Source organism: Pagrus major, chromosome 9, assembly GCF_040436345.1.
Source record: "Pagrus major chromosome 9, Pma_NU_1.0".
Lineage (NCBI taxonomy): Eukaryota > Metazoa > Chordata > Actinopteri > Spariformes > Sparidae > Pagrus > Pagrus major.
Window position 1 is genome coordinate 14,672,036 of NC_133223.1, and position 141,077 is coordinate 14,813,112.

Here is a 141,077-nt window from a genome sequence, read left to right on the forward strand (position 1 = left end):
CGAGATGGGGGAGGCGGAAGAGCAGAGAGGCCAAATGGAGGTAGAGAAGAGGATCATGAGGTTAGGGTAGGCAGTAAAGTGGGGTCGAAAGATGGACATTATGGGGCCTCTAAATGCTTGGAAAAGAGCTACCATCGTTTGCGGCTTCATGTGCGTTACGAGCATCACCCTAAACCTTTGGCTATCATAAACCCGTTGAAGGCCCGCAGCTGAGGGAACGACCCTTCCAACCTGCGCCTTGTCTCTGCAGCATCGATCAGAGCAGCGAGCCAGTTCCCCAGGCTGTTTATAAGTCAACATAAACCTGCAAACCCTCCAACCAGTGCTCAGATAATCAATAGAGGTGGGAATCGTGTTTACTCCTGTGTTTCATGGCCTTTAAAATATCTCGTCTGCCTCCTCCCTCTTGCTGTTCTTTCTTTGTCGAGCAAACAAGCAGATAGACACAAGGACAAACAGTACTGTATGTCAGTCCGTCTCTTGTGAGTTCGTGAAGGTGGTTTGTCGACCACAACAAGCACATGTGATCAATACCTCGCCTCTTTCTTCTCATTGTGCAAGCCACATACAGTAGTTGACTCTTTCCCAGCACCCCCACCAACCCTGTTGAGCAACCGTCCTTCCAAGGAACAATAACAAGCCGGCCTGATCCGGCATGAGATGATGAAAACATTTTATGCAAACACTGACGGGACACATCAGTTTGTTGTTCGTCAGAATGGCAGGACGTCAAGATACTGTGATCGGGAACTTAGTGTTTGCGTAGGCATAGCCAAAAAACACCCTGCCTCTTGTGTTAGACTGGTAATAGACTTTATTTTGCTTGCTTTAACTTATCATGCTGAACTAAATCCTGATGTCATAGTGTAATGACTGTAGAAAAATGACACCATCTGCATAGAGATTCCTCATTAACCTTGGCTTTACCCTGTTATTCTGTGTGCCACGGGGCTCGAAAATGGTTTAAATTACGACTCAAGGGAAGCGTGTCTGCTTTGGCGAAACTAAAACAGGAAGAGACATTGTTTTCCCAGGTCACTATCTCCAGGTAACAGTGGAACAACTGGAATAACTGGGGAAACTCTGCAGCGTAAAACAAAACGACTTCCCCCTGATGGAGGAGGCAAAGAAGTAAAGAGGAAGAGTGATAGAAACTGAGCCAAAACAAGAGTGAACTGACGGGCATTCACTCAATGGAGAGCTTCGGCGTTGTGTCGAAGTCTGTTCCCCCACTGGAATGAGTTTCCCTCCACCTCCGGGACTTGAGACTTTGTGTAATCCTGCTGACAAACCAACAAACGGACAGTGTGAAAACATCCCTGGTGAAGGTGACAATACCAGGAACCTGAAAGTGAAGCATCTAAATGGAATTCATTCAGCCATGATTAATTGTATTATTTAGCCCTGTGGTTTTCCTGTTGTGACCTGTCAAAATGTATTTCATGAAAGGCTCATTGTGCAATGATAAGACTGTTATCCCAACATCTAGCTAGCCTAGATAAAAAGATATTGTACAAGCACAGCTAGGTTAAATGTATGTGTTATTGTTCGTGTCGTAAAAAGTATGTTTCACTTTTTGTTCATTCTGATGTTTGACCATATTGCATATTGTTGTTGTCTTTGCTAATGCAATATGAAGAAAGCTAGCATGCTGTGCTGTACGGATAATCATAACATCAGACAATCTGATTCACTTTGAGAGCATAAAAGTTGGCAGAGGTAATGTTCAGATGTTTTGCTAATGTTTGCTAGAGGTCTGGAGCTGCAGCTGCATCATGCCTCAGAGATATTCATTCTAAAATTGCAATTTAAAAAAAAAATCCTTCATTCATGCTGTGTGCCAACTTCATTTACTTGGACCCAGTGACATATATATGAAATAGACTTTGTAGTTGCAGAGATTCACTCTGTTAATTATTGAGCGGAGACACAAAATAGAGGCCAATTCTTAACAGATTAAAGGTGAGGCTGTTAAATGACTAACTAAAGTTATCGTTAGCTTGACACTCAGATGAAGCAGCAACGACACGGCACACGAACGGAACGTTACTTCTACATCGTAATGTTTTTGACGAAGTGACAGCTATAACTTCCATCATTGATTTCATTTCTGAACAGGTCCTAACATAACTTGTAACCCCCCAAAGAGCTATGTTAACACTTGGCCTCAATAGTTAGCGGGGCATGGCAACGATTGCTGTTCAGGGGAGGGGTTTAGTAAGTGGTCAATTCAAAAAATGGTGCTTTATGTTCTCTCCTGCTAGCATACTGCAAAGGGTCAGGCCGTCAACCTGGCCATCATCTGCACCATGGTCTTCAGCCTCTTATAGCCATCTTCGTGACCATCCAAGCTTAAAACATGAAATGCTATAAAGACACACCTGGGTACAAACTGCTCCCTAAAGTATCCCTGAGGGAGTGACGGGGACCAGAGAGAATCAGGAGGAACTGAGGATATATGGCAAAGGTGACCACAGCCGGTTCCCTAAATGGAAGACTGAGAGGAAAGGTCTGTGTGTTTGATTCAGGGCTTATTGTTGTAGCATCAGGGGGCAGCTTGGTCCAAATTACCTCTTGGCCATTTCCCCCCTCCCTCTGTGTAATGGTGGACCTTTTCGACCCAGAATAAATGACAGAATGGCCCCATTGCCACTCCTGGCAGTGGGGATAAATTAGGAAACAGCCCTCATGCGGTGGTGGTTTGGATTTAGATTGATGGTCAACACATGTACGGGAAAACCATCACTATTAACACTACTACTACTGCTACTATAGCACAGAGCAGTTAAAAAGGTTAATAAAATACTGAAATACTTTGACCTAGGCTTTACAGTCTTCTGAATTTGGTATTTAATTCCAGAAAATGCTAAAACAATTTAAATCATCAAAATATATATACTAAAATCTGAGAATATTAAAGGATATTAACATATTAACAGTGTAGTCAAAAGGGGATGATGGTTTACTTTCCTTTCCTTTATCTTTTTTTTGTTTTGTTTTGGTGTCCCAGTGCCAATGAATGAGTCCCTGGGAGGTGTAGTTTTTTGTAGGCCTGAATAGAGTCAGGTGTAGCCCATATGGATAGATAACATGTTGGATCGAAGGATCTAGGAAAATAAGACTAATACATAACAGGGAGTGAAGACAACCTCCCTGATGGTGGTGATTATATAGGATCAGGTGTTTTTTCCCCAAAGTACTTCAAGGCTCCCCACTCATCCATACCAAATATCCACGTACATATGCCAGGTGTCTACCTCACTAGTTAAATCAATTTTTCTCATGTGGGATTCCCATTTGTGTGCAATGTACACAAAAAATTAATTATTTTGTTTTTACATTCTGACCTTGTATAAGGCAAATCATACCCAGTGGACCACCTCCCTACACACACATACACACAGACAAAGACACACACACACACACACACACACACACACACACACACACACACACACACACACACACACACACACACACACACAGAATAGACATGATAAATCATTAAACTTTACTTTTTTTGCTCACAACAATGGTACAGACATAGTCACCTCATCCACCAAACCACGATTTTCTCCCCAATCTGCAAGCAACACGCTGAGTAGCCATTGGTATGACATGAACATTAGATGTGTGTTAGCCTCTGGAGCCGCTGTATGCTTGTTTATTATCAGCAAATGTAATAAATTAATGCACTGGCAGATATTAGATTCGATCTTTTTGACAGACTGGTCATAGCAATTGTATTTGGTATGAAGAAGCTGATAAAGCTACATCTAGAACTCCTTGAATAAACCCTAAACGTGACGATCTGTGATAAAATGACCATAAGGTTAAATTGTCAAAGTTTCTTTGACATGAAAACAGGTCATTTGTAACTTAAAGGTGCAATATGTAAGAACTGGCGTAGCCGCTAACTGCTGCTAACTGTGGCTGCCATTAACTAGTTAGCTCAGTTAACCTTGCAGCAAGCGTTCTGTCACTGTCACCTCTTGAGGTACAAAGTGGTGCTAACTTAAAGAGATCTCTGCAACACAATACATGAAGGTCAATGCTCTAAACCAACACTCTTACATATCGCACCTTGTTTACTTCATACTGTGTTAAATTGGTAACTCAAAAATGAAAAAACCCTGGCACTTGCATGTTTCTTGTTGATTATGGTATCCCACGCTACAACCTTACATCTGATTTTATAGAGTAAGCAGCTTCATGAGGAAAGCATTAAAATCTGAAGTGCAAACAGCGATCCTTTCATCTCTGCTTCACTTCTTTCTACACCATAAACATGACTGTCAATCTTCTTCACTTTACAACAGACTGAAGTGATCTTTACAGCTTCATATAGCCCCAGTTTGTTTTCTGAATACAGCTGCCAGCTGTGAGCGTACGCGTCAGCACGCTTTGGCAGAAGCTGTTTACGGTGACACACACTGACACATAAACTTCAAACACAGGCTCCCACACTCTGAAGTGAAGCCTTACAGTGAGTACTGCTCCGGGGAAACATTCCTCTGAGTTACTATAGCGGATTATTAATGTGGGAAGATTGTATTCAATTGTTCCAGCTGACATTACTGGTGCTTGTCCTGACCTGATTCTGAACAGAAACCGCCACAGGTTAGTAAATACCTGCAAGGGCATTCTCTCTTCCTGGGAAATGTCACTTCACATTGGCATTATGTTGGGCCCTGCAAAACAATTAAACCTCTTAAAGGGTCGGTTCAACCAAATTACATCAAAACATATTTTCTCCCTGGTAGAGTGTGAGCTCCACAAATTGAATCTACCTCCCTTGTTTTGCAGTAAAAGACAAGTATCCAAAAACCTGAACAAATGAAACCAGAACAATCGATTGTGGTGAGTTAGCGCTCGACATGTGGGAGACTTTTAAACGTAGCAGCTGCGTGTTGTTTACCTTCCTCTCACTCTGAAAGTCATGACATAACTATGTGTTTTGCATTTTGCACACGTCAGTCTTCATTTGCAGGATGTTGTGCTTTATGCAAATACAGAGGCACACACAGCCACACACACTAAGCCAGTGGTGGTATGTAACCAAGTATATTCACACAGGTTTTGTAGTCAAGCATAATTTTGAGGTATTTGTACTTTAAACTTCTACCCCACTGCTCATCACTGGAAATTTTGTACTTTTAACTCTATATTTACAATACATACAATGTTCACTCAATAATATTCACATTTATAGAGAACTTCCCTGATATAGCATCGTACTAGTATAAGATTGTTGGAGTGACGACAGTTTTTTAAAAGAAAGGATAAAAATCAATGAAGCAGAAGCTGAGATATTATCTTTTTTATTCTACCCATCCAAAACCTACAAATGCACCTACATTACCCACAATGCAAATGCGACAATTTGGTCTGAGATTCAAGCATGAGTGCATTATTTAGACCTGGATATGTCATGCTGATCAGCCTTGCTTGTAATTTAGCCCAGTGGTCACTCACGGTATTGTAACAAAAAACCCCTGCAGCAAAAAAACATTTTCCTGGTAGAACCAGTTATGAAAGAGACGTCTGTAAAACTGTTGACAGGACACCTGGAACTGCAAACAAGGTCAATTATGACTCTTTCTGTTATGAATGTTTTATCCATGGGGGTTTTATATTTGTAAAACTTTCCCCAAGCAGAGAGAAGTGATTTAAAAAAGTCAACACAGTGAAAAGTCAATAGGCAGAGTGAGAACTCACATGAACCAGGAAATAAACCCAGAAGTTAGAAACTTATCAGGCATTTCAGGCAAGTGATCCTAATTGGACTGAACAGACACAATCTCTGGTGAGCTCACTTCTCTCTAACTTCAAACCTCTAGCTCCAGTTTTTATTTTATTTTTCAAACTTGTAGTCTTCAGAGCGAACCTACACTCACTTCAGAGACGTCACTTGAGGCAATCTATCAGATGTTGTGGAGCTCCTTCTGAAGCCACACAAGACTTTACACAACTTTTCCATGTATTCATTAGTACTCTGAACACTTCCCCTTTAAGGGTAAAAATTATGATAATTTTTGAAAATAATGATTTTATAAATATTGATTAAATTAACCGTTAATGTCACCTCGATCAGCTACATCATTAAAGAGCTCCGATGATAATAGGATGTGTAATATATCACTTATGGCGCCATTCTGCATAAAACTTCTTCCGCCACTGCACAAAACATACGGACCCACTTTTTCATTTGTACACCTGATTAGCGGAGGTCGCATGCAACATTCACACGCAGCCGCTGGCATTGACACAATTGTGCTTTATTGCTGTACAGGTACAGTACTTATAAAACATTGGGAAGATAATAATTATGAAATATCACATACAATCTTTTTTTTCTTTCCACAAACACATATGTATGCAGGTTAAAATATACTGTATGTCATGTACAAAAGCAAGACTACAATAAAAAAAAAGAAAACTATGAAAGGCAGTGAGATACACCTGTTCAGGTGCTAAAATATCGTGTCTCACCGGACAATTATACGTGGACTGGGGACAACGAAAATGGCCATTCTGCACTGGCTGTAGCACCAGAGAGCTGATCTCGGAGCAGAGGATGACTGACAGGAATCTGAGCTTGGTAACCCTTACGACAGACTGAGCTAGGTTATCAGGGAGCGTGTATGACGGAGATGATATGTGTGGTCCACTTAAAGATGGATGACAAGTGCTTAGATGACAGACGGGGAACAATGCAGTGATTCACAGTGCAGCTGGAAGCAGTTCTTCACATTACACAGCCATTTTTTATCTTTTCAGCATGAGCACGTATTCAGGAGGCAGGCCCAACATGTGGTCATGCAAGGAAAAAGCATTAATATGCTTGAAAAGATGATAAAACAACCAAAATAATCTCAGAAAACCATAATGCACACGACCAACCACAACCCTGATCATAATGAAGGACCAATACAGAGGCTGTAAACTCTTCATTGGCATTGGCAAGGTTGACTCGCTTGATCTCGGTTTGAATCCTTGTGTGAATGAGCTGAATCACAGCATGATGAAAATGTCCGACATAGTTCTGCAGTGCATTATTACTCATGCAACCTCTATCACAGCAGATGTGAATCGTGGAGCAAATTAATACCTCATCAGACATTCTGCATCGTTATTAACTCGCTTAAAAAGAAATGAACTGCATACATAACTTCTGAAGACAATAATCACATCAAGCAGTCAGGTACACTGTTAAGATACAGGCGCGTGTTCCAGTAATAAGATACACAGGGTTTCATTGATGTGCACAGGCAGTGAAAGAAAATTTTATACATTCAGCCAGTCAGTCAAAAAAAATGCAGCTCAGCTGATTTGCCATCAGTGGCCTCCGCTAATTCCTCTTGGATATTTGTGCGCCTCCACGCTCCGACAGCAGCTGAGATCGATCCTGTGATGGCGCTGCTAATTCGTAAGGCTGAATCAATCGGACACATTGTGGGTGATCAGTGGGAATGAGAAATCAATTAGAGCTATTGATACTTTGTGGCTCTAACAATTCAGGCCGATCTTCAAAGATCAAACAGCTTGTCGGGACACACCCAGCCCATTACAGAAGTCAACACGACACCACATAAATATTGTGCAATAAAACATCCATATACAATGAAAACATCTGCCTTGCATCATAGGAACAGAACGACAGGCTCAAGAGGGAGGAAAACAAATATTATTAAATAGAGTATAAAGGATTTCGTAGCCATAGACAATCATTCTGAAAAAAAGATATTCACATTTTAAAATAAACCTCTTCTCTTTACCTCATTGCATCTAACCCAAGACATTCTTAAATCTCAGTTTCACCATCATAGACAGCATTATCTCATCTCTTCCTTGTCTTTCTATTCAATCTGTGTGCTTCTCTGCTCGAGTCAAAGCTAGAACGTACAACACTGGTCACTATTTACAGAGCGGTTACAATGGAGACACCCGTAGAGCCGGTTTGATCCATCAGGAAGGTGGGGGCAGGGTCAGAGACCAAGGGGAAAGGAGTCGAGTGGGGAAAGGAGATGAAGGGAGGACACGGGGAAGGTCAGGTGTGCGGACACACCTACAGTGGAGGAATCTGTACAAGAAGTGAGTTCATCTGTGCGTGAGTTCCTGAGCTCTGCACAGTCTCCTGAACGACAATGAACATGTGAAATAAGTCACTACTTTTCAAGTGTAGACTTCTTTTTCCTCTTTTGACATGTTCTTTTCATCTATTTAGAAAGTGAATCACTACTAAACTGCAGTAACAGCTTTGATTTGGTCATTTATGCCAGTCTGTACATATGGGAACTACAGTTTACAACAGTATTTTATAGTTTAGACATATCTTTCACAAGTTGTGTCACTTTGGCACAGAGTTTCATGTTCACAACATGAACTATATACCTGTCAGCTATCTTTATACCTTAAACCAAAGCAGGATTTTTGTTGGTTCCCCCTTCTCCTCCTCCTAAAGGTTAGTGCAGTAGTTTGCATTTTGGCCAGAGGTTTTTTATTCCCTCAAAGGCTGGTGGTAACAATGGAGAAGAGAAGCGCACCTTGGGATATTACACTGAGGTTACCCTGACCCCTGGTCGCTCGTTGCCAGGGCTTGCAGTAGCACTTAAGCCAGTACACTGATGCTAAAAACTGGAGGTGTCCGAAGGCGTCGGCCAACTTGTAAACTTCAGAGAGGTCTGAGACTTGGGGCTGAAGGGTGGGGGGGTACACACAAGCACTCATGGGAACATCACAGGACAGCACGTCAGGTATAATCAGCACCATGGTTTGGTGTGGAGCTCCTTTGTGTGCAGCAGAACAACGATGATAGGCGAAGATACAGATGGACTAGAGGGGCCACTTATTATTGGGCTACCATCAAAACTGAAAATAAATATAAAGTGATCTTAATATTTTTTTCTGTCTGTTAATAAAATCTTCCATCACAAAAAAAAAAAATCCTCCACAGTCGCGGTCAAAGGCGCGAGGCAGGACCTTCATCCCAGGGACGAGGCTCATGCTTTGGGGCTCGGAGCTTTAACCTCGCCCCTGGGTATTGAGGTTACTTGGTCCACATTAAAAAAAAAGAAAAAAAAAAGAGCAAGTGTGTCCGAAGAGCGGGAGAAAGACGAACTTCATATCCAATACATGTGTCTGCATCACACACCCTCCATCACGGAGAGGCCTTCCTGTTGGTCCAGAGCAGCGTGGGGGGCAGGGGTGGAGACTGAGGCTGGGGGTGCTTCCAGTCGCCCCGCCCCTCACACTGCGCTCGCCTCCATCGCAGGAGCTCCCCGAGGGCTGCGCTCTCATGCGCGTTGGACAGACGTAAGCGCTGGAACACCTGAAGCAGAGGCGGAAGAGGAGGAAAAGAGAATAGAGCATATTAACATTCAAATCACATGCTGAATAATGACTTTCTCCTGAATGGATCGACAAGCAGAGGACAGGAAGCTGAGATGGCCAGGCTGTGATTGGAGGTGGTAGGAGGAGGGGAGTGTGAATGACAAGCAGGGGTTTCATGAAAAGAACAAAAAAATAAAAATAAAGCTGATATCACTGAATAGCAAAAGAATCCAAAAAAGGCACAAAAGAGATTCAAAATGCCATCTAATAACGTCTATGTTAAAGAGCAGGAAAAATAGGACAGTTGTGTCTGATCCATCATGTTGAAAGAGGAAGTGATCACTGGGCTGGGTTTCCTCTCTTAAAGTAGGACACTTTTCTCATGAATCATTCCAAAACAACACAGAGATGAATCTGGGGCTGGCACTCAGCCATCTCATGAGACAGTTGATAGAGACAGAAGCAGTGTGGGGGATCCCTTCTGTGACTGACAGCTTCAGCAGCTCAACACATTTCCATATTCTGTCTCTGGGCCCTCCATATATCACCTCAGAGCAGATCCTGTGAATAACAGTTGGAGGAAGCATCTCTTGTTCTTTCTCACAGACACACAGAGGTGCACACATGCGCACATCACTCTGCATGGAGCAGATCATCAGTCATCTGCCAGTCAATAACCGGGTAAATCAATCAGACAGGAATTCCAATCTCCCTCAGCAGCAGGACTGAGCCCTGATGATCCAGACCAGATTAGGAACTGGAGGTTATAATGGTGCCAGTTGATGGTCAGTTAAAGGGCAAAAAATTGTTTCCTCGTGCTCAGAGATGAGATTTAAAGGATAAGGCTGTGAGTGTACTGGATATTTCTCAAACGGTCAACATATCCCACGAAAACACAGAAAGCAGAAATGTGTTTTTCAAGGTCACAGTGCTTTCTGACTACACTACGCTGTCATAGCAGTCAGCCTCACAAATACTCAGTACTTTCCTGAAATGCACTGGTATTTTGGTTTTATCGTGCATTTAGTGGGGACTAGTTTCAACTGTGGATTTACATAGATTTCGCGCTCCAGTGACTAAGTTTGTTCTGATACCGATACGCCTCCAATACTGCTAAAAAGATAGAATTGGTATCGGCAGGTACACTAGTCTACGTACCTATCTGTTACCAAATCATACAAAAAATGTATTTCAGAAAGGGACCCTACCTCCAAGCACACCTGTATGCAATTTAACAGATCAGGCTAAGTAGATTAGACAACAAGAAAAACCTTAAAAATAGATTGCCAGCCGCCCCTCGTGATTTACAACACAAGCAATTCATCTGTGAGTTTTTATGCCGTTAGTGCCGTAAAAGGCCAGAAAAGCGGCGCCGGTTGAAACAGAAACTAATAATTCTCAGTAATTTAAGAGTTAAAGGTCTGGGTCCAGATATGATGGTGTCTGGACAGCTGTCTGCTTATTACTGCTCATAATTACAGAGTTTCTTCATAATTTAGTTCCCTGCAACAGTTATTACCTCTGCCTCTCTGATTCTGATCTCTGCTTCAATTGGATCTGAGAGTTAAATCAAGTCAGCAGGACTCATAATGCAACATTTTCTCTGCATACAGCACAGTTAGTGATGCCTTACACAAAGACACACAGTCACAGGCATACATACACGTCAATGAATACACATTTCACACATTACATACATACATAACCAGGATCACGCGCACATATCTGGAGAAGCACACACCTGTGAGTGTCCATACATACATACACACATACAGATTGATTGCCTCCACAAGCACAATGACCTAATCCATAATTTACACCTTCTTGCCAGGCTATTCTCTGCACTGGCGCCAGCCGGGAACACCAGCTACTGGAACAGTAGACTAGTAGGAACACCGTGTCCTCCTGCAATGCATGACTGTACATGGACACATGCACGTATGTACACACACATACACACACATGTACACACACACACACACACACACACACACACACACACACACACAACCACACACATAAATCTTAATACAATGAGCATGAGATGTACCTGCCAATCATTTTGACTTCTGAGATATTCATAGTTTTTGGCCCTGATGCCTGAAATTACAAATCATTTTAATAGTCATGTCAAAGTGTCGGCACAACATCAAGGTGAGCTGGTGTTGCTGCATTTACCTCACATTTGAAACTCTTTTTTTGTACGTCAAGTATGTGAGCACTTGAACATCTCACTTATGTGTGACTCTTGAACATCTCATTCCAAACCCACAGGCAGTAATATGCTGCTAAAACAATGTCAACTCTTCCTGCAGGATGTTGGAACCCAGCTGCAGTGATTTATTCTCATTTAGCCACCAGAGCTTTCACCGGGCCAGTCAAGTCGAGTCCAGTCTGTTGCATTAAAGCTGGGAACACACTATTATGTGGTCATTGTGTGCAACAAAATATAACTTCCTGGAGATAGATAGTTGACCTCAGCTCATCAAATACTGAAGCTTTGAGTTGGTGTCCGCCTCAAGCTGCCAACCCAAAGTGCCAGTATTTGACAATCAGGGGATGAGACTAAATAATCAACTCTCTTTCTCCCAAACGTTACATCTTGTTGCATTAATTGAAGCTAATGAGCCCAAACCAATAAAACAGCCCTTAACCATAAGTATATAACAATGTGTCCACATGTAACCACACAGCGTACTTTACATTTGACAAACAGTCTGTGTTTCAATGTTTCTGTAGCCACTGTAGAAATCGGCAGAGTTGACATAATGCATTAAAAACAAGAAGCCAACTTGTTCATTTGAAAGACACCACTGTGTTGACAGTGTAGTCATGGGAATGCAGAGGGCTCCAGGAGAAATATGCAAGGTCGTCTGGCAAAAAAGTTGATACTCGCTCAGCTTTTTATGGAATGCGTTGTCGTTCTGCAAGGTGCTGCATTGGCCAATCGAATATGTGCAAAGACCCATTCCTGGTAGATTAGTTGCTGTGTTTTGTTGTCTGATAAGTATAAACTTTATTTGTCTCACTGGTACCTGGAACAACAGGCATCCAACAATTGAAGCCCCTTGTATTCTTTTAACGCAGGGCTTTCTTTTTTGTTTTTTAGTTTACATTTTTAGTTTTTCTTCAGGTTTCTTGTTTTTGGTCAATAACATTTAATTCATTGAAAACACAAAGCTTCCTGATTTTGCTGCTTCATAATAAAAGCTTTTAAATGACTAACAACACAGGACTTTTATTGTGAAGAATCTTTAGGAAATGATACGTGTATCACTAAATTAGAAGAGCTTTGGTGGCAGCTAATCTTTGATAATACTGCGGGCAGGAAAGAGTATTTACAGCTGCTCTTTTGACCTCTACACAAGATGAGCACATAATTTGTAAAAGACAGTAGCTCTATTGATATGGAAATGCAATTACTTGCCACGCTGCGCTGACATGCCGAGTAACACTGAGTCAAGCTGAGCCAGCACATGTGATTGGAAAGGCCTCATAAGGAGTTGACTTGTCCTGACACATTCTCTGACTTGACTTGACTAGCCCAAGAAAGAATGACTTGGGATTTGCTTGAGACTTGGACCAAATGACTTGTGTCACATGTCTTGTTATCATCCAAACTACTTCATACTCAGCACTGCACTTCATCGGGTCCTTGGCAACACACCCGCCAAATGTGAAGTCGACGGGATGAATGGTTGTTGAGAAAACCGAAGGACAGACGTACAGACAGTATTCCTCACCTTAGATTCCCTCACAAGGGCATAGGACTGGATTCCCTGAGGCCAGGTGGTAACAGCCTCTGAGCTTCTCCTCATAAAACACACATTATACTGCCAATAAACTATATGTTCTACTGTGTCCACACCCACACATCTACACAGGCTGATACGGGTGGGCAAACCTTTATGTGATATCTGATAGATCCAGTTTTATGCAGTGTGTACATCACATACACATCCTTAGGACAGGATTTAAATAGATTACAATATATCAGTGCCTCGAATAAACACTGTGCTGCAGCTTCCATCATTTGCACAACACTGACACAAAAAAATCAATACCTGTTGTAGATCTTTTTCGAAAGACGCCTAAACAGAGAGGTCACTAAATAGGATCTATTTCTAGAAGCATTTTACCAACACTGTCTGATGAGAGGAGTGGAGCAGAGAAAACAAACAAGATAGGGGGTGATTTGAGGAGGAGATGTTAGTGGTCATTGATGACCTACGCGTGAGCTCTTTCCTGGAAATTTCACAGAATACGTCAGATGACGTGGGGATTTCAGAGAAACTAGCATGATACCTTCACTCACAGATACGCTCTAACACTGACGAACCAGATTCATGCAGAGACACTGAGACTCTCTGTCTCCATTCATCCCTCTCATCCTTAGTGCTCTTATTCTGAACAGTAAACATGTGGCACAGTCACTCTTTGTCCAAAGGGTAAAAACAAAGAATATCAATCTCTGTGTACCATTCAATGATGTAGTTGGTAAAACATTTTGTATTTTATTGTATCATAATTATATTATAAATTATGAATGAATTTGTATTATAATGATTAATATTCAGTGAAATAAATGTAATTGATCAAAAAACTTGAGGAAAACCTAAAAATGTAAACTAAAAAAACAAAACAAAGAAGCCCTGCATTAAAAGAATACAAGGGGCTTCAATTGTTGGAAGCCCGTCTATTCTTTATATAATTAGTCTAGACTGCTGTTGACTACTAACTACAGGAACCAAAACAAGCCAGTCCATTCATTCCTGACTGAGTTATCCGTCCCCCTCTTCCTCCCTCATCCTTTCCCTTTCATTTATCCCATTAGATCTGCTAATCCTACATAAACACAGTCTGGAATGCAGCTAATTGAAAGGCATTCTGGGTCGCGGAGTTGTTCCCATCTCTTAAATGAACTCATGGTAATGAACTTGTTCCAGACAACACACCAGATTAGTCAAGTGAGGAACCAAGATAAAAGTGTCTCTTTCTCCATGTTTCAGTTGTAACAATTAATAGCTACACTTTCACTGACCGGTTCTTGACTGGTGCAAAGATAACATAAGACACACAAGGATGAAGATCTGGAGTGAGCTCTAAGGTTATACAACTCTAAGTAAGATGTCACAACAGCGACAACAAAGAGTCTGAAATAAGATTTTAAGGAAGTGGATTCAACATGAAATCCGAGCAGATGAATAAACAGAAATAAAAACTGCAGCTCTTCTTTGTTGAACAGACTTCCTCAAAGTGCAAGTGTCAGTTAGCAGTAAAATTCATGTGTATCAATGTTGGTATGTATGCTTCATAAAAAATAAATCAAAAGGGAGAAATATGCTCTCTTTATCTAAAGTCACAGATAAGTATTAGTCTGATTTATTCAAATTAAAAAGTTTTCACTGTTACACTTGATTAGAGATAAAATGCATAGCATGCAGTTGAGCACTTGTAGAAGAAGACTCATCCATGCCTATATATATAGGTATAGATATATCTGGAATAATTTTGATATTAGGACCAATATAATAATGTATTATAAAGTTACATGAACATGCTGACTGATCTTGTAAATGCCTTTCTATCTAACGAGAACTCTCATCACTTCAAAGAGCTAAACTGACCGTACACATTTTCTGAATCTAGCATCTGTTGAATCATCTCACTGGACAAAAAACAATGTCAATAACTTTAAATGAGAAGGCGAGCCTGTAGTGTGATTAGAATAACTTAGTTTTGAGGATGATAATGTGCAGGTATACAGGTGCAGACAGTCTAGCTGAAATCAAGAGCTACAGTTTCCTTTCAGCAATGAGGGATAAAAGAAAAGAGGGAAAGAGGGAAGAAGCAGCAGCGTCACCAATTCTAGGATCAGACTTTTCCCGCCTGACAGGAGACAGGGCAGATAGCTAATCTGATTCTAGACCAGTGTTTAAAGGAAAAAGAGCAGAGTAAATGGGAGCAGGTAAAGCTTAATGATGTCCTGCATAAGCAGTGGTTTTCAAGAACTTTCCTCCACATTTGAATCTCCGAACTACCAGAAATATTGATTAAATACTTTCTTGTTATTTTTCTGCCCACAATACTGGTTAATAATGGAATCCATTGCAACAGCAATGAATTCAACAAAACCTCAGCCTTGAAGGTTGAAGAAGAAAAATAAAGATTCTTAAAAGCCACCTCCCGAGTCTACAAGAGTCATTCTTGCGTCCAGAAATAGACTTTGGGTAGAGTATTAATTTAAACTTCAACAAAACTTCTGAGGCTTATGCCAAAATGAGGATCATTACTGTCACAGTCCCACTGGCTCTATGAAAAACACTGCTATTAAGGGTTGGATGCAGCGAGGAATGACATACACTCACCACATCCCTACGTGTGAACAGGGCTTCCAGTGAGCCCCCCTGCCCCCCCCCTCGCTGTTTTAGAGGGCGGCCCCCGCACCGAACGGAGAAAAGTTGAGATGACCCCTCTGGAAGATAAAGGAGGGAGTGAGAGTAACGGCAGAGCTCGTTAGAATCAAAGAGAGAGAGAGAAAAGAGTCATTTGGGGACAAGAGAACATGCTTCAGACTTTTTTAAAGGTTCGAAGAAGACGGCCTGAAACACAGTGTGCTGGCACATCAGTATTTCATCTCACACACACAGAAAAACTTCAAAAAGATGCATAAGGTGAGTTCGGCCCCGACACTTAGTCAACCTGGGGATTTTTGAAGTGGGAACAAAGCGTGCCTTCACATCTGTAGTGCCTTATGAATGGCATGTCCCTAGCCTCTCTGAAAGTGGGACACAGTGTACTTCGCTCATTCTTGTGCTTCATGCACCACTGACAGTGACACTCCATCACTGACCGGTGCAGTCTGTGATGAATCTGAATCAGTTTCCAATGTGGTGAGACTGTCTTATGAGAGTGGAGCAGGATGAAACAGCTGCATCCTGGAATACATGATGCAGTGAAACAGAAGTTGGTGCAATGAATCTTTACTTTGTATATTTTGTCTGACGATTTTGTGATTGTAAAATCATGTCTTAATCAGCAGCTTAGCAGCTTGATAATGAACGCTGAAGGAAAAAGTATTTAGAACCAAGATTCCCAAAAAGTTGAGACAGTAGTATAGTCAATTGAAAACAGTACAAAGACAATATATTTAATGTTTTACCTCATCAACTTCATTGTTTTTTGTTAATATATGCTTATTGACAGCAGCAGGGATGATGTATTTATGTAGGCTAACCCGGAAGTCAGTATCGTCCTGGTTCCCACGACAAAAAGCCTATGGGATTTTTGACTTGGATTTGGGATTATTGCTGAAAATAAACTCTGTGGCAAACACAAGTTTATAATACTTACACATCTTGGTCAGCAAGATAAACCACTTTTGTGATTTTCAAAGTGTAATTGCGATTGCCAGAAATAAAAAGCTAATGGTAGGCCATGAACAGACTCATTTAGCCACTTGTTAGCAACCGCCTTTTTAAGAAAGGTAAGCACTGTTTAATTCATGTTTGGGATATTTACTGATGTATTTTATGTCATCGAACAAAATGTGAAAACGTCAACCACAGATTAATTTCTTATTACAAGCATCTAACTTAAAATCCATTAAAAAAACCCACTGGCTTCGAGACAAGGGAACTGGAAAAGTAAAATGGTAACTTATATCCACGTTTTAGGACTCATTCCTGCAGCACTCTATTCTGAATTTAATACCAGCAACCCGTTTCAAACAAGCTGTGACAGGGGCAACAAAAGAAGGGAAAGTTGTTGTATGAAAGGAGCATCCTCGAAAGGCTTCAGACATCTGTAACTACATAAAAACTGTAACTGTAAACTGTAAAACTGTTGTCAGTAACCACAGTTTGTTTGCAAATTCTGATTTCTTTTTTTTTTTTTAAAGTGTCCAAACTTTTTGGGAATTGGGGTTGTATGAGCTGCCATCAAATTTCACACTTGTTCCGTTGTCTGACACTCCTGAGTGGAAATCAACATTAACTAACACAGAAATCTAGTTTTGGTCCGTGTGTGAGTCAAAGTCAAAAACCGATGAAAGGCATCACTCAAATTTAATTTGAGGTAATTGCCAAGAAATGCAGACATTTAAGGACATTCACAAGTGAATTTCATGCTTCGTAGATGCAAGCATCCTCAGGATAATCATCTTGAGAGCTTTGCGTCACTATGTTGTGACCAGGTGTTGCTGTGGAGGTCATCCATGGTGCGTTTGTCATGTGACAGTGATCAAGCCCCAATATCTTAATGTCTTTAAATTATTAAGACTTTTTAAAATACATATGTTTATCAGTTTGTGTTCCAATTTCCACTTTGTCATCAGAGTTTTATCAATTGCCTATATCAGAGACTGTGTGTGTGTTTCTGCAGGAGATCATGTGTGCGCGAGCTTGCGTGCAAGCGTGTAGGACATTTAATTCAATCCTGTAACCAAACACCTGCCTGCAGAGCAAGAGAAAGCTCACATGTCATGAGTGATACCTGTTGTTCAAAGGAGGCCACTTTCCTGTCCACTCAAAATGTCAACAAACCCACAACAAAACACAGGTCTGATATAGCTGTGTAGTGCATGTGTTGGGGTGGGTGTATGTGTGTAAGCATGTGTGTGTGCGTGCCAGTCACAGGCTTTAAACTAGCTGGCAGATCAGTCAGAGGAGGTTACATAAGGTGTTAGAAAGTGAGGTTAGGACAAAAAGAAAAGGCACCTGTTTCCATCCGTATAAAACATCTGACAATAATGTGTTTTTATGTGTGCAGCTGTCTGTGTGTGTTTACCTGAGTATGATGGCTGTCCATGTGTCTGTGCAGAGAGGTGGAGCTTGTGGAGTTTGACTTGCTGTGACTCTCATCCTCCAGCGACCCTGAGCACACAATATCAAAAGCACATTACAAAGCATGAAACATCCGACAGGAAGTTTCCAAACACACACAGATTGAAGGACACCTGACACTTCAAACACAAGCAACTGGCAGAGGACTTGAAAAAGCTTGTGTCGTGCAGAAAGACACTTGAGCTGTTAGTCTCTGTGAGAATTAAGAAATGCTGTAATCACTCTCTAGATGAAGCTCCTCTTTTATGATATCTGCAGTCTCCTTTTCTTATTTCACTTTGATGTTATGTAATTTCCTTCCAAGATGAATTAAAGTCAGTATGTGACTTTGTTGTGACATGGGCAAAAGGGTAAAAGGAGAGCTGGTGGCTTAGTCTGGCCTCAAGATTACTTTCTTTACTCCACAGGTTGAGCAGGTGCTGTCAGCCATAATCAATGTCATTAATGACAGCAGTGGTCTCTTCTTTTAACTGCTTCAGGCAAACTGTAAAGTATCAGTAGCCATGAGTTTTGTACCTACACACCAACATGACACTTGCATACATTTGTACAGGCTTATATACTTGATATTCTCTTCACATCTGTACATGTGTGCCTTTTTGTATTTTTCTGTATTTCTGTATTTTCTGTATAAGTCCACTCCACAATGCAGTGAACCACATGAATCAAAAGTAATGAGATTTGAATCATTGATCTAAATGTTACCATTGGGGATCTGGTTGCCGTTCTCCATGGGGGCGGGGCTTGGGCAGTGAGGAGCGTGGTTGTTGGCGTTCTTGTCCTGAAGCTGTACAGATGGTGAGGTTGGGGCAGAGCCACAGTCATCTCTCCCTGGCAGATTGATATTAGAATTGAATCCTGGGAAGAAAATAGCCAAAGGAAAACACACTACACGTCAGAAAATGGTACATACAGTAGACATTAGATGCATTTCTACTATATTTTCTCCACTCTGTTCCACCCCCTCCTTCACATCTATCCTAGCTTTTAAAAAAGTATTCCTCCGCTCCGTCTGCTAGGAAGGTGACTCCACATGACCTGCCTCTACCCTTGCTGCTGCTCCTCGGGGCTCATATGCTCTCACACCCTGAATGAGTAAGCGACTGTGGCTGCATATGTGAATGGGAATTCGTCAGCTGCCGTCCCACACTGAGAATGTGTGCCTCGTTACCCCCCACATGGTTATGAGATGCCTAAATATAAACTTAGCAAACTCTACTATAGGTCCTATGGGGGAAGGTGCGTGTTTCTGAGGGACAAAGATCCAGGTAGAGGTAGGAAGTCCATGTGAGGGCTGCATGCTTGTGAAGAGAAGAGTCACTGTGGATAGTTGGATTTATAGAATGAAGACTATAATGAGAGAGAATTGGACTTATCCAATTTCAGAGATATTTGTGTGTTGCTGTGAAAGCACGAGGTGTCTTATGACAGTGATTTCCTGAAGCCTGCCAAGACCACCTGCCCTCTTCCCCTGGCATTCCTGTAGCTTTCTCATTCCCTGAGGATGAGAAAGGGGAGGAGGTGGAGGAACGAGAGGCAGCTGCTCTTCACAGAGATGTCTGGGATAGCAGCTGTAACCCCTGGCCACTCCCGCAGCGTCAGGTATCACACGCGGTCATTTAACAGCCGAGAGGGAACGGAAGTAGGCCATCCTGTTAAGCCCGTCGGCATCCCGTCTGCGCTCTGATCTAAGCGGACCGCCTAGCTTTGCCCCCTCAAAATAACAGCAAGGTTGCGAACCCCAGTGCTAGGTTCCCCTTGTCACACACACGCTGTTTCCATGATGCCAGCGCTTTTCCTGCACTGCTGACAAAGAGTGGAGCGCGAGACGTCACATGAGGCTTGTGCGTCAGCATGTGCGCTCTGCTCTCATACCGTCTCTTATAAGGAGATCAGCTTCCCAACCCTTGCACTTGTTACGGTTATAGATGTATGACACAATTGTGTCTCATACAATCAAGCGGCTCCACAATAATATGCGCCCCTGGCAAAACAGCTTATACTTTCACTTAACTGTAATTCTTCTAACTGTTGGGGATGTCCTGTTTGCTGCTGCAGGGCAGTCACACTGCCCTCAGTAGAACATGAGTGAGCTGTTTAATAATTGATACCCATCCTCATCATTCTACTGCTCATGTATTATTAAACCGCCACAACTAATACACTCGGAGGACAGAGAGACTCAGATAAAAACAAAGTGGGGCAAGGCAGCTTCCATCTTCTCTCTGTGTTTTCTAAAGCTGCAGTGCAGACGGTAAATTCACTTTCATAAAAGCACCACACAGTAATCTCTTTGTTGGTTTCAAACCTCTGACCTGAGGAAAAGGAAGGAATGAAAAGGGAGGGTCCCTTTTCACTCACTAGGTGTGACTAATACGTTTGGCCTCGTTTTTGCAAAGGTCAACCTTTGCATCAGTGCCACAGAGCCTGCATGTGCACTACATGCAGCGCACTGGGCAACAACATAGCTAGATCATACTTACAGTGCAGTGTGATGCTAAGTGGGCTGCTCATTAGGTAACATGTTAGAAGGCAGCTGTAGCAGCCAAAGGGCACTGCGCTTGAGACTGTAACAAATGGGCTGCCTCAAGTGGGCCAAAGAGGGTTGCTGGCTACAACACCTGAATCAATGTGAGGAGTTTCTAAATGTAGAGAAGGGGGATTTATGAGAAGGAGGCTGTTGGGTGCTGGTGCATCTCACCAACCTATCACAGACTCACACAGACCCACACACAGGAAGAGGGGGTTATTACTTACCTACCCCACACTTCTCCTGCTGTACAGGAGGTAATCACCCACTACCCCATAAATCATGTGGCACTGAGTAGACTGAGACTTTGATCATGAACTCATCACAGTAGATAGAACACTAATGCACTCACACACACACACACACACACACACACACACACACACACACACACACACACACACACACACACACACACACACACACACACACATAAATACCCACATGCAGGTGGGTTGAATGGACACAGAGTGAAAAATTACAACAAAGCAAAGGTTAATTCCCCACCCCCTACACATATACCCACACTTCAGGTTCACATATTGGTGGTTTGGTCTTGTCTGTCCCAAGTTATCACAACAGCAAAAGGACAACTAACCCAATAATGTACGACGTAGATGCATTTAAAAACTGTGTAGTTGTGATCTGTTGTCCCTTCTTAAGATATTCTTTAAAAGTCACAAAACACTTTTTATATGCATTCTAGTGCAGATTTTAAGTAAGTTTTCTTGAACAATTATAATACGGTTACATTCAGTGTTTCCTACCAGATCAGATTATATTCATCTTTTAGGCCTAACAAGTGTGATGAAAGCCTTAAAGCCCCTATTAAAAAATTGAAAAGCCATTTTTATTTCAATATTTATAGATGTGTGTAACTGTGTGTGAGTGTGTGTGTGTGTGTGACCATTACTGACAGACCTCCGTCTCTCATCTTGCGGCCAGATGTGGACTTCCTCAGCAGGCTGCGTCCAGAGCTGAACAGAGTGTTGAGCTCATCCAGTGGGCTGGTCAGTGGTCTGCCATTGGCTGGGTTGAACAGCAAAGGAGAGGAGGAGCACGAGTGTGCTCTCCGGGGCTCAGGACGAGACATTTTCACTGGGGAGTATGGAGGTGGCTTCCCCAGTGGTTCCCCACTTGCCCTTTGAGAGGACAAGGTTTTGGGGGAGTCCGAGCCTCCTGTGACGGATGCTGCTCGCGTCAGAGACAGAAAGTTGGCCTCAGGCGGGAAGGGGAAGTGTGAAGGGGGCCTGTAGGGGGGAGGTGGGGCATTGGGCGGAGGAGGTGGAGGTGGAGGGGTGAGTGGAGGTGTGGACTTCTTCTCCGGCATGAGGACAGTGAGGCTAGGGGAGGAGTCGGCCCTCTGGCGGGCATACTGTGGGGACAGGGGGCTGTCTGGGCCAGTAGCATAGTTCAGGTTTGTCTCAAACACAGGCAGCTTCTTTACTTCTAATGGGGTGAGCGGTGACTCATCTGAAGCAGGAGAGCAGGTGACGGGGGAGGGGGGGAACACCAGGAGAGGTGGACGGTGGGGAAGCAAGTTGGGGAAGGGAGCAGGGATGTCACAGCTGCCATCTTTGCCATGTGGAGTTCTGGCAGTTCCGCTGTTGAATGTGGTCTGTGAGTGAGTGATGTCCATGGCAGCGGTCACCCCCGCTGCAACCCGTTTGTTCTCCCCGCTCTGAGGAGGTGATGACCCTAATCCCACCAGGCCCAAGCCTAGAGCCTCCAGTTTGGCTGTCTTGGTCACCACAGCTGCAGGAGTTCCACCATCTTCTGAAGGGAAATATTTCATTTCCTCGTAGACAGCCTCTGAATCAGCCAGGTCTGGGCTGTCAGGGGGCTCCTGGAGGCTCCGAGCCCGTAGCTGGGAGCCCAACATCTCTATGTACACGTCCTCCTCGTCTTGGCCCTGGAACAAACTCAGTCCTACCCCGTGTGGTGCATCTAAGGAGGCCGCTTTCTGCATCAAACCACCGAAACCTCCGAACCCTCCTGCACGGGACAGCAAGGCAAGCTTTACATCAGCAGGGCGCAGCTGGTGGATGTGGGGTGTTACTGCGTTGATCTCCTCATATGAGCCTGTCAGCTTGGTGTTGGGACTGCGCTTAGGTTTTGGGGGTGGCACCTTCCTCATGGTTGTGTAGTCATCACTGTGGGGGCGGGGCTTGGCTAAGGAAATTACAAAAGAATCAATTAAAAGTCAAGGTATTAGGCAACAACACTTAGGCAGGAAAAAGCCACCATCTGGTGTATCTACTCTGGACCAGTAGAGGTGATATACCTGCAGGGTCTGTGGGGGACAGCTGGGATTTAGGAGGGCTTCCAGCTGGCGAACCATATCCTTCTGGAGTGGGGCTCTCTTTGGCAGCCATCGTCAACCCAGCACTAACCGCTTCATAAGATGCACTCAGTCGAGTGTTGGGGTCCCTCTTTGGTTTGGGAGGAGGTTGCTTTCGAGGAGAGGAAAGACCTCCCCCGCCTGCCCCGTCCTCGTTGGTATGAGCTACCTGCTGCAGGGCTGGTTTGATGGATGGACTGGCGGAGGAATGGACCATGTTTTCCATTGCCAGGGGGATGGGTACCGAGCTCGACCGAAAGTGGCGAATAACTCGACTTCCCCCATTGACAGAGCCCTCGTAGACTTTCCCACTCTTCTCCAGAACCCTACACATGGGAAGATTAACATCATTCATATTTAAATAGAAGAAAAAAAACACATTTGTATTTCCTCCATCACTTGTGCTTGTTTTAATGCATTTCACAAAAGAAGAACACAAGCTTTAGCTGCAGGCGCAACATTTTCCCATCTAATAATTCTCTAATCCAGATTGAGTTAATTATATCATTTAGATCAGCAATGAATTCAAACCTCAATGTATCCCTGCTTCAACTGTCATGCCACAAATATGAGCTAAAGAGGCCAATTGGAGGATAAAGACCAAAGAGATTATGCTTTAAATCTAATCTCCTTGCAGTAATTTGATAACATCCAGTTTGATATTTCCTTCGCTAATCTGCGTGAGCCATCTGTTGGTTCCACGATTGCAGGCGGGGGGCTGGCCAGACATGTGAGTAGGTGATGGGGGAAGGCATTTTAAAAACCCTCAGCGAAATTAGGTGAGTTTGGGTGAATGTGTGCATGTGAGTGCATTTGTGTGTCAGTGTGCGTTTGTGTGTATGTGCCTATTAATCCCCTCTACAGTCCTCTCCCAGTCTGCCTACTGACCCCCTCTCCTCCTGTTCGATGCCTCCCTGTGATCCTGTCTCCTCTCCCAGCAGCAAGATGTTACATTCACAAGGACACATAGAGGATACAGACATCATGTGAGTATATGTTTCTTTTTATACTTCAGGATGTATTGCTTTGTCCTTATGATTAAAACTCAATTTAATCAGTGACTTTTTCCATTTTTGTGTTTAAACTGTGGCCATTGCATATTCAAATAATATGCTATAATAGGTCAGTGTCCAATGTTTTGACTTTTATTTTTATAAAGCAAAACAACTGTACGTGTCTGTGAGTTTGACAACAAAAAAAATTGAATTAAGCACACATATATTAGAGACATTAGCATATTAGTAGCCTATCATTGTCGAGCTCAAATGAAAGTAACAATTATTTAACAATCAACGCAAATGAGAAGGCATGAAAAATATCACATGTACATATTTTTAGGTTTCTAAGTCACATTTTGATGTTTTTCAAAAAATAGGGAAGTGACTTTTACTTTTTTCCCCCATTACCCTTCTCTAACTCAGTTCTCCAGGGTTGTTTCATTCTCTCCAGCCAGATAGGATAACGCTCCACACTAATAAAATCTGATAACGCAGCTCATTATCTGACTATCCATCATGAAACATACAATTAAAAGCCCACAGCATGCAGGGATACAATGACTCCATTAATCACAAAACACATGACCCACACAGGCACACACACATGTGGAAACGAACACGTAAATATACACAAAACCAAACATACACATTTATAACAGCCAATGATTCCTTCATACAGTCATAAATCCTGTAAAATGACAGTAACTGCAGATTTATTTTCAAGGAAAAACAATACTATGAAGCCATCGCATTTAGTATTATGAGTGTGTTCAGTGTTGTAAAAGTATCCAAAAGCCATTCTTGTGTAAAAGTAAAGATACGGTGTAAAAATATTACTCTGGAAAAAGTGAAAGTTACCCTTCGAATAGTACTTGAGTAAAAGTCTCAAAGTACCTGATATTAAATGTACTTCAAATGTCCTATCAAAACAATTTTATGGGAAATAAATTCAGTTAAATGTACAAGTAAAAGTAAATCATACATAATGTTTATTTACACGTATACACTGTATACTGTGGGTCGACTGATTATCGTCCTGGACGATTAGCCGTTCCAATATTTAACATTTGTGTGATTATTGGAATCTCCGTGTTTTTAAAAAAAAAAAAAATCCAATTGCAGATAAAAGACTTTAATTGAATGTGCTACTTTGGCTCTAATGCAGCATGTAATTTGCAAAGTAACCAAAAACTTTATCAAATAAATGTAGTCAAGTAACAAGTACAAGGTTTGCCCCTAAAATGTAGTGGAGTGGAGGTATAAAGTAACAGAAAATGGAAATACTCAAGTACTGATGTGGAGTTATCAGTAGCATGTTGACATGTAGACTTTTTTAACCTGCTTTTTAACCTGTAAAGTGTCTTTGAGTACCTTGAAAAGTGCTATATAAAATAAATGTATTATTTTTATTTTTATCATTATCATTATTATTGTGGTACAAGTCCATCATCCAAATGACACTTTTTGATTAAATGAATATTTGGCGAGAGAGAGGACAACATGAATAACTCCATATCTCCATTAATTGAATACTTATGTATGTTTGTCTTCATGTGAAAACATGTGAAGGTATTTGCTAGTTTACCTCCTGACAGGCTGATCCTCCTCCTTGCCCACCGGCTCAGGCCTCTCGCCGAGCGGTGGGCTGTTGCCCAGGGTGTTGAGGAGGCTGTTGCCATGACATCGCAGGCGGTCGCTCTCTCGCGCAATGTCGGACGCATTTTGGATGACCAACTGGTCGTAGGTTCGCAGCCCCATATCTTCTGCCCCCTGCAGGAAACGCTGGACGCTGCACTCCTCTTTCTGCTGCGATGACAGCCTGCGATGAATGCGCTGTCTGACCAGCCAACCACGCACCACTGAGAGGGAGAGGAAGTAAAACAAAAAAAAACAGAGACGTCAGAGGTGTTAGTGAAATAACACAAACGAACCCTAAAGGGCAGTTGGTTCATTTTTTTGCATATTACCTTTCTGACAGGTGATGATCTTTTTATGAAGCTGGTAGCAGCGGTCGTTGAGCTGGTCAGCCTGCCAGTACCTCAGAAACACTTTACTGCTGCCAATCTACACACACAATTACAAGAGTATGACTTGCTAGTTGAGAGATGGGAGAGCAGTGATGTAGCAGTGATGTATGGTAATAGGTGGGTGTGGAGTTTGCAGGGGATGGGGTTTGCATGTTGACACTGCATTAATTTCCTGGGCTTAGGGGGCATTTGTGGGGGGTGACAGAGGTCAGTCTATACCAGGTGCACAGAACTGTGGGGCTGACATACTTCCACTGATAGACACTATTCATTCCAACACACACTACTTGTAGGGGTGGTGTGTGTTTGCGTGTGTGTCTAAAGCAGGGCTGTATGAAAAGGTGTCTGCTAGGCATTGTGGAGGAGTGTGTGTGCAAGGCGGGAGCTGGTGTGACCTGTAGGGTCACACACTCAGACACAACAGCAGTCTGGCAGACAGGACAACAGAGAGAGGGGGCGGAGTGGTCCATGCTGCTGCTGCTGCTGTGTGTGTGTGTGTGTGTGTGTGTGTGTGTGTGTGTGTGTGTGTGTGTGTGTGTGAGGAGAATGATGATGAGGTGGGACAGCTGGAACGAGTTGTCAAAGATGCCATGGGATCTTTGGAATAGAGGGTCAGGGATTAAGTCATTTGGCAAATCTTTTGTTATTGATGGGGACAGAAAAAGAGGCAGGACACACAGACACAGACACAGACACACACACACACACACACCTGCCATCCTTGGAGTTTGGACTGTTGCAGAACAGTGCGACATCTCTCCTCTGCTGATAATTTCTTCTTGTCTCCCAAAGTTGGGATGACGATGTCTTTATATCTGTGACACATTATACAAACAGAGAAGATCAGAGCAGCAGACACAAATGATCTCAAAGTGCTGAACTTTAACTTTAACATTTAGAAGAGACACACTGAAAACCCCTCTTTTCAGAAACAATGGGTTCAAATGTCAGCAAGGTCATACAGCAGGCCAGCCAAACAGCATCTGTTCCTATTGGTGTTGCCAAGGGCAACCGTTGCTATGAATGGTCAGCTGGATGGAGACAGTGGTTTGTTTGTGCCTGGGATAGTGGGGGTGAAAGGGAAAATGAGTGAAAGAAATGTTGACACAGAATTCAGTGACAGAAAATATATGTATCTCTTTATATGTAAATAACTGTAGATGTTTCATATGTGGTATGAATTCTGAATGTGCAGACGTGAATGAGTGAGTAATGTGAGGGTGAGAGAAGTGGACTTATGGAGGGAAACATGTCAATTTGAATGCCTGGACCAGATAAAGAATGTGACTGGAATAAAGAAAAAGAAAAACCAGAACATCCTCCCATTTATGAGCATTTTGAGCCCTTCTTCACCTGCTCCAGACAGACTCAGCAGACGCACAGTTTGTGCCAACATGATTCATAATAGACATAATACATGTAAACACAATTGTACTGAAGAACAATAAGTGATAATTAAAGTTCAAACTGGTTTAACTGGCCAGCAAAGGTACAGCAGTGTGTGCTCCTGCTGGTGGTGATGAAATCTTCCATTTGTACAGGTCCGCGTCAAAGTTATTATATCGGACATAAACTAAACTATAAACTAGAACTAGATGTAAATAAACATTTCAGTGAAGTGAAATAAAAATAAAAACATGACATAAGAAAAAAAACAACTAACTGAAGCAACATTTTGTACTAACAGGAAATGTCTTTAGTTTTAGTCTTTGTCAATTTGGTTGAATTTGTCAACACAACATGGATATCCTAACCCTAGGATATCTACATGACTGTGAGTCAGCTGCCTTCATTAAGTGTTGTGTTTGTATTGTGATACCTATTCCAGACATCTATACGAACACATAACGAGCACTGAAACTAATAAAAACTAAACATTTTTTAAACAATGAAAAATAACTAAAAAAGGCAAACCCACTCCAGAAACCAAACTGAATTGAAAACAACATTTGAAAATGTTATAAAAATAAAAGCTAATGGAAAATATTGAACTATAATATATGTAGACAACAGCGGATGTGGTGATTCTATTGAGGATGTATTATGAATATTCCATCTAAACTTTGAGCTTTGACTAGAGCGTTATTACTGGTGACAGATCTCTCCCCCATTTTTAACTGAAGAAAAGTCCCAAATATTATACTGATATGAGGAAAATATCATACACTCACTGTTGAATAGCTACAACAGAAGTAGGCTAGTATGTAAAATTTCTCCACAAGGTATACAGTAAATACTACAGGCTTCACAGTAGACATTTTAACTTGTCATAGTAGGAAAAGCAAGTGTAAGTCAGTATGAACAATACCAAGACACTAAAACTGAACCAGCTGAATTTTATTTTATAATGCTTAACCTGTGCTTCACCTACAGTGTCAAGTCAAAAATGTTTTTCATCAGCTTATACAATACTTCTTACACAGACATATAAAAGTTACTGTAAAAATATTTCAAATAATGAAATCTAAAATTAAGTATCAAGTACGCCAAATAGTGATATCATATTTTCCTTGAGTCCTACATCTCCTGCTGCTTTTGCCACATAGAAATGTCATAATGGGCATAGGAGCTGTAGGTAAACATGATTTGCTTATCTGAAAACTGTTGGACTGATAGAAATTTTTGTTAATCACAAAAAAAGCTATCCCAAACTATGATTGATGAAATCAATAGCTGACATGGCACAGGGATGCCCAACGAAGAACAGTAGTTTTCAACCTATCTTTGGTTTTACCACACCGCACTGTAACTAGCATATAATCATTTAGACATCAGTTATGAAGATTTGTTGGAGATATTTAAGAGTATACTATACTGTACTGTATGTGCAAAGATCATTCTGAAATTATGACTTTTTCAGAATGAAATAGGAATATGAGCCGAGCAAATACAAAAAAACACCCAAACTTCATATCAGTTGCTCCTTTGTTATCAATGAGAGGCAGAGCCAGCTGATGATGTCATACATCTGATGTGGAAAATATAACAAGCAGATGGCTGGAAGCATAAACCACTTGTGATGTCAATAGTAAGTAAGTGAGGGCATGTGAATGAAGGATGTGTTTGATTTGGAGGAGTGGGGTCTGTCTGAACTCTCCCTAACCCTCTCTCTGTATGGTAATACCAGTCCTACAGACAGCACACGCTGTCCCACTGGGCCCATAAAACACAAAGGAACTCTGTAAACCCATGACCTCTCCTATGAGGATATGAAAACCATCGATGGTCCCTGCTTTTACAAGACCCAAGGGGACTTCATGTGGAGTCAAAGACGTGAAATAACCCCTTTGATAAGAGTTTAAATGGAGGGCTACAGCTCGCTAATGTGGTTCTCTGTGACCAACGGGCCATCAGTGACTACTGTTCCTGAGCATTACAAAGGTGGTAAAGGCAATGCAGCTGGAATTTAAACCACTCACTTCCTCTCTGGAGCTGCTATCCATCAGACAGACCTTTCAGTTGCCACATCCTCAAAGCCTACTGGCTTTGTTTAGTCATGGATTTTCATCAGTCTGTCTGAATGATGAATACTTCTTTGTAGGCAACTTAATAACCTACAAATGTGTGTCTTTATCCATCAGTGGCAGGTAATGAGCACCCACTTGGACTTGGCCAAATAGAAAACACGACCTATATGTTTTGTGAGCAGCATTTGTGACATCTGCTATGAATACTGATGCTTCTTTCTCATCCACTTTGTAACAACGAAGAACTGAAGAGAGCAACACACACTGAGGGCTGGGAAACAAGGTTCAAGTCGAGGCATTTGACCTTACACATTGGCAGAATATAAACCCAGCCACAAAACACATAGTGTATCATAAAAGACAAATAAAAGCAACAGTAAAATAGATTTCCTCATAAATCACTCTGGTTACCAGGACACTAATGTAATTTGCTTCAGGCGGCCACTATGACTTAGTGAAGTGGCCTGCCTGGTTCCAGTGTGTAAGTGTGTGCTTGTGAGTATGCACTTATGTGTTTGTGTTCATGAGAATATAGCGACCTCAAGATTAACGGGTGATTCATTGGCCTGTCATTTTGATTAGTCAAGGGCAGGGGTCTGTTTTGAAAGAGTGACAAATAAGAAACTGGGCAAAATTGCGATAGTGTGTGTAGAAAGATAAAGACTGAACTGAAAGAAAGAAAGAAATAAAACATGTTGGGATAATGAAGAAAGCAGAGGTGGGTAAATGAAAGAAGAAAAAAGAAAATGGTGGTTCAGAGGAAGTACCATGTGAGAAAAGAATGAGAAATTATGTGAGAAAGCTCTCTGTGAAGACGGGAGTGTAGTCTACCCCCACTCTGCAGCAGCTCCCTCCTTGGCCAAGGCTGTGTTCATTCATCAGCTCTGTCTGAGCCCAGTGGAGGAGAGAGAGAGGGAGATATGAATGGCACTTGGGCTGAACTGACTGGTGTCTTTGTGAGTGGCAGCCACTTAAATTAACCACAGCCTTAATGTGTAAACAGCAGAACAGGGACACACGTCAGACAAAGGCACATTCAAACCATTTGTATATAGACAAAACACAAAAAACACTCACATGCACACAAACTAGCGCTAGGCAGTGACGCATTACTGAGTAAAGCACAACAATAATTTCATTTCTTTTTGAGTAAAGAGTAGGATTACAACTAGAAATTTGACATTGTGTTCAACATTTTGAGAATTCAGCTGGTTTGCTGTTTTAGCAATAGGTGGATGTGAGTGTTGATATCAGTTTCATCTCTGTGCGTTCATTGGTCTGGGTCAATTAAACATGCTTTCCATTAACTAAAAAGTGGTCTTACCTAAATGTTATGTCATACTGAAAACCTATATTTAAAAAACACCAAGGTGCTGTTTTAGAAATAGGGGTTTGCTTGATTTCTTGCGCACTTTGTACAGTCACTGGGGCTGAGCTTGATGTTGATGGTCCAAACTGGGATCTAGGATGTATCTTTTTATATTTCAACTGTGTTGTATTGCCTTGTGTTGTTACTGTCTTACACAGGAAACAGCCATTTTCTACTCTGTGATTTAACACATACATGTGGGACTTCCACAAAGCTTACACCATATTTTTTATTTTCTTTTGTTCATCCTGAATGGACTGGACAGCCAATAATAGTGTCACACAAAACAGACCTTTTCCTACTCATTCTATCGCAACCGCTGTCCAGAGTGCCGATCCTCATCCTGGTTTATTTGCAGTGGCGGTTCCTCATATGGGCAATATGGGCAGCCGCCCAGGGCAGCATTTGTGGAGGGGTGGCATGAGCGCCCGCAAAAAAACCAAAAGAGCGCGTGGACAGTCGCCCACAGTAACCGGCTCTGTAGCAGCCGCCTCTGGGCTTATCTCATCTCGGCAGATCGCCCCCGGTGCCGACCCGTACGGGCTGCCTTAAATTTGTTTGCATTCATTTCATCCGTTTTTTGTATTGCTCATTTACACGTCAAGTCAATGATGTCATGTTGCCATATGGGGAGTGGGCGGCTGGGCGCCCTCTGTTTTGTAAAGGTGCGTCTGCTGAGAAAGCGGTGAAGCAGGGGATTCACAATCAGAATCAGAATTCCTTTATTAGTCCCGCAAACGGGGAACTTTGTGTGTCACAGCAGCTAAAGGTCAGTTCAATATAACAATAAACAATAATAATAGTAAAAAATAAACAATATAATAAAAAGGTAGAAATAGAATCGTATATACATAATATGTACAAATATAACAGTGTAATTATAAACAGTGTGGGCAGTGTATTGTTATTAATAAATAATAAATATGAGTATGAAAATCGCCCAGTTAGTGCAAACCCAGGGGGTGCTGCTGAAGGTGAGGTTCGCCCAGGGCGTCATGCAAGCTAGGACCGCCACTGGTTATTATTTCATTGGTGGGTGACTCCTACTGGAGGGGGACCTGATGGCCAGTAGTTTGTCTTGAATCATTAAGCTGATATTATCATCTTTTCACATGACTACACTGGATACACTATTTACCAGATCTGTAACTGCCCTGCCAGGCAACCAACAGATCACCAATCCTGCATGTCCAAGTCAAAAGAGTGATTAGGGTTTTTCTTATTGAAGCAACCAAGCACTGATGTTGGTCAGCTTAAATTCATATCTGTTACCCATCTTGCTTTTACTTATAAATACTATCTATGTTTACACATAGAAATAGCATCACAACTTCACTATAACTCTAGCAGAGATGGACCATATTCAAGCAGCAACCCACCACCAGGGCGCTCAAAGCCACACTAGACAATTTGAAGGATAATTTAAATGCAGTTTGACAGATGTGCTGCAGCAGTTAGTGGCTGATTGACAACAGCTACCACACTGGGGCCTGGAAGTTCAGCCATCCAAACATATCAATGAAATGATTAGAATCTCTTTCATGAACTCATTACTCATCAGTCCATCCCTGGCCTGGGCTACCGTAATATGGGAGCAGAGATATTGCTGCAGATCTAAAGTAGATCAATCACCCTGTTATAGAACAAGAGATACCAAAGTATTTGTTGCTGAGTACACTGTTAAGGTCCAGCTATTAGGGACAGAAAGTGGAGAGAGTGCTGCTTTTTCCTTAAAGTGGTTGCTCACTTTCTGCCTAACACCTTGCAGAGCTAGACACAGTTTCATCAACACATATTGTTTTATGCTAAGTATGTGATTTAAAATGGATCGTTTGTTAAACAGTCACGATCGCAATGATAACTTCTGTTAGCATATTAATGGGAATTCCCATTATATATTAGCATTGAGCTAACAGACTAGAGCACTAGTTATGCAAAATCGGAGTCAAAGAACTGATTCAGGAATTGTAAAAACAAGAATTGCAATACTTCAGTGAATCGATATTATTTTCCCACCTCATTCTGTTGGGGACCTAATTTATCTGTTGAGCCACAAACTAAAGAGAATGACAGCTTGAGTTTATCCCAAATTAATAGTTAGTCAGAGATGTTGCTGTTGGGTAGATATCACCGACTCTAGCAAAGTAAAACAGTACAAAACAAGCACCGCGGAAGCATCAGACAGGTCGGACCATTGTGCGCTACTATATATCTTTAAATGTTAAAATTACAGCTGAAACTGTAATCAAAATCACATCAACAAATGTCTGATCAATTCACTGGAAATAAACACACTATTGCCCTCATACACTTTGGTTCATATCCAACAATAAAGTTTCTTTCTGTTTCTGGTGACCAGCTTTTGTGATGCTCACTTATGTCACTCATCGCGAGCACAGTGTTGTCATAGATAGATAGATAGATAGATAGATACTTTATTGATCCCGAGGGAAATTCAAGGTATATCTATATCTATATATATTCAAGGTATAAGGTATATACTGCCTAACACTATATGACACTCACTCACATACCCTCTCTCTCACTCACACTCACACTCACACACACACACACACACACACATATGGTTTAATCAACAGCTTTCACAAAACCCTCATCAGGAATCTTTCAATTATAACTTGAACAATGACAGTGCGGGCTATACAAGGTATATCCATCAAAAACACAAAGGAGCAGGAGGCAGCTTATGGACAGACAACACTATAATCTATATTGGATTCACTTCATCATTTAACACAGGACTAGTTCTCCAGATTCAATTCTCTGTTCAGGTTTTCCCTGGTGAAAACCTATTATGTGAGCTTCACTTATCTATTTCACTCACCAAGTGAAATAGATAAGTGAGCTCTCGGACGGTACGTACATACCATAAATGCAGCACACTTCATCCATTTGTGTAATAGTGCACAGGGCTTGGGTAGATGCTTTTTCTTTTCCTTATTATGCATCCCTTTGCTTGTTAGGTGCTATCAGTCCACTAGAAAATGAATTCATGATGAGAAATCTGACCAGAAACCCAACCAGAATGTGAGCCATTGCTTTCTATACAAGTCTTCTGGCTTACAATAGACAATATTATGATAAACAATATTTAAATTTAAGTTTGGGACAGACACCCACAGTTTGTGCGTGTGTGTGTGGTGACGTGATGATGTTTACAGCAGGGTAGTGGAAACTTTTGGGGGGGGTCATGTGACCAGCTTTGTCCTCTCTTATTATCTGGCAGGAATGTTCATGTTAATCCCTTTATCCTCAAAAAGAGAGAGAGAGAGAGAGAGAGAAAGAGAGAGGGAGAGAGAGGCCAGGAGACAGACTGAGGATGGGAGAGAGACAGAGAGAGGGAGGGAGAGAGAGAGAGAGAGCAAAAGACAGACTTAGAGCTAAATCCTCTCAGTATTCCACTGGTTCTTAGAATCAGAGGAACAGGAAGAGGAAGATTGAAACAAACAGCCAAACTGTGAGAGGAGGGAAGCCGGGGAATATAGTAGAAGAGTTAAGCAAAGAGCTAATGGGGAGAAATAATGACCAACATCAGTGTGGGACATGGAGACCTTACACGCAACTGACTGGTTAATGTGTGTGTGTCGGGCTGACATGGGAAATGTATTAGTGGCATTCATCAGCTGCAATAAAGCCATTCAAGGTCATTTTGTGCCTCTAACAGTGAGGGTTGCTGTGACTTGTCAGTGCTAATGTGTCGGTCTGCATGTGAGCACGTGATCCTGCACAGCAGATGTAGAGAAGGCATACGCGGTCAAACTTTCAGCTTACTTTGACCTGCTCGCCGTGTCACTCAGGACAGAGATCACTGTGACCTGCTGGGAGTGTAATGTAAGTGAGATCAGTGAGACAGACAAAGAGGAGAAGCAGGGAAATCGATCAAATTTAAGACAGAAAAAGCTGGAAGTGAAGAGGAGGCTGTGAAGTGAATGAATCAGCACACACAGATAGTTCAATAACTTCAGAGTACGAGTTATTACAGCTGCAGCGCTCTTAATTATGCAAATGCTCCGGCACTGACCTGCTGAGGAAGCCTGGGAAGGACAGGCGGACAGGGTATCCATAACGGATCATGCGCACCATCTCAAGCACCCCAATGTACTGCAGCTGGGCTGACACATGGAAGCTGTCAAAACTGTCCGGCTGGCCACTGGCGTTGGGGCGCACGCACTCCACAAAGTGAGGACTGCAGGCCTGCAGCTTACTAATCACCTCCGACAGCGAGTTCTGAAAGAGGGAAAAGGAGCGGAGATACAGTCGATGCACTTAGTGGTAGTTTTACGATCATAACAGAATGAGCTACGTGTTGTGCTTTGATTAACATTTATTAGTGTTTGGGCTGTACAGTAAGTGCTACAGAGGGGAAAGAAGGGCTCTCTGTCTTCCCCCTTTTGATGTTGTAACTTGATTTCTGAGCCATAGTGAAGAGAGTGAGATCACGTTGTGTTTGGTACACAGTGGTCTGATTTTTTTGGGGTGTGTTTTGCCTCTGGAGGAAACAAAAACACAAAGAGCTCTTTGCTCTTTCTCAGGGCGTGTGAGAGAGCTTTTCTTCAAGTCCTGCATTTACAGATGCTGCAACCAAGGTCACGCTTACCCACAGATCCAAATTCGCGTAAATACTTACATCTGTGTATCTGCCACTCCTCAAACTGACGTCAGTCTATGCTCTGCATACCTTTAGGTACAATGATCAGCACCTCTCCCCTCATCTTTGAACGTCACTACCAGCATTTATATGCACACACACACACACACACACACACACAAATGCATCCGCACGGCACACAGTGGTTGTTGTTCATTGTTCATTCATTCATGTGGAGGGCTTCATGCTTGGCTTGGTACAGCATCATTCTTCAGCCCACTCTCTCCTTCCCTGCCATTCCCTGAGGGACCCATCGACCACAAGCCCACAACTCTGATTGTGCAACACACTGGCTTCATTCAAACCAAAGGTACTGCTTCTCTGAGCCACATTTCAGCCTCCTTGCGTCAGCAGCAGATACTGAACTGCATTCCTCTAACTGCATATTATTGTTGCTTTATATAGTTATGAAATCACAGCACTCAACTCTGAATAAGTCTTAGGGCTGCATTTCTTGCAGAGGCCATGTTTTGTGAATAAATGAGAATGATGTTCAGTCTTTTGAGGACCAGGGTGAGGGAGTGGGTGTGTGAAGACGAGGATGCATAAACTATAGCAGTTTGTAGAGATGAGGATTAATTCACACAAAAACTTGAGTTTCATTGACAAATTCCTGCAATAATTTGAGATCTGATCCAGATGCAAAGGAATGGGTGCTTTGTCTGATTGGCATCAGATAGTTGGTTGTTGAGTTTCAATTGCAGGTCGTCCAACACATGTGTTTTGGGTTGAGGATGCATGGCAAGGGCAGAATGGTTTCGTGGCTCAATAAAGACAGAAAACATTTTTCCCATTTGTCTGGGACATTGAAATCTTCCAGGACGTGTGGACAGGCCCCACTTTTCTGCCATGTAGTGGGCAGAAAGCATGGTACACTGTGGGCTGGACATTTAAAGACCTGCACGCCTTTGAACTTTAGAAGGAAACTAGCGTACATGCAACATCTTGTGGCCAGCAGAATCTGACCTTCTTGTGGTGAGGCACATGTCTACAAGCAACATGGTTTATGACTCAGACACCTTCTTTAGAGTTAGACCTGACCTAGTCTTAGTATAAACTTCAACTGTGTGGCTTGTGGAGGAGAATGGTTCTTACCCTCAGCTGGACAGCCACTGTGATGGGCCCACAACGCTCTAGCCGTTGGAGGAAGGAGCTCGAGCCTTTCTTCTTCAGGATCTGATAAATGGAAAGAGATAATAAAGAGAAAAATCTTGCTTCAAGTGGCCACCGAGGAATATGGAATCATTACAGCATAATCATCACATATTAACATCACATCAGGCTGTGTGGCTTTAACTAGAGATCAGAACACGACATTTAAAAATCCTTTTGCCTTTGTTGCTGTGTAGGATGTTTCCAATGCGCAATAAACAGCTCCACTGGACCACTTCTCCATCACTCCCAATTATTCTGTTTCATATACTTTAAATTACAGCCCATGGCATTTATTGTCTTGTTTATTGTCTTACACTCAGTGTAGCACTGCAATATTACCTAATGTTACCGTATTAGGCTGCTGGGACAGATCAGGGAGGTGAGAGAGGTCTTATATAAGCCTGTTCTCTAGATGGCTAATGAGCCACAGAGACAGCAGGCAGGACTCCCTGCGAGGTTACACAACCAGCAAGACTTTTCAGTCACACATGTGCCCCAGTGTGAAATGCTTTCAAAAACATTAAAATGAAGATCAAATGGAGAGGGAGACACAGGTATATTGGGAATACATTTATCAGGTGTGTCATTGGGTTTTTGTGAATGTGTGTCAAGAAAAAAGTAAAATGACATGACTGTGTGGATGTGATTGCATGCTTGTCAAACAAATCCAATTCCCAGAGGTGTATATATAGCACTGTGGTGGGAAGGAGCTTAAAATAGACTGTTGTTTTTTTCCAAAAATACTATCCCTGTTTTCCCATTGATCGGCAGAGCAGTCAGTTGCCGATAGAGCCTCTGACTTATTCTGTCACTTTCTCAATGTGTTCCTTCAACTCATTCATTCCTGGATTTCATCCTCAAGTTTAATTTCTAAAGCTAGTATGAAGAATGCATCTACTGTTTCCCTCAAATCCAATTGTGGAATGATAAAAATATACAAAAATAACAAGGGCTGCAACATAACGCTCAAGTGAATTCAACAAGAGGCTTGCACCTTCCACTCTGCCCCAGTGTACTGTACCTTGGTAAGGTCATGGTACCTCCGGGGCTGTTGGGAGACAGAATTGGCAGTGACAAGGGAGGCTGACGGCATCCTGTGGAGCAACAGGGCAGCTTTAGGCCCCCTCAGCCCGACACGGCCCTGGGCTGCTGGCACCAGAGAACCAGTCTGAGTCAGCTTGGACTGGAAGAGCTGCTGCAGTAACACACTCTCGCTGGCTGCCGGGCACAAAACACATACACAAAGAGAGGGAGGGAAGAAAATAATGGTGAAAAGAAGCAACAGCATTGGTGGAAATAAGGGGGTGGATGTGAATGAGGAGAGGTGGGATGAACAGATATAGAAAGAAAGAAAGAAAGAAAGAAAGAAAGAAAGAAAGAAAGAAAGAAAGAAAGAAAGAAAGAAAGAAAGAAACAGTGAGGAGGATGTCAACAAGGAAGGAAAGAAGCATCAGAGGAGGAGTGAGGGTGGGGAGGAGGCATAAAGTTAGTCTCTGTGTAAACAATCAGTTGGGCAACAAGAGGGGGTGGACCATGCCACTCGACAACACGTGGAGCGGTCCACAACAACAATGAGCTCATTCAGAAAGTCAAACAACATGTGTGTGAACGTGGGTGTGTGGTTCTCATCTGACAGCCTGAGACAGAGAGAAAGGGGGCAGGATGATGGCAGGTAGGCGTACTGAGCAAAGAAAACAAACATGAGTCCTGGACTCACTTAAGGGCTTAATTACACACAACTACAAGGGTAATTGTCTTTTAATTTAAAGCAATCATTGCTTCACTTATTTTGATCCCTCTGCTGTCCTGTTAGCTTTAAGGCTTAAAGTTAAAGTTGGGAGTCGAAGACGTCCGTAAGTAGAAACCACACAGTACGTATGTCAGTGTGTGCAGATGAATGGCAGTGACGCATTGACTCGTTCAGACAGAGGGACAACAGCCAAGTGTGAGTGAAGGACTAGCCTTTAGAAGATTAGCCTCATCATGGGAATTATAGCAATTAGGCTGCTGGACGTAAGGCTAGCCTGGCAGTCACACAACGACTGCCTGTGTGCCGCTAACCACAACACCCCACATCTGGCACCTTCTATAGACAATATACACACAGACGGTGCTGTCTGCTGCATATGTGATGAAACACACACACAAACACAGCCACACTTAGACAGAGAGTGGTTCTGTGCGCCGTTGGTTTAGACAAGAGTGCATCTTTGTGATCAACTGTGCTCTGATGCCACAATTTGCTCGTATGCATGTTATTTATTGGGTACTTACACTTCATCGTAAACAGGATATTCTGAGGAAGGGAGTCCTTGTTTCTCGTGAGCGATCCCGTGAGGTCGTATGAAATCTGGTGGAAAAACATATCATACATGGACATTGACTTATACGGTACATTAACATCATATGTATGTACGTAAGAAGTTATGAATATATCAATTTACATGGACCTATATCTTTGTAAAAGCACCACTTTTTTTCTTTGTCATGGTGATTTTGTCATTCTAATGTTGACAATCACCAGTCAGTCGCAAAATATTATTTTGAAATACAACAATAATGTTCTTATGTGCAGTTTTCCTCTGCATAATGCTTGCTATGAACAGAGAAATTGAGCTATTGTCATGTTTTCTTTTATCAGTAGCAGCCTATTTATTTATTTCACCCAAAAGAGACCTCATTGTTGTCACTGGACAGGTTGTGTTAACCAACAAAATTGGCTTTTAGAAATCAAGAGGTTTCCAGTATGGAGAAAAGACAGCTTCCATACAAGCCTACAATCACATATCACAATAAAAATATAATAAATTCAACATTTGATGTCTTATCTGTAAAGAAATAAATGTGTTAAATACGCAAAATTAGACAAAAAAACCCCACACAGTTGTTAACACTTTCTGCTAGTTTTTGCTAGCTAGCTGTTACCATTTGGGATGTAGCTTGATTGGGCATGCTAATTGAGGAGTTTGAATTAATTTATTGTCATTCATTATTAATTATGAAACATTTCTTTCTTAAATTATTTGTTCACTTTAAACCCATGTTTGCACACAGCCCATAGGCCTATTGTCAGCTCAAATTTCCCAAGTACTACTTGGATACTTAACTTCCTAGCAAACTAACCATATGGAGCATTTTTCATTGTATGTATTTGACAAATAATGTTCAACAAGTTCAATACGATATTAAATGAGTCAACACTTTCTATTAAAAGTTCAACTCAACTCAATTTTTAATTTTTTCATTTCTATTAGAATGGTTTATAATAATGTCTGCTTACGATATGCCAAAAGCCTTGTTTCTATCTGTGTATGAAATGGTAAATACAGCCATACATTATTCCTACTATTCCTGTTAACTTCTGTTAACTCTCATAAATAATTAATAATTATAATAAATTCACATTATTCACTTCCTGGAATTTTGCATCCCTAATAGAGGGTCAACTATATAGATATATATACAATTAATAAAAGGGCAGATGATGACTTTCATGATCGGTATGAGTTATGTATTTCATATGTGCGTTATTACTGGTGTGCACATTGAGCCAGGAATTCTGCAAACTAAAGTCAGTACATACTGTATAAGGGCAGGGCAAATTAAATTTACCAAAGTCAACATTGTGAATGTCCAAGGGACATAATTTAAGTCATGTTGGTATGTTTGGTAAATGAGCTCCTTGCTGTTAACTGTAACCTCCCCATTTCATGCAGTGGAGTGTAAAACAATGAATCACATATCACCCTGAAGTACAAACAAGCAGCCGCTGTCAACGTGCATGCTCTTGAGTTTTTTGTGTTCTAATCAGAAACCAGCAGGTGGGCTTGGTTCCCACCAACAGTTTTAGTCGATGTTAGTATCCGATGCACAGTTGGATAAACGAGTCAAATGTTGGTGAAATTGCTGCTGGGTGCAGAAGAGCTGGTAGAGAAAAACAAGATGCTCTGTAAATCATGTGTGCAAACATTAGCTCCGCTAAACAGGAACAAAACATAACTCAAATGTAAATAGATCTGAAAACAGATGCAGCTACAGGGGAAAGCACAATTTGTTCCATCAGATATATAAGTGTATGGCCAAGAAAAAAAGTAAGACTAGAAAATCACAGTCCTGACAAGGGCACTCTTCAGACGCAGCAGCCTGATATTTGCTACAGGTGGAATGAGATAACACAAGCATCTTATTGTGGGACTCATTTTCTGTTTTGGGTATAAAAGCCTTGAAGGGAATATGTAAATTAGATGTTACCTATACTCATAATTTAGGATTTTTCTCATTCAGATCGAAGAGTTAAGGTCTTTACGACAATGACAACTTCCACCAAAGAGCTTATGTTTTCACCCCTGTTGGTTTGTTTGTTGGTTGGTTGCTTTGGGAGCAGGATAACACAAAAACATCTGAAAGGATTTCCAGAAATCTTAGATGTAGGATGGAACATTTGGTGCTGATTCGGATGAAGGGACGGATTCAGAATTGTTTTTGGGTGACACAGGGCTATCGAGTTTGATATTGAATTAGGCTTGATTGAATTAAATGGGACTGTTGGGCCTTGGCGGTGGTTTTCTGGAATACAAACAAACCTGTCCAGCATAGTGGCAGACAGTGAAGGCTGGGCCCTGGTCTTTTGGAGGGGGGTTTCCGTTGCCATCCTTGGTTGTGAGAGAGAGCCCATGAGTCGGATTGGAGTCCAGCTGCGTTGACAGCCTCTTGTATAGGGTCTGCTCTGTCGGCCTCAGGCTCTGGCTCTCCTCATCTAACACACACAGCAGGCCCTGAGGCTTCTGGAAGAGGAACAAACAGATGCTCACATGTTATTTATGTCACTCATGGTTACAAAGCAACCTTCATAATAATAGCAATAAATTATTTTCTTTATGACACGTTTATTGATCCCCCAGGGTACAGCTGTCCTCTGATATCAAAAAACTTCAGTCATTTTAATTTGTTTTTAGATATTTGGGGCATTTTGGCTGTTATAAATAGAGACAGTATGGACAGAGAGGGAACATGGGGTGATAGAGTAACATGCAACAAAAGATTGCAGGGATTGCCATGACATCGGCATGGCATCGTAAACACAGGGTGACCAGTCCTACCAGTGATAATCCAGTGTGAGGCACAAAAACTCTCATGTCACATTTTTGTTGGATGTCTAACTTTCAAATAAAATTCAATATTGAAAAAAAATGTATCCTGAACATTTACAATATTAAAGAGGTAATAATACAAACTGAATTAACAAGCTGCTCTCTGTTTGAGACTAGATAAGTGGCCAAATATAAACAAAGTACAACAGTATGAAATTGTGTTGTCCTTTAAGGTCAGTTTGTTTACTCAGTTTATCCAGTCATGAAACAAAGAGAGTTTGTTCATTTAGGCATAAAAAAAAAAAAAAAATCAGTCAATGAATATCTTTCTCTTCTGATTAATTATTTTCCCCCAAAACTACATAGTGCACCTTTAAAGCTTTTGTTGTAGTCTCTAGGTGAGGTTGCAATCTTGAATTAGATCATGAGACACCAAACTGGCCTGTACTGGTCTAAACCAGTCATGTACAATACCTGAAGAAAGAAGTCCAGGACGGCTGGCTGGTTGGCGGGGGAGCGCGGGGTCTCCATGGCGATGCCCTCCTGCAGACACTCAGCCTGCTCCTGCTGGAAAAGCACCTCGGAGACGTACTGCCTCAGCCGCTCATTGGTCATGTTTACGCACAGCTGGAATGCACACAACACACTCAACGAGATGTAAACATACACTTGGGTGCACACGGCATGCAGTTCCTCCTCAGAGACACGCCGCTGTATGTTTGTTTTAAAACACACAAATGCACAATTATGGCCTTAAAACAAGTTGCCGTGGCACCAACAGGGAAGTCAATGGTGCCTAAATGAAGTGACTACTCGCATAACACACCTGACCCTGAACTCAGGAGAACTGTTTACAGGCACACCTCATGCATGATATATCAGAAATGGATGTGCAGCCTTTTTCTCCGCCACTATAATATGAATAAAGAGTTCCTGCTGGGACACATGAACTCTTCCTAACCCAGCAGTCAACCAATCACAGCACAGAGAGGAGTCACTGAAATGTGATTGTCTGGCATAAGTGTGTACAACACTGGAGGGTAGATTCAAGTGTGACTTGTCACATTGATGTAATGAGAAGGAACGTGGAGTATGAAGTGGAACAACACAGGACAGCAGACTGCAGCAGCAGCAGCATGAGCATCAGGCCTGTTTAAACTTTTCCTGAACCCAAATGTGTCACAAAGCAGGACATGAAAAAAGTCTTACAGTGTTGTAGTCTTGGAAAGATTTGTCACGCTTGTACTTGAGTGAGGTGTCCTTCTTTTCAACCTAGGATGTAATGTATCTATCTGTTGTACTTGCACTTCATGTTTTGTACTAACATGAATATTGATGGCAGACTGAGCTAGATTTGACTGCTCAAATAAAGCCCTGCAGCACTTAGCATTGGGCTAATAAGAGATTTATCCAGTCACTGAAGAGTGAAGTGTTCATTTGCTGGAAGTGTGAAAATCATAAATTAACCGGGTTGAGTTTTTCTCTCTGGGCGCCGGCATGTGACTGTGTCAGAACAGCGCTGTGACCCACATTCTGTCTCGCCGACTGCTGATTGAGAAGTGCTGATCTCGAGGTGTGCTGTTCTGCGGTCCTGTTTTTCTTTCATCCTTGTTTGTCTACAACCTAGCCGAGTACATTAAAGGCTTAGTCCCAGCAGGTGGTTGATTGAGTTAGCTCATTAGCAAAGTGCTGAGCAGGTACAACACACCCTTGACAACACAGCTCTAATTAACGAGCACTAATGACTCTGATCATGCTGCGTGTGTGGAGCCTGGTGTGTAAGTGTCTGCATGTGTGTGCGTGTGTGTACAAACATGTCAGAGTGTAAGGGCTTGTTTGTCACTGATGTGCCACATCTACTGTAAGAGATCATCGTGCCTGTTTATCCTCACTCCTCCTCTTCTCTCTCCTGTGGCGGGTAATGTGTGCGATTTGAGAAAACTGAAATTAATATGCAGCTCAGTGGTAACAATGAGGAAGATGTCTGAGGGAGAGAGGCGGGGAATGCCACCGCCTACCAGAGATACAGTGGTGTTTTTTTTTTTCTTTCTTTTTTTTCGTTTTGTTAGCCTCCTCCTCTCTCTTCCCTTCTGGCCCTTCTGCTCTCTCTGTGACCTAAGGAGGAAAGGTCACGCAATCCCTAGCTTCCGCTTGGATTAGAGATCATGCAGAGGAATAGTAAGGCCACTGAAATCTTAGTGCCACACACGCACACATAAAAACCAGTCACACACATGCAGGAAAAGCAAATCCAAATACACTGTACTTAATAAAAGCTGGGAGGAGATTGGGAGTTCCACAGGGAGGGAACATAAGCTCTGAGTAACAGGAATAAGCACTTAGCCTCTTGAGCACTATGAATTACACCCTAAGACACCTCACACACACACACACACACTGTGATATACTGACTTGTCTGCCAGGTCCCTGCTGCTCATACTACGTGGTAGTCTATTAACAGTGCATGCTTGATGAGCACATGGCAGATTTACAGCCCATAACAGGTGAGCTGTATAATGCTGCACATGTTCTACTCTGTACACGGTGCATTGTATTCACACCTGCTGACATACTGAAAACAATCAAAACAACCAAGCATTGCAGAAATGCTGATCCATCCGTGTGCATAATGCATGCAAAAGTGCACACGGTTAAGCACACAAACAGTTGCATAAAAACCCTAGGGGTGGGGGGGACAACTTAAATAATAAGTTAAATAATAATTTTTTTTATTTATACAAAATAAAAAATCAAGATTCCTATTCCTATTCCTAGTTATTCAAATATTAATAAAGTAATAATATAAATTAAGAAACAGTTATTTGATATACTTCCATATGAATAAGCCGTCCTCGGGGAGAATAAGGTCCCCAGAACACTGTTTGACACTAGAATGATGGCTACTGAGATGGATCCTGCTAACATAAACAACGTAAAACAGTATGAAATTGTTTTGTCCTTTTTAGGACAGTTTGTTCTTCAGTTTATTCACCCATGAGAAATCAGAAAGTGAAGATTTTTCTCTTCTCTTAAAATTTCTTCCTAAAAACAACATAGTGCACCTTTAAATTCCCACATTTCACAAATCTATTCCTGTATATTAAAAAATGCCATTATTTCCTCTGGCTTAATAAAACTGCTACTTTAGTGCAATGTAGTCACATGTAGGAGCTACATCAACCACTGCGATCTTTGTTGGATGGAGGATTAAGCAACCTCTCTCAGAAGAAAGAGCTATTTTTGTGCTATGTTCAGGCTCCCACTGTTGTGTTAGTGTTTCACTCATGTTTTTAGCCAGACTGCTGAATACTGACTGTAAGTGGAAGTTGAGCCTACTATAGGACCATAACACTGACCAAGAGTTTCTTTCATTTGAAATAATTTAGGTAACTGTCATGGTTGCTGTTCTTTTTCTTCAACGATGTGAACAATGCAGCGTTAAAACAGACCTTAACATTTCTTCATCTAAAAAACACACACACACACAAACAAACAGACACACTGGTTTGGAGCTGCTTATTACTCTGACATCTCACACACAGGCAGTCATTGTTGTCAGTGGCCAGTTCATCTGAGGACAGCTGAAAATCACGCCACAGTCAGCCACAGACCTCACCTCATTCATTACAATTACAGACTAAAATGTCCAGGCTAAAATAGATGACAGACCCAAATATTTAAACAATTTGATTAAGATCAGATAAATCAGGAAATGTAATAAATGCATTTGACTAAATTAGGGGAAATTATCTGTCAGCTTGAGAGGAAAAGGAACACAACATTGATGTTTTTGGGGGTTCTTTTTGCCCGGGTGTGTGTGTGTGTGTGTGTGTGTGTGTGCATGTGTGTCCACAAATTGACTGAGATTTGTTGTCTGATAAAAGTAAGCATTGTCCCACCTGCTCATATCCATTCCTTTGAAATTCTTCAAAGCCAAAAATGTCCAAGATCCCAATTTCCAGGGAAGGATCACTGAAACAAATAAACAGATGGAGAACATATTCATTATTTGACACCACTTTTAGTCCAAGATCAATATTGCCTCACTCTGACAGGAGTTATCATGTCTGTGTGTGTGTGTGTCACACGCACATCTGAAGGGGGTGTGCCGTGACGTGTGCTGTTGACAGATTTATTAGAGTCTGTGGTTGGTGTGTAAACAAGGCTAAGCACACAAACATTCCAGAGGATGGGTTATCTGGTTATCACTGTGATAAGACTTCACAACATCAACATCACCAAGGATAGCGTGGCCTCCACCTAAGAGAGTGTTTTTGTGTGTGTTGTGAGACCTCCACATAAACCTTTGGTGTGTCCTCCAATGTTGTTCAGTATTTTCCATTTCAGTGTACATGCCTTTTCATGTATGTCACGCACTGTAAACTATTACAAACCTCAACTCTTAACTATGTCACAATATCAGTGTTGTCACTCTGAGGCCTTGTGTGAGTAACTGCTGCTGTGTGATGACAGATACATTACATGAGAAGTGTTTGTGATAACAGTTATCAACAGCTCAGGCTTCCAAAGAAATTTTTCTGGTGGTTTATAACGAAAAAGCCCTGAGGTGCACATACACACACACACATCAACACACACTCACCCTATGCTGTCATCCTGGCCCTGCAGGTAGTCATTGCTGCTGTTGACGAGATGGCTGAAAAGGCGTCCATAGATGGCCTTCGCGAGCTGGTCTCTGTACTGCTCTGACATCTCCACTGTGTGGCGTCGAGTGATCACATCACCTGACACAGGAAAGACGTGACAACATAAGTTCTGGCATTGTGATAGTACAGTATTTGTTGGCAGATTTTTAAAGGTTTTTAGTAATGACACTGAAAAATGTTCATATTTCTTTTAAAGGAACCATTTTCCCTGGGACATTATGTCCCAGTGAATGCAAAATGGGGCTGCACAATATATCGTTTTAGCATCGACATCGCAATGTGTGCATTTGCTATACTGACATCACAGGACGGGCGATGTCAAGTTAGGCAAATTCAACCTGAACGTTAAGATTGCAGTGCTTAAAATATAGACATTGTTACACCTAGATAGTCTTTGTGCCACGCAATGGTTGCAACATACTTTGAAATCACGTGCATAGACTCTATTAAGTTATTCAAGCTATTCTGTGGTGATTTCTGTTTTTTCATTTTGCAATATATATGTATATATATATATATATATATATATATATACATATATATATATATATATATAAATAAATATATATGTATATATATATAAAAATACATATATATATAAATATATATATATATGTGTATATAAATAACAACTAATACTTACTAACAAAAAGGATGATAATCCGCATGACCGATATTATCAGCTGATTTTAGCTTATCACAAATACCTCTGTACCTGCAAGTTTTTTTTTTTAACCATGCTGCCCTACAAAGGTAGAAAGGTATTTTCTCATTAAATACGTATTTTCATTTTCATGTCTTAAAAATCATGACCAATTATTTGACCTATGACCCCAAAATGCAAATAAAGCACTCTGTCTGTGTATTACCTGAAAAAGATATAAACAGGTTGTGCAATAGCAAAGTGCAGTAACTATAATCTTCTTGTCTTCTTCCTGAGAAAATCTAAATCTAATTTTAAAGTTTTATTTTAGTATTTCTAATTTCATATCTGTATTTGTTGTATTGTTTGCGTGTCAAAAGTCAAAATAGATGAGTAATTAAGAAAAAATTAAGCAATCCTCGTAATATTTTGTGAGGTTTAACCCATTAAGATGGCTTCATATATTTAGTGTCATAGTAAAATTCATGTTAAGCTATTTTGGGAATTATATGATCTCATACAATATATTCTAGTTCTTGACTTAATAGACAGCTAGTAATACAGGAAGCAAGTTTGACCTGGTTGTAAAATTTGTAGTTAATTGTAGCACTCTGGCTTTGTCAGGCTTAATAAAATGTGTCACTCTGCAGATATATTGGTCACAATAAGGGATACTTATGTGTTTATGTTAAAAAAAACAAATATAATTCTCTCTACATAACATGTGGTGCTATTTGACTTCACAGAAAATCCATTTTTCCCAATGTTTTTTTTTTTTTATGGTGACATTACGATCCCAAGATAGACGTAGGACTGATTTTACTCTCCAATTGCTTGTTTACATGTAAGTTGCTTCACTTTACTAAAAGCTAGTGAGTAGATACCTTTGAAGTACTGCACATCTGAGGTGAGGGCAGTGCTTAAGTCACTGGAGCACACCTGCAACATTCCAGAAACTTTGCAGAGGAAGACAGAGAGAAAGAGACAGACAGATAAATGATGGTGACAGGATAAAACATCAAATTAAACGCATTAAAAATTAGCTGATGAGCAACATCCCAGAACCTGCTGTGATGATGATATCACTCTGCCAGCACAACAAGCTGAGCTCCGCTACAGCTCATTTCCATTTAATAATCGATCACTGGAGCTGGCAGCAATTAGTCATCAGTGGATTTCTGAGCAGCACTCATAAACAAGCAGCAGAAACAGGTGACAGTGACCCAGAATCTCTTTGACATCGCTGGCCATGACATCACATCTCCCTGACAACGACTGGCTCTTTCCCGTTCAGGTGCTGATGTCATTTGTTTACCGTCTTGCTATGGTCAGGGGTCACAGGAGCACATGGAGCGGTTGCATAATGAGGGAGTCAGACAGAGAAGGAGAGAAAACACAGACCACAATAGCTAGGAAGTGTGAGTCTAAGAGCGACCTCTCCTCACCAAGTTTTGGTAGAAAATGCAGCTCACCAAACAGGTGACTGTCTGACCTTTAGCTCCCATTGGTAAGCTGCCAGGCAGAACTCCAAGGGAGAGAGAAAAGGAGGAGCTATAACGACGAGGTAAACAAGATGCACCCCTCCTCCCCTCACCTCCTCCACACATGTGACCAAGGTCATGTAACAGGGGCACTGACCTCTCTCCAGCAGCTGCAGGTCAGAAGGAAAGGCTGTATCGGCATCTGTCAATGCAGTAAAACGTAGGTCCCCAATATGGAGCACAGCGGATAGTAGCATAAACACTGAGTCGACCTCCTTAAAGAGAAAGTGGAAAAGAGAGAAAATCAAAAACACAGATTTACATTTATTTTTGCACTACATGAAATGCTGAGCAAACTTTTGATCACATCCAATCTCTTTTAAAGAACAGGACTTGTGATATTTTATATTTACCTTACTACCAACAAATCCCATGAAAAGACCAGAAACTATCATAAACAAAGAGTTTAATGGATAAAAAAGGATGAATCAATTCCTAAAAAAGCTTGCCACTGTGGTTTTTGTAAATAATATTAAAACAGGAGTAGCTAGTGTAATTGCTGGGGACTATTTGGAGCTGAGGATTTGTTACAGTTGTGTGTATTTTGGCATCATAATGTGATTAAAAAAAAGTGTCTGGAGCTGAAATGATAACTCCATCGAAAGGAAGTTAATTGCCTATCATTTTGATAATTGATGAATTGTCTTTTTTCATGCAAAATGAAAAACATATGATGGTTACAGCTTCTTAAATGTATCAGGATCTTTGTCATTTATGTCAGTAAATGAAGAGTCTTTGAGGTTTGGACTATTTGCTGGACAAAAGAAGCATTTTTTTTTTACAATTCTTTGGCAAATAGGTACTGAATCAATCAGGCTTTCGTCATAATACTTGTTGGTAGGATAATTAGTAGTAAGGTAGTACAAGTAGTAGTGGCTGTTCAAAAACACTATGAGCCAGACGTTTATACTGTGACAAGTGTAGGGCTGCAACTAACAATTATTTTCATTTGTGTTTAATCTGCTGATTATTTTCGTGATTAATTGTGTTCAAATGATTTCTTTTTGTCCGACCATCAGTCCTAAAGCCAAAAACTCTTCATTTATTATCAAAAATGACAAAGAAAAGCTGCAAATCTTACATATTAGAAGCTGGAACCAGCAAATGTTTGACATTTGGCTTGAAAAAAGACTGAAACAATTAAATGATTATCAAAATGATTGGCAATTATTTTCCGTTTAATCTACTAATCATTGCAGCTTCCGCCAAGTTTTTTCCTTGTAGATCCTGGTGTCGAAAATACACACAACCACCCTGCTTTATTAATCCCCAGCTCCAAATAGTCCCCAACAAATACCCTAGCCACCTCTGGTCAAATCACATTTTGCCAAAAGTGCTCAGCTGTTTCAGGAAATTATTTAACCTTTTATAGAAAATTAAACTTAATGTTTATGATCATTTTTTTAAAGACAGGCATCTTCTGTAGAAATGGATGGGCTTTGGGCTCGGTACAGAATACCAGCCTTACCCTTCAATGTATTCAAAACTTAAAGACAAAAATAGCATAAATACCATTTTTAAAAATCAAGCGCTTTTCTACAACACGTCAACCCTCCTCCCCTCATTCACACGCTTCTCCTCCTCTGTCCTACTCTCCCCTTCTCTCTGCCCTTGAGTAGAGGACACTTAATGGAATACCCCCTTACCCACTGCTCTGAATCTCTGAGAGGGGGATGTTTGAGATTGAGGGTGTGTGTGTGTGCTTATGTGTGTTTGCGTGTGTGTGAATATGCCTGCATGTGCACTCTCCCAAGGCAGGATATTGGAGCTGATATCTTGGAGATAAACACAAGCATTAGTCTCTGTCTGACACTCTATACACAGTCAGACTCCCCCCAGCTTAGGAAGGAGAAGAAAGAGAGCGAGAGAGAGAAAAGGAACGATAGGGAGTGTTAATGACGATTGACCTTTGGGTCTGGGCTGGGAGTCATCCCCTGATTAGACTTAGACAGAGACCTATGGGTGGTCTATCACTTCCACTCCTACTCCCCCACTTCTTCTTCTCATGCAGGGGACACCAGTCCTCTGTGATAATACCACTATCTTTTACTCTATTCCTCTGTCCCTAAGGCCTTGCCTGCGTGTACTGACTGCTGCTGGATTAAAAGGTGAGATGGTGGTCACTCACTGCTGACAGATGCTGACTGGGAATCTAAGAATAGAACCTGATAATGGGCTGGGAACACAGCGGGTGGTTCACAGGACGGACTGTACCATACACTGAATAACACTACATGCGTGCAGTATGCATAAATCAAAGTGCTGGCTTTTGCATCTGGTCACACATTTCATTATCGTCTGTAGATAGATAATTGAAACACATGAGTCCCACTTCAGTATCCTAAGATTTTCACACATCTAGGTCAAATATGTCATAAGAGACTGATGACGCCTGTCTCATTTCAAATGCTTCTTGTGACTGAATAGGAAGGACACACTGGTGTGTCCTCTGCAGCCCTCAGTGTCCTACAATCCATTACGCAACGGTCAATTGGTTAATGGAGCATGAGCAACCCTCTGCAGCTTGTAAAGCTAGGAAATTATTTGTGACCATGACATTATTTACCAGGTATTACTGGGACAAGATTCTGTCAATATAATTTGAAATATTTTACTTTGCAAATTAATCAAAAGCCCAGAACATTATCCATCAGTTTTGCTCGCCTTGAGGTTAAAGTGTGGACAAGGTCAAGGCTCAGTCTGGAGCCTTTAGCCCTTTGAAGGACCCATTTTTTTGGGCTGCATTTTGTGGAGGACCCAGCTCTGGACTGAGAGACACTTAAAGACTAGAGCTAGCAAAAATAAATCTCATCAATGAGCTCATAAGTGGTTAGGCACTTATTCATGTTTGTTTATTTTCCTCCTTTTATTTAGGACATTTCTACAAATTATTAGTTAGACATGCACTCCATGTATGTTCGTGTTGCCTTCATGCAAATGTTCTGCCTGAATCCATACAATGTTGAAGAACGCAAAGCGACAAAAAGACAAAAACTATTGGTGTAAAGAACGTGATTTGCTAAACAACAGAGCATAATATATGACGATAGATGTTTTTTCTATTGTCATACAATATATACTTCATATCGCACAGCTCCATAAGCGGCCATTTAAGGTTCTGTGACATCATCACTGTAAATGACACTTGCTGTCAGTAGCCTTTGAATAAACAAGCCAATCAGAAACTACGCAGTGCAGATCATTACCTGCTTGTTGAAGCCCAGGGCTCGCAGCGCCTGTTTAACTGCTGCGAGGCGTTCCCTGCTCTGGGTAGAGGCTGTAGCGACTCGAGGGTTCTCCCCTGGAAGGCCTCCACCAAGATACCTGGAGAAAGGACAGAAGGATGGAGCCATGTGGACCAACATTTCAGACAACCAAGAAAACAAAATAAACGCAAAAAAGAGGAAAAGATAAGTCCCATGATTAGTGTAAGACAAATCAGGTTGCACTGGTATTAGGTTTTCATGGTACAATAACGATCTTAGAGAATATCACGGTTTGACCGTATCACAGTATACTGTAATACACAATTGTTATTATTATCGGTTAAAATTACTCTTTAAGGGATGAAAATGGAAGGGTTTTGTGGTTGAACAAACACATTATAATTTCACAAATTATTATGTCCTGACAGACCTGTGAACTTTGAAAATATATACTTATTATGGTAGATTTCATTACCGCTGATAAGCAAATGTAGACCGTATGGTAACTTTCAGTTTTCATACCATGGTATACCTTCAAACCGATAAAACCACTGCACCCCTAACGACAACAGGTGCATTGGCTCCAAACATGTCCCCAATGCGCTCCACAGGAATTTATGTGCATATCTTTGTATAAGAGAGACCTAGAACCACAGGTTTTATGAGGCAGTTTTGTGTTGATTTACGCACGGTTTCTGTCACACTAAGTAGAGTGTTTGGGAGCGAGGGGAACGGGCAAACAGGGTTTTAAATTTGCCAGACTGGTTTACACAGACAAGGAGACACAATGGGCTGGTGTGCTCCCAGAAGGGCTAGCGTGCTTCTCAAGCTCCAAAACAGACCGATTCAGGTCAGTGGTTATCACACAGTGGATAACAGCAGCTGAGGAGTAACTTTACAACTAAGAACACACATGAGTAGACGCACACAGACTTACACAAGAGTGTGTATGCACAGATGTTCAGTTGTTGAAAGTTGATGATATTGTTGTTGATATCATGTATTAATGCATTATATTATCAGTGTCGGATTGAACCGTAAATTGTGAGCTCTGTAGCTTTTAAGTATCGTGCAGGTCATGTGAAGAAGTTATGACTGGCCTGCACCCATATTGTATTGTATTTTCATCAGTGATTTTATGAACTATTAATTTAAATTAAGCAGTATACATATGGCAGCTGACACACACGTACCTATGGGCCAGGACATTGTTGAGGTAAAGTGTGCTGTTTTCCTCAGGCGACAGGCCTTCAGCCATCAGGTAGAAGATGCTGAAGCTGTGCTGGTGAGGACGCAGGTGGATCAGGCGAGACTTCTCCAGCATGTAGGCGTACACACGGGCTTTAAAATCAGATGTGTTTTATGTTTCAATCACAGGTGTGTAAATTACATTTCAACAGTGCTGATGATAGTGGAAAAAAGTGAAAATTCAATCTGTGGTTTAATGGCCACTGCTCTGTGATCAAATTAACTGGGGTAAAATAAGGTGAGCAGAGCTGTAAAAATGTAATAGTACAGCACCATAATTATGGGCTTTTACTGCCCCCCGCTGGTGTGTAACTGCTGTACCTGATTTCACAAAGTAATGTCATTGTTAAGCTTGAATGGTTTGAATGCTCTCTGTAGTATTATAATAAACTTAGTGATCCAGACTGTCAAAAATACTATATTTACCAAATTATCTATTAATAAATATTCTATATAGCTAAACAATCAAAAACAAATATGCGTGGAATTCTAAAGAAGTTTCAGAATACAATATACATATATAGATATAAAAATTTTATATAAGTTAATTAAAAACAATACTCATAGTAATACTGAAAGCACTGAAAAAGTGCTCTACTGAAAGTAGAGCTTAGTAACTATCAGTTTATATTGAGTGCTTCACTGATATAAATATAAGTTACCTCTGAGCAGAGTCCTCCTCTTGTCACAGTATTGAATGGTCAACAGTTTGATAAAGCGGCTTGAGTTGTTGTTCCTCCGAGTCTTTGCATGACCAAAAGCCTCCAGAATACAGTTAACCTGCGTATTTGATCAAACAAAAGGACACTTTTTGGAAAATCATATAAATAACTTGCATTTAAACTGCAGAGTATACACACCTTTCTTTTCCAATATCATGAATCCACAAATAGTATCTCTCTCTCACACAGGTTTCTAGACTTGACACAAAAAGGAATTTCTGCTCCCATTCTGCTTTCTACCACTAGATGTCATTATGCATCCATTATGTGGGTGCTCAGTATTTTCCGTGTCCCAGGATGATCAGAGAGCAAGCTGACCCAGTTATCGACTACATAACGATGACTTCATCAGAACACACTCCCAGGCTACACATGCTGCTTTGTTACCCAACTGATAGACTGAGAGCAAAGCAAGTGAATCATGTGTTAAGCCCCACGAACACGACGTAATCTTAACTCAACTACACGACTGGGAATATAACAAGGAGTCATGTAGGGGTGACCTAAATGACAGACTTTTCTTCTCTTTCTTTCTCTTTTTCATATACAATATGATATTTCTTATCCTAAAATAAACATTTGTCTGTTTATGCTTTTATCAAAAATGTCATTATCTATTCAGTGATTGTAGCCCCTCCTAATTTCCTGCAAAATGTGCCATGGATGGGATATGAGTATTTGATGTTCTTTTGTACTCTACTCCCGATGCTCCCTCAATTTTCTCTGCTGCAAATGCTGCTCTGCTGCTCAAGAAACAGCATCATAAGAGATAGAGCCACCTTAATGGAAATTTTTGATGATACAATCAGACACAGGGTCTGAGTGCTCCAATGGTGTCTTTGACAAATGAACAGCTATCAAGCAGAGTAGCAAAGATGACCAGTAAAAGGCCCTATACTAATCCATACATCTATTCTCTCCTCCTGCACAGCAACAAAAGAACAGTATGAGACATTTACACAGCCATTAACATTTCCTCAGCACGCCGTGTGCTACCTGATTTTATAATGCAGAGACGACAGGTGAAGGAACAATAAGCACAGTAAAACATAAGCACAAGGAGAAAGGATGTAAGATTCAGTCAGATCTTCACTTTGAAGAACACACAAATATTCATGAGTATCTCTATGAGGACTGGCTGTGTAGAGAATGGAAACAGAAATGAATGAAAAACAGCACAGATGTCTCTTGCCTTTCTTTCAAACTGCAAAAAAGTAAAAAGGAAAAAAAGGAAAGAGAGCAACAAACGATTCAAATCTCCAGCCCAAGACTTTACAAGTTTCTTAGCAATATAAACCTCGAGGACACCCCCACCTGATGACTGACCAGACTTACATGTTTCATTCTGGGCTCCAGAGCAAAGCCTTTGGGGCTGGAGCGGGCTGTCAGGTGTCTCACTATGTGCTTACAGGCCTCTGTTTTCCCAGAACCACTTTCACCACTAAAGAGACAGAAAAATGCAGATTTAATGCCATTCATGCCTTAGGTCAGTGTTTTCCAGTCAGTGTACATAAGGGACCCTTCTCTATCAACGCCTAAGTAAGTGACATATTCTATGGATATTTCATAATATATTCAATGCATAACAATAATAGTACAGAACAAGTGATGAACTGTACAATTAACCCAAATAGTGAACACAATAATTGCAGGAAGTAATGACTGTGAGAATCTTGAGCAGATTATTTCCTGATATTTTTAGGAACTTTTTATACAATTCTCTATAATGTATTTATTATTTTTTAACAATCATACATACTTCATAAGCTTCTCTTTTGATAATTTTTTTTTGATAAAAAAGTGTTTTCTCCTCCTTGATGCTTGGCTATAGTTAGCTCTTTGGTTATTTTAACTGCGTACTTTTCTAATGCAGGACTGTTTAGCAGAGAGTGAAGGCTCTGTGAATAAAGCTCGTGTTCAGGTCTTCATCATGCCCTTATCCTGTAAATGATCAACCATAATCTAAACTTTAAAAATAACAACTTCATTTAACGTTTTCACAGATATGTATGAAATACTGAGATATAGGCCGACTGGCTTTTTAATTTTTAAAAAAAAAACTTCCTTAGACCCTTAAAATCAAGAATGCATTGAGACCCCATGTGAAGCTTTGGCAACCCTGATGTTATTACTGTTTGACATGTTGCCATTGTCTCTAATGATCCATGTCTTAAAGGATAGCTTTGCAAATTTTTCTAATCTGTTTTAAAACAGAATCCCATATGAACACTGAAATAGGTTTTACTTGCTGTGATCATTCCTCCTGTTTTTACTGGCCCTAAAGAGATCCTGATACAGTTACCCATAGAGAGAGACTTTTATACTAAGGACTGTAGCTTTGGAAGATGCCCACTTGAATACAGTGGGCAAAACCAGTTTGAAATGGGCATCTGACTATTGTCATTAGAAGACTTGAAACAATTTGAACTGATCTTTTAACGATAATAATGTGCTGTAGTTACTGTTTTGCAAAGGGAGTTTCTACATTATTATTATTATATATATGTAAACAGAGTAGGGCTGCACAATCAATCAAAATATATCCTATTTACCTATTTCTTTCTATTCCTTTATATAAAAGGTACAGTCTGGCCTCTCATATTTTTTTCTAACTGTATTTCTTGTTTGTAAAGAACTTTGTAAGAAGGTTTTTTTCGAAAGGCGCTATATAAATAAAGTTGAAGTTAGAGTATGAATTTAAATAATGATACATTTATGTTGCTGTCATTGCTTTAGCATTTTCATATATCACCACATGTATTTTAAATTGTCTTTTTAACTTGCTTTTAGAAACCTGTAAACAAAAGAATAGATGCATTTAAGTAAAGCTAGACATCAAGAGTAAAAGACAAACTTAACAGTCCAACAAGCAAGCATCTGTGAGTGTTTGACTTCTCTGAAGAATGTGTGTTATGCATTTGTCATCAGGGTGTTTCCCACATCTGTCACCTCAGTTGCATGCCTCCACCCACCTGACATCACCCCTTCAGGGAACCCCTCCCATTAAATTCTCAATCGATCCCCCTTCTGTCTAACACAACTAATGCTGCTCCATCGACCACCACCTTCCACACGCCGTAACTGTCACAACTTATTTGGCACAGGAGGCCCGGTTTTAATTTGCCGTTGAGTGGATTTTAAATCCGACATAAGGTACCTCTACAGTACATGCTCTGACACTCACCGACATGCAGAGAGTTGAGACCGGCGTAGTAACACCAAGCAGATGGCTTCAGAAGGTCAGAAGCCTTTACTAATGACCGCAGTGTGCTGTGCTGCGCTGTTTGTCTGTATGTTGCTATATTTCCTACTAATGGACCTGCTGAGTGTGAAGTCCAAAGGCCTTTCCACTGTCTTTTCATTTACCAGTTTTTATTAGATTTCAAGGGCATTTTGTTCGAGCGCTGGCCTCGGGGATCATGCCCACTGATTGCCTGAAAACGTGAAGGAGTGTGTGAATGTGTATATATGTGTGTGTGCTTTTGTGCATGTGTGAGGAAACAGGGAGTGAAACAGGAAGCTTGAATGAAAGAGAAACAAGAAAAATGAAGGAAGCAAGTGAGAGAGAGAGAGTGTATATGTGAGAGTGCACAGTAAAATGTCCTTGCATGTGTGTGTGTGTTTGTGTGGGTAAGTGAGATGGATAGCCTGTGGCCAGGGCGCATTAACTCTCTGCCAGATTGGTTACAACTCAGCGGGAATGTCACTGGAGAGCCGGAACGGGATTTAATTGCAATCGGGGAGCTGCCTCCGTCCAGCCGAGGACAAAGGGCAACTTCCACCTCTGTGTGAACACTGAACAGGTACAGCTCAGGCCAGGCTGGGAGCTATTCATCTCTCAGGTGTTCAGTGTTTGTGAGAGTGTGTGTTTGCGTGTTGGAGGAGGGGGAGGGTGTACCTCAGGATGAAACACTGCGGGCGTCTCTCTTGCAGCATCATGTGATAAGCTCTTTCCGCTGAGGAGAAGATGTGAGGCGGCAGAGAGGAGCACAGACGACCTGTGGAGCTCAGGTACAGCTGACTCACCTAAGAGAGGAAGACAGATGCAATCAATCAAGACATTGGATCACAGCCTTATGTAACGATACACACATGGGCTGGGCAACACAGAGGATAAAGTTTCAGCAAAACTGTGAAACCATGCTGGCTATAACTTTCCGTACCTGTGTCAACCTCACTAAGTAGGTGTGGTTTACCACGCAATCTGACCATTTAATCCAACCCAAAGTGACTAAGCTATCAATTAGGTGTTGATTGTCTTCAAACCTTTCTCAAAGAGTGTTTCCGCAGACCATTGGCGGTCCATAAGCGCACCCTAGTGGTTTGCAAGTAGAGTTGGTAAAATGTCACGTTTTAAATTAAGTGTTTCTCAACCTGTCTGTGACTCTGAATGACTTCAAAGTCTCATAGTGAGTGAATAGATGTGTTATTTTAATATTAAATTAACTTGTACATAAATTTAAACATTATTATCTGAATTGGCCGTTTTGCTGTGTTGCTGACCATTTTGTGACACTGCCTGCGTAACATACAGTATGTACGCCGATATTCCGCTTTATTTTAAAAAATGATCAGCGCAGTGGGGTCTGTGGGACTAAAATTCTCCAGTGTGGAGGCAGACATTGCTTTACTGATGTCTCAGAAATAACAGCACAATTCTTTCCATTAAGATGTCAATGGGGACAATGATGCGTTAGTAGGCTATGCTATTTTGTAAGACCGTCATCTAATTAGGCTGTAATTTGTAATATACTGTTGAAATACGCTGATTGTTTTTGGGGATGTTGGGAAGTTAAGGTGGTCCATGAATTTTTTTTTTCTTGGTGAAGTAGTCCTTGGTCTGAAAAAGTTTGAGAAACACTGATTTAAACAAATATGTTTTAACTGACCAAGAAACTTATTGTAGCTGGTTAATTTAAAATAAGCAGTAGTCATAGAAAACATTTTGCACTGTGCCGCCATCGTTTTTGGGGTGCAACAAGATACTGTATTATTGCACAATTTATCACATGTACACATAGAGCTAAAAAGTATTAACTAAATCTGATTAATTGTCTAGTCTTTGTTTGCACACATAAAATACCTTTTTTTTTTTTGTGAAATACTGCAGGATTATTGTTTTTCAAAGTCATAATATTACCCAGGGACCCAAACTTAAAATGAATGCCTTTAACAATTAGAGATGTCAACTACGTCCTAAAAATGTTGACAAGTTTTTATTCCAGACTTGGAATCTACCGACTGAGGTGTTTGGAGAATGTTCAGATGTTCATTCTTTATCTTTATTAGAAGAACCTCGTCTAGACATTATTATTACTTCAGAAAAAGATCTGCTTGTAATAGAAACACCAAACCCAACAAAAGAAGCTCTTTTTCATTGGAACAATGAAACTTTAAAAAAAACATTTTTGTTTTATTTTATTTATTTATTTATTAAATAGGAGGAATAAATAACGAATTCTGAAAAGTCACATTTCCACTTTTGTAAGTGTGTCATACAGTGAACCTTCAGTTATCTATCATAACTGAACCCCTGGTTGTAACCAGCCCAGCAGATGTGTGCCTGTTCTGTATTTGTGGCTTTGGAAGGAGGATAGGTTGTGGCCCGCCAGACCAGAGGGAGTGACAGACGGCCAGCAGATCACACATGTTGTGACATATGTCCTTCACACACTGGCTCCTCCCTGCTCCTCCACACACTCTCTCTGCTGGGTAGGGATGCCTGGAGTGAATCCAGACACAGGCAGGAATAGCCAGAGCCAGAGGGGGCCTGGCTTCATTCAGTCATGGCAGGAGAAGATGTCTCCTCCTCCATCCAACCCCTCCTAGGTCCACATGGGCGAGCACTAAGCTGGCAGTAATTCAGCTATTTCAAAATGAGTTATCCACTATTTGAAATAAGGCAACACACACACATGCCTGTTGGTCATTCACTGAGTCATTCTCCTCTTGCTGTTGCATATAATAATATGCTGCTTTTCACCAATAGAGATGGAGTTTTAAAATTAATTCTTTGAGGGATTCTTAAATTCTTCTTAAATTCTTGGAGAGGTAGTGGTGTGTGAGTGTGTGTGTGTGTGTGTGTGTGTGTGTGTGTGTGTGTGTGTGTGTGTGTGTGTGTGTGTGTGTGTGTGTGTGCTCGCTAAAAAGGATCCTTCTCTTCCTTTACTGATGCAGAGTCAGCCCTGTGCTGTGTATCACTAACAGGAAGACTGCATTATTTATCAACTACAAGGTCCATTTCATCTGTTCATGTTCTGCTTATTATACAGCAAGCACGCCTCCATTATAGTATGATTCTGCATGTTAAATGCATAGCCTGTCAAATCTAAAGCCATGTGTTTTAAGACTGGATTACAGACCTGCAAGGTCAATATTTATACCATTTTCACACTAAAATTGGCGTCTATATGCAGGTTTTTTAAACACGATTTAACCTGCTAAAAATAGGTGGTTGACTCCTTTCCCAGTTTCACGCTTGACATCACGAACACGATGCAAACAGGGATTAGTAGAAAGCAGCAGATAATATCCTGTACCTAATCAGACTGCATCCAGTAGATGTTTAGACTTTTTTCTTGAGCTGATGATAGGGCTGCTCGATTATGGCAAAAATCATAATCACGATTATTTTGATTGATATTGTAATCACGATTATTAAAGACGATTATTCATTGATTTGAGAACAAGCATTTATTGAACTTTTAACTCTGGTATTTCTTTGAACACGATAAGTTTGAACTGAAAAATGCAAATAAATAAGAAAAATATTTTAATAAAATGAATTAAATAATATGTAATGTAAAAATAAAAAACCATAGGTCCGTTGTGGTGGCAAAATATAATGCTGTTGACACTTCTCTTGCAACTTTTCCGCGACATTCGTCATAAAGGGCAGGCAGCGCAATTCTGCTGAAATGGTGACGTGATGGTAACACTGACTACCGCTTGTCCAATGTGTTAATCAGTTTATTGAACCCCGGCTCGCTAACGGTGTTGATAGGGCACATGTCTTTGGCAATCATGTATGTGACGGCATCCGTTATTTCTTCATGCCTGCGGGAGCCGGGTGGATGTGCCTATCTTGCACAATATCTTCGTTTGTTCCGAGTCAGACTCCTCGAAACCGAAGTGTTTCCACACCACAGAATTCGCTTTATCTTTCTTCCCGACCAAAGGCTCCTTTCTGCCATCTTCTACCGTCTTCTTCTACACATTTTTTCCAAACACGCACGGCGTGGCTGAAAGCGAAACTGTTCAGGCGGGGGCGGAGCGGAGTGCACAGGTGGAGATGGAAGGGTTCGCTGCATTTACCACACAAGACACGGCGTGCGGCAGAATGATCGTTTTATTACGATTATCTTGTTTTCATGATCGAGGGAAGCCAAAATCGAAATCGAAATTGAAATTCAATTAATCGCCCAGCCCTAGCTGATGATACAAGTATCTATGGAGTGAGACATCTCGCTTCTTTCTCATCTTTGTCTCAGGTACTGACATGACGTCCAGTGACAGGGTTACTATGGTTACTCTATTATATGTTTTATATCAGTCTCGCTTTCAAACTCACCGTCGACTGAACAAAGTGCGAATGCTGCTTGATGGAGTCAAATGGAAAAGTATTTACGTGCATATATTGTAAGCCTATCGGAAATGGGGTAATTTAAATGTGTGCTTACCAGAGTGGAGTAGATTGGCAGCTCTTTGTTTGGATTGACCAGCAGAAGGATGTGTCCAATGTAAGTCTACAAAAGAGAAGAAATAACAACACTTGAATGAGTTTTTACTCTTTAACTCAGCTGAGAACAACAAGTGAAACCAATCTTGGTAAACATTCATCATTTTGGTGTGAGGGTGCACTGCTCTTCTTCAATTGGCTGAAGTACAGTCATAATTACCTACATGTTGCCTCAAGCTACAACTGACCTGAAAATAGAAGTGCTGTCCCTCTCCTTTCCTTAAAATCAGTATTCATGGTGGCGACAATCTCTATTAACATAAGATTATGGTAATCTCATGCCAGAGAAAGGTCAGGAAAGGACCTCCAATGATAACCTCAGCAATGACCTCCAATAAAAACAACAAATCTGCCCTCCCACTCAGCGCACACAACCCCCCGAGGCCATTTAGATAAAAATAAAGCAACTTCCAATTTCTGACCCTTTCCACTAAAGTGCTAACCCTCCGTTTCTCACAAAAAGTCCCAGAGGCTGTTTAAAAGCCCTCTCTCCTGGGCATTGCTAACATTCTGTAACAGGCTGCTCTGTCCTTAGGCCCCGGCTCAAGGTTAATGGCATGAACAAATCTCACTGCTTGCGGACAGGGAGCAAGCTTCACACTACAAGTTTCCTGTAAGTTAAACTTGTCTGAGAGCTAACTGACTAGTGTTTAATCTTGTGACATGCTTGTGAATAACCCAGCCTTCATCAGTGTCTTCTGACATATCCTTTCACAGTTCCTTGCCGCTCTCCTCAGGGGTTTAACGCCGCACTGGTCCTTCTATCCTGGCAGAAGGCAGCAGACCACTCATCAAAGCCCCCTCTCTGACCACCCTGCTGAGAACATATGGAGCATTCACTGCCTTTGTCCTCCCCCTATTTCTGTCCTTCGCCACATCTCTGCTTTGTTCACCTCTTTCTTGAAATGCCCTCTATAATGTTCATAAGGTCGGGTACTTTAAGTATAGAAACAAGAGGGAGAAGAGGAGCAAAGAAATGAATTGATTAGAAAGCATGAAAAGTGTGAGCTGTTTTTGGTCTTTTCGAAAAGATGGGTATTATGTTAAAAACATCATCCTTAAATGTGAAGCTATTACTTGCTTATTCATTTAGTAATATGTTTGCTACAGACAGAATGGAGTGTGACTGTACCATGTGCACCTCCATGACGGAAGAGTTACACGCAATCAGATCAGGCGTGCTCAGAAGTCCACATGATAGCTGCTCTTTGTCCACTCACTGTCCTTTCTTTTCACCACTTCTTCCTCCAAAATGGAACGTACCTCAAATCCAGCCCTCATTATTCTGTCCTCTAATGATTCTTTCTTCTTCATCCACCAATCTACTGCCTTTTATTGTCATCTCCTTATCTGTGTCCCCCCGCTGTGGCTAACCCTACTGTCTGTCGCCCATCTGGGTTAATAACAGACTATTACTGCCTCTTCACAGAGAAAAGGGTGCACCGGATAGCTCCACATTGATCTGGTTCCAGTCTTTATAGAGCTCAGTCCCCGTGGAGAAGTACGGGCCAGACCGCAGTTTTAAAGGAAAGGAGAAAATGACAGGAATGTAAAATGGACCAATTGTTGGAGATGAAGGCATTTTACTTCTGAATATAGGCATGGATCTATCTTTCCAATCAATATAAATGGTATTGATTATGAAATTGTCCCCCAGTGTAAGTATGTGTGTGTATTAGAATTAGGTACCACTCTCACACGAGTGCAGAGGGTCAAAATGAGAGGGAAATGGATTCAGCTCATGAACACAACCTTGTGTACAGACTATAAAAGATTTAACTACATGCAGGAAAAAGAATTCACCACCAGTCACTCTGTGTAAAAGAAGACTGGTGTCAGGGGTCACAGATATAAATATTATCTTCACAGTGTTCTTCAGGAGAGGAGGTACATTATCCATGATGCACTGTGTGTGAGAAACACTACATGTACACATGCTGGAAGGAAACACTCTGCAGCTGGTATAAAGAAAATGTGATGTGATCCCAACATCACACTCTGAAATTCCCAGAACATAAACAACACCACAGTCCATTACAAATAAACAACTACGGTGGCCAAGTTATGCCCAAGAGAGTGTGTGCTTTGGGTTATAATGCATGTTTAATGTCGAGTGGGGTTCCTTGTTTAGTGGCACGAGGATGTTCTTACGTAGATTTGGTCATTCCCAAAGCGCTTCTGCATCTCGTAGAGCAGGCTGCTGTCGGTCAGCTCACTGAGGGACGCCAGGTCATCGTTGGGAGCTGGAGGCATCAGCTTAACCTGAGGAAAATGTGAAGTGAGCCTTAAAACTAACATGCAGACACTTTTATGTTATAAATTTAAAGTCTGGGACAGTGGTCTCCAGTTATTCAGATATTGCAGGACATTGTTCCAATCAACCTCTTTACCAATTGATTGATCTCTTCTATTAAACACTTTGACAGGGAAACTACTACTGAAATTAATTGGAGGATCTGCAATGCTCAGATGCACATTATTGGAGAAATCTGCATCATATATTGTTTAACAAGTACATACTTGATAACTTTCCAAACACTGCTGCTGAATCAAAATCTTTATGACTCCAATTTGAGCAGTTTTCATGTTCTCATTGCTTTTGTCAGATATCCTGCCTCGCTGCCAGTGGAAGAACTTTATGAAACACTAATGAAACCGTTTCCAAAGTAATTACGCAGCATGTGATGTTCGAGATAAAAATGAGGACAAGTGGGCCTGATGATGATGAAGCAGATTTGATATGCAATGCCCGCTCTTCCATCCACTTGCTTAAAATACTTCAATAAATTTCTGATGACATGACGCACACACAGGATGGGCTAATCAGTACAGTCATTTTATCTGAAATCACAGAATCAAGTTTAACTTGAAAAAGACAAAAGTTTAGTTGCACCAGAGATGAGTTTCTTTGGTGTGTGACAAGCCTCTTCTTCATTTATAAAAACAAGGCAAAGTAACAAATAAAAATATATGAAATCTCTCTTCTTGCCTGACACTCCTGGACGTTTTGTTATCTGTGCTCTTACTGTCTTGCTTTGGTTTTTGTTGTGAGAGGACACAAGAACACAAGGTACCTGCTCCAGTTTGCTGGCTCCAGAGCTAAAGGGGCCGTCCAGGCCATTGTCTTGGGAGGGTTGTCGGCTGAGTGCTCCACCTGCCTCTCTGAACATAGCACACTTCTCCAGCAGACTGTCCCGCTTTGAGATAGGAAGACCCAAAGGATTCCTGAGTTGGTAAGGAAACAGTAGATGGAGGAACAGAGAGCACATGATTGGATGAGAGAAAAAGGGGAAAAAAGATTCAGAATTTGAAGAGTAACCATAACACAACAACTGTGCTTATTAAATTGTTGACCCACAGGTTCTTGACAGGAGTGTTGAGGTCGTGTGAACCTCCATCATAGCGTTGGTCAGTGGAGGGTAGAGGAGCGGAGGGGTCCAACAGTCTCTGCAGCCAGCTCTCCTCTGCATTCAGCAGCATATCAACTATGGGCTCTGATGCAGCAATGTCTGGTGACATGACACAAGACAGGTTCATCAGCACAGCAATTTGTTGTGAGATTTGAAAATCATAGAGTTTAGTTTACTTTGATAGAGACAAAAACTCTGAAAATGATTTTCTCACCATTGTTCAACACTGAGTGAGAGTGAAGAGTATTTTAACATTGTTACTGAAAGACCTTCATTCTCTAGGCCCTTTAACAACCAGGTACATCTTTCTTTTATTGTCTTACACCATGCCAACCCTCCTTTATGATCCATGTGGATGAGCCTGCATTGGTGCAGAATGTGAACCCCACTGCGAATCAATCCAACTGTGCTTAGGAGGAGGGGAGTTAAGATCCCCCCCTGTCTGTAATGAGGTCTAACAGGGCACCAGGGAAGGGGATGGCTTCATCCTGTCTTCGTATTTCTGTGTGACTGACAACCCCCTAGACTCCCATCTCCTGCTCTGGCTTTTTTTTCATCATGTGGCTGCTGAGGAGGGGTGAGGGGCTCCAAGTGAAAAAGAGGGGGGATTGTCTCAGTCTCTAATGGCTTGCTTCACATTTTCTCTAAGCCTACATGCTAGAAGGGCTATTGATTAAGGCCAGAGTGAGGCAGTCTGAGGTGTGATGAAGCCATGGGAGTAAATGGTTAGAGGCAGCTATGATATTCTAACTCACAATGGAGAGGTAAGGAGCCCAAAGCCCCTCTGTGTGGTATGTTTCATCACCATCACACAAGAGATGTGCTTGTACAGACAGTCACTACACTATATTCATCAGTAGCCTGGTTCAATGGGTGGTTTTATGATGGTTCTGTTGAGGTATGAGAATCAGGGACTTTTGCCCCTGCTGTGTGTGTGGGAGGAATTCACAAGATTGATCAGGATCATCAGCCAATAATGGCTTTCACTCTGACATCCGTAAAACTATTATAAATATGTAAATTAACAGTAATACACCAACAGAGAGACTGAGCATTTCACAGAGAAAACATTAACATATTATTTAAAAAAAATATTCATACATGAGAAGTCAAAGAACTATCCATGAGTTTCCTGGAGAGGTTACTGGGGAAACGATGATGGGTGATACTTCCCATATCAAAGTAAGAAAGTATCATAATAACTGACACACCAGCGACACCTTCAAGGCTTTAGAAGAGTTAGCTAATTTGGCTGAGCAATAATAATAGTGTTAGCAGTATTCGCTCGATAAAGTCGCTAACCTAGATCTTCATGAATGAATGATAGGCGGTACCAATCGCTCTAAGAGAGAGGATTCTAAGAGCCGTTACCATGGAAAATGCCAGTTTCTATTAAAGGGTAACTCCACCCGTTTTACACATTAAAGTGTGTTTACAGGTCTTGGGTATGTACTACTGCATATGTGAATAAAGTAGTATAAAGCATTCTCGGCCTCAGAGAAAGCTTCTTGTAATCTGATAGACTGCCTCCAGTGAATAAGATGCATTGTGGGTAATGTAGTCGCCAGGTTTGAAAAGCAGTCCACCACTCTAGCACTGCACTCCAATGACCCTGCTGAACTCATTATAGACAGTTTAAAAACAAATGAACAAAATCGAGATATCAACTTTTTTATTCCACGTATTCTTCTTCTTTTTTTAAACCAGGTGCCTACATTACCCATAATGCAACTTAGCCACTGAGTGACATCACTGGAGGCAATTTATGAGATTAAATGTATTTCCTCTGGAGCCACAAAAGGTTTTATACTGCTTTTTCACATATGCAGTAATACTCCCCAAGAACTAAACACACGTGTAAACACACATCAATATGTAAAATTGGTGGAATTATCCTTTAACTGACAGGCTGTGCCAGTAGTCACGCCCACAATTCATGCAAGGTGGCATAACATAGCATGACTCCCTCCCACTCCCCCACCTTGCCCTGCCCTCTGTTTCCATCATCCATCTCTGTAGTAATGTAGTAAGATCAAAACATTGCTCCACAATCCGTGTATCATTCGTTCATTCGTTTTTCAAAATAAAACCAAAAATAAGAAAACGAAAAAACAATTCCTTTTCTCAGTATTCGTTTCCTAAACTAAAATGAAAAAACGGATAACGACTCGTCTTTTTCAGTTTTCGATTTTATGCTCAAATGAATAATGGAAAAAACGGATAACGAGCGTTTCCCGTTTCATGTTGCAAGCATTTGGTACCTACACCGGAAATTACCGTCACCCGGAAGTGGCCTGGAGCAAAGCTAACGTTAGCAGAGCCAGTCAATTCTCTGACGTTACCAGAGCGTGGTAGAAATCTCGGCATGCGTTTTACCATCCTCAAAAAGCTGTCCAATTATATCTGCATGATCCTCAAGTCCTGCCATTATTTTTGTTTTGCGCGCCCTCGCAGTACAGAGACAGAGACGGTCACTTCCGCTTCCGGCTCATTGAACTTTTTTCAGATCAAAATGGGATAAAACATGAAACGGGAAACGCTCGTTATCCGTTTTTTCCATTATTCATTTGAGCATAAAATCGAAAACTGAAAAAAACGAGTCGTTATCCGTTTTTTCATTTTAGTGTAGGAAACGAATACTGAGAAAAGGAATTGTTTTTTCGTTTTCTTATTTTTGGTTTTATTTTGAAAAACGAATGAACGAATGATACACGGATTCTCCACAGCACCACTACAGGTCAAAAATCTAACAAGGTACCTTTAATGTGAATTAAATCTAGGCGGGTGGGATTTAAAGTGAATCTAATTACGATGTCACTGTAAGAGTAGGTCTCATTTTAAAATAGATGAATCAATTTGTTATTTGCATCTCATTACTTGGAAATGTCTTTGCTGAACTATCAAAATAGGAACCTCTTAGACAAACATCCACGAACACAAATTATCTTTATTTCGACCTCCTCTTTGGATCTTGTATGCTTCCATGATTTGAAAAAAAACAATACATGTCCCTGGATAATGATATGACAACCAAATTGTCAATTAGTAAATTAATCACATCAGCCCCTCTTGATTACTGCTAACACACAAATTGAATCAGTGTGTGTGTGTGTGTGTGTGTGTGTGTGTGAGTGTGAGAGAGAGAGAGAGAGAGAGAGAGAGAGAGAGAGAGAGAGAGAGAGTGCTGGTATGAGTCAGGTGTTAATGTTTTATTTCATTAATACATGGGCACAGATCATGACACAGTCTCATTCACTTTGTGTGTGTGTGTGTGAGTGTGTGTGCGTGTGTGTGTGTGTGTGTGTATGTGTGTGTATGAGCCTGTGTTTCATACAATCACAGTGATTATTAATGCATTTGGATCGGCTGAATATATCAAAATCCATTTCTCCGCTTCTTTGCTTCATTACCTCACGCTAAAACACGTTAGCCCATTCCCGCAGCAATACTTGTGTGTATGTGTGTGTGTATGTGTTTGTGTGTGTGTGTGTGCGTGTGTGCGCGCACGTGTGTGTGTGTGTGTGTGTGAATGTATGAGTGCAATTGTGTGGATGCTTAAATGTGTTACCTGAGGGCTTGTCTTGGTTGCAGTTCAACAGAGTCGGGTTTACTCCGTGCCTCAGGAGCTGGCTAACGATGCTTGTCTGTAAGAGATGGGAGAAACACCCACATCCATTTCCATTAGATCCCAGAAAAATTTAAACATTTCTAGGGCACTGCTTCTTTTTTTCAAACCATCAGTACAACAACAATAAAGCTTTCATTTGCAGATTTCAAATGTTTTGTTTTGTTTTGTTTTGAAGAGAAGAGATGTGGTGGTTATCCCCACTTTTATTGCGACAGATGTAGATATGTAAATGTAGGACATATTGTGACACTGACACAGAATTTACACACTGAGCAGATGATACATGCAGTGTATGTCACACATGACAGGTCTAGACAAGTGTTCCCCCTGACTGAGGAGATCCTTTAATAATGAGCATATCTTCCATCACAAGTCACAAAGGAAGAAGCCCATAGTCGCCTACCCTCATTTCTACACACAGTGACATGTGATGGCTGTCACCTCTGTCCTCTGTTCTGGCTGGGTTCTGTCTGTAGCAAGTATCTGCAGAGTTACTCAGTTTATTGATAATAGAAAAGGATATTCATCATTTCTTGGCGCAGTAGGAAAGATGGCATGACCCAGAAATGGTCTCAGCAGCAATAAATATCAAAGCATCGTTTCAAAATGAAAACGATGGGTATGGTTGATAATCAAACACATCTACTCAACCAGAGCTAATTCTAGGAAAACATTCAAGGAAAATAATAAACCAAAATAAATCCCCTCCTACTGTTCACATTTTAGACTGCTCTATTTAGCTGCATTGCAGCAAACACTGTTTAGAGTTCATACTGTCAATCACTACCAAGGAAAATACTTCTGATTGTCTGGAAGATTTCCACTGAAGTTGTATGCCAAACATATTCCCACATTTTTACAGTTAACTGGTGCATACAGTACAGTATATTAAACAGCAAGTACCCATATTATTAGGCTTAAGCAAAGATAACAGCTGGTGAAACTAACCACAAACTGAATGAATTCTACTTGCTACAGATTTTTAACAGCTCACTGCATCAAAAAACTGGATTAAACAATTATTTGTCGCTCCCCATTGACTACTGTCCAATTTTTTACTGAAATAAGGCCCCATGAGGTTCACTGAAAGGGGCCTGACTTTGGCTCTCAATACCAGGTACTACAAGTCAGGATATGTCAGCTTCTGCCAATTCATTTTAATATGACTCCTGGGATTCCCCAAACTTTATGGAAGGCGTTTACTGAAATGGATTAATAACCAACATATGTTTCTGATTGCAGTTCCAAACACAGAAGTAGGAGAATTTCTTTGTACTACGGCAGTGTAATAAGACATCGTCTGCAGTACGGAAGAGAGTGACTCAGCACATTCAGCAGAGTGGCTCTGACCCACGCCAACAGCTGGTCGGCTATGAGTCCACAGCATCTCTACTGCCCACAAACCCTGTCAGCTGCACTCACACCCTATAAATACTGACGACACGTCAGCGGCACCACAGGATCTGAACTCCTCAACGGGTCAAAGTTTGGAGGAAGACCAGGAAAAGGTCATCAGTACATAAGGATCAGTGCAGACAAAGCAACCTCACAGAACAGTTTTAATTAAGGTCCTAAATGTCCTTTAAATAATATTTGTGAAGCCTGAAAATTAATCTGAGATTAATATTAAAGTACTTTCATATAAATCAGGTGGTAGCGGCATTGCCACAGTTTCTTTCACACCTTCATTATAATACTGAATGAATTAATCCAATCCCAGCAGGGCTGTATTTTAACATCCCCTCACCTTTGTTTGAATTCAACACAAAACTATTTAAAATTCTTCCCTCAGGAGAGCACAACTTGAAAAGCCTTGACTCAAACCAACAGAGGCAAAAGCTGGGTTCTAACTTATCACAACACCAAGAGAGGGAAGCTTAATTAGCTGCAGTAATAGGGTCATACATCTTCTTAAAGGGTCAGTGCAGTACATGCGCCACACTGCAGAAGGGGTCTTTGGGTTTAATGTAGCAGTTAGTGTTACAGTTGCCAGCAAGTGTATCTAGGCAACAGTTTGCTTGTGCCTCATATCAGCAAAACCTCTTATTAGCAGGGCCAGTGATTCACTTGGCTGGATACATTCACACATCTTGAAGCCATAACGCGCTGCATCACTGACGTCTCACTGTCAGAGCAGCTATAAGGGAATGGTGACAGGAAGTGAGTGTTAAGAAGGCTCGGGGAGTAGTTGGTATGCAGGAGGCAAAGCCCTGGCACCAGTAAGGAGCCGATGGCTGAGGTGATTTAGCACTGTGAGGGAAGCCTGATCGATTCTCCAATCCTCTAGACTGCCACTCTTGAGTCAGATTTACTTACTGTACATATTATACACAGACTCACACACACACACACACACATACATATACATATAGAGTAAGTCTGAAAACAAAGAGACACAAGGATGTACATTTGTACATTTAGATCCACTGATTTTACTATCATCTATCATCAGCTGGATGAAGAAAGAGGAAACAAAAGCAGCAGAGCCTCATGAATGAAACAGAGAAAGGCTGCGAGGTAACAGAGAGGAAGAAAGGATTTTAAAAACACACTCTAGCGGGGAAAAAACATGCCTTAAGGATAGATGAACCAAAGACGTAGAGAGCGACTCTAAATACCAAATGAATAAATTCTCTTTGTCAGCAGCCGAGCACACAGCCCAGAAATGTAATTAAATATCTAGTTGGGTCAGCAAGACCTCAACATGATCACTTCCCCTTCCTTCATAGCTGGACCCTTTCCAAACCACCAGATACCATCGCTCCAACAGCTCGCCTCTGCCCCATCTGGAAATCACTCTCCTTTCCTCGCAGAGAGACCATTAGACTGCTAACCTGAAATGTTTTGCTGTTCTATGCCAACAGTTTGACTGTTCCTAATCAATAGGAACAAAAAGAGTGGTTTATCAAAGTGCGTACAGTTGTACCTGGAGGCAGCTTCATCAGAGGAACGATCCATCCGTCAATAATTTCCTCATTATTTCTTGAATGACTCCAATCACATTGGATCATGGCAGCTAGATGACTTTGATTGAAGGGACTTCTTCAATAAAATCTACAACAGTTTGACATTTTGTTGACCAGTTGAGTTACCTGTCCATATTTAGCAGCCAGGTGAAGAGGGGTCCAAAAGTTGTTGTCAGCAGGATGAGGGTCCGCCCCACTCTCCAGCAACACAGACACCACCTCTCTGTAACCACTGGCACATGCTATGTGGAGCTTCAGAGAGAGAGATAGAGAGAGAGAGAAGCAAAGATAAAGTTATGATAGCGAAAAGGAGAAGCTAAAATATCTGGTCAGAGAATAAATGTGATCTTTCTTACCAGAGTGACCCCATCATCACTGGGCTGGTTGAGGCCTCCCCCCGTGGCTATAAGCTGTCTAACATCAGAGAGCATCTTGCTCGGCCTCTGCGTCTTCATGGTGTGCATGGACGACACATCCACACCTAAAAAACACAAGCACGGTGGAGACACATGTTGGATTAAAGGCGGAGGAAGTGAAGTGAAATACAGTTGATGGTTGAGTCTCATTCCCATCAAATGCTGACGCTTTGGGTTGGTGGCTCAGCAATCAACTATCTTGCTCCAGAATCGCTGACTCCACCTTTAGGTCTTTAGTTGTCATGCTTCAATGAATAGTTTGGCATTTTGGGAAATGATTCACTTTCTTACCAAGAATTGGATGAGAACTTCAATATCACTCTCAAATCTGTATGTTAAAAATGAAGCTGGAATGAGGAGATGTTAGCTTAGCTTAGCAAAGCATAAAGAGTGGAAACAGATGAAACAACTAGTTTAGCCCAGTCCAAAGGAAAAAAAAAATCATCTGTAGAGCTCACTTATTACTAAACAGTCAAGTATAAAAGTCATGTGTTGTGGTTTTAATAGGCATTACATGCCGGACTATTTCTTGGCCGGGAGCAGTGGACTTCCTTCCTAACTCCCAGTGAGAATCCAAAAATACATATTTCCCAAAATGGTGAACTATTCCTTTAAACCTCAAACCCAATATTAACTACTACTACAGTAACTGACTTGCAATATCTAGGGTTGAGTTAAATTTAAAGAGTAACTCCACCAATTTTACACATTAAAGTGTGTTTACAGGTCTTAGAGTACAACCTTATATGTGAAAAGGTAGTTTTAAGCCTTTTGTGGCTCCAGAGGAAGCTGCATATAAATTGCTTCCAGTGATATCACTCAGTTGCCAACTTGCATTATAGGTAATGTGAGCACCAGGTTTTGAAAAGGATGAAGAATGTGTGTAATAAAAAAGGTGATATCTCTGGTTCTGCTGTATCGATTTTGATCATTTGCTTTTAAACTGTCCATAATGAGTCTATCAGTATTATAGACATACAAATGGACTGATTTTCAAACCTGGCGACTACATTACCCACAATGCAACATGGCCACTGAGTGACATCAATGGAGGCAATTTATCAGATTACATGCAGCTTCCTCTGGAGCCACTAAAGGCTTTATAGGCCTACTACTTTTTTCACATATGCATACGTACTCCCCAAGAGTACACAGGTTAATGTGTAAAACTGTAGAATGTGTAAAAAATTACCCTTTACTTATAGGATTCTAACAAGATTCTCCAGTTTGTGCTGAATGCTTGAATTGCAGTGGTTGTGCAGTGTCAGTGCTGGATTACAGCAGAAAAGCATGCAATTTTAGGAGGCTGTGGTGGCTGTGTGTGCAGCACAGACAGTGAAAACACCCACAAGCTGACACTGAACAGAAAACCCTCTTGTGCAAAAACCAAAGCCTGGCAGCTCGAGTGACGACCCAAAGTGATCCTGATGCTGATGACACCTAAATGAACAAATCTTCCAATACTCACACAGAGCTCCAGTCCCTGACCTGAACGATTCAGGGCCAGTTTGTCTCCTGGGTCCACACAAACAAACAAAGGTCTACAAGGGCATCTATCCCAAACTATGATTAGTGCACAGCTCCATAATCATATACACAGAGTGGACCTTGCTGTAATAGCGTGGATTGATTATCAATGAATCTATATTTCACTCGGATAAGCTCTAGGCCACTAACTAATGGGACATTTCCAACTAGACTGGTTGGATTAGTTAATCAATAAGTTTGTCTTTGCAAACAAATGAGAGCCACAGGGCGTGTTCCTTTCTGAGACGTGCTCATAGGAACATTAATGTCACAGACGACAATACTTATTCTCTCCAGTGCCAATACTTGGCATCCAACACTACATTCAGTGAGGACAGTGAGCAGAAATACGGAATTTCTATTTCTCCCTGATGTAGAGACACATGGACAGTCTGTCTTTTTCCCACAACCACACAAACTTGATGGGGATGGAGAGCATGCAGCCAAGTTGCTATAGCAACAGAGGCAGAGGGAGCCTGTGAGTAAGAGTATGTTTCATGGTGGCAAAGCCCAGTGCGATGGGGGAGTATCAGGGGAGCTGAAGGTAGGCAGGAGGGAAGAGATCGCCACGGGAGCTGGCAGACAGAAGCAGAGAGAAGTCTCAAAACATTTCAGTGCGTGGCTGTCTGTGTGTGTGTGTGTGTGTATGTGTGTGTGTGTGTATGTGTGTGTGCGTGTGTGTATGTGTGTGTGTGCGTGTGTGTGTGTGTAGGGGGTCTGAGCTTTGATGAGTTAGCTGTCTGCAGTCAGGGGCTTCAATTTGTCATATAATCCCTGTGGCCATTGACAGATGGATGAGGGAAGACCCTCCGTCATTGTCTATATCTGTTTCTATTTAGCTTTGTCAAAACGATACCCGTCCCCCTCTTTTTGCATGTCTCTCTGTATTTCTCTGACACTTTTCCTTGTTTCTCCCTCTGTCACTCTATGTGTCAGTGTGCCTCCAACTCTCCTGTGCTTCATCTGGGTTAATCGCAGCTCCTGAGTTGACCTTCTCCTCTCTCTGCGGGAGACTAGTGCCCCAATCACAATCCGCCATCATTAGGCCTGTGGGTGTACTTCACCTTCACACACACACAGAACACCTACTGTTTAACTGCCGGTACGACACATTAACTATTCACATGATCGCAATAACTCCTAAATGAAGAAAAAGGGAATATTTACTTTTTCTCATTCCCCACTGTTAATAAAGCTCATGATGAATAAAATGTGATGCTTTACCGTTTTCCTCCAGGTGTTTTCGGAGGATATAGCTCGTTTCAGTTCCCTCAGAGGCGTAGTCCAGAGGAATGTTTCCGTTGACGTCCTGCAGCAGAACGTTCACGCCGGCCTTCCAGACGCAGGGCAGGAGAAAGCAGAGGAGACACAAACAAACAGAGTTTTAGCTGGGGCCATTCATCAGACTTGAATCGATGATAAAGTGGGCCCCATTATCTTGGCCTCCCAGAGGGGTGTACCTGAGTAGAGCCATGGAGACATAAACAGACAATACAGCGTGTGAATTAAAGAACTCATTAAATAAATGCCCGGGGGGTGGGGCAGCGAAGAGCGAGAGCGTTGGTGACCGTTACCTGGGATCATCGGGGTGAGCGCATGTGCGCATGTGACAAGATTAATGTGTGTTTACCAACAAGGACCGCGCCAGAGCAGTCTTCTGTTATAGCATTGGATGACATGGGAGACCTTCCCTCTGGCTCCTTTAATGACTCATAGTCTGACGACAGCGCAGTCGTTGGTCACAATATGGTTATGATTTATTGCTTCTCTTTGGAGGAATTCTGCTGCACTCATTATTTGAAAAAACGCTGCAATGCTTCACCAGCAGAGCAGAAATGTGCAAAAGCCACGCAAAATGTACTCATGTAGACTTTTACTTCTGTCCTTTTCAGTTTTATCACCCCCTCTTCGGGGTTAGGTACTAAAAGTAACAAACATCCTTTCAAGTGAGGATTGTCAGCATCCAGCCATAAATCGCTTCCTGTTGTTTGACTAAACCATAAAAGACAGGCCGGTGTAACGATCGTAGCTGGACCAGGTCTGATAACATGGACATGGGAGTCTAAGTAAGGACCCTTATTGAATATTTACAGCTAATAGAATTCTAACGACCCAGTTGCAGTGCGGCAAAGAGATTTACGACCTAGTCCTCGGGCAGAGAGGGAATGGATGGGGAAAGCGAAAAATGAGAGGAAGAGGGCTGATGGAGAGAGCCAGCTGACAGAGCAAAATAAGAGCTGTTAACCTGAGTGATCTGAAAACTGCAAAACCAAAAGCACAGACTGAGCTTTAAACCCTCAACGCAACCTTGACTCTCAATTAAAGGTTCTTTTCAATTATGAAAAATGTTTTGCAGATATTCATCCAAATGCCAAGCAATTACAGTGCAATAAAGGCAACACAATGCTGTCTATTACAGTTATCGGAATATCTGTTCTGGTGAGCTCTGCGGTCTCATTGTGCACCCATCTGTGTTGTCTAGGAGGAGCTGTTTTCGCTCACTTATGAGGTTAGTTAGGGGTTAACAAAGGGAATTAATTAACATTAACAACTATCAGCTGCTGACTATTCATGAGCAAACAAGAAGCCTTATCTCAACGTGAAGCACAGCTTGAAGAGCAGGAGATGAGATGATGAGCGAGTCAGAGAGAGTGCATAATATTATAGCCCCTCCGCCCACCACTACCCACACACACATAGAAATACACACACTCAGGCACACTTCATTTCCCATCCCTCCCTTATCCTCTAATGTCAAATTTGGACCGCTCCATCTTTATTCCTTAGATTTGTGCTTCGTCCCCAAACGGTGATCAACTTCCTCATAAACCTGACAGCTCCACTCAGGTGGCCTCTGCTAACATGTGAGTGTGTGTGTTAATGTGAGTGTGTGCATGTGACAGTGTGTGTGTATGCTGTTTTGTTGGTATAAAGGGGTGCGCTTACCCAGACGATTCACTTCAAGGTCCAGTAAAAGTCAATAGGGGTCGGGCTGGATGAAGTTATTAGCTGACAGACAGATATATCTCACTCTGTCTGTCAGGAGGTCACTCTCACCACTGGACTCACAGCTCACTCACATTACAGCTGTATAAAAAACAGTGGGGGGCCAGTAAAGTGGCCAACAATTGTATCAGGGGGGCCTCCACTGATCCCTGCCACCAGTTTATGCATGTATTGAACGTTTTTCTTATAAAAAGGCTACTCAAGCAGTTACTTTTCAAAATAAAAGAATCTTTTTCATGTGAAAGAAGGTCATATTAGAGGTTGTTTCATAAATATGTATGATTTAATTTGTGCTCTTTCAAAGATAGTGTAGTAAAGAGCTGAATGACTTTAAAACAGTTATTTTTATGTGAAGATTTCTTTGTGTCCCTTGCATAATAAACAACAACAACAACAACAAAACATTGGTACCGGCTATCCGCCAAATTGTTATTTTAAACATTGGTATCGGCCAAGAATTTAACAATCATTGCATCCCTAAGTACACAATAACAAGAGACTAAACAACATAACACTGGATAGTATGAAAAATGCATTACAGTGAAAAAAGGCTATTCTTGCCATCCTGAGCCTGGAGTAGCTGTACACAAATTGACAATAGAAAACTGTCACTAGAGAAATAATTTATGTGAAGTTCTGTTATGGCATACAAAGCTCCACCAGACAACCAGACACAGATTATGGCAAAGGAAGCATGATGTGTGGGCCAATCGATCCAGAGACATTAATCATGTGTCTGAGCTCACATGATAAGTGCTGACAGATATAAACGAGCTGATGCAGGCTGGCAGCCATGCAGGCTGTGAGGGGTTAACAAGTTGACTTCTGACCCCCGACACGCTCCCCGCCACGATATGATGAATCCACCTCGGACGTCTCTGAGATGGAAATCTGTTAATGCTACGTTGCCCCGTGGTTCATGATGGAAGTTGTTACATGCAGTGACTGCCACAGAATCAATAACAACTCTGCACTGAAGGCTGTCCCTGGGGCTGAGCGCTGCTGAGCTGGACACTGTCACAGCTCAGAGGAAATCAGCCAAAGCAAGGAGTTTTCACACACTTTATTTTTGTTTTTTACTCACACTGTGCATTCTATCATTTTTATTTTCTCAATTTTTATTATTTCCCCAAAAAATACAATCCAGTGTCAACAAATCCCTCAAACTTGATTATTGAAGAGTTGCACCAAAAGAAATGTACCAGAGGCAGCATGACAACCGAGCAATGACTTTATTATCTTTAACTGATTGCACACAACATCTGCTTGGCTGTGATCTGCCATGCTGCAGCGATGTGATGAGGCAGAAACAGAGTCTGCTGCAAAAAACTGTAACGATCACCCTCTTTCTCAATCACCATAAAGCTTTTTTGTCTCTAGTTTCTTTTGCCACACATTGACCATCATGCATACCGATGAAAGGATAAGACAACACACTGTATTTTTAACCACCCTAAAACTGACAACAGTTCTTCATGATAAAACTTACATGTGCATTAAGATCAAGATTTTGTTATACCGAAGCAGGACTGTTCACAAACTCTGCATCTGAACAAAGACATGAAAATATTATTGTCGATAAATCGTTAGACTTTAAAGGTTTGAGACTTCAATTAAAGCATTTTAAAGAACGTACAACTGTGCAACAATTGCTTAAGGAACCACTATCATGTTTAAGTGAGGCAGGGCTATATTATCAGCAGAAAACCACCAAAAATTCAACTGGTGTTAAGTAGAGTTCGGTGCAGCCAGGGGCCCGCTGGTAATCGACTTCAAAAGACTCCAAGTTCACAAGTTTTAAATTCATCATTTACAAGCACGGAAAGTGGGTCAGTCCTACAGTTGTAACTCCGCTGGGTTTGGAGCTATGAGATGAGAAAAAAACATTTTGGAACAGAACGTGTCTCCCATGATTGCCTTGCTACATCTTCCTCTGCGCACGTTTAGAGACTTAAAGCTAGTGTCTCACAGGGAACTACATTATCACAGAGAAGAAAAGGAAAGAAGGCTGAAGTACATTGGTGGTTCATAGTTAAAAGCCCCATTTGCACTGGACTAGTATTACCCAGGGAGTAATTTGGATTAATTGCAGAGGTCAATTATACAGCAGGAATTCATATTTGGCAAACAAAGAGGTCACCTGATAATAAAGCTTGACTTAAGTTCCATCAGGAAGACTGTCTTAAATTCAAATTCATTCACAATTCTCTCTCCCACCAGCATTTACTCCTTCAGTTAAACCAATCAAATTTTGCCACGATTAAATCAACCAATCATGTTGTTGCTAACAATCGTCAACATCTGTTCTCATCTCTGCTGTTGTCAGCTGTCATTTCAGCGCAAAATCCTTCGGCCCTGCTTCACCCCATTCCCCTCTAGGTCATCATATCCAGTGTTGAGGGTAAGCTCACCACGGTCCACCTCATCTCATCCAGATCTTCAGTCATACATCTTCAACCCATCACCACCACCAGTGTCTGGACTCTATCTGGGGTAGTGGGTTTCCTTTACTACTTTCAGCTTCACCTTCCCTCTTAAAATATAATAGATGTCACGACAGGGTCTAATCACCCAAGACTCATATTTCTCATCTGATGTGCACATGGCAATAAAAACATTATTTATTGACTGAGGACGAAGTCTCTCCTGATTGAAATGTCAGTCCTGTGCGAATCAGTATTTGGATCTAGGCCTATATGAAATTTCATCACGCCTTATAATATGTTGACCAGTAGACAGCTGTGCTGCAAAATCAGCTATATTGACATTTAAAATGAGCGCAAGTGAAGTTTGGGAGCAACATGAGGTTGTCGCATTCAAGTACAGCCACAAAGCATCTGTTACTTGATCTAAATGAGCTACAAATGCTTGTAACAAGCGCAGTAAGTGTGCAAAACAACTCAAAACTAAATTATTAATGTGGCTGCTGAAGGACAGATGCCCCACTTCTGAAACACTGAGCCTTGCATCTTATCCAACAGACAATGTCAGGAAATTTGGGTAAAATACAGACTTTACTTATCCTGTGCGAATGCGTTGCAAGAAATGCAGACGTGTGGGGTTAATTTCTAAATCACATGAAATCCCCTGGTAATACAAGTCTTGTGCAAATAGGGCTTAAGATAGGCAAACTCATTTTTATCCTCATCCAGAGTCCCTCCTTTCAACACTGTGTCAAAAAGTAGCTTTCTCTTAGGGAGACAGGCAGAATTTGGTCTGTAATTAACTCTAATCACTTACCACATCTTTTCAGCCAGAGTTCAGTTACTTTTCAGTTTCATAAAAAAAATTTAAAAAAAGTGAAATTAGGAAGACATAATTGAGCCACTAGAAGAAGTAGAATTTGATAAGTATCTTGTGGGCTGTGGCTTTGAATAGAAGGCCAGCTAAGATGCAACACATGGAGATCAAGAAACTCTGCTGAGTCATCCTGATCCATTTATACGAGCCAAGGCTAATCAAGAACTGGACTGTGTGAAATCAAATGAAGAGATCCAGAGTTCAGTCTGGTTTTGTTCAATAATCCGTTTTAATATTTCTGTGGAATCATTCATAAAAGCTAAACACCTTGTTATGTTTTCACTTGCTTAGAGACGCTCCACTGTGCCACTTAACTGGCACTTAATGCTGCCAGGTTCTCAATGACCAACATTAACCAGAGCTGAAGCTAGGAATAGGTTTAGGAATGTATTTAGAAATGGGCTGAGAACGAGATAGTTTAGAAACAGCTTACTCGTCCTCCTGCGGTTTGGAAGCAGGAGATAAGAGAATTAACATTGCTGCCAATCTGGACACAGAGCGACAATGCATCCAGACTCCTCATCAACCCCCCTCCCACCTCCCCTACTTTCCCCACAAGACAAGCCTGCTAACATCTCTGTCAGCAAAAAACCTCCCCGATTCTCGGCATAGGAACAGGAGACAGGAAATCAAGGACACAGAATCAGAGGACGAGTGGAAGGGGAGGGAGAAAGAGGTGGAGGAGTGGGACACAATAGATTAGTACATATTAGCAGCACTATTCCTTCCCTTGCCAATCAAAGATAAAGCTGCCAGTCAAGCTCCTCTAGCGAGACCACTGTTCCACTTCTCATTAAAACGTACACCCATTGTGTTCAGAGGAAAGATCTCCCTCATACAGCTCAGATAAGGCAGCAGAGCAGAATGACTGGGCACTGGCACGGCCTGTGGAGGAGGAGATGGGTGTCAAAATGAATGAATGGAAGAAAAAGGGACATTGCATCTCTATCGGAAATACAGCTTGACTGAAGCTATTTTTACCCTGTTAGACAGGAAGTGCCTTGGGCTCCCCTTTCAGAGAACATCTTCCCCACTGATTATCGCAGGAAAAGAAACTCAAGTGTTCATGTTACTCTAAAGAGACAAAAAAAAAAAGCACTCAATGCAAATGTGCACCATTTTGGAAATTAAGATGTTTCCAGTCAAGAAGAAGAAGTAGAATATACATTTCTGTCTTTCTGTCTCATGCAGAAAAACATCTAAGCTGAAGACTGTGTTCATCCAAATATCACATAACAGTCACAGATTTCCTGTCCTTCTAAAAAAAACAATGACAAACCGGCAGGCTCAACTTTTTTTTTTGAGTAGTAGAAGGCCAATTTTCTTTTTCTTTGTTCTGGGAAGACTAAAAACTTCCCTCTGACATTCAAGGTATCTTTTTCCTTCAACCCATCAATGTTTTACATGTTTATGCAATATTCACACAGTGAAAGAAGACAATTTTTCCACAACAGCATGCACAAGGGCACACGAGCAGAAGAATGTACAGTCAACAAACAAACAAAGGACATTCAGGCTGTGAAAGCTGAAAACTGTTTTGGTGTTGGAGTAAGCTGGAGGAATGTTCAAACTTTTCTCAGTGTTGAATCAGATTTTTTGAATTTCTTAGAAATTGCTTCCTCTTTGTGTCTTTTCTTTCTTCACCCCCTGCTGCTCTCTTCCAAGAGGGCTGAGTTCTGTGTAAATATGACCTCATTAACTAAAAACTAGTTCTGTTGTGGTAGTGAATGGGAAGCATTTAGTTGCTGCCTCCCAGGGAGCAGTATTAACTCTCTCTCCCTCTCTATCTTTCTCTCATGTATTGCATATCATGAAAGCATAACTCACTGAATAAATTGCATTTGCCGTATCTATATCACAGCCTGCTCTACACATGATGCAGCCTTCATGAACCTCTACCTTGAGGGAAATTAAACGCGTGCAAGTACACAAACACATGAAGCAACAGTCGTACAGTCACAACAGGCTGACAGATCCACTCTGCACATCCTTTGCCTGGCACCTCTTCAAACATACATTCCTCTCAGGAACGTCTCCTTCCTGCCCCGCACGCAGACAAACAGCAATCACTCAGGAACCAATCAGCAGAACCAGGCTGTACTGGATTCTATAGAGCTCCAGACTGCAGTTAACCCTCCCCGGATCTAATCAGCACCAGCACAACCGACCCAGCGACCGGGACTGGTTGCGCATACCCTCCCCTGCAGCTGGCCCTGCTCTCGTTATGGACCTAATCAGTACAACCACAGCTCTTGATGAGACAGATCCGACAAGAGCTGGAAACATCCCCCAACAGAACAGGCTCCCTCTTTGATATCATGCTAATGCCCTAAATTTTTAAATATTCTCATTCTCAGTGAATCATCCGGGTTTTCGAGAGAATGGAAAGTTGTGTTTCAGACCCTCGGTAATCCAAAACCCCTCGTCAATGGAAGACGCTCCACTTGGTGAGAAAAACTCTGGATGACTAATGTGAATACAGCCAGTACGGAGCTAGTATGCCAACCCATTCCAAAACACTAATCTAATTTGTTGCCGACACGCTTGGAATTGCAAGGATCAACAGGAAAATGACTGAAATTGCAGCCAAAAAGTGTGTCAATGCTTGTGTGTGTGTGTTTGTGTCTGTGTGTGTGTGTGTGTGTGTGTGTGTGTGTGTGTGTGTGTGTGTGTGTGTGTGTGAATGTGTGGCACTGTTTAAAATCTCATTTCCCCCACCCCCCAAATAAACTGCATGCTAATCTTTGCATGTGTGCGTCTTACCAGCAGCAGCAGCAGCACCACATCTGCGTGGTCACACACACACGCTACATGCAGGGCTGTCCACAGATCTTCGTCCTGCAGGTTGACATTCAGGCCTCGCTCGATCAGAAGCTCCGCCGCAAACACATTGTCATGGCGAGCACACTGCAGAATGTGACAGTAGATTTTACTCATTAGTAGTTTGTCTCCTGAAGCATTGCTGACAACTGTATAAACATTACACATGGATGGTTCAGAGCATAATAATTAATGTATGTGAAAAATGTACTGTACGGCAATTATTATATTCTTGTATCGCCACAGGGTAACTTGTGTGCAAGAATTTGTAGAGTGGTAATGATGAAGGCATGGAGAATGGTTATTGGGACACCATCATGACAGAGGACAACACCTCCATCCTCCATCCTTCCTAATGTTTCTAAATCCTTAGTAGCATAATATGCCAGAGAAAAATAATAGGCATTTTTAGTTCTGACAAAACAAAAACACATTGCTGCAACATTTTCTTAATGAATGGACATTTTCCAGTTGAACATAATTGGGTAAAATTTTCAGTACAATTATTGGAGTATCTTAATATTTTTCTACTTATAATACATATTCCATGATTGCATAGTATGTGTGTATGAGGGTCCTTACTTGCATTAATCAGCAGTGATGTGGGTATAATGACTAAGTGGGTAAAGGCAAGTATTACAACAAGTGGAACAGTCTGGTAAGTTCAGAAAATGACATCACTTTACTGAAATGCAGCTTTTAAAACCAGGTAAAGACAAAACTTATGTCATATCACAATATAACAATATCCAGATTCCTGTGTGTGTGTGTGTGTGTGTGTGTGTGTGTGTGTGTGTGTGTGTGTGTGTGTGTGCGTGCGTGCGTGTGCTTGTGCGTGTGCTTGTGTATCTTACCAGGTGTAGCAGGGATCCCCCAGAGGAAATGAGAGTGTTGGGGTCGGCTCCCTCCTTCAGGAGACGTAACACTGAAACACAACAAACATCCATATGTTAACACCTGCTGCATGTGAAGACAGGGGCGCTTAGGGCATGTAGAGAAGACAAAACACACACACACACACACACACACACACAGATCAGCTCAGTCACTCACTTTCAAAACCTATATGTGTTGAGTGTCCTCTGACTGTCCTTGACATGTCAGTGTGTGTGTGCGTGGTAGCTCCTTGCTCCAGTAGCAGGTCAGAAAGCCTCTGGGTTACAGACATTCACATCAAATGCCATAGGCTCCAGTGAGCCGCACAACCTGCTCACATACTGACACAGATCTACTGCAGGAAACACAAACCACTGCAAACAAGTTCAAGCAGTCGGCCGTGAACAAATGAGCAGACAGTAGTAGGCAAACAAGGTCACAGTGATTTTATATGCGACTGATATATCTTTTATTCAACATGAGAGCCAGAGAGAGAGAGAGAGAGAGAGAGCTGAAGTGTGTGACAGATAAATAGAGCAGAATGGACAAACAAGAGAGGGCTAGCAGAGAGGGTGGTGGAGTGCTGTGGTTTGGACATATGTGATTTCACAGACACTGACAGCACTAGATGGATACTGACTAGACCCTGGGACCCTGGCAGACCTTATACCAGCAAAACAGCCACCACTGTCACGCAATCCTTCCCCCCCACATACACACATACACACACACATAAATACTGTAGTCTTTAAGCTAAGCCAATGGCTCTGAGGACTGTTACTCCGGTAGTTACGGCGGTGATAATTCCGACTAATGACCCCTGTTGATGACGCCCATGAGGTCATTTCACTTAAAGGGTCGTTATCTAGACAGACCTGCTTAAATAACCTCATCTAACCCACACACAGCCACACAGAGAGCATGTTTTAAAACATGCTCTCTGTGTGGCTGTGTGGCATGCTGGATAAAAATCATGTGCTTATCTGAATTTAAAACCAATAAAATAAGCAAACTGGAACATACTGTAGGCCAACTGTCCATGTGTACAGATGATAAAAATAACTTTGCATTCTCACAAAACCACAATATGGAGTAAATAACCTGCATATATTTAAATCACCACAAGCTACTGTAAAGCTGTTACACTGATCTCTCCACACAGTTCAAACACCAAACTCTCTACTTCTGCCTGATCCCACGGATGTTTAATCATTGCTGGAAAGGCTACATAAACATGAACATTTACAATTTTTTGTAAAAAAAACAAAATTGTAAAATTTTGGTACACCTACAATAACATCTCAGCTGTTCTCTCAGATGGATGAAAAAAATTAAAAATAAAAGTATAAAATGCTAAAATGAGTTGCCAAATATATTTGGGCTGCCATTAATATACCTAGGCAGACCACCCAAGAAAAGTATATGTGTGGGAACCACTCTTATACAACAGCTCTGCAATAAATCATATCTTACGTTGTTAAGTTTTTGTTGAAACTTTCAAAGGAAGGTGTTGGTTAAACATTAATCAATTAGTCAATCTAATTACTGCTATCTGCTGCTAACTGTATTCCGTTACATCCAAAATCATAGCTACTGCTACATTGCTAGCTCAGTTAGCTGTGCAGCTAGCAGGACAACCAGGGGAGTGTTGGTGTTTACACCGCTAGCACAGGAACTTTGGACTAATGGGAGAAAGAAGTTTTCAGGCCCAGTGCTAGCTGGTTAGCGTGCTAACTTTAGGTGTTATCTCTACAACACAACACATCTTTGACATAACGTCAAACCTGCTATTTCTTCACATTCTGTTAATAATTTAGGTTGATTTTTGAACGTTTTAAACTAAATATGTAATATATAACAAGTTATTTAGCAAGACAAAATTCCAGCACATGTTGGTTTTCTGTCCTTTTTTATGATAGTTCAAAACCCAAACATGTTCAACTGATTGAACATTTAATTAAAAAAAAACTTTATTAACAATATTAATTGTCAAGAAAATCCTATCAAATACCCACTATATGAGTAATTGTGAGTTCTGAACTTTAGCTTAACAGTTTGAGAGATAGCCAAATGCTATAAGCTATATACCAGTAGTTTGGCATTTTTAGCTGAGAAATTACCTAAACATGAATCAATTATCAATACTGTGATTAACAGATTTTCTGTCTGTTGACTAATCATTTTAGAAGCACAGATACGAGGTCAACAGGCCAAACACACACTGTACACAGACATTTTCCAACTCATCTAATGGCATTCAGCTCTTAATGGACTTTAAATGGTTGATCAGAAACAACCATAGAGTCAATCAGCACAATTAGCTTCTGCCTTCTAAACATACTGTAGGGCTCAAGACTGTAAACCACCAAGTGAGGCTCATCTAGTGCTTAAGTCGTTACAAGGGAATAGATAATGTTCTCGCTTTCCTGTCTATCAAACAGTTTATCACAGGGCTGCTCATTAGTGAATGTAGAGCAGCCATTTTTAAGCATGCAAGGCTTCACATGATTTGCTTCTTAATAAAAATAAACTATGAAGTTAGCTATCTCTGGTCTGTAAAATTCCCCATCTGTTAGAGCCAGTTAATGTTAGTCTTTGATAGAAGAACCTAACAGAGTTTTATGGCACATTTATTGAATGTGTCTAAAGAGAGGTCGAAGGTCAAGAGCTACATATTGACCCTCAGGTAGTTAAAGAAAATAAGCAAAGTGTTTGTCTGGTATTGTGGCCATTAGGAATCAATAGTACTGTTGTAACATTGATGGATTCATCAAGACCAACTACTGTTCTAGTCTGTGTGAAGCCCACGTATCCATTGTGTCTATTTGGTATTTGCACTAGTAGTGAGTGCAAGCAATTAACATTTAAATTTTTCACAGGTTCACATAATTTCCGTATCTGCCATAAAACTATATTCAGGTGTCCATATGACAATTGACAGTTAATTTCTACTTATCACTTATTAAATTAATTAATTCTTTAAAAAAACCAAAAAAAAAACCATTGCAACATTGCAGTTAGGCTAATCAAGGGGGAGCCTTTTCCAAAATGTTTGTTTTTTTTATCCTACAGTCAATTTTCATTCCAAAAATATTGGAGGTATTGACTTGATTTTTTTTACTTGGAGCACTGAAACTAATGTTAGCATCAGATTTAGCATTCAACTTTTAAAATACAGCTTTGCACAGAACAAGGACTTCAGATTTTCATCCTGCATCTCTTTAAATAAATAAACATTTGGAAGGGATTTCTTAAAGACAAGGATCAGGAGTATTAATTACCACAGAAATGGTTTCAAAATGTGGACATATGAGTATTGTTTACAAACAGACGATGTAAATCACCTCTCAGTATTTCCATAATTCCAACAACTTGGTTGTTATAAAGTTATTGGTCAAAGGGAATTCAAGTACGGAGAGAGAAAACCATACGTCAGGCCAATATTAGTATGGAAATGAACGGCTTTCTTGTCTTAAAGCTCTAAAGCTGCTGGAAATGGAATCTAATCTGATTGGCTTAAGGTGAAATCCAGCAGTGCTGTTAAATACAATAAAGCAAGGATAAGCTGCTATGGCATCTCTATAATTAAAATCTGTTATCATATGGAACAGTTTTGATTTTATTCTGCTTTAAACTACAAAAAGTTACATTGTGAAAGAACACACATAAATAGCACTGATGAAAATGATCTAATTAAGACATTAGAGTTTTGCATGTATTTAGGAGCTGTTGAAGGTTTACAGTAAAGAATAACAATGTTTGTCTCTGCTGTAATGGAGTTGAAAGGGAAAAAGAACCCTGGTCATCAAAGAGATTGATATTCACTAAATTATTTACCTCCAGTAGAACAGCTATACGCTTGTCCCGCAGCCACAACAGTAATTTTCTCACTATGTTAAATCAGTCAGTCGGTGTTTTGATTATATGCTGATCTAGCGTATATATGTGTGTGTGTGTGTGTGTGTGTCTAATAGGAGGCTGATAGGGAAATGGAGAGTGGGCACGGAGAAAAGTAGGCTGTCATTTTGTGGAAAATTGCAAAACAGCTGTTCGAGACATGTGGAGTTTCCATGGCAACCAGATAGGAACTGGTAGCAGATTGGAAAAGAGAGAGATAGAGGAAAAAAGGACGAGACAGAGAACTCTAAATGAGTTGATATAGATTGATGGAACGGCACGCATCAAGAACGACAGCAGGACTGCAGCTAAACCAATCAACAACAAGTTAATTAGTGCTCCTCAGATTCCTGACGACTCACCTGCTCGCCTCGAAATCTGTGCCGTCATTGAGACTGACAGAGATCCTGTCCTTACCTGTTTTTCTGTTGGTGTGAGAGCTGAAAACAGCTCTTCAGGATCTCTTGCCTACACAGAAAATTACGAAGTAAGTATCCTTGACAGTTTAAAAAAAACATAAGCACTTTTCTGCTCCTGAAAAGAGCATTTGGTTATGCTTTCACCTACGCAAGGAAATAACATCACACCTCTAAAGCGATGGATGTAAGTGATAACAGTATTATTCTTTGTTGAACTTGAGCGTCTCGAGGTAGATATGATGACCATGATGAATGCACATGTTCTGTAAATACAAGATTGAAGGTTATTCTTCAGCCTCTCTTTTCAATTCTTTGGCTCTTCCTTATCTCACTGGACTGAGATTTTCCATGAATTTGATAAAATCCCCATAATGCGTCTTCCATAATATGCCACTAACAGCAGTATTGCCAATTTTCTTCATCTAGTAACCACACATATTCCCCCCATGTACAGCATCATTCCGTGGCAGCCACATATGAGATTCTGTTCAAATCCCTCGCTCTTATAAACGCCTGTCTCTCAAGTCCTTATCACACAGTCATAGTCACAAGAGGCACCGTCTCACCTCACTGCCCCATGTTTCTGAAATGAGCTTTGACATTTTTCCTTTGTTTCGATCCTGATGATAAAACATACTGTACAGTTTTCCAATAATGCTTAATTCTCTTGTGTGATAGGTTCTGTAAAATGGAGCCGCGTCTCCTAACCACTCATTCAGACATGAGATGTTTTTTCATGGGTTTCAAGTGTTAAGTCTCTAAAACGATGCCATGTATATACAGCTAACACTTCAGGGTGTTAATGCATTTTCAGAAGATTACATTTGCCAAAATATTATAGGGACTTATCTGCAAAACTCTTCCACAATAGTTAACTCACAATGCAGTGTATGTAGCCCCCATGATTAGCAAATATAGATACTGTTTATTCTTACAATAATCTGATACATATGTCCTTCAAAAAACAGATGTACCCCTGACAAATGAATCATGGAAGAAGCACTGTATTGTAATACAGTAGCTGTAGAGTTCCGCTCAGGCTAGGAATGATTGTGTAACATGGTGGATATCTCACTGCTGGAATGACATTCCTGTTTTGTTTTTGTTTTTTGCTATTAAGTACTTGTCAAGTCTTCTCCAGCAGACAGGCTGACTAGGACAACACAATTGCTTGTTTGTGAGCAATAGAGGCAGACAATCCAGGGAATAAGCGAATATGCTTTAATCCATTTTCTGCCATATTCAGGAAAAAAGTGTCATTACACACTTATTTTCTTTCCTCTTGGGCTTAATGTTGATTGAAACATTCAAACACAGGAGGAAAACTATCTAAATTGAATCTTAACTTCACACTGGGCTGTGTAGACCTCTGTGAGGGAATGAGTTCACAAAGTACTTTTCTTTTTTCGTGCTCTCCTACATCTTTCGCTCCTTCACATATTAACCTGCACTGCCAAATCTCTCAAGGCAAAACTGATGACTCATCATGTGAACCACAGGTTTAATATTAGAAGCTCAGACAAACACCACTGCCAATAAAAAGTTTCAATATGCTGCCTGACGATGCGGTTGACATTGAAGGGATCCCTGCTGTATCTGGTCGGAAGGTTTTAAATTGCATTCCAGTAACAGATATCATGACATCTTTGTCTACTTTGCGGGCCCAGGCCTGGTTCTGTCAAAAACATGACAGATGTTTGAAATGCCTCTGATCCCAGCATGCTCCACTGCAGTGAAATTTCAATGTATTCCTCTATTATTCATATTTGGCATATGGACGACACTGCAGCTGAAATTGAATGTATAAATATATATGGTTAGGTTATATACATATATAAAATTACATGTTTTCTCATCTAAATAGGATATCAAAGTGTTGGGTCAATGTGAAGTGGCAGACTCACTGATAAATAAAAGACTAGAAGGCAAAATCTCATCATCACTATTCTGAGTGGTACATTGATTTTCAACTTCAGCTGCAGTGTCATCCAGTATCTCCATTAAAATTACAGCAGATGTCCACACACAACATATAACAAAATAAACACCTTAATCTGCATGGACACATTTCCACACTGGATAAATACAAACTATATATATATATATATATATATATATAGTTATATATAACTATATACACTGGATAAATACAAACTATATATATATATAAATACAAACTATATATATATATATATATATATATAGTTTGTATTTATCCAGTGTGGAAATGTGTCCATGCAGATTAAGGTGTTTATTTTGTTATATGTTGTGTGTGGACATCTGCATGTTTTTTTATATCTGTGATCATTTTAATATTGATCTGAGTTCAATACTAAAAACAACCATGAGCACCAGTTCCGCCTTGTTGGAGAAATCCTCAGAGGTAAGATGTATTTAATGGCAAGAATTAACAGGACAATGGCCCGTTTAAACTTCCAGAAAACTGCCTGCTCTATTTTTTAAGAAGCTTTGCTGCACTGATCTGAAAGTGGGGGCTGCATCAACACTAATGACTGAACATTGTATAACACAGGCACACAGCAGTGCTCCAAAACACCACGCAAGACTGAAAGCTATTACTGTTACCTCTGCTTGCTCCACTTCCTCACACTTATTGGAGTCTGTGAGTCCCTTTGCTGTGCCTGCAGGATGGATCTATACACACTGATCAATAATGTTCGGCAGCAATTCAGACAACTGTCTGTTTATGTGTATGCACAATTACAGTAAATGTACCACATGTACAGTAACAGTAAGGAAAAATCTCCACCTTCTTCTTCACGCATTAGAACACACATTTTCACACACAAAAACAGGCACAGGAGACAAGCATTCACAAATTAAAGCAGAGACCAGGTGCAATCCCCACCAGCACTGCTTCTGGCCTGGTTTAGCATTCCCATTTAAGAGAATTGGTATACATTCTTTTGGGGACCATGAATGTCTTTCGTGATTATCCATCCAAGGTGTGGACCTGTCGGGTGGATGCTCTACAGCCGAATTGCCACGTAATGTTTCAAGAAAACACAAAACACATATGCACATGCACACACCTACATGAGTACACGACATAAACCTTTATGAGACTGAAACAAAGTATGAGAATGTCAGGTGATTTAACAGATACTATTAGTTTATCCATCCAAAATGCGATAAATACATTCAAGGAATCAGGATGTGAATTCAAGCTGGCTGCAACATGACAGCAGAAGAATGTTCAGTGATTTAACCATACAGGTGGCATCATAAGTAATTCCCAAATGATGCGATGCAACAGTCCACTCTAGACTCCTACGAACAGCTGTTTCATCCACATCAGATGAGCTCAACTGCTGCTGATCTTTTTTAAGACGTTTTAAATTATTTTATAAAACATTTCTCACATTGTGTTTTGCCAAGAATTGTCATCGCAGCAAGAACAACCGATATCCAAATGTCATTTTCAATATCATTATTCTTTTGAAAGGACGATGACACAATAAAAATTGATTGTAGGGTACATGGCTACGAGGGCAACAGCTGTGGCCGTTCCACTTCTGTCTTGCTTTGATGAAGTTAAGAGATTGGTTTGGGAAAAGCAATTTCGCCAAATGTCAAAACGCAAGCGAGCGAGATGTTTGCATATGACAGATAGGAACGGAGAATGGAGATGAGGTATAGCATGCTCCTATCTACACATAAAGCTGTGTGCTATAGGTATTTTTTTCCCCTTAACCCTACAATATTCTCCATAACCTGATGCTTCTTTCCTGCTGCCTGTCAATTTCTTTGGCTTTGCAATTTCCCATATTCCCACCCTTTCATCTTTTCTCCACCCTGCCTGTTTATCTTATTCCCCTTCATCTTATTTCCTGTACAAGACAACCGATAAGAAAATAAATCCTTGTGTGACTGTGTATGTGTGTGTGTGTGATATCTCTGATTACCAGGCTGCCTTGTCAGCAGACTGAGATTCTGCACTATCACATCGATCTTTCTATGAACTTCTATGAATCTAATTCTCAAACCAGCTCTTTAATTAGGAACAAGTGTGACCCATTGATTTGTGGACTACCGTTTAAGCCTTGAGTTTGGCATTACGGCTGTCGTAATTTGTTTTTTGGAACCAGCATGGAACATATTTGGACAAGAGGGTGGAGCTGGGAAGGATATTGATTGGATTTGACTGAGAACGTGAGGGCATGCCATGGTAGCAACTTGCCAACTACGAGGTAGTCACACCCATATCATGCTTTATCTTCTATTTTAGTCCAAATGGGCCCATACTTAAAAAAAATGAAGTCCTACTGACTCAAGTAGGATCATTTTCTCATAAGCTTACATACAATCTGACTTCTTCATGAAAGTGGATCTGCCCACTGATGTCCATAGAAAGAAAGTTGCTTCTCTTTTCACACCCGGAGGCTCTGTCCATAGTTATAAAATCAGTGGTTAAGACATCCAATCCCTCTCATTCTATTTCACTCATCCGTATTTCTTTTGCCATTTCCTCTCATTTTGGCCAGTCATTCTCTTTCTCTCTGGCACCCTAACAAATTCCTAAAAACAAGGACAAGCCACCGAAACATCTTCCAATCAATTTTTTAATTAATCAGCACCACGTGGGGGACATGGTGCTGAAAATTGAAAACTGATAATGTTTGTGACATCCACAGTTCATTCAACAGCAATGTTAAATTTATAATTGTCTATCAGCTAACAGGCGTGAATTTCTGACCCCCTATTACAATGTCTATCTGTCTTATTTCAAACTTCACACTTAAAACTTCATCTTGTGGATCCATTTAATGATAATAATCAGTGCATGAAAAAACAAAAAAATAATATTTTTCTGGTAGTCCTGTCTGATGTAGATATACAGTAATGAGCTTCTTGCATCATCAAGAGGAAATCAGCCCTCACATATCCTGTTTGATATTTCTGTTTTTATTCAACAAGTGCGTTTACACAATCTCTCTACTCTTAAAATATTTCTGTGGTAAGAGGAAACATTCCTACATTACTTTGGGGAAAATCCAAGCCTGAGGCAAATCCTATCACTCTTTACGAAAGGAGAGGAGAGCTGACTCAAGCAGCAATGGTGCAAAAAACTGTTATCACTCAGCTCACCAGAGCCAGCGAGGAACGCTCGAGAACCATTGTCAAGATGTAGCAAGTGCTGATCCGCCCAACCAAGTGTTACCTCAATGAGACAGACGCTGCAATACAGAACAAGACAGGCCAACTGAAGTGATACTGTTGGCAGTGAATCTGTCCCTCATGTGGGGACGGCTGCACACGAGTGTTAAATTTTGTTTGATCGAGATCCAGTTCTTGCCATGAACACCACCAGAAGGTCAGGAGACCTTCCCACAACAAACAAAAGGTAGCCTTGGACCAGTTCAGTGCCATGGTAGGCACCACCATGGCTGTAGGTAGGCACGAGGCAGAGGGGTAGCAGATCTGATTCATGCCAAGCCAAGGAACCCTGGTTTCAGTCTGGCTGTTTGCAATGGCACACCAGCTGCTCCCACAGACCCCGGCTGAACCTCATTGGCAGCCAGAGAGCAGAGATTAACACAGTGACCTGCAAAGACTGCTTGTAGGTCTGACACAGATACTCCCAGACAGCTGGGTGAAGGGCTGGCAAATGACTGGCATACACAAAAAGAAAGACTGTGAAAATCAATGCCCTTTAGAATAAAGTGCGTGGACCTCTGGAATCTTACGAGTTCATTGACTATCTCATCTGAGTACTTGCGTGTGTCCTTAGTAGGAGCCAAGCGGGCTGCAGTCCTGTTTAGACCCGAGGCCAGATTTGCTATACTGTGTGGACAAATGCACAAATGTACGTTGCACAAGCACACACAAACAAATATTCTCAGACAGAAAGCTGAAGTCTTCTTTTAAATCATTTTTAAAATGCTCCAGTGCAGATATTTTTTTACTATTACTATCTTCAGTGCCATCTGTACGTGTAGAAAACACAATCATTCCAGTACACAGTTTTGCCAAAATACCCGTTTTGTTTTTTTGTTTGAAACAAATAACTGAACGGTTGAAACAATGCCCAGTATTCATTGTTCATGGGCTAATATTTTAACATGCTGGTGTTTGTTTTGTTGCATTACTTTGCATTTGTGTCACTGTGAAATGCGCATGAAACTACAAACAACACTATAAATCTTAAGAAATAGCTACTATTCACTGCTGTATCAGACAGGTCCAGAAACCAAGCAGCTGTCACATGTGCCCTCTTGTTACTCTTGGCATTTGTTTATCTTTGTATAATAATCTCCCTGCCACTGAACAGTACAGGTGACAGAAAACTAACACGAATCGGCCTCTTTTACACAGAGTCCAACAAAAAGTGACTGCCACTGTGTGGAATTACTGTTTGCTCTCGACAGCAGACATTATCATCTCAGCTGAGGTATTTTTGTCCTCGACAGCAGTTTGTATCAGGATAAAAGCGTCGCTCTGTTCTGCTCAGTCAAGTGGACAGCTTCCAGCAGAACAAGTCGTGTTACCTGCAGCCAGCAGCACTGTTCTGGCCCACTCTTGTGTGTGTGTATGTGTGTGTGTGTGTGTGTGTGTGTGTGTGTGTGTGTGTGTGTGTGTGTGTGTGTGTGTGCGTGTGTGTGTGTATGTGTGTGTGATATGTAGATATCAGAGATCTAGCACTGCAAATCTAGTAGCCAGTCCTCACCGTCACACCCTCACAAATCCACTCACATACACACCTTCTTTGTCGTCATGGCGAATGATGGCATCCTGCAGGACGTCGGCAAGGCTGAAGCGGACGCGGTGCTTCTTGCGGTGGGCGGGCAGGGCTCGAACCTTGATGCCACCTTGCTGGCGCTGAAGGCTCTTTTCTCTCTCGTAGTAAGCCCTTATTTGGTCGCAGCGCATCCTTCGAACCAGCCGCTGGCGCTGGCCAATGGGGAGAGACTCCAGCAGACACTGGTCTATCTCCATGTTCTGACGAAAGACATTACATAGCTGGAAACAACCTGATGAGAAAGAGAGAGACAATGACAATGATGATTAATATCAGGATACTATAAGGCCGAGTACAACTAAATGCAAATGTAATTTATTCATGCATTATTTGTTTTCATTCAAGCTCTGATGCCAAGCTGTCCCTGCTAAGAGTGAGGACGACAATCTGGTGAATCAGAGAAAACGTTATATTTACTCTTATATAGTTTGATACTGAGCTAAAGAGGCAAGCATCAGGTGATAAAACACACTAACACTGTCAGCTTCATCTCATGGCAGAACTACGTTTTACGTGTTATTGTTTCATGTACACGCATTTTTGCACTTTTCCCAGTTGTGTGTTCCTCACTTAGCATATTTACTGTAAATGATATTTGCTGTGTCTGTTTAGCCTTGGGGTGAGCACCGCAGCACTTTGTGTGTTGTCTCTCCTGTCCCAACAGTGTGCAGTGATTCTCCTGACTCCGCATTATCTCTCTGCCTCTCAGTGGAACTCAGCCAAACAGATCTCATTGTGAGGCAGCTGCTAAACCTATTATTATTGTCTGCGTGGCTGATTAGGATGTGCAGTGTTTGCGCAGTAGGTAGGCTCAGATTGAGATTCACTAAGGGCGCTTGGGTAAAATCAAGGGAGACAAACACCTTAGGTGTCAAGTAAAAGTTTGTCCATCAATCTTGCATTGATAGCTGATGATTCGACAAATTCAGGTCACAGACACCCCTGAGGACAAGAACAATATGAAGAGGAGGATGCATTCGCAGAAATAGCATGTGTTTTTCTTTCTGACTCACCAACTCATCCCTCTTCAGCCCCTGCTGTCTCTATATCTCATTCCTTCTTTTATCAAACTCAACTCTGCTGTTCCTTTGTTGCTATCATTCTTTTGTGCCCATTTTGTTTTAAGAGTCCCCTCCTTGGAGCGACTTTGTCTCTCCATTGATCTCCAGTGGTTCTCAATGTCTCTATTTCATCTCTCTCTTTGTCTTTTATATGTTGTCCCCATGTTTCCTATAACCCCATCTGTCTCCCTCTCTCTTCATCTCTCATCATATCCACAGAGTGACGTGCATGAGTCTTTGAAGAGTATGAACATTCAGGAGGGAAAAACAATACAGCAATAAAAGATGGCCTCTGCAGTCCTCCAACATAAATGAGTGGACTGTTTCCACTTTGTGTCTACTTTATACAGCAAACTGCTGCCTTTCATCTGTGGGCCGAGGTGTGTTTGGACTAGATCTTTATCTTGGAGAGACAAAGCCATCCTGGCAGACGAATGGAACTGCTGCGTCTTTATGTGCTTTTTCCCGTCTGATATACATCTACACATTCATTCTAACACCTGCCCCCTCCACCCCCATTAGCCACACATAAACACACACATACACACACCTTCTGCACAATACACCAGTGCCATCTGCTCTGGTTAGACATGTTAAAACGGTTCTTTTGTATTCAGGTCCCAGACAAGGGGGGTCATTATTATACTCTTCATGCCAGGTGCCTGCTTCAACTGTATTTTATTGAGGAACTTGGCTGCAGGTCGAGCAGACTCACGCATACAAGCACAGAAATACAATCAACCTACTGCCTTTTCCACTATCATGCCACTCCATCTCTCAACAATCCAGCTTTCACAGTCCTGTTATTGCCTCTTTTCTTCTTCTACTCTTAAATATTTCTCCCCCTTGCCTTCTATTCCACTCTGAATCCCATTTTGATATGTGACTGCAGTAGTACTGGCTATGCTGTGTGTTAACTCTACATCCATGGTAGACACAATAAGACTGGTTGCTCTGATATGAACTGCCCTGATTTATCCTATGTTGACACCTAGCTCACTGCAGGGCTGAAAAAAAAGGAGAGCCAGCTCTGGAGGAGAGAGTCAGTGCCAAGCCAGACCTTCTGGAGGAATAAACACCCAGTTGTATTGGATTGTGCTCTGAATCCGGAGCAAATTACCAGAGATTACGTTGAACATTTTTGGATTAAACAATACTTCAAAGACGACATAGCTACCTTAACTTGTCTGATGATCGCCCTGTGTGCCCGAAGACAATCAACTGTACCGGAGGTAACAGCAACGGAGATGTTGGTTTTATTTTCTCTTTCAGAGATCTTTTATTGATTTATTTGGGAAGAGGGTTTACTTGGGACAGGTTTGAGAAACCAAGCACTGTAACAAAGTGAATTTCAAACTTCTGTTGTTTATTGTTGAATGTTTTTGTTAAACTGTAAAATCTTTATTTGTTGGGAGTATTATTTGAGCAAAAAGCCACAACAATAAAGTGAAGCTGTTGTAGAATATCCCTTCTTTTTAAAGAATTTGAAAATGTTAATGACAGTTGCCAGGGTATAAAACTTTACAAATCCAGATGTCCAACAATGACATAGCCGTCATGTTTGAAGCATTAATCGCATGGAATCATCATCATGATTCCATGCGATCATCTGGATTTACAACACCCCTACTGGCAGGGCTCCTAACACATGGATGAGAATTTGTCACCCTTATTTATTTATATTTGTCTTGAATGAAGGTGCAGTGGTAAAGTATGAGACTATGATGACAGGAGACAGATTTTCCACACCAAAAAAACCACTGAGACTGCAGATATTATTCTTTTGCTCCCTTTTTCTGCCCGAATGCTGAGATAATGGTATGACAGTAGGCAGCAGAGAGCCAGTCAGTTCAACCACACAAAATGTGGATATGTTGAACCCTGTCTTCATCACCGCCTTGACTCTGTGACTATCATCTCTGCCTGTGTTTGGCCACTCATATCCTTCACACTCTCCGTCAACCTCATATATCATCTATTAAACATGCATTCAAGGTTACAGTCACACCCAGCAGATGAGACAGATGCCACTAGCATATACATGCACACATATTAGAGTATATGTAGTATGAAATAGATGGATATCCATTAGAATCTGCTGAACACCCTGAACATTTTGTGAGTAAAGATATGTACATAAAGTGCACCTCTAAATAAATAATGATGTCTGCTCAGTGAGCTAAAAGGTTCACTTTAATCTGCACGGCAGTTCACACATAGCACTAAATGTTGTCACATGAGACTATAAAATCTTAGCCTTACGAGTTGTCATTACCTGGTGTGTGTTGTTGTATATTAATGTGGCTGAATGTGTTATTAGTATAAAATTACTGGGTAGTGTGTCAGAACATTCCCTGGAGAATTTCTCTGTCTTCAGTTTTTAGATGAAAACATCAAATACGGCCAGCACTGACAGCAAAGATCATTAATGTTTCACCCTCAGTCAATAAATACTTCGATTTCCATTTTCACATGAAAACAGTATGTAAATGAATACTTAATTTACTTATTAATTATCTAACATTTGCGCAAAATGTACAAAAGATGAATGAAAAAACTATGACATGACGTCCCCTGTGAACAGTCATATAAAAATAACGCAGCTTTTGTTGCCGTGTGATGAATGGCTCCGAGCTGATCGATGGAATGTGAATGGGAGAGGGAAAGGACAGTACTGTAGGACTGAGTCTGATGGGAAATAGGGCTGAATGAATCTGAGAGAGATGGAGTGAGTGGAGAGACAGAGACAGACAGAGAGAGAGAGACAGAGAGAGAGACAGAGAGAGGGAGTGAAACAGGAATAAAAAGCAGGAGCTTTCTTCTCCTGCCATCCCGTCTCCAGGCTATCAGTTATTGATTGTCTGTGGAATATCCAATGCAGGCTCCGGCTAATAACACTGACAGCACTGCAAGAGCTTATAAATTAGACTGAAATTACAAGCTGACGGATGTACGCCTGCACCAACCTGTCAGGTTGCAGATTACATCCATGTCTGTCCAGAGTCATGCTGGACAGACACTTGATAGTGAAGACTTTGAAGGACTTTTTATAGAGGAGTACAGAGGACTGATAGAGAGCTTCATCACATGTTGCAACGGCAATCACCCGAAGCTCAATATCAGCAAAGCCAATGAGCTTGCGGTGGACTACTGTTGTATGTCTGTTAGTGCGTCAAATGTAATGTGTAAATTCATTGAGAGAAACAAAAACAGTCAAAGTCCTTGAATGTGTTCACATGCTCGCTCTGCCATTAAAGCTGATTCTGACAAAATACAAAGCTGTCTCCACGACAGCAGACAATGCTTCAAATATGGATGTTGCATCACGGTGGGCACCCGAGATTAGTCACCAATTCAGTATCTGACCAAATGTTAAATATAGTCACAATCTCACCTTCTGCTATGGCAGTTATGGTGTTGATGTTAATGTCCAGAAAAGCTTTTTTGCAGAAAGCTAATCTTTGACCGTTTGGATATAAAATGCCATTAGGTCATTATCTTAAACTACAAGACATTTGAGTGAAATTTTGTCCCAATAAGCGTTTGAATTATTGATGTGAAAAACGTGTTCTGAGAGGTCAATCTTGATCTTAAACATCTGACTACCACATTCTACAGTAATCAGTTCATCCTCAAGTTCAAGTGGATGTCTGTGCCAAATTTGAGGAAATTCACTCAAGGCGTTCCTGAAATATCATGTTCATGAGAATGGGATGGATGGATACAAAAACAGAGGCACCACCATGGAATCATGAAGAGAGCCAACAAAGACACATGCAGGCTACAAACAAAGACACCATAAACATGCAGGATATAGATATAGATGTATGTAGTATGGAGAGATTTGGGGGTGACACAGAAAGGGTTCTCAGAGTTGAGGAGAGACTCTACAGCATCGCAGAATTCACTGTAAGTATTTCTCCTTTCATTCTCCCCCATTCCTTCTCTCGGTCATTACCTCTTAAACATCAGCATCACACCCTCTCATTCCTCCCTGACTCTGCTCATCATTCTTCCCACCACTTGGCCGCATTCTTCATATGTCACTCATCCCATCCTCACCTCCTTCCCATTTCCCAATGCTGCCATTCCCTCACTCTCTCCCAACGCTGCTCTAAATCACCCTCAGTTTCCTTCCATCTGTCCTTTTCTCTCTGAAACCACTTTCTCTCTCTGTCAGTCTGTCACTGTGTTATGAATATGCCAGACGCTCATGGGATCTGCATCTTTGTGGCTCTGTTTCATCTCTCTCTCTCGCTCTGCTGCTACCTGCCGCATTCACCGGTCAACTTCACACATCTGCAGCAGCTCTCTGCAGCAAGCTCACACACCCACTTACTGCACGAACACACACACACACACACAGGGACAAAAATACCCATTTGAAGTTTAGATTGTGCTGCTGTGTGCAGCTGGTGACCGGAATTCTTAAGCATGTAAACTCATACAGTATATTATACCCTGCATACATAGTAAGTGCTAATACAAGAGGCACACACCCATGGCTGAAGCATAGACTTGCACACACACTTGCATACACAGATAAAGAGATGGTGAATGGCTACTTACAGCATTTGATGAAATGGTAGTGAGACATGTTCTGAGTAAGTCAGACAGTCCGTCAGTCAGGTAGAAAGGCTGGCAGGGAGGTAGCCAGGGAGTCAGAGAGTCTGGCAGACAGGAAGGCAGCAAGCAGCTACAGGTTCCAGCAAAACTAACTAATGCAGCGCTCGTAACCCGGCAGGGTGCATTATTAATCTGGCTCCCTGCATGCTATCCAAACTCCGTTCCCCTGTCTGCATTATTCACCACCAGCAGCAGCTCCGGTTGCAGCCCATGCAGCATCTACATGCGCACAGACGCAGACTCACATACACTCACACACACACACACACACACACACTCACACACAAGACATTCACTCCCTCGATCAACCCGTTGGCAAGGGGAGCTGCGGCTGTTTCTAGCTCTCCTCGCCTACAGCCAGATAACCGCCGCACAACGTCTTCTCAGCCATGGCCGACGCACGTGCTCCGCTTGCGTCACTGACTGACAGCCGGCTCGGCCCACCTCCTGCTCAACACACCCCCGATGACGCAATGCTCTTCACCTCCTTACACACCCCCTCCCGATCTCCTTCGATCACACACACACACACACACACACAGTGACTCATACGGAGGATGCACACCTCTTTGGTCTATCCTCTACCTTCTCAGCCAAAAGAAGAAAGGCAGGGGAGGGAGGGGTGGGATTAATTGTGCCTCTTTACACTGTAGAGAGAGAGATAAAGAGAGAGAGCAAGGGAGGTCATTGGAGAATATAGAAGAATAGAGATAGTATTGGAAAAGGGAGGAAATGCAGATACAGCAGGGGGAGCAAGAGAAAGAAAAATAAGCCAGAGATAGCAAGAGACAGGGAGAAAGGGGGTGCATTAAATTGGATAGAGGGAATGCTAAAGAGAGAAATAGAGAGAGAGAGAGAGAGAGAGAGAAAGAGAGGAGCTGCTGCAGTGCGGCTTTTGGTGCGGTGACAGGTTAAGTGCTCATCAAGGGTCTTAAACTGGCCACAAATTAACTACAGATAAGTATAATTTACCAGAATGGTGAGGTTTGAGACTAGTATAACAACACACACTCTATCATCTATTTAACACTCTCCAACACACACACAGAGCTTTAAGTGACGCAACATGCACTCTGTACTTGCGGTGTCAGTGTGTCTGTGGGGCAATCTCTATGACTTTGTGCTTTAAGGCTGATTTGCATATATGAATACCTAATCTTTGCATTAAAAAGAGGATTTGTGCGAGGAGGGGTGAGAATGTGAGGATGAGCGAAAGAGAGGGGACAGAGAAGCGGGGGAAAAACAGCCGAGTAAAGAGAAACGAGAAGAAGATAAAGTGAAATAGCGAGCAAGACTGCAGACACACACATACACACTCACACACACACACACACACACACACACACACACACAACATAGATGAGCGTAAAACAGCTTAACGGGCTGTGCAGTGTGTGACTAAAGCAGGATTGTGACACATATTTTAGAAATCTGTGCCACGGTGCTCCCACATGTGCAGGTTACATAGCGGTGCTGCATTTTTCTGTGGGAGGTTTTGAGCTGTTTTCTCACATCGCTGTCAAACACAAGCAAGTGGAGGTGGGATAAAAGAACGTGAGAAGCAGGTGAGGTTCATTTTGTGAGGGTATTGAACGGAGAGGAGCGGAAGAACAAGCTTGAAAGAGAACGAGAGGAAGGCAGAGACTAGAGATGGGCGTGTGTGTGTGTGTGTGTGTGTGTGTGTGTGTGTGTCAGACTGAATGCTCGAGTAATTCCTGTCATTGGAAATCAGGTCAGGGAAGCAACTCGCTGCATCTTCTGCAAAACACCGGCGGAACAACTACTCCAGCATGTACCTGAGTAAAAAAAAGATGCCAGGTTTGTGTGTGCATATGCATGATATTTTACTGCTACAAGTCATAAGCACACAGACAACACACGCAATCACACCTCCGCTGCCCTCACTAGCTGGGCAGTGTAGTATTTTTGGTCAAGGACAACACAATGACTCTCCCATTAACACTTTACCCATGACATCCAGACCTCACAGCAGTAGATCTGACAAGAAAATGTCATGCTTTTCCATCCGAATGTCATGAAGCATTAACGGCTCGTGCGAAATCTTGCCATCTGCGCCTGCAGCGAAAGACTCGAAACATGCTGTATCACATGGGGGTGATGTGCTGGAACACTGGGACAAAAGGTAACGCAAGGTCTCACATAATGCCAGAAGGCAAGTCAACTCATCTCTGGTGGAACGGCGACAGTATAATGGGTTGGAGTTGTGCTCGAATAATTTCTACCTCTCTGCAGCTGCAATTAGGTCAAGCACCTGAGCAGTGAGGTACACAGAGTAGGCTACAGATGCAATGAAGAAAATGGAGGTAGATAACAGACAGTAGAGTTCAATTATATATGACAGCTATTCAAGCCTTCAAGTTCAAATTTTTTGTGTTTTTTTTTTTAAATACAGGTAGAGAGAAAGTGATTGTCTAAAGTAATAACACTGATCTGGCAATTCACACACCCATGTCTCAGTGTGTTAACTCCATTATCTAGATATGTACAGCAATATCCATCTGTGCATGTTTGTATAGTATCAGAATTAATGTTATGAATGGCAGCTTGTACTGTGCTTCAATGCAGCAGTGACAAACTCTCATTATAACAGCTTTAGTCTCACAGGAGATGACAAGCGTCATTCTCTTTGACACAGCTGTCATTCTGCCATCATCACCCCCAGGTGTAAATCAATACTACAACTGTGTTACTACCATTATTTCTATGGTTACCAGCCCAGAGTGTGTGCATATGCTCGCAAGCAATCTGACACTAATAATGCAGGATGTCTGATGCAGGAAATGTTCCCAATTATGGCAAAGCCAAAGGCACTTGGTAAGTTTCGGGCTGATGCATTATATATGAAAAGAGATCTCTCTGGATTAATTATTTAGCATATGTGATATATTTACACAAATAAATATTTATTTATATTACCAGTCAAATTTAAAATTTGGAATACTATTTGCATGATTTATGAATTGTTTAATGTTGCCATGCAAATGAAGACCTTGTGTAACTGGGTGGCACATGTGCACCTGTACCCACACACACAATGGAGACTATGTGATTACCAAGGGAAACTCGCTCTCTCACACACACGTACACACAGGCGAACCACACCATTCAGGTTAATGAAGTGCCTTTCTCTTCACAAGATTCAGTTATCTATATCTCACTCCCTCTCCTCTATACCTGCTGGTCATGTAATTGAAAATGTCCTGCAGCTATTTCCCAGCAGAATTTACATTTAGCGTGTTGATTTATGGGCACAACCCTTCTGTATATTGTATCATGTTGTTCTTCACAGTGAATTGTATAATTTGCTATGTGTATTGTTTAAAATCTGCTGCAATACACAGTGCCGCGGTTGTTTAGCTGAGGTGACAGCTTGTGTTTTTGTCACGACATTGGGTTTTATTGTTACATTGCCAAGCACTGTTGTCGTTTTTGTTAATTATGCAGCTGATGAAACACTCTGAAATAGCAGATTTTTATTTTTGAAGTAATTCTTATGTGAGAATGTATGTAAGATTTTCTTTATCAATTAGGTTTGATCTAATTGGAACAGTAAGGCACATCCTACAGGCAATGTACTGAATAATTACACCACCATAACATATGGTATCAAAGTGAATGCTTTCTTATTACTGTTATTATCTTATGTTGTTATCTTCCTTCTGTAGGCTTACCTTAACACACAAAAGTAGAGTCAGCATTTGTGTCACTTGCATCCTGCTTTGGAGGATTAGTTAAAACACATGTTAGAATATGTAACAACTAGGTTTTAAAGTGAGCAGCCATGCATCACAGTTACAAGGGTGTTGACAGGCAGTCTAAGCGATGAGTTACACCCTGGTGGATATTTGCTAGCTGCTGAGGAAAGGAGAGATGAAAATGTGCAAGAACTAAATGTAAGTATGAAATATTTATGACCAAATGCAGTTGAAGTGGGAGTCAAAAAACAAAACAAATATCCTCTGGCAATGCAACAACATTTAGAGGGTGGCCAATTGAAAGGTGCCTCGTGTTTAACTGCTCAAGTGCGCTATGTATTTAATCCAATCTCCGTGTGGTTAAGACAGATTGGCCCTCTGACTGCTGTACGGTACTGATCTCATGCTGGTTTTCCTGATATGCTGTTGAGGTTTCTGGAGTGACGTGCTGATGTGGTTTAGCACCAGCTGTTGCCCCACCTGGTTGTGACACAAGATTAGGAGGTTGATTTACTATTGCTCTCCTTCGTCTTAGGCAGTGTGCTAAAAGTGCAAGTGTGAATGTGTGTGTTTATTATAAAAAATACTGCGTGCTAAAAGTAACTTTCATTTTTGTTGATTCTGGCGGCCCCTGTGGACAAACGTGGTATGAGCACCACTGCATCCTGTCAGGAAGACTTTGATCTGACTAGCATGTGCATTTGTTCTAAAAGCGAGTGAAAGAAAGAGGTGTGTTGATTTAGGGAAGGGAGGGAGGGAGAGAGTCAGGATGCTAGAATGCAATATGTACGAATAGAAGCTCCTCGCACATTCACAGGCACAAACACAAACATGGACTTATACTAATAAGAGACTAAGACTCTTAAGACTAAGACAGCATCCATGTCTGTCCAGACCCATATAGTGTATCAGGGTGTATGCAAGAAAAATTTGTTAAATTCAATACCTTTTAAGGTACCTTTTTTTATTTTTAAGACCCTTTCCATACATTTTAAGACCTCATCGCCACTTCGAGTTCTAACCAGTTACATCAGCGACACACTTAAACTTACATTTACTATATATTGATTCTAAGATGGCACAACCAAACAGTCTTAGTTTGTGGCAACACAATTCAAACAGGCAGGGTGGGAACAAAGCACAAGAGAATGAACTGAGTGACTAACCCAATGCAAGGTTTATTAGAACAAAACCATCAGAAACCAGTATTTGACCAATAAACAAAACAACTGACAAAATTAAAAATGAAATATATATAAAACTTTGGTGAGCTTCAGGAGGGTCATGCCATGTAGGAACTCCCTCACAAGTACCCAGTGGTGGGAGAAGTATTAAAATCTTTTACTCAAGTCACAGTAGCAATACAACAATGTAAAAGTACTCCACAACGGGTAAAAGTCCTGCATTCCAAATCCTACTTAAGTGAAAGTACAGTATTATCAGCCAAAAGTATCAAAAGTCAAACTTCTTCAGTAGAAAATTGGCCCTGTGACTGATATATTATCAGATAATTTATCATTAGATTATTAATATTGCATCAACTCTGTTGTAGCTGTAATTACTTTATATACTTTTATGTAGTTTCATCTAATGGTTCCCAACATAGGGGACGGGCCCCTCCAAAGGTTCACAAGATAAATGTGAGGGGTGCTGAGATTATTAATGGGGTAGAAAATAAGAAAAAAAGTTCTGCTACACAAATTTGCATTATTTTTCCGGAACTTTGGTCTAATCTTGGCTTTTTGTGAAATAGAGTTTTACCTCTAAGAGCCTCAGATATCTATTTAAATTAAACCATATAAGGGGTTAAGAGGGGAAATGTCTGGAACAACTCATGGCAAACTTTACCTATTTGGATAAATATACATACTGAAAACAAGCTAAAAATGTAATACCTTGGAAAACGGCATTTAAGACTTTAATACTTTTTAAGGGCCTTAATTTTTGCTAAACTGATTCATCAACATTTAATACTTTTTAAGACCCTGCATACACCCTGCGTATGTAGTGAAGACTTTGAAGGAATTTAATAAAACATATTAAGTTTATTTTTTGGTAAAATTGGAGATTGCAGTGCAGTAAATAATTTTAGGTGAGACACATGCTGTTCTCACTTAGAGACTACTTTTACAGAGGACTGCTAGAGAATTTCGCTTCAGGTGGTTGCAACAACAACCACCTGAAGCTCAATATCACAGAAACCAATGAGCTTGTGGCAGACTTCAATGCTTCAAATATGGATGTTGCTGCAAAGAAGCTACACATTCTTGGGTATGCATGATATATATTGGGCCGACAATTTTAATTTATATTTTATAAGTCAATGGTTGTAAAAGGATGGAGAAAGCCTACAATGTTACCAACACAACAAATCATATTAGATTTATGGGATATTAAATTGTCTTTGCTCACTACATCTTAGCCGTAACCTCAGTTGTGAATAAACTCCAGCAATTAACTTTTTAGTTATGTGAAATTATCGGTTATCTAATTGGTATAGGCCATGAAAAGCAGGTTATTATCAGTAATTAGTATCGGCTGAAAAAAAACCACATCGTGCATCTCCACAAATTGCTTCACACACATTTTCTACCAGCACAGAAGATCTATTCAATCACCATAGTTTCAATGGGTCACCCAAGATTAATGTTACCAATTCAGTATCTGACCAAATGTGAAATATGGTCAGAAAAATGTTTTTGCAAAACATTAAGATGTCACAGTGAAGTTGAGCTTTGGCTGTTTGGATATAAAATGCCATCACATTGTATCCTATGAAGACACTTATTTTGTGAGGTCACAGTGACCTTGACCTATGACCATCAAATTCTAATCAGTTCATCCTACAGTCCCAGCGGACATTTGTGCCAAATTTTTGAAAGTCCCTCAGGGCATTCTGGAAATATTGCCTTCACAAAAATGGAACAGACAACCTGAAAACATAATGCCTCTGGCCGCTGCTGTTGTCAGCATACAAAAACTACAAATACAATAGACCTTGTGCATGTGTGAAATCTATTTATAATCTGGGTATCACCCTTTAGGATGGATTATATTGTAATCCAACCATTTTTCCTCCAAAACAGCAGCTCAGTCCAGGTTTAAACTGAACAGCAGGGATTACTATTTAATATTCATAATACTAGTTAATAGCCTAGCAGCAATACTGGTCAATCCCATGGTGGATCGTTGCCTGCAAGGGGAGGATTTAAATGCTTTTCTGCTTGTTGCAGCAGAGCAGCAAGAAACTCCACTGAATCAAAAAGAGGTTTATGTGCCTTGATCAAGTCGACATACATAGTAATTAAAGCTGCATTGTGCAGTTTTTTGACCATTTAAAAGCAGACAGCCTCACAAAAACCTTACAACGACCCTTGGCACAATTTTATTCTATGAAGCTCTTATGGGTAAATAACAACTGCTGACATCTAAATCCAGAACAAGAAATTATGCAACATTCAAAAGGTGTACAGATGAAGGTGAGAATGGCATCCATGTACCAGCCACACTGTCCATCTGTACAAAGGAGATACCAGAGTTTTGCTGGTGTTGTTCCATCAGTAACAATTCAAGTGTTGCTTTCAACAGCTCACAGGCGCTGAACAAACAGGCATGGCTGCAGACTGACACATTTCCTTCCCTGACACACAGCAGGCAATGTCTCCTTTACTCCATTTATTTCAACCGGAACAAGAATAAGCAATACTTGTGAATCCAACCACTGCAAAGCGACTGAAATGTTGTGTTGGTACACAATGTCCTTACGAACACTAGGAAGGTGGAGTACATTACACTGGTCCTTGAATTACTGCACTGGTTTCCTGTGTGTCAACTTTAAAATCTTATGACTTGTCCATAAAGCACTAAATGGTCTCAGGCCTGAACGCATCTCTGATTTACTTGTACGTTGCAAAAAATCCAGACCCCTCAGGTCATCCGGGACAGGTTTACTCAGGGTTCCTAGGATCAAAACAAAGCAATGTGAAGCAGCTTCTGAGATCTGAAATCAGCTAAAACTGTTTTGAATCAGCATTTTAAAAAAATGTCTTATCATTTATGTATTTCCATGCCCCAGTAAGCAACTTTAATAACCTTGTGTCCAAATGGTGTTATATAGATAAACTTGCCTTACCTTACTACTTTTTTCTTTTCGGTGTAAACAGAAATGTGTCTATAGCAGCGAATATCTGGGACTGTCAAGTACCAAATATTGACATTAAAAACATTTATACTCTTCTTTACCTATTCTCTGATCTCTGATTAACATTTCAATATTTTGACATTTTTCTTAAATTATACAAAGATATTTTATTTTTTTATTTATATTTAATATTTATCTGATATCATTGTTAGTACTGTTTTGGTATGGGTAGAAAAACTCCTGTATAATATGCATGTTTGAAAGTACGACTGTAAATAAAATCTGTATAATATTCCTTCTGCCTGAAAAAGACTTGTTATTTCAAGTCAAACATTCATCCACCAGGCCTGACAAGATGGGCAATCTTGATGGGCTTTGGAGCTGTCTGCCCAATAAAGTGCCTGGCCCTATAAATCAGTTATTCAGCTACAGTCGTGTGTGTACATGTGTGCAACTGAAGCTACAACCAACGCTTGCTGTGAAGCAGATCCGTCAGCTCAACACTTATAAAAGTGATGAAAGCTCCCTAATCCTCAGTTCTAATTTCCCTTACCTTCGAAACTGTCATACACAATACCAATCAGGACAGAAAGGATGAACTTGCATTGAATGGTGGATCAAGATTCCCTATAACAAAGAAACAGTGGGACGAGAAAAAAGTGAAGGGTAGTTCATCGTCAGAGGGGATATGAGCGATCAGATGGCAGACTTATACTGACAGTACGTTATAACTTCATTATTCATTCCAATGTTGCAGCAGAGATTGACTATGCAGCAGCCAAGTAAAATTAAATTTCACAAATTTCACAGGTCAAGAGTCAACTGCTTGAAGGAAGAAGGAAGAAAAGATTTAGGGAAGAACAGAAAGGTAACATCGGACACTGGTGGACTGATGCAGCTCATTATTACCGCAGACTATGTGCAAAAAGATAAGGACATGATGGAATCACGAGTGAGGAGGAGTGAAGGGAAAAATCTGTCAGAACCATGACAATTCAACAGACAAATTAAGTAAATTAGTATATGACAAAGGCAGTAAAAGAAAGAGGAGAGCTATAACAATTAATAACTTATAAGCCACGTTCTCTCCTCTCACACATTCTCGTGCTGAAGGCCTCACTTTCCTGCCAATAATTATATTTCTGCTTCTCTCCCTAAATCACCTCCCCTCTGCTCGTCAACTCCAAAATCCCTCAAACTGGAAGCATCTCTCTCCCTGCCTTTGTCTATCCTTTACTGCCCTCTCCCCAAGCTCCCAGCTCCAAGCAGCTGGCACAATGGATAATATGGGAACATAAAGGATGGCTGCGAGCTTCAGCCAGAGACAATCAATAACCAGACAAACAAAAGAGCAGCGCAGTCCTGCATGTGAGAAGCTCCCAACTGAAGCAGCACTCAGCGCAGAGGCGGCATCCTCCTGTTACCTTGTTCTGTTCCCGGCTGACTAAGAGTGAAAACCATGACCGCTGCCTGACACACACTGTATTAGTGACTCACAGTGAGCTAACAGACCAGTGAACAGTTGGCTCTGACTCCTACCCCACAAACCATTATGTTTATGTTAGCTGCTCAAATTCAAGTACCAATGTCGCCCAGGATACCTGCTGCGTATGAGAAGGTGTGCACAAACACACACATGCTGTACTGTGTACACACACTCCGAAACATGTCCAATTATACTCAACACCATATTTGTTCTTTCTTTGGCAAAGCCGAGACACCTGCCAAAGCAACGATAAAGAGACAAAAAAATGGTTGAGATAAGAGTGTACATTCTACATGAAATGAAATGTTGAGATGTTTGCAGATATTCAAGAATTATTGACAGTGGATAAACAAGTGAGATAGACAGAAATAAACATACAGTAATTGGTGGGTCTCCTCCGGCAAAATGGCCTAGTTTGTACCTACAATTGCTGATGCTGTGAGAAAATCCAACGTGGATTTTTACTATCTCAATGTAATCCCCAGACATTGCGATTTCTCCCATCTGGCTTTAAGAGTCATTAAACAAACAGATCTAAAAGGGAAACACATCAACAAGTAAAATTTTCTGCCAGTTTAGTTTTATTCACCCGTTCCGTATCTGACCAAACAGTCCCAGGAACTAACTTTTGCGCACTGGAAATGTTGAATATAGCTCTGCACTATGATTTGGATACAAAGGCAAGCCCATCTGATTAAGTTGCTTTTTGAACCGACTGTTTTGTTGTTTACATATTTTGCTCACAGCATCATTCATACATTAAAAAAAAGTTTGCGTGAAACTTCCCGTGAAATAAGGGATCTTGATTCACCGACCTAATTTCACACACAAGCTAGCTGATGAAATGGACGATCTTTAATAGTTAATAGTTAATAGTACTAAAGAAAAACAAAGAGGAGGAAGAGAGAGTTTGTTGTCTGTTAATCTGTAAGAGAACTGTCCATGTCATTAGTTAATATGTTTCATTAAGGCCACATAGCTATGCTACAGCAATCATGACGCTCCACAAAAAGTTATCGCTCTATCCATCTGAACGCTTGCTATACATACAGTAAAGTTGTAGTAACTGATTAAACAGTTTTAGTAAATCTCTGTATAACTCATACGGTTGCACTGCTTGACAAACCTCCACACAGTCTGTATATGTGGGCATGTTTAAATGTGAGTGTTTGTGTACAGGTCCAGTCACCATATCTGACCACAGTTGCCAACCAGCTGTCACCACAAGGAGGAACGACCTACTGCGAACACATGGATACAAACACGCACACACATAAGCTGACTTCAGCGTGGTGTAAACACAACTCCTCATGTCGCTAAGCAACCTCCTTGAAACGCCTCCTCCCGTCCAGTAGGAATGAACAGTGAACGAGAGAGGCACAGAGCGAACTGAAAGATAAAGAAAAAATACAAACTCACTGTGTAACTGAGTCACAGAATGCAGTATCAGAAGCCCAGAGTGGAACGGCTTAGAGTTCACTTCATATTGTTTATTAAAAAAAAAAAAACCCACTTTGTTAAGTTGCGTTTCGCTACGGGCCAGTTCTGTTCTCAGAGTGGAAACAAAGAGCGATCAGTAAGAGCTGGCGTGGCTCTTCACTACTGACCCACTTGTGCCCCCAACCATGCCCTCCAAAAGGCTGGCAGACTCTCAGTCATTCACTTAGCGGAGCTTTTAAGCTGACTTAGAAGACATGCCAGCACTGCTTTATATTGTCTTGACTGGAGCCTGGTAACAGCCACCCTGATTTCTCCTCACAATACATATAACATGCCAACTAGTTGTGGCTGGTGTGTGTGTAAACAAAGACTATACACACACGAAAACTCAGTGACCTACACATGCAGCACCGTTTCCTCCACCTGCCAGGGACATTTTTCTTCAGTTTCAAATTAAACTGTCTGAAACTGTATTAAACAGCCTCATGTATATTAATCCCCTCCCTATTTATAATTGATGGCCTGAGCCTACCCACAGTGCTGAAGCTTACCACATTAACTTCTGGCATCACACACCTCCTCAAAGACACCTTCACAGCATCAACAGCTACACTTAACTCTCACCTTTAATCACACCACAATGTGGACAAACTTATATCCTGACTGATCCATTTTCACATGCCAGCAATAAAGCTTCTCCTGCTGTTTTAAAAACCCTGCAATAATCTCTAAAATATGGTTTTATTAGTTTTAAGTGTTTACACTGTTTTATTAGAAATCTAAAAAAAACAAGCTTTCATATCAGCATATATTGTTTGAATAAACTTGTGACAACACTGGCGTTACCAATCAGAGACTTTTTTTGAAAAGAAAAGACATTTGTCAATGATATTATCGGTGGAGCGCTTTGATCTTTAATATAAGATCTGGGTTGCCAGGTCTATCAAACATGGCCCACAGTGGCCCCAACAATTATAGTTGATGTCCAAAGAGAAGCTGAAAGTAATGCTAACTTAAAATACATGCCAGCTGTAATGTTAGCTCATTGTCAAGGCTAACTTGGTTGGCCAAGTTCACCCTGGTTTAGACAAATTAGGAACAGCTAACGCCTTCAATGTAATGTATTGAACAAAACTCGCTTTTATGCCTTCTTGCACCCTCGCAGGGTGTTTTTTAGATTTACTTGCCTTTTTGAATAAAACAGGATAGTCTGGTTAGGAGTGGTAGTTAAATGGCTAAATGCAAATTTAAATGTTAATCCGTCTCTTTTAATATTCTCCCAGGAACCAAACAGACAGCACTGTTCACATATGCCTGTGACAGGAGGCCAAAACACTAAACCGCCTGCTGTACAGTGTCCTTGGAGCCTAAATGCTCTGTTCAACAACAATGTGGCCTTGATGGCAGCCACTGAAAAGATGTGAAATCAGCTACCTTCACATATTCACCTCCACACTGCGAGACAGGTTGCATTTCAGCAGATATAAAGACCAGTTGATAGTCGAATCGTAGCAATGTATTATGTTTTCCAAATCTAGCTAAATGTTGATCCTCTGATCCCTAATGTAATCTGTTTCCCCATTCTGGATGTGGGCCAGCGGGAAGAGACACTGAGCTAAAGCATTCTGATTGGCTTTGTTGTGACCTCTAGCCCCTCGCCTTCAGTCTGACTGTTTGTCCCGAAGGAGTCATCGCAGGTCAACTTCATCATTAATCACAGAGCCTGATGAATGGCACAGGCTTTGCCAATGAACTCGTGGCAGGATGGTGCACTGCAAAGGAAGACCACCCTTTAGTCAGGGGAGCCAGATTCAAACTCCAGGGCTGGAAAAGCAGCTTCTCTGAGGAGACTTTACCGGCTCCAAGTGGCTGACCCTGTGCTTTGATAGAGTGGCAAGTGACAAGACAATTGCCCTGAGCAACCAGAAAAATGATCGCATGATAACTAAAAGCATCAGCACACCAGGATTCTTGACAACAACACAGCTACAAGATAAGTGTGTGTCTTTCTTACACCAAGACATAATATCAACAGATTCATGCTCAAGTACAGCTCTAAAGTGTGACAACCTAGACACAGATATGAATGCTTGTTATAGCGAGGATGTCTGACAGCACACTGATATCATTGCTGCACAGTCAGCTGTTCATTCTCAGCCAGAAACACACACATTCTTCCACACTAAGCATCTCATGGTATATTTAGAGCCGCGACAACTGCACGGCACATCTGCCTTCCCTTTCATTCCCCGTGGCACGCCGGGAGCACCACATGACATCCATGCACACTATCACGCACACATGTCCTCGCTGTATGTCTCACATGTTGACTGAAGAGAGTCAGAGTGAAATTCACACACATACACTCGCCATCAGCCTTCACGTTAATGATAAGGGAGAAAAAAAAGAAAAGCCTTACCGGTGAGAGCACGTCCACGGGAGACACCAGGGTACGGAGGAGAGAGAAATGTGTCTGCCCCGACGAAAGCCCAACGAGAGACGCCTCCCCGTGCTCCGCCACCAAATCAATTTCACACTCTCTCACCTCCCCGCCACTGTGATGTCATTCATTCATCCGTTTCCCCCGTAGCCATGGCAACTCTGCCGCTTGGAGCAGTTGATTCTTTTACATCTGTCTTTCACTCCCTTTTTCTTCGTCCCTCCCCCTCTCCAGACCCCGGTGAACCCAGCCCACTTACTCCCATCTGAGGGGGTACAGTTACACCCCCAGCGTCGCAAGCATCCACCCTCCTCCTCTCCACTATTACACTGCGGAGCTGGTGTAAAGTAAAAAAAAAAAAAAAAGAACGAGTAGGAGGGTGCAAAACACAAAAAGGGGGAGGCGCCTGGATTCACCTCATGTAGCATACACGCCCTGAAGACTTTGTGGTCAAACAGGCATAGTTTTGTCACGGCTGCCCATAAAGACAGCGCTGGCAGACAACGAGAGCTGGGAGACACAGCAGAGTCTTGAATAGGTGTGCCTGGAAATCTCTTGTTCAGACGTGAGCCAGCTGTCTCATTTGCACACAGACAAACAGATCAAAACAACACATGACGGAGCTTTTAAGTGCTGATGCACAGATGTGCATGTCTGTAACTCCCTAATACACCCGCACAGCCCAAACACTTGGCCCTGCAGTGTAGCGCGAGGTGATGAATAGTTAATGACCATCACCATCATCATTATGACGGTGCCTCTCCGCTAATAATCCCCGTGTTGACCTTGGAAAAGGGGGAGGAAAATCTGGCCACTGAGAGACAAATCAAACAAAGACACACACTTACACACACCATCACCCTCCTTTATTCAATTATGGGCTGCCCTCTCCCTCGGTCCACATTCCCTTACCCAGCAAGCCCTCTCTTCACAGCCTCCACAGGCTTAAGATGTTCATCACTGCCCTATTTAAACCATTTCAGCCTGCACCACTACCACTCACAACCCTGCTGTTTTCATATTTTAAATCTCCCTCAGCATCTCCCCTCCCACCTGCTTTCATTTTCACCTGCAGGACTGAGAGAGCCACCGTCAACCAGATGGAAGAAGAGCATCGGACCAGAACCAGCATCAGGGAGACACATAAGGATAAAGACAAATCAAAACAGTCACAAAGGAGACTATTGTCTGGAGTGGGACAACGGACACTGATTAAAAAAGTAATTAAAATATGACCAAGTAAATCCAAAAGCCTTAAGAGAGAGAAGTATCTCCGGGAAAGACAGGGATCTCCTCTCTGTCACATCTCTTCACACATCATCTGGTTTTTAATTAGCTTCCTGTGCTTTCCTCCTGGAAAATCTCTCCATCTGTCTGCATCAATCCCCCCCTCGTCAGTCTTTATCTCTCTGTTGCTTCTCACATAATTAATGGTGGTCTTAGCCAACCGCCTGTAAAGTAACAAGTTTTCGCTTCTTAGCTTTATTTCCATGTATCGTAAATCATAGTTTCAATTGTCCATTGAAGTTTTCTTACATGCTACAGGGAGAGGTTGTCAAATAAAGGTTTTGTCTTTTTAAAATCTCTCCTAGAAGTATCATTTTAGAGCTGAAACCCACATTTTGGACAGCCAAATAAAACATTTGCTAACACAAAGTTAAACCCATTATTTCCAAAGACAGCCTAGCTCATTCATATTAGTACTAAATCACTGAAAATCACTTTAAAAACGTGTTTCATTGTAAACAACTCACATTCAGCATCGCTAAATTACAGCACAGGACAATGCAATGACTTTAACAGGCAAAAAAAAGATACTTTTCTGACCTTCATATCCTTTGGTTGCCCTCCGTTTCCGTTTTTCGTACAGGAGAAGGAGTTTAGCTAACGTTAGCATGGCGCAGTTAGCCAGCTTTAGCGTTAGCATTGTCGGTACTGAGGTTGTTTTACCTCGGTGCTCTTGAGCACTTTCTCCCTGGCAGTATGAGACTCGACCTTAAATTTTGACACCTGTGAATTTATAAGAAGTTATTATGCCCCACCTGTTCTCCACCTTTTATTTAGCTACTTTCCTCCCTTGCTGCTGATTGCTAGCTTGCTCTCTGGCCTTTGTCTTAACACTTCTACTATGACACACTATGGATGTGAGGTAAGCTGGGAGTTACACAGCAAACTTTATGTCAGCTAACTAGCTACCTATTTTTTCTTTTTTTACAGTAGCCCATTTATCAATTATTTTATTTTTGCTTATTTTTTTTATTTTATTTTTTTTTACTAAATATTTCACTCTCCCTTCAATGAATATTAAAACAGCTTACAGGTTCTTCAAATTGCTTCAGTGCTTCTGTTTATCTTAACTGTGCCTGTGATATCTTAATTTCAATCGTTATTTTATCTGAATTATATTAAAACTGCATTCTGGTTCATCATTAACAGCCTGTATGGGATAAAAAAAATGTTTTGTTGTACTTTCAGTTGAAGGGTTTTGTGCGTGAGTTTTAATAAAGACGCTAAAGTTATATTGTTTAAAGGAGCATTATGTAAGAATTCCTACTCAGAACAAACAGGGCACAGCATATCAACAGGGTAACCGCTAAACTGCTGCTAACGGAGGCTGCCGTTAGCTAGTTAGCTCTGTTAGCCATTTATCTAGCGAACGAAGCAGGAGCTTTGGACAGGGATGGATTCGGGGCTAGCTATTTAGCATGCTAACCTCAGAGGATATCCCTACAACACAATACAGAGGCATCATGACTTCAAAACGGATACTTCTTCGCAGTCTGTTGATAATTTTAGTTCATTTTTGAATGTTTTCAAGTAAAATTCTCACATATAGCACCTTTGAGAGTTCCTTGTTGCTTTTAAAGGAATGTTGCTTGGCTTTGACCTCCTTTTTTGTTATTTCTACTTTTTCCCAGTTGGTTTGATATGTTACTTTGAAGACATTTGAATGTTTCTGTTGTTGCTCAGTGCACTGCTGAAGCTATTTTCAGCGCTGATAAACACACTGAACGAGGGCAGGCAAATTCAATTCATTTACTTAATTAGTAATTCTAATGGGTTATATCACTGGCCAGACGAGACATCCACACAGTTAGAGGCTAAATGTTCCTCTCCTCTGTTTTAATGCTAATACTCGGATACAGCAGTCCGCCATACAGTATGAACCCTGGTTGGGGACGACTCACGCTGCGTTCACACACACTGCTACAGCAGTGGAAGTAGTCGGCAGCCCGGCCTCTCATGAAGCTGTAGCTCTGTGTGTGTTTACTTCTCTGCTCTGGCTGGAAAGTTTCGTTCTGATGTAGCCGCCGCACTTCACACACGAGAGAGTATTTTTTTCTCGTCATGCAGGGCTTTTTTCAGATTTACTCGCACTTAGTTATTGCTCACATTGCGTCATCGCACACAAAGTTGAGCTTTTCTCAACTTTCCTCTGAAGTGCTGCAGACTCTGAATCTCTGCAGCTCAGCGGGTGGCCATTCACAGCGTCGTATGCGAGAGCGACCCGCTAGATTTATCACACTTAACCCTGACTTTACATCTCTTTCTTACACTCATCTGCTTTTCAGCCCCCTGTTAGAGTGAGGTATGTGTGCGGCCATGGCTGTAGTTGAGCTGCACTCCCCGTGCTCTGGACTACGGGGTCAATTGGCAAATATAAGAAGGATGAATGGAGGTGGAAGGTGGAGACAAAGTTAGAACACAGTGAGAGAGGTGGGAGAGGTTCAGGGGTAAGTGTGTATTAAATCTTGGAATTGAGGTCCACCAGGGGCATGAAATTACCAGACTACAGGTTCAAATCACGCTGGTGCACACAGCCTTTAATCCAAAGCCGAAGCAATTCCCTCCACAGCGTGGTCTGAGATGTTGCTTTACCTCGACATTATCCCTCTCCTCAGAACTCTTATCTGCACTCGCAGCAATGAGCAGAGGATATGACGAGACTGACAGACTCGGCCCGTCATCGCCCCTTCCACCTTCTCTTCCTCCCTCACCACTCTCATTACCCTCACCTTGACGGTCTTTTTCTCACACACTCCTAATTCTTGCCTCACTCTCTCCTCCATAAACCCTCCATCCCTCTCCTCCATCCCCTCTGATGTAGACAACGGTTCGACAGGGATCCGTAGGAGATTAGCGCGATAGTAACGTGGGAGCGTATCATAGCGTTGTCAGAGGGGGGCATCATGCCCCATTAGGTAATGACCTAATTTGATTAGGGTTGAATGTGAGAGATGACATGTTTGAAATCAAGCACACAAACATCACAGCCAGACGATATCTTTCATCTCAGCGTAAACTCCCCCCACGGCTTCTCCCACAGATCAAAGCAGGGTTTTTTTTAAAGGGAATGCTTAACGGATGCTGTTCAAATCATTAGCATGGCTCTGCAGCTGGGCTCACACTCAGCACTCTAATACACGCTGTCTAGCTGCAGGCGAGGAAACCTGGTAGGTGGACGAGTGTTTGCGTGCGTCCGTGTGCGCACGTGCATGTGTGTTTAAGTGAGTGTGTGTTTAGTGACGGGAGCAGGTAAGTGGTTACGTTTGATGCACCTGCCCTGCAGAGAGGTGGGAGAGCAAGCTGCATCATGAGCTACTCTCTCTCTCTCTCTCTGTCCTACTTTCCTGTCGTTTCATCCCTCCCGCCTCTGTCCTCTTTCTGAGGAAGACCTTTACCATCTTCCCTCGCTGACATCCTCGTCATGTCACGTAATCTAGTCAGTGCTCCCACTCCCACACGCTAAATTATCTTTGTAACGCTCAACTACCTGCAGCTATACATGTCTCTTGCAAATATACCACATTCAATTCAGATTGATTTTGTATGTTTCATTTAATTTCATCATTTTAAATTTTGTCTCATTGATGAAAATGTTTTAAATATGCCTTTATCACAGTTTGTATGTAGTATATTTCCTGTGTGGGTGGAATAAATCCTGGTGGGCTAATTTATTTATGAATTTACTTTTTTTTCTTTTCTTTTTTTTTTAATCTTGCTCTTCAATATCTTTTTACTTAATTTAAAATGTTTCTATATATCACTCAATTTGCCATGTCGGAAGCCCTAAAGGTTCAAACATATTTCCTTCGCTTAACCGTGATAACGAGTTAAATTTGAGAGATCACAAGTTTTATTTATGTCGTTACCACGTAATAAACAAATGTTGTTTTCCCAAGGTAACAAGAAAATTAATCATGAGAAAAATCCTAAGATTCGTGACATACAACCACTGCTCTGTGCGCTGGGTTTTGGGAGTTTCAAAGCAAACCACATGAACTTTTTATGAATTTTTGCCATTAATAATGGGTACTCCTTGATCTGACATTTTCAGCTTAAATCAGTTGCTGCACTTGTCAAGATGCCATGTATGCATGCTGGCATGCAGTAGCACTGCTGATCTAATAAACATGAAGCTATAAGGAATAAGAGGGAACAACCTTTTGTGTTCTTGCGATAACGGATTGATTTATCTCGTTCTCTTATATCTGGACAACAGCATTTGTTTTTTCATGATAAAAATAAAATTTAACTCGTTTTCACGGGAAGACGGAGGAAATAAAATGTTCGACCCATGGCTGTTTAGGGCTTCCGTAGCTATGGGTATTGGTTGCTGTATACATTTTTGTGAAAAAAAAAACAATAAAAAGCATGATTACACACAAAAAAAAGCACAAATTCCTGCACTGTAAAACTCTACAGTTTCAGTTAGGGGTACAAACAGGAGAAAAGCCATGTTCACATGTACTGTACAAATGTAGCCGGAGCAAGTCCTGGCAGGCCCAGACACTGACCCTGACATCCATGTCCCTCACACACATTCTGTCTGATAATAGCTCTGGAAGGGAAACAAAGTCTGCAAGGCCACCAGTCACATGCCAGCGGCAGCAAGCCCACATTAACATGAGGAAGTCTTCTATAGAAAGATGAGGTCACACCGGGAACAGCCCCTCCCTCCTCTGACAAAGACTACTATCATATAGGCCTCGGTCAACCTTTGTGTGAGCCGGTGCACCTGTTTAGTATTGAAGCCGTGCAGGCCGCTCCGCTTTGATGATATTGTTTCATCAGATGGGGGAAAATCTCCGACCAAAGGTTTTGGATTTAATCTCAGCCTGCTGGAAGTGGTCCACTCCCAAATAACATGTTGCTGCTGCTGCTGCCAGCAGTGCTTCCCACCACCTGTCATTAGCTCTAGCTGCTGTTTGAGTCGGCCAACTGCCCAGTCCCATGGGCCTCACTTATAGGAATAGTCTGGGGTTTTTATCTTCATCTGCAGGATCATCTTTCCACACACGAGGACACCTGAGCTATACAGGAAGAAGAACAATTCTGATGAGCTAGGTTATGGATCTACACCTCCAGTTTAATTTACCTCTATTTAAGTCACGGTCCTGTCATTTCAGTTTTATTTTATTTGTTTTTCTATGTGTTTTCTAGGTTTTTGTGGTGCCTTTTGCTCCGTTTCCTTCCTGTGTCCCTGTTCTCCTCCCTAGCCTGATTTTCCCTCCACACCTGTCATGTATCTGTCTCATTAGCCCTTCACTGTTCCTAGTGTTCTTCCAAGCCGATCAGCTCCTTCCCTGCTCTCTGGTATCCCTACTTATTACCCTCATCTGTGTTTCTCCACCTCACTCCACCTGCACCTCATTCCCTCGTTGGCTTAGTTTGTGTTTAAGTCCAGTCTTTAGTCCAGTCTTTGTTGAGTCATCTGTAGTGTTTTCCCATTCCTGATGTTACGTTGTGTTTGCCTGTTCCTTGTGTTGCCATGATCCTAAATAAAACATTGTCCATTGCACTTTCTGTCTGCAGACTCCTGACTTTGGATCCACCTCATCGGCTCCAGCGTGACAATTTAGAGCTGCAATGATGAATCAACTGTTGAAAGTACTTGTGAGTCTGACAATGTTAAAGCAGTGCAATGCTATATCAGTGTACTACTGAGGATTTGCTGATTTTCTTCTGTTTACTACGATTGTACATCGAGTAGTTTTGCTATCGGTTGCACAAAATAAGCAGTTTTACAGTAACATAATACATCAAGTAGTTTTGAGCATTTATTTTTAACATTATATACTAAATAATCCTTAATCAAAAAATAAGCTATTGGATCAATCAACATTAAAGGTGCAGTATGTAAGATCGGCCACCTCTAACTATAACCAGAGTTAGCATGAACTAACTGTAGCTGCCATTAGCTGATTAGCTCGGTTAGCTGTGCAGCTAGTGGGCCAGACTGGGAGAGTGAAGAGGTATTACAAAGAAGGATGGGCCAGAGCTAGCTGGTTAGCAGTTGGTATCTCTGCAGCATAATACATAGATGTCTTTGACATAATGTCAAAACTCCGTCTATAATTTTCAGTTGATTTGTTGTTGTTGTTGTTTTAAATTTAAATTCGTAGGTATTGCACCTTTAAAAACTAATGCACTAATAAGCACAGTTCCCTTTGTTTCTAGTCAAATTAACGCCTCTCAGAGATACCACACATCTCCAGTCATAAATGACATCTGTCTCAAGTTCACCAATTATAAATAGCGCATATTGGTGTGGATTACAATTTGCACTAATCAGCTTTGTGGGTGAAACAAATCTATGGCTTCCCCAGATGAGCGGTAACCCCCTTAATCCCATCCCACCCCCACTCCTGTCTGCTCAGTCAGCTGTCTGCCTTTTGACGTCAGGCATCTATCCACTAAGTGACTGTGTTTGTATGCATGTGGTCTTTTTCTGAAAGGGGGGGTCCATCAGAGGAAATCCAGTAAGCGTGGTAACCAGTCAGTCCCATCTAAGAATAGGTCGATTGGTGGAGAGACCAAGGGTTAGACATCGAGTATGTAGACAAAGGCTTGTGACTGACAGGAGGCCCATAGTTAGCCAACAGGAATTCTTCAGACTGATCAGACAGAAATATCCCAGGTAACAGGTGGACGCTGTATTTCTAGTTTTTCCTCTCTAAATCTTATGCAGCTGTGACATTCATGACCACATTGCACCACCTCTTCGAGCAAGTATTCCCCTCTTTAATCATGCATAAAAGGTGCCATTTAAATCTTGCCAGAGCTGCAGGACCTCAGCATTGCAACACAGCCGGTGGGCTGCTTTACATGAGTGAAACAGTGGGAGGGGGCTGTATATTCCTTGAACACCTCTGGAGCTCTGACAGCAGCAGATCCATCAAAGAGCTTTTCTTGCGGGGAAAAGTCTTTGCATCCTCCTCCTCCTCCTCCTCCTCCTGCTCTTCGTCATCGTCCTCTGTTGCTCATAAATCAACCCGTAATTATCAGGGCGGGTGGTGACTAAGTCTCGAGACCATGTGGCTCAACAGCTGACCACAGCACAGGGGACCGTTCTGCGTCCACACACAGGCCGACAGACTACAGCCTCTCTTGCCGGATACACCCACAGACCAGCGCAGCACGCCTTGCCGTGTTCCAAACAAGAGAAATGTGAAAGAAGAAAGACGAGCCAGAGGGAAACTGCTGGAAAATGGCATTATGGAACCGTACGGCTGAGATAATCTTTTCAGTTTAAAGAGAGAGTGATACCTCCGTGCGACGCCGACAGACACAGCGGCCTGCAATCTGGCTGAGCGGGGGGACAGATGGGTGTAGCACACACGCACACACACACACACACACACACACACGCACAATAAAAAGGGGGTTGTGAGTGAAATGGCTGTTCCTCCTTGCACATCAAGTTACCGTGATTGATTTTTTTTCACACACTGTTTAACAGTTATCATACCTTCCCAAGGGTTTAACACCAACAAGTTCAACCCAAATGCACACACACACACACACACACACACACACACACACACACACACACACACTTCTACACACACTTCAGACTGTCAGCGGTCTGAATGAGCCCATCTGTGAGCGCCTGTGAAACAAAAGCAGAGTTTTGTGGGGTGACACAGGCAGAGTTATGTCTGCCCGCGACACTGCCTCTGTCTCTGTGTCTCTACTTCCCTATTTAACCTTTTCTATCTCTACCTTCGTTCCTCCTCTGCCTCACTCTCTCTCTCTAAACACTGTCTGTACACATCACACAACCAACACATGGCGTTTCGGTGAGAGCCGCCCAAGGTCCTCCGAAACTGGGACGATTCCCAACTGATGTTCAGTACCCCCAAAGGCCCTTTGAGAGGAGTGTGTGTGTGTGTGTGTGTGTGTGTGTGTGTGTGTGTGCAGTGAACAAGCAAAACCTGTTTTCCTTCTTTTTTTTTTTTTCTGCTCTGCCAGCCGGCACACATGCAACATCTCAGGGCAAACAACAGCGTGCAAGATGAGGAAAAAAGGGAAAAAGAAACAAAGGCGAGTGAACACTGGCCATTGAGAAGAATAAATGGTCTTTCCCTGGTAAAACATATAAAGTAGAAAGGATGCAAACAGAGGTATTAGATGTTTGTTCAGCTATGGAAACAAAGTCATGCAAAATCAAAGAGAATAAATTGCCAGTGGACAAAAATTGTGCCACCAGGCCTCATGTAAACACCCAGAAGCTCAGACACACACAAAACAGGACACAAGTGGCTCCGTACCTCACTGTAACATCTCCCTCGTAGTTCTTGATGCGTTCTTGCCAGTTAGGAAATAACATCCAGAGACAATCTGGTCTCAGCTGCAAAAGATCTGAAACACTCAGAGAGAGCGAGTGAGAGAGAAATCAACTCCCAGCTCTCTCTACACATCTACACCCATAGGCTACAATCCTCCACAGACATCCCATCAGAGAGATGGAGAGAGGGAGAGAGAGAGAGAGAGAGAGGGGGGAAAGAGGGGAGCGTGCCAGTTTGGGTGAATTAGGAGGGGGAGTAGTTGAAAGGGAGAGAGAGCATGAGTCAGTGATAGAGAGAGAGAGATTCAGGAGTTTGTCAGCGAGCGAGCGAGCATGTTTGTGAGAGAGAAAAACAGAAAGCGAGTGAGACGGGAGTTTAAAATCTCTAATTACAACTGCTTATCACAAGCCCATAAGCAGCTGGTGGGAGTGAGTGACACAGGACTTTATATACACACTACACTCTGTTGCGCCCTCATTGTGTGTGTGTGTGTGTGTGTGTGCGTGTGTGTGTGTGTGTGCGTGCGTGTGTGTGTGTACTGTGTTAGTATGAGGGGGAGGAGAAGCAAACACTCAAACAATGGGCTGAAAGTGAAACCGTGTAGTGAAAACAGGAGGACAAAAAAGCAGCACAGAGCAGATATGCCGAGCAACAGGACAACTACCAACTTAGTGCCCCCTTTCCCATCATCCCCCTGGATGGACTGCCAGGCAGCGGTGTATTAAAGGATGAGTAATAAGTCATAATTCAGATTCATCCTCTGGGGATAATGAATGTCTAATCAACTTTCATATCATCAAACATTTGCTGAAATATTTCCTCAAAAGATAAGTTCATCTTCATCTCAGTATGGAAATTCAGTCATTATCTGCTCACCCTCCCGCAGCTGGAAAGACAGGTGAAGTTTTGTAGTCCACAAAACATTTATGGAGATTTACAGCAAAACAGTGTTGCAGCATTCTCCTCAACAATTCAAGTAGATGGGGACTATCTACTATCTAAACATAAAATGGCTCCATACAGCTGGTCTGGCATAATCCAAGTCTCAGGGAGCTTCAACATCCCAAACTGACTTGAAAAGACACCCTTGACGAGCGGGTGGGCTCATGTGCCAACTTGAGACGGGTTGTGAGCTTACAGCTGCTTTAGACTTTGACCTTAAAAGCGCATAAATAATGTCTTTTCAAATCAATTTGAGATCTCAGGACTTCTGGAGAGGCTTCTCTGTCATGCACCATTTACTATGAAGTCATCATATAGACTGACCCCTCAGCACCCCCAACTGTGACTGACATCCCGCGTCCCTAAAATAACAATGTATTAGACTGTATTTTGTGCATACGAACACAGAAGTGACGTGTCCACAGACAGAAGTTGAACAGAACTGTTTGTAAAACTGATTTGATGATACACAAATAAGACAGAAGTGCTAGTAAACAGTTTATTCTATAGCTTTCACATTTGTTGATTTGTGAAGCAGCCATCTTGGATTTTGAGTCGGGGGTTGGTGAGGTGCGTCTGACTTTCCAAGTCGGAAAAATCCAGCTGCAGGGGGCGTTCTAGCTGAAAGTGCAGACTGGGAACTCGAAAATTCCGACTTCCCATTTCAAATTGAATGCACCATAAATGTTTCCAAAAGCTGATTTCCCCATTTCGATGATACTTTTGTCACTGGAATATCCGAAAGAAACAACATGCCAAGATGTATTACATGCTGTACAAATTACCAAAAAACACTAAGATTAAGACTAAGATTAGAGAATAAATATCTAAAATCACATGAATCTGTCTTTATATGATCATACTGTAGATGCTTGTGCCGAGCTGGTTGTTGATGTGCTCATGCTTTTTGTGTTTTTAAATGAACTTGCAGAGAGATCAGGGTGTAGTTGTCAAAAGGAGAGCATGAGTATAAACACTGTTAATATTTACAGTACACACTGCAAATGTGTGTGAGGGGTGGAGAGCATTTTAGCACGACACAACAGCAGCCCTAGATAAATGTCGCTGGCTGTGTGTGTGTGTCTGCCAAAGCTGCATCTTGTAGCCATCATGCAGAGTGGAGTGTGGGAGCCAGGAGATGGAGAGAGGAAGGGGGGGAGGCAGAGTTGTGGCAAACCAAAATCCTTCCCTCCTCTCATCCATTTGATGTCCTTCCTCTCCCCTGTAATAGGCTGATGTCCTTGAGAAGAAGGCCATCAGAAAAAGAAGAAAGCTTCATCAAGATGAGCAGAACTTCTATAAATCTACCCTCTCCTTGCACTTTTCTTGCACACGTGCACATCGCACGCCTGGCGCTTCATCGTGGTTTGATTCCAATCAGAGGCAGAACCACATGAATTATAGATCAGTTTATATTCCAGCAGATCCGATGTAGTCAGGGGGAGTACGGAACGCTAACGCTGTTAAAACAAATAAAGCCTCTCGTTCTGCTGGGTCAGTCGCGTTTTTCAGATTAAAAACAATTAGCGTCTCCTCGGGCTCAATCGATTAAAAATCTACAGCATGGCAGGCACTGAACATGAGGTTTAGACTTTAGGAGTAACGGATGGCACAATCCAGTTTGTTGATAAACCAAATCCTCACTTAAATGAGAAATCCACGCAATGCTGCTGCCAGTTCAGCTGCCGGGCTCTGGATCAGCCTGATTACTTTGGGCTGACTGCAGCAGATCAAAGTAATCCCCCAATACTCGAGTCGTACGGACATGGAACAACCATGTAGTACACTGCAGCATGGTGAGACCACGTGAGGGCTGTACATTTTGTCAGTATTTAGGGGAGGCAATGAAGGTGCATGTGTGCCTATTTGTGTCTATGTGCAAGTCTGTGTCTTCTTGCAGATGCTGGAGTGTGAGTGTTTTGTGGTGTTTTGCTGCAGAGACGGAGCACGCTGGGTTTTATAATCAGGATTCAGGCATCACCTTAAGCCCCTGTCATCAGTCAGACCTGTCCTGAAGCTACCAAACAGCGTTGGAGGGAGGAGGGAGGGAATGAAAGGACACATGGGGACACGGAGAGGCTAAGGTCTACTTTTTAATACAGGCGATGCAGCCTGAAAAATAGGAGAATGAAGACGACTGACTCTAAGGGACTGAGGCTGATGGTTCCACAGTATCTGATTAAAAAATCTAAAAGTACAAAGGGAGCGTGCCGTTTGCATGCTCACGCAGGAATGTCCACCAGAGCTGTTGCCTGCGAATTGAGTGCTCATTTCATTACGATAAGCCGTCTCCAGTGTTGATTTGGAGAATTTGGGAGCACATCCAACTAGCATCACAGTCGCAGACACCATGTCAGCCCAGGACCTTCATACCCAGCTTCACCTGCAATATCATCTGAGACTGTCCACCCGGACAGTTGCAAAAGTTGGTTTGCACAACCAGAAAAGCTCCACTGCGTCCTCGTCATCCACATCAGGGTCTTGACCTGACTGCAGGCTGTTGTCGTAAACAGCTTGACTGGTCAAATGTTCCCCTTCGGCGTCTGGCACTTTGGAGAAGTGTTATTCTCTTCACAGATGAATCCCAGTTTTCACTGTACCAGGCAGATGGCAGGTAGCCTTTATGGTGCTGTGTGAGCGAGTTGTTTGCTTGTTGTGAAAATGGTGGTGGCGGGGTTATGGTATGGCCAGGCATAAGCTACCAACAATAAACACAGATGCATCTTACTGAATGCACAGAGATATCGTGACAAGATTCTGAGGCCCATTGTCGTGCCGCTCATCACCATCGCCTCATATTGCAGTATGATAATGCACTGCTTCAATTCAACACCCCGAGATCTTTTACTTCAACACATAAAAATGTGAGCAAAAAGAAAATTATTGCATTTATATTTTTGTTGAGTGGGCTTGAGTATCAAAAGTAACTTTCCAAAAAGCAAAAAATGGGTTCAAGCACTAAAGTAAAATTACATTTTACATTTATTTAGATTGCTGTTTACAAGGTTTTGACTGATTACCCGCCTGGACGATTATCAGATCCAATATTAAGGAAATAAAATAGATTAATTTGAAAATGCACTACTTTAACTCTCATGCAGCATGCAGTCTGCAAAGTAACTGGTAAATAAAGTTATCAAATAAATGTAGTGGAGTAAAGAGTTCAATATGTGCCTCTAAAATGTAGTGGAGTAGAAGTATAAAGTAGCAGGTACCTCTAAATTGTACTTAAAGGATCATCCAAAAATGAAAATTCACTCATTATCTCCTCTCGACCATGCTGATGGAAAGTCGGATGGAGTTAGCATTCTCTTAAACAACTGAAGTAGATGGGGACTTCTTTAAGAAAGCACCCCTCTTTAAACATAAAATGGCTGTGTACAGCTCGTCTGGTGTTATCCAAGTCTCCAGAAGCCCCGAGATAAGAAATTGATTTGAAAAGACGCTATTTACAGCCTCGCCCTGTGGTTGAGCTCGTGCACCTATGATGGGGTGCACGCTAATGCTTTTAGCTTAGCAGCTAAAGAGAAGAATTCAGCTTAAAAAAGGGTGTTAATTATGTCGTTGATATAAATTTGAGATCTTGGGGCTTCAGGACGAGCTGTATGGATTTTAAAACAAGTCCCCATCTACCTCAGTTGTTCAGGAGAATGCTGCAACGCTGTTTTGCTGTGAACCTCCAGAAATGTTTTGTGGACTACAGAACTTCACCCGACTTTCCTTGTGCACATTAGAGTGACAACCTTTCAACTTTTTGTCAGTTCCAGCTAAAAATCACATTTAAATGATGGACAATTGTTGATCGGACTGTCACTGATGTGATAAGATACCAGACTTAATCATTGTGCGGTGTGTGTGATGTATATCCGTCTGCTTTTCTTTGTGTTTAATAATACAACAGTGTGTATTTGCAACATGTGTGTGAGTGTGTGAACTACACACAGTGCCAGCATGTGTACTCAGCAGGTCTCATTTCCTGATTCTCCGGTCAGACGCTGGTTTCTCTTTTGAGAGGCGAGCCCACAATGACATCAGCTTCCGCCAACACACCAGCGGTCACCATGGCACCGCACAAAGACATTTCTGGCCCAGAGGGAGGGGGGGGGCATCATGCTTGACACATTTATAGGAGAGGTCTGCGCTCCCCTCTCCTCTCATCCCCCACCGTCTCCTCCTTTTTCTCCATCGGTGTTTGTACAGCCGCCTGCTCTGTTTACCGGATCATCAAAGAGCTTCTCAGACTGCCATGGCTGCAGCACCCCGGCCCCGGGCCCGCTCTCTCTATCTGCTTCAGCCTCTCTCTCCTCTTCCGCTTGCTTTTCCACTAATGGCAACTGCTATCCATTAAGTCTGTGTGAAATCTTTCTTTCTCAGCCTTCTATTTTAGACTTTCATCCTCCCTCCCCCTTCTTTTCGGTCTCTCTTCTTGTCAAATGGAGCCATGACTCCAAGGGCAAAATGCCTAGTGGAGAAGTGACCACCCACTGGGCTTTGTCTAACTCTTTGCCCCGATGGACAGAAGGCCAGTGTGTGTGTATGTGTGTGAGAGAGTTAAACAGAGAAGGAGAAACAGATGGACAGAGTGGCAGGTAGGGGGGAACCCAAAAGCTATATCAGTCGAGTTACAGTCGAAAATATTTGGCTGAAAAACATCACAGGATGCCACCTTATCTGGGGCAACATAGTGGGGCATCTTGTATTATGGTGATATATGGGACACTTATCTTTTACACTGAGTAAATCACTTCTAAAAGGCCACGTTGAATTAGATTTAATATGGCTTTAAAGGGTTTAGGCCTGAAATGAAACAAAATAACAAACATTTTTCAATTATGTCACCATTTCTACATTTTAAAGAGCAGTCTGTGATTTAATTATGGTTTATTCCTCGCTAATTATGTAAGTAGTATTTTCACTTAACTATTTAGGGTTTGCTCTGAGCTGGTAGCATTATCAAAGAGCGAGTGGATTAGTGTGTTTAGTCATTATTACGCAGCAACAAAACTCACACTAGAACAATACAATATTGGGGTTGGGGAATATTTTGCCCCAAACTTGTATCGACTGAACAAAGATGCTTCCAAAAGAAGTCAGTTTAAAATCCTCGTGGAACGTTCAGAAAACATCCACTGAAGCGATGAAAGGTTTTGTGTCGTCTTTTTAAAGGGGCTCTAAGGAACAATTTTTAGCAATTCACATGTATTAATCACTTTTTTATTGCCCATATGTTAATTGATTGTAACGTGACATGATAAATGAGACCTTCCCTGTCTCTCTCGGTTGCCTATACAAGCCTGTGGACAGTTTGTTTAACTTGTTTAATGCTGCTGGACTGGATTTCTCTGTGAAGGACTCGGGTCGGATTTTCCGCGACAGTCTGAAGGTTGTGACCTTAAGCACGTCCTCGAGTGCCTCGTCTTGGTGCCTCTCTCCACTCTGCTCACAGAGAGCAACAGTAGCTAACGTTAGTTTAGTTTAGTCTGCTGACGTAAGAGAACGACAGGCTTCCAACACAAGTTCCACAGAGCCCCTTCGACATTCACTATGGATGTCCAAGCGACATCCTTACAGAAGTCGAGATGACATCATTTTTAGAGGTATTGCAGACATCTGAATGACAGCTTCTCCTGGTTCAAAGTCAAAGTTTCAAAGACATCTTTTCAAACACATTTGGGATCTTGGGGCTTCTGGAGACTTGGATTGCGCTGGACAGGCTGTATGGAGCTGTTTTATGTTTTCTCTGTAGTTTTTTTTAAGTTTATAAACACGTTTCCATCTACTTCAGTTGTTTAGGAGAATGCTGCAAAACTGTTTTGCTGTGAAATTCCAGAAATGTTTTGCGGAGTACGCAACATCACCCGCCTTTCCATCAGCATGAGGTGAGTAGATAATAACCAAATTTTCATTTTTGGGTGAACTTATCCTTAAACGTAATATATAGTGAATAATCATCCACTGAGGATGTTTCACTGTTTTCTTCTGGGTCCTCAGGTATTACAAATTCATTAAGCAGCAGCTCCTTTGAATACGCAGGCATCATTTGCTTAGATAATCTAAAAATAGACACTTTCCCCTGCTCGATTTCTCTCTGCGCCGCCTGGCAGGATGTTCTGTCACACTCAAGTCGTTCCTTCTTGTGGTCGACAAGGGAACAACAACCTCCACCCAGATTCCAGATGATGTCATCTGTTGTGCAAGAGCCGTCACTTTATTGCAGACATATATAGGTCAACTTAAATCAAATCATGGCATTCAGATGATGAATCACACCACTTTTGTCTATGTTCAAATATCTAAAATGATAAAAGCATATGAGAAGAACTGTTTCGGCAGCACAGTTATGCTGCTGCTGCGATGTGTTTGTGATTATTTGAAGAAAAAAGTACTTGATTCAGACAGTTGTTACAATATTGTGTCTTGGTGTGTGGTAGAAATCAACATAACACAGCTGCTATAAGGTGCATGCAATCTTAAGAGCAAAGACCATCACCTCACAGGGCATTTAAAGCCCCCTCAGGCTGAAAGAAACTCAGTCAATCGTTCAGCCAGTACAGACGCGGCTGCTTCCTGTATTCTTCTCACAACACCCAAAGTCAGTCGAGGTCACCACAACTGTGCCTTGGTGCACAGTTCGCTTCACAAAAGTGTCCCTCGGGTCCAAAGTGACGTGATACACTTTAAGCGAGTTTGACAGCGCCCAGGAAGGTGGAGTCTCCGGCCAGGGACACGCTGGCCGTGGAACGAGGGATCACCAGCTCCAAGTGGTCCCCGACCTCCAGCTTCACAATACCTGAGGAGACGGAAATGTTCACTTCAGATCCGTATGCAGTCAATCCACACACAAACACACACACACACACACAGGCCTGAGAGAGAAAAACACGCTGTCTGACCTTCTGTAACAGCTGTTGTAAAAAGGGTGAGCATAGCTGGACATAAACAATGAGACAGGCTCACCTCCTGTGTAGCAGGTGTTGTAAGGGTAGTTAGGGTTCATGTTCTGGATGCAGCGGAACAGGCTCACATATGGAGTCTCGGTTCCCACCACGTTCCTCTTCTTTCGGATCACAACATGACCCATTGCAAAGATTCTGTCCGTGTAGTAGACCTGAGCACATCACAAATACTGCGTTAAATCCACGAGGTACGGCGCAGGCATGCATAAACAGTCATGTGAGTGGTTCATTATGTATGCATCATTTGCATTTTCTCTTCCTTATTTGACCTTTCTTCAAGGTCTGTTAACCAGCTGTGCGTCTACATCGAGCACACCCTGTTTTTCTGCCATATATATAGATGTGTTCCCTTTCTGGTGAATGGCAAACAGACTAGCAGCACCCCCATGTGGACAAACTATAACATGACAGCAAAGAGACCAACCTGACTGTACACAAAGTAGAAGCCCTCCTCTCTGACTAACATGCTGTCCTCTTCTACCTCCAGGGCGGAGCCTCTCCTCAGCCCAGTCCGCCAGGGGATAGCGGTACAGGGTGTATCAGTGCAGGGGATATCTCCGTTCGGCCCCGGGGAGTATTCTGATTCAAGGAATAAGAATATAAAAAAACATGTCAAAGCACCTCAGTGTTGTAAAAAGTATCCAGAAGTCAAACTTGAGTAAAAGTAAAGCTGTGGTGTTAAAATATTACTTTGGTAAAAGTCACCCATACAGATTGTACTTGAGTAAAAATGTTACTTTTAGTATCTGATATGAAATGAACTTAAAGGTGCAATATTCAAAATGCAATAAAATTTGAGTTGAAAACATAAAAAATGTGATGAAAGAACAGTTTGGACATTTTGATATCTACATATTGTGTTGCAGAGATATCTACTAGACTTAGCCTGCTAACCAGCTAGCTCCAGCCCACCCTGGTTCAACGTTCCTGTGCTTGTGGTGTGACCGCCAACAACTCCTCAGTGTCCCCAGCTCACAGTCTGGACCTCTAGCTGCATGGCTAATTTTGCTAACCAGCTAACTGCAACTACAGTTGGCAGCAGTTAGCGGTTACTCTGGTGATATGCTGCCCTCTGTTTGTTTTGAGTTTGAATTTGACATATTGCACCTTGAAGTAGCAAGTAGCAATTATCAGATCCTATATTCAGCATTTTTCTGACCTTTGGAATCATTTTTAAAAGATTGCAGATAAAATTAATTAATTTAAAAATGGCTTTGGCTCTGATGCAGCATGCAACTTATATGAAATGGTAGAATGTCAATAACTAACAAAAACGATATCAAAGTCAAATAAAATAAAATAAAATAACAAATCATCAAACAATCACAACTGAGGCCAGACATACTGTACCTTTGGTGAAGGTTCTCCTGCTACTGTTTGCCAACAGCTGCAGGCAAGGCTGAGAAACTGTGACAAAACAAAACAGACATTTAGATATGTTAAAACTGCTCAACAGTTTCCTTATAGCCTGCATGTAGTCGATTCAAAGGCTGTCTCTCTTTTTCTTTGTGATCTTTCACTTTTTCTGTTGTGGGCGAAATCCATTGACGTCGGCACTAATCAGAAGTTTACTGTAAATATTGCACCCCAGGGATGGTTAAATAGCTTCAGCTGATGGTGTTAACTTTCACACCATTTCTTAGCGAGCATGAAGTCTCCACATCTGACATCTTATTTTTCATGCGGTTATCACCAAAGCTGATGAGTCATTCACACTTGGCTGTTAGACTGTCAAAAACAATGTCTCCTGGGGGCGGGGTTTAATGTCTGAATCAAGGGGCTGAAGGTGGTGTGTACACAGAGAGACATTTTGTGATTTTGAGCTGACATCTAACTTTAAAATGGTATATAAAATATCTTTAGGGGTCATAACTGTGAAAATACTCCACTACAGGTTGAAGTACTGCATTCAAAACCTTATTTAAAGGGCAACTCCACCAATTTTACACATTAAAGTGTGCACTACTGCATATGTGAAAAAAGTAGTATTAAGCCTTTTGTGGCTCCAGAGGAAGCTGCATGTGATCTGATGAATAGCCTCCAGTGCTGTCACTGAGTTTCATTGTGGGTAATGTAGGCACCAGGATTTAAAAAGCAGTCCACTGGTCTGCAGAACCAGAAATATAGGCTTGTTTATGTCATGCATTCTTCTTCCTTTTCAAAACATTCTGCCTGCATTACCCACAATGCAACTTAGTCACTAACTGACATCACTGGAGGCCGTTTATCAGATTATAATCAGCTTCCCCTGAAGCCACAAAAGGCTTTATACTACTTTTTTCACATATGCAGTAGTACTCCCCAAGGCTTGTAAACACACTTTAATGTGTAAAATCAGTGGAGTTACCCTTTAAGTAAAAGTATGTAAGCATTATCAGCAAAACTGACTTAACTCTTGTGTGGTGTTCATATTTTTGTTATTCAGCCAGTGTTCGTGGGTCTGGTGGACCTGCTGCATTTTTGGGTTTTTAATTTAACACAATCAAACAATTTTATGTTAAAATACTCAACAGATGTTTACTTCATCAATATACAAGCAATTTACAAGCAATATAAACAGCATATATGGTTAATATTTGCCCTTTACCTTTGTTAGATCACATTTATGAAGTGCTACTCGTTTTAAATAAAGATTGGTTCCAGCAAGACAGAGGGTAAAATGTGCAGGAATGTGAGAGCAGAAGGTGTTGGTGCTTGAATTTTGCAACAATGTTGCAACCTTGTGCAGGAACGGCAGGGGCAGAAACACAACACACACTGTACAGTGTGTGGTCATTGAAAATGTGTTCTGATATATGTTCTTCACAGAAAATGAGCCAAGGCCAATGAGTCTGAGTTTGAAAAAATAATTAATCGTATCATTTTTCTTTTGATAAAAAATAAAAACGGGTCCCACAGACCCAAACACCATACAAGGGTTAAAGTATCAAAAGTAAAGTACTGATTATGCAGTAAAATGGTCCCTGTCAATGTTATACCCTTACTTCTAATGTTTTTGAAATAATGTGTATATTTTATTACTGCTGCAGATGTTTAAGGTTGAGCTCATTTTAACTGCTTTACATCCTCTTGGAGTATACACATAATCTACAGCAATGAATCATATTCTATAAGATCATCATGTTTGAAGCGTTGCTGTCCTGTGAGATTCATGTATCTTCAAAAAGTCAACTTTTCATGAGCTCTGTGATAAATTTATTTTGAAATGTAGTGAGGTAAAAATACAATATTTCCTTCTGAGATGTAGCGGAGTAAAAGTATAAAATTGCATAAAATGAAATGAAGTAAGTAAAGTACCTCAAATTCACACTTGAGAAAATGTACTTAGTTACCTTCTGCCACGGAATATCATAACAATAAGGAATCTATTAAAAACCTTGATCACCACTTTAAACAACAGAAATCATGTTCACCACCAATCTCACACTGAACTAAAGGAACTACAAACTGCACTAACAGTGAAGTCGGGCTCAGCTGCAGCCCATCGTGTCTTACCTGATGGCTCTGCTCCAGAGACCAGTCTTCTCTTTCTTATCAGTGTGAAAGCATCTTGAGACCCAGGTTGGTGCAGGGGCTCTTGGCTGCTTCTCCTGCTGCTGATGTTGTCAGTCTGAACAGACACAATAAAGCCACAATGCATGCTGGTGAAATGCTCGTCTTATGGGGTGTTTGTTTTGGGGTTCTAAATGATTAGTCATCTCTCACCTGGCCTCCATGTTTGGCATCTTGTCCCTCCTCTCTCCTGCGACAGACCTCTGATCTGAGCCCCTCCACCTCAGCTCTGAGAGCCACCAGTTGGTACAGGGACAGAGCTGAAAGAGAGGAGGAGGTGACAGCAGCCAGCGTCAGCAGGAAAACCGGCCAGGACAGCCTCCCCTCGCCTGCCCTGTGTCCAGTCCCAGGCTCCATGCCTGCCAAAACTGCCATCGGTGGTCCCATACACAATCTCCAGAGAGCTCAAACTGGCAGCATGACTGCTCTCAAGCCTGAACTATGCTGCTGACTGACTGTGCCAGGGACAGTTGATGCGCCCAGCTTTACCTTAATTCCTGCCTAAAAGCTCCACTGACTTCCTTAACTCTCGTTTTTGTCCTCCAGCGGCAGGTTCCACGTCAGTCTGAGGGATTACGCAGACTGAATACTGTACAAATAAGGCTAATGCAGCTTCCCCTCTATTGTTCCGCTCAGCTAACCACACTCAGCTTCCTGCCTGGCCAGCAGCCTCTACAAATCTCTCTCCCTTTTCTCTTCATCTCGCTCCTTCAAAATGATAAAACACATCTCAGCTCCTTCGCATTCAAACAAATAACATGTATGATAGTTTCAGAGTGGAAACAGGAAGGGCGGTCTTGGTATTTAGATGAGGGACAGCGTGGTGGGGAAATAAAGGAAGAGGTGTCAGACAAAGAAGGAGGAATAAACATTATTAATGTCAGTTTCAGATTTGAATTTGACAACGAGGAGCTTACTGAAAGAAGGAAGTACAAAAATTAACAGAAACATGTCAAAGAAAACAAACTGCGTTTCCCAGAATATAAAAAGTGAAGTGATGCCAGGTTGCATCAACGAATTTGGAACTGTTACATTAAAAAAGCTTGTTTACAGCAAAAATGAGATGAGACAAGCCGTTTTAATGTATCAATTTATTGCATGTTACAGTACAGAAAATAGAAAGTGAAAATGTGTGCTTACAAAAGAAGTTAACATTGTCTCGAAATAGAAAAGAAATTACTCTAAAATGGAAAACCCCTCAAACTGACTGCTTCACACTTAAGAGAAAGATGAGCCATTCAGATGTCAGACCATTCAGATATCCATCCAGAAGTCATGGTCGATGTACACAAATAATGTCAACACTGTGCAGGGTCATGACTCAATGTAATCACATGCCAGCTTGTAATGCAAATTCCAAATTATGCAAAACGCTTTCAACAGCATTCATTGCACCCTATTCACAATCATATGAACATATAAAAACATGTTCCATAGTGCATTTGGACAATACCTGGCAGATTATTTTGTTTTATAGAAAAAAATGAACAGACATTCACTTTGATTCCATTTCTTTTCATCAACGGGGAGTTGAACAGAAACAACACACTTGGATAAGAAGCCAATATTCTAGTTGTTATTCATTTTGTTTTTAAGCCAGCCACTAAAAGAATAAATCAAGTGAATGATGACAAGTTCCTACATGGTTTCTTGAATGACGAGACGGCGCACTGCCAAAAAAACAAACAGTAGAAGTGCGTAAAGTAAGAACTGAATAGTCACATGGTTGAATTCAGATTACACAATGTGCTCTACCAACATATAAAGGGGAAAAGAAATCATTAAACTGAATGCATACAACTTAAGTTTATGAATGTGATATACTACAAAAATGCCTGAAATTGTTCTGTGCCACTGGTGGCAAAAAGTCACACAAAAAGGGAGAAATCAACATCTATACATTATTTCTTGTAAAGCACACTTGTTAATTTAAGACCACAATTTACATTCATTGTATCCTTTAGACCATTTTTAAAGTTATCACATCAACACAAACAAATTTAGTCTTTTGATGTTTGTTCAATTTTCACTGTTCACAAACAGTATCAAATATGGCTAAGGAGATCTGTATTCAAATGGCTTTGATACCACTGCAGTGCAGCATGCTGCATTTGGAAAGCAAGAGCAGATAGAACGGTGTCGTCGGGCTCTGCTCCACCCCCTGGAAGACATGCAGGAAAGGTTAATTAGCTCATTAAAAGCCCTCCAAGTGAGTAAAGCCATTTTGCCACTCAAGCATGGGGTGAGACAAGAATCAAGAATCCTCCACTCAACAATTATGATGCTAATGATTATAGCTAACAAATAATCACAATATTTGATTAAAAATGCTCACACTTGATTTTTGGTTCTTAAAGGAGAGGGTCCAGATTTTTTAAAGACTACCTTAAAGGTACAATGTGTAAGATTTTCATTCAAGAGTTGACAAATATTATCAAACATTTTGACGTTATGTCAAAGATGTCTATGTATCATGTTGAAGAAAAATCTACTGAAGTTAGCATGCTAAACAGCAAGCCTCTTTCTTCTAGTGGTCCAAAGCTCCTGTGCTAGCGGCGTAAACACCAACACTCCCATGGTACTCCGGCTAGCTGCGCAGCTAACTGAGCTAACAACCTAACAGTAGCTACAGTTGTAAACATATAAACTGAATACAGTTAGCAGCTGTTAGCAGTTACTCTTGCGATATACTGCCCGATTTGTTGGAAGTGTGAATTCCAGGTGACTAATTTTTAGGTATTACACCTTTATTACAACACTCAAAGGCCCATATGAATGTATGCAGAAAGAGTCATTGCTATCTTTCCTACTAAGCCTTAGACGGGGATAAACTTGTTTTTTTAGCCAAGCGTTTGTGTAGACAACTGGTTGCGTCGTGAAAGTAGTAGTTCACATACTACACGTGCTACTGGAGGATAACACTAGCATGGCACACGTTGGCTTGTTGTCCCTGCTGCTGCTGATGTGCTTACTGACCCTTAACCCTGTCACATCTGCATACTGGCCCTATACTGCCCCTACCCTTTATGTGCGTATTGCAACTTGATGATGTGTATAGTTAATTTCTGAGGACGTGCACAACTGACACTCCAAATAGGTGCAGGATACGCGAGGTAGTCATAACGTTTACACAAACTCGTTGTAAAAAGCAAGTATATCTTCGACCTAATCCCGTCTACAACCCAAATCCCAAAACAGTCAAGATACTTTTTAAACATTGAAATCTTCCAAACAGGTGTTTTTTGAACATTTCACAACTTATCCCAGTTTTTTGTTGCCGCTGTCCTAACTTGTTTGAAAAAAAAGGATAAGCAAAATATTAAATTGTTTTATGTTTTACAAAACGTCAACAAGGGATGCAAATTTTAAGCAATTTCTTTAATTGATAGTCTGCTGCTTCAACAATCGATTATCAGTTCATTGTTAATAATATATGAAATATGTTGGATGCTTTTCTGTAGGAAGTTGTTTTAACCACTGATACGATCTATGTTCGACACAAAATCAGAGTAGGCTACATTAGGAGTTCAAAGAACAGATAAAGAAGAGGTTTCTTACGATAAATTAAATAACACAACATAATGAATTTTTTTTAACTGCGGTGCTTCAGACTGTCGCTATTGAACATCTGGCCCGACAAAATTTAACCCATACTGAGGTTACTAAATGGCTAAAATCTAATATCAGTTTGTAAATTTGTCTTTTTGTATTTTTTTCATATGAAAGTTTTAGATGTATTTGTACCCGTCTCTGATTATCGATTACTACATTCTTATTGGTTAAATTCTTAACTGGATTAAATTAATCATTAACATCCCCATTAACATTTTCTGGAATTAGGGTGGTATGAAAAACCAGAGTCAAAAGTTCAGCTGAAGTTAGTGATTGGCAACACAAAGAGGAAACGTTCTACTTGGAAAATACACTCTTGACATGTCTGACTCATACTGTTGAAACTGCAAATTAGCTTCTGTACAACTTTGATGGATTCACATGAATAACGTATCTCTTCACAGTCAGTAGGAACAATTGGTCTTTCACTGCACATCTGGCATGCATTAGTGTTGTGCAACGACTTGAAAAAATCTGAACCCATCCTTTAATAACAAACCACACAGAGCACAAATAATCCTTACCAAACAACACGAGCCCATTTAAGAGTAAAGACTCTCCTTGTGTGCTAGCTGTGTTCGAACAGGACACAGTAACAGCAACGTCTCCCAATCGCACTGGAACAGAAGTAACTTGACAGGAAATAAGATCTCTAGAAACGTATTTTTGATAGGCAGAAGTAACCGACATGTCAATGTTATCTTACTGACCGCTTCATCTCAGCCAACACTTCTTGTGGCTGAATATAATTATTCAACAGTTTTTTTATACTATTGTGCCAGACAAACGTTTTCAAGGGTATATATAAATATTGATCACTACAATGACATGTTATGCAAAGCTGCTGCAAGTACTTTAAATATTAATGTTCCTCAATAAACAGGGAGAGAAATAAAACATCCTTATGCCCCTCAAAGTATTGCTCAGAAGATGTTAACCTACATAACTCAACACTTGTGTAAATCTGAACAAAAAAGTGCAGTGGATTAATAAGGATGTATGTTATTTACAGTATAGGCCTACACATGATCAGTGTCTCGTTTTGTATATCAGAAGAAGTGTCTTTTTGATTCCAGTAGTAATTGGTTTTCACTGAAACATTGTAGGTCCTCATATGGTCATAATACTCTGAGCAATTGTTTGAGTGATTTTTAATTAATTTCAATAGACCCATCACAACAAACTCGTTGGTGGTTGTGACAGGTCTTGCAGTGTGTGCATGTATGCTCTGGCTTCATTCATAAAAAGGTCATAAATACATGCATTCATAGCTGCAACACAAAATAACCCACGATGGCATTGTTAGCCACTCTTAAAACCTTGAAATAGTCAAATCATCTTAACAAATATGTTACATTTACAGAAAGGTAAAAAGAGTGAAATAAAAGGAGAACCCAGACAAAAGCATAGAAAATGTACATTCTTTCCAAAAATCAGTAAAGTCCATCCAATCAATTTCAGTGACAGCCTTCACTTCTTCCAGCCCATTACCCGTAGTCAGTCCCTGGCTGTTTTGTTTTCATTTTCTTCAAATAATGGTGACACTAGCTGAGGGCTGAGCGCTCTCCTCGTGGGCGTGGCTCTTCAGCAGGTCTTTCATGAACTGCTCCAAAGCAGCGAAGTAGCCCTGACACTGCCACGTGTCGTTGTGTGTCCCCTCTGGAAAGATAGCGAGGCGTTTAGTCCGCGCAGGAGACAGCTCGTACAGCTGTTTCATCATGACGGGTGGGATGAGCTGGTCCGACAGGCCGGACACAAACAGTGAGGGCATGCGGCACAGCGCCACCTGCCGATAGGACAGGAACTGATTCCTGTAGCACCACAAGGGCAGCAGGCGCATCGGCATGAAGGAGAAGAGCGTCGCTGCCATGTGGGGGATGCTGAGGAAGGTGTTTTCAACAATAATAGCTGCTACACGGTGAGGGTTGACAGATGCCAAGCGCACAGCCACAGCGCCCCCCAGTGAGCGGCCAAACAGTACCACTTTTGTCTTGTCCAGATCAGGACGCGTCATGACGTAGTCCAGCGTGGCCTCGGCATCCAGGTACAGCCCATCCTCACTGGGCTCACCCTCACTCTTTCCATAGCCACGGTAGTCCACCAGCACCACGTTGGCTTTCAGATTGACCAGCATCAGCAGGGCGTTTGGCACCCTGTGACCAATATTACCTGCGTTGCCATGGAAATAAAGGATAGTAGGTGGAGCAGAGGAAGTGGGGCTGCTTTGATTGCCAGGGGCAACTCCAGGAGGCGTGTCCCCTCCTGTGTAGCGAAGCAGGATGAGGTTAAGCTTCACGCCGTCCTTGGTTCGAATGTACACATTCTCATGTGGGATTCCTGTTGGCATGGGAACGTAAAGGCGAGAGGACGAGGGCTGATCCGGGAAGTAGAGAAGCACATCCTGAAATTTGTAGAGAATACCTGCCACGGAGGCTAGGATGAGAGCTAGGAGAAAGAATCCTCCGTACAGGTGGAAGGTGAGGATGAGGGCCAAAAGGGAGACTCGACAAGCACCCCAAGACCAGGAGGCCAGAGTCAGGGTACAACGCTCCATTGCCCCCCACAGCCTCCAGGGCTTCTCCATGGCTACGCAAGAGCTGAGTCACACGACACACACTCTGTAAATACAGACAGAACAAAGAGAAGGGAAAGTGGTTGAATATAAATGCACATGATCACGAAAAGCATCTAGAAAAACAGTTTTAGTTAATCTATAGTTGAAGTCAGAAGTTTACATACCCTTCTAGTCATTAAAAACTCATTTTTTACCCACTCCAGAAATTACATGTGTACAAACTTGGCAAATCTGTCAACTTTGGGCATGACCAAATTTTTTCCAGCAATATATTACAGAATACTTCACTTATTATCCACTATATCACAAAACCATTGGGTCAGGAGTTCACATACAATAGGTTGAC

At 41.6% G+C, this 141,077-nt stretch overlaps 3 protein-coding genes across 4 annotated transcripts in view; all 3 read right to left on the minus strand.

The window, feature by feature from the left end:
• Window positions 1-6,257: 6,257 nt before the first annotated feature.
• myo16 (myosin XVI) lies at window positions 6,258-94,821 on the minus strand. Its single transcript, XM_073474383.1, has 34 exons — window positions 94,575-94,821; window positions 83,515-83,585; window positions 82,604-82,747; window positions 74,759-74,867; window positions 71,948-72,072; window positions 71,718-71,843; window positions 68,566-68,641; window positions 64,946-65,096; window positions 64,662-64,812; window positions 63,739-63,849; window positions 61,529-61,594; window positions 57,748-57,875; window positions 55,185-55,290; window positions 53,790-53,907; window positions 53,073-53,220; window positions 51,880-51,997; window positions 48,771-48,888; window positions 48,017-48,088; window positions 46,426-46,567; window positions 45,722-45,794; window positions 42,297-42,449; window positions 41,316-41,516; window positions 39,007-39,082; window positions 37,754-37,950; window positions 36,673-36,753; window positions 34,951-35,156; window positions 26,785-26,887; window positions 26,013-26,109; window positions 25,631-25,904; window positions 22,991-23,373; window positions 21,628-22,878; window positions 18,882-19,034; window positions 18,121-18,206; window positions 6,258-9,331 (listed from the first exon to the last, which is right to left on the minus strand). Exons 1-34 carry the CDS (start codon window positions 94,807-94,809, stop codon window positions 9,161-9,163), a joined length of 5,820 nt encoding a protein of 1,939 aa, XP_073330484.1. The 5' UTR covers window positions 94,810-94,821; the 3' UTR covers window positions 6,258-9,160.
• Window positions 94,822-130,213: 35,392 nt separating this feature from the next.
• tnfsf13b (TNF superfamily member 13b) lies at window positions 130,214-135,111 on the minus strand. The gene is made up of 6 exons (XM_073473853.1): window positions 134,698-135,111; window positions 134,488-134,602; window positions 132,343-132,399; window positions 131,417-131,571; window positions 130,994-131,144; window positions 130,214-130,826 (listed from the first exon to the last, which is right to left on the minus strand). Exons 1-6 carry the CDS (start codon window positions 134,929-134,931, stop codon window positions 130,714-130,716), a joined length of 825 nt encoding a protein of 274 aa, XP_073329954.1. The 5' UTR covers window positions 134,932-135,111; the 3' UTR covers window positions 130,214-130,713.
• A 506-nt stretch (window positions 135,112-135,617) lies between these two features.
• abhd13 (abhydrolase domain containing 13) overlaps window positions 135,618-141,077 on the minus strand; it is a 9,208-nt gene continuing 3,748 nt past the window's right edge. The window contains exons 2-3 of one of the 2 annotated variants that reach the window (XR_012179649.1): window positions 138,681-140,774; window positions 135,618-136,705 (exon numbers count right to left, since the gene is read on the minus strand). Coding sequence is in view for 1 of the 2 variants with exons in the window: in XM_073474143.1 (XP_073330244.1) it covers window positions 139,685-140,740 (1,056 nt within the window). In the remaining variant the exon portion in view is untranslated. Of the gene's footprint in view, window positions 140,775-141,077 lie in introns of both variants that reach the window. The other variant, XM_073474143.1, reaches the window with a different exon arrangement.

What these genes read in the sequence shown, in the direction of transcription:
- myo16 (XM_073474383.1), bottom strand. Translation starts at nt 94,809, where the DNA reads ATGGAGATAGACCAGTGTCTGCTGGAGTCTCTCCCCATTGGCCAGCGC. An exon ending in CCCTGGGCTTCAACAAGCAG is followed by an intron (nt 48,889 to 51,879) that starts GTAATGATCTGC and finishes TTTCTCTTTAAG; the next exon opens with GAGGTCGACTCAGTGTTTAT. An exon ending in GGTACCATGACCTTACCAAG is followed by an intron (nt 36,754 to 37,753) that starts GTACAGTACACT and finishes TCCATTTATCAG; the next exon opens with ATCCTGAAGAAGAAAGGCTC.
- tnfsf13b (XM_073473853.1), bottom strand. Translation starts at nt 134,931, where the DNA reads ATGGGACCACCGATGGCAGTTTTGGCAGGCATGGAGCCTGGGACTGGA. An exon ending in ATGCCAAACATGGAGGCCAG is followed by an intron (nt 134,603 to 134,697) that starts GTGAGAGATGAC and finishes GTGTCTGTTCAG; the next exon opens with ACTGACAACATCAGCAGCAG. An exon ending in CAGGAGAACCTTCACCAAAG is followed by an intron (nt 131,572 to 132,342) that starts GTACAGTATGTC and finishes TCCTTGAATCAG; the next exon opens with AATACTCCCCGGGGCCGAAC.